A 118969-nucleotide genomic window follows, 5' to 3' on the forward strand; every position below is an offset into this window, starting at 1 on the left:
CCGAGCACATCCGAACGGGGCGGCCACAGCCCCCTTCTGCACCACCGCGCTCAGGCCCCCGGGGCTCCATCTACTTGGGCCCGGGTGGGGAGCCAAGGGCCTCGGATGACCAGCTCCCTGCCCCCGCGCAGCCTGCCGAGGGAGGGGGGGCGGAGCCAGGGGGTGCTGACGGACGGAGACGGCCTCAGGGACCCCGGGCCCGCTCCCTGGGCCATGCTGAGCAGACCGGCTGGAGGGAAGAGTGAAGGGCACACGCTTCTGCAACCACACATTTCCAGGCTCCCAAACAGTCATCAGGGCAGAAATGCTCCCTCTGGAATTGTGAGAGCGCAGCTGTACACTGTAGGCCGTCTGGTTCTTTCCATTAGTCTGTAACAGGGGTTTCCTTCCTTCCTCCCTCCCTCCCTCCCTCCCTCTCTTCCTTCCTTCCTTCCTTCCTTCCTTCCTTCCTTCCTTCCTTCCTTCCTTCCTTCCTTCCTTCCTTCCTTCCTTCCTTTCTTCCTTCCTTCCTTCCCTCCTTCCCTCCTTCCCTCCTTCCCTCCTTCCTCCCTCTTTTATGAGACAATTATAAAATAAACTTCCAAGCACCCATCAATAGCTTTAACAATGATCAACTCACGGCCAATCTTGTTTCATCTGTAACTACACCTACCCCACCCACTCCCTGCACTCCGACTGGAATGTTTTGAAGCAAATTCCAGATATCATTTTATCCGTAGATAACTAGATATTTTTTTTAAGTATTGGTCTCTTAGGAACACCAAGGACCCTCCTCTCCCACTACATAGAAAAAGTGCCCCCCTCAGACTTACCTATAAATTTTGCAAATCACTGCAGGGGTTCAGGGAACCTCTGAGGCACATCTGAAGACCTTAAATTGAAAACCTCTGGTATATAGGATGATTCCTAACTCCAAAGGAGAACTTTTCCTTTTGATAGCTTGGAACTATTAGCTGTTCCTTCTAAGGAGATTTGTGCACTTAATGTTATTTGCAGGAGTTATTTACTGAGTGCATGGGGACCGTGCTGGGTTAGAAAAGGGGCCCAAGGCAGGGCGGCCGCTGGCGAGGGGTGTATGGTCTGGTCCGATGGGGGAGCACGATGGGGAGGAGCCGAGGGCTGAGGGAGTGGGAGCCCCAGGGGCTCGCCGAGGGAGGGAGAGAGGACGCTTCTGCATAATCTCTCCTGGGGATTTGTTTATTGGCCAGTATTAGTTTAGTCTTTTAGTGGCTGTTAATGTGTTTATCTCAGGGCTGTAGTCATGTCTCTAAGATAAAGACCAGCTCAATTTACACTCCACCGGTGAGTGCTGGGTTTGAGGCTCAAGGAGTCTGTGGGAGAAGCCACACGGTGGTCAAAGACCTGCTTCCAGGCCTCCCCAAGCTCCTAGACTTGGAATGGAAGCCCCCTCTCCCCTGAGAACAGCAGAGTGCCCAGAAAAAAAGGGGGTAACCTCCAGGCTGGACAAATAGTCAAATTTTTTAATGAGGAAAAGAACTTCTTTGTTCTCTTTTTGTTTTTCTTTAGAGAGGGAGTGCGAGAGCAAAACCATCTTAGATGTGGGGAGGCTTTGGAGAAAGCCTAGAAGTTTTCTGATGTTATCGCACCCTTTTGCTGTTCTCCACCCCACCGCATCCCAGTCCAGTGTCTGCAAACCCATGGACCTGAAGTCAAGTCCAAGTGGCACCTAAAGGAAAAGAGTGGGCCCGGGGATGGCACATGGGTGTCTAGGCCGGTGAGGAACCAGAGGAGGAGCCCAGACAGGCACAAACTCCAACTTACGACCTATAGGGACGGCAGTCCAACCAATGAGGAAAGACAGGCTTCTCCATAAATATCCTGGGTAGACGCTTGGGGGAGAAAATAAAGTCAGATTCATCCTTCACACCTTAAAATGAAATGAATTGCGTGTGGATTAAAAGTTTAAATGTCAAAAACCAAAATCTAAAAGGCCTCTGGAAGGATTTTGAAATTTATGAGTGAAACCAGAAATCATAAAATCATGATAAGGTTGATGATAAAAATAAAAAGTTTGGCATGGCAAACAAACAAAATCACCCCAGGCAAAGTCAAAAGACAAAAAGGTACTTGCCACTCCTAACCCACACAAGGTCTGACGTTCTGAACAAAGAATGCACACAAATCAGATGCTATCCCAAACACAAATATACAATAGAAAACTGGGCTAAGCGTATGAACAAGGAAGTCCTAGAAAACAAAACAAAACCGAGTCTTAATAAGAGAAATGCAAATCAAAACCACACAGACACCATTTTTCACCTTTCGGGTTGGCAAAGAAAGGTTAGTGACCTTTCTTTAGTGGCTATTGTGAGAGTTCTCCTTTATAAACCATGGCAGAAGCACCTGGGGAAGGTGTGGTCACACGGGCACCCACAAGCTGCTGGACAGAATGGCATGTGCTCTGTTGAAGGGAACTTAGCAATACCTGTCAAACTCTTTAATGCACATCAATTTTGACCCAGCAATTCTGCTTCTAGGAAATAATCCTACAGATAAATGTGTGCGTGTGCAAAATGACATATATACAAATATTACTGCAGCATTACTTCAGCAAAAGACTAGAAGGAGCCCAAATGTCCATCAAAAGGGGACTGGTTAAACAAATTGCGGTAAGCCATACAATGGAGTACTAAACCACCATCGAAACAGTGAGAATGCTTTCAATGGGTTGATAAGGAATCATCTCCAAGATACAAAAAATCAAGTCCCGTGTGAAGACCAGTGTATGGAGTATGTTTCCATTTGTGCTAAGAGAGGGGAGGGATGATTGTTACCATTTGTAACGGGAGTGGGAGATGTTGTAGGCAGTTGTTTGGGCTTGCTTGGAGTCTCTCTGGGTGGGACCTGAGAACCGGTGAAAGTTGGTTCCCTCTGCGAGGGGAAGTAAGTGGCTGCGAGGAGACTACTTTCTGTACCTTTGAAATTTTGAATCATGGGAATGAATTGCCTATTAGAAATGGTATTTAAATTGTGGGGGTTTTTTTGTTTTTTTTGTTTTTGTTTTGTTTTTGTTTTTGTTTTTGTTTTAAGAAGGAGAGTGGTGGAAATGACACAATAAAGGGAGAGGAGAAAGACCAAGTATACTTCCGTTTCTCTGTGGCCAAAGCAAAGCTGACCCAACTTGGTTCGTGGTAAGACAGCTCTCCATTCTTTCTCCTTTATGGGCTCTTCCGGCAGCCATGCTCACGGAGACTTTAGGGAATGATTTCTCTGTAAACGCTCCCCACCAAACCAGGATTTCCATACATTTGGGTTTATAGGCTTTCCCTTCGAGTGGGACACTGTTGACCCTCTAGATAGAGGACATGAACCACAACAGCCTTGATTCTGGGCAGGGAACATGTACTCTATCTGAGAAAACTATGAGTATTACATACCTCTGCAATGCAGAACCCTGGGGGGAAAAAGGGGCTTATCCCCAGCCACAACGTTAGGGGGAGAGAAAAAGAGAGATGGAGAGGGAAAGGGGACAGCAGGAGAGGGAAGGAGAGAACAAAAAGAAGCAACTGAATGTCCATCAATGAGCGGCTGGTGCATCATGGCGCATCCATACAGAGGAGTGTGCCACGTCATACAGCCATTACGCAGAAAGAAGAGGTGATCCTCGGTGCTCAGCTGTTGACTCTTGTTCATTCTTCGTGTACCTAAGGCTCTGCTCTATGCTGGGAGCATGGGGTGATTAACAGAACTCTTGAAGAACGTCATCAGCCTGGGTTTGGAAAGAATGGAGGGGGCTTCCTCACTTGGAAAGTAGTATAGGCAAGAGAGGGGTGGGCTGGGGAGCTGGTCCACATCTTGGCATGTGTCCCTATGTCTCTTATTATCTCACTGCAATAACAATATTTTGACACTACCATCAATAACAATCCCGTATTTAGGGAATGATTTTTCAGTGTCTTAAATTTTCAAATATTACTTCCCTGGCTGGGCAGTAACCTTGCAAGTGTGTTATTATTCTACAAATTTAGCTCCCTGCCCACCGAAACTCTCCACTTATTTGGAGAGCTAGGACTTTGCTCTTGAAGCCAACAGAAAAGAAGGAAGTTCACGGATTTGGAAGACCCAAGGTCTCTTTTGGCCTCTGGTCAAAACTCAAGTTGCCTTGAGCAACTCTCCTCCCTTCCTGTCAGGGCCAGGCCTGGAGTGAGGCACTCACCTTGGTGTAAGCTTTAAGGGGCACCAAAAAGCTCAGCAATTAAGATAAAGACACTTTTAAGTCATCCATGATGAACAAAATATCAAACTTTTCAATAGATATGGAATGATTTCTCCTTTAGCCTTAGGCTCCAATATGGGCTCACAGCACTGCTCTCTAGGCCCTGTTTCCCCCATCTCTAAGTCAAGAGGATTGGACTATTTGGCCTCCAAGTAGCCTCCTGGGCCCTGATGCTTTAGGGCATGTTAATGAAGTGCCGGTGAAGAATTAGGGAACATTTAGCAAAGTGCTAATTGCACAGCCCAGACATTGCAGGTGGGTGACATGTCTTTGAGAGACAACAGGGTAGCAATAGAGCTGAGAATGCTGGAGGTGGTAACCTTAGGCCAGCTTTCTCTCTGCTAGGCATAATCTCACCTATGCAGCCATGAGGGGAGAAAATTCTCCCCTGCCTCCTTTCTGATCTTCCCCAGGAAATGGACTCATGTCCTGCCAGAGCACAGAGAGAGCCTCATTCAGATGTCGCTCGTGGTCTAGGGGCCTGCTTGGTAACGAAGCTTCCTAAGGATATCTGGATGTCTGCAAGATGTTTGCTAACCTGCAGGTAGACGTGGAGGTGGACGTGGACGTGGAGGGGCGAGCAAGAGGCTGTCCTGGGACCCTCCCAGTGCTGGCCCTCGTTCCTCCTTTGCCCCAACATGGGCAAAACATCATGGCTGGCTCTCTCATGGCCTGCCTGAGGGCACCCTTGTATTGACTGAGTCTCCTAAGGTCAGCATGGAATGCATGAAAAGAGTTATGGATACAAAGCTTAGGACATGTCAAGACAAATGAGTTAACAGTCATATAGTTGAGGATCTCATTTCCTAAGTGAATCATTTGTGTCCCCATATCACCCAAGTCAAGGATGATATTCCTCAGTGAGACTCTGAAAATCAATGCCCCGCGCAGGGGTTGCTGCTCCATCCCTTGAGACAGCCTTAGTGGGACCCAATGTCCTTAGAGCCTGACTTCAGATGTGCTTTTCCAGAACCTTTGCCTGCTGGGAGATGAAGACTCATCTCTGCAAATGTCACTCATCACTAGAAAGTGGCTGGGGCCTTCAGATCCTGTTCAGATCAACAGGATGAGAGTCTGGCTCTTCAGGAAAACCCACCTTTTCTCTCTGGCCCCAGTGACCCTTGGGCACTTGCTGAGCTGCAGGAAGGGGCAGCTGAAGACAAGTTGCATTGGAAAAACCAGCCGCCTCCACCCTTGACGGGAAGAATAGCTCCCTTCATGGGGCTGCACTGGGATGCCAGGGTATCCAGGCCCCAGAGTGAGGAAGTGAATCAGCCCTTCCCAGTCTTCAGTCATCGGGCTGGCTCAGCACCCCTTGGTGCTGTGGCATTTGGACATGTTTTGTCAAAAACTAATGAACATCTCACTTAGGCGCTGGAAACAAACATAAGCCCCAGCCAGTTCTTACACTTGCTGGGAACGAATACCTCCCTTTGGCTTTCCAGCCGGCAGGGCCCAACAAGTGAATTGAGAGGCTAAGGCTGAGTCGCTGGCCCTCACAGGGATCCAGCCATCAGAATGTGGCCCTGACTGGCTGCATAGCCCCAGGGCAGCTGGTCTCACCATTAGGTGTCCACTGGAATCACCCAGGGGCTTAAAAAACACTGGTGCCTGGGTGTCATCCCCCAGAAACACTGGTTTAATCTGTCTGGGGTGCAGTCACAACATTGGGAGTTTTCAAACTTCCCAATATGCAAGTGATTCTAAGATGCAGTCAAGTTGGGAAGCACCGCCCTAAACTAGTTTGCTTCTCAAACTTAATGTGTAAACAGATGACCTCAGGATTTTATTAAAAGGAAGGTTCTAGGGAGCCTGGGTGGCTCAGTCGGTTGAGCATCCAACTCTTGGTTTTGGTTCGGGTCGTGATCTCAGGGTTGTGAGATTGAACCCCGAGTTGGGCTCTGCGTTCAGCAGGAGTCTGCTTGAATATTCTCTCCCTCTGCCCCTCCCCCTGCTCTCTCTCAAATAAATAAATCTTAAAAAAAAAAAAAAGGAAGGTTCTGATTCAGTAGGGGTACGGTCTGAAATACTGTATTTCTGACTTGGGAGCATGTCAGAGCAGAACACACTCTGAGTAGCAAGGACATGATGCGTGGTCCAGTATGATAACTATGGCCATTTAATTAAAAATTTAAAAAATTAAAATTAAAAAAATTAAAATTAAAAAATTAAAATTAAATAAATTCAAAACTCCAGTTCCTCAATTGCATTAGCCACACTTCAAGTGATCAATCACCACATGTGGCTAGTGGCTACCATATTGAACAGCGCCGATATGGAATATTTCCATCATTGCAGAAATTTCAATCAGGTAGCTCTGTCTTAGAGCATCTCTTTGTCTCTGACACCCCATTCAAATGGCCACCTCTTGAAATGTTATTGAAGCTTTCTTGATGGAAGAGACTAGACCACATTTCTTTTGTTCTCCTCACAGAGTGCCCATGCACTGGACCTATAGTAAGTAGGTGCTCAGTTAATGCTTGCTCAGGTTAGAGCACTCGTGCTTTTGTCGACAGATTACCTACCACTATATAAACATGGACTGATTAACTGATGCCTACTAGAGAGAGAGAGAGAGAGAGAGAGAGAAAGAGAGAGAGAGAGAGCAGGAGTGGGAAGGAGAGGGAGAAGCAGGCTCCCTGCTGAGCAGGAAGCCTGGCACAGGGCTGGATCCCAGGACCCTGGGATCATGACCTGAGCTGAAGGCAGACGCTTAACCAACTGAGCCACCCAGGCACCCCATCGGTTAACATTCTTGTAGAGTTGTATCCAGGACAGCTCAATGGGCATGGCAGAGGTTAATGACCAGGTTGCACTAGGAACCTTTCCCTTCCCCCTGCCTGGCCCATGAATCAGGCAAGAAAACGCAGGGCTCCAGGTGATCTCTGTCAGAGCATCTGTCATCATTAGTCATTACAACTCAGAAGATGGGCTGAGATACACAGGTGCAGTGAATGGGACTCTTCATCTTCTGAGCCCAATTCAGAGGAGACAAATCTGGACATGGCCTCTCTCTCAAGGCCTTTTTTCTTGGGCCTTGGGGAAATGAGAATGCCTCTAGGTAACCCCTCTGCCTCTCCTTGGGCAATGGACACAGACCCAGGAGACAAGTGGGGCTGGGAGAGGGATGCTGAGTCCCAGAGGCAGAGGAGCTTCCCTCTGATTAAGCCACACTGGGTGGGAAAACTTTCAGCCAGTTGATGTCCTATTTAGCTTCATGGCGGTTGATTTTCAGATTCAACTGATGGGTCAATGATAGTAAAACTAATTCTGCTAAGATTAGGGTAAAGGAGAGAGTCAAACAAACTGAAGCTTGTGCCTCTCATCACAAAACTGCACTCAGCCACCCCGTTTTCCAGATGAAACATCTGAGGCCCACAGAGTAAAGCAATTGGATCAAGATCACACAGCAAGTTGGATGCACAGATTAGTGTAAAATTTAGAATTCCTGACTCCAAAGCCAATATTCTTTTCACTGCTGCATGCCCAAGAGATTTACAAGAATGTATAAGCCATTCAAAAGAAGAAATAGAAGATTGCATAAATCTGTGTCTCTAGTACATCATATAGGTGTTCTTGAAATGTTTGCTGGAAAAAATGGTAGTGAAATTGCCTTTTTCCTGCCTTCTCACTCCCACTCACCACATCCTACTGCTGGATTCACCTTGCACAGACTCCTTCTGGGATGACTAGCCCCCCTCCCCCACCTCACATATCTCAGTGTTAAAGCAACATCTTTAATGAATAACTCACCATGCATAAAGAGAGGAGACACAAAAAGCACCACAACCACAGGGAATGTTTCCAAGCTGGCGAAGTAGAGAAGAGTAGCGCCCTTTGTGAGCCTACGGATACACCACCACCCCCGCCCTGCTCCTTTGCAAGCCATGCAGCCCAAGGCACCAAAGTGGTAAAATGTCCGCTCTTAATAAACACATGAACTTATACCCACAAGCGTTTCTCAAAGTTTCCTTTCTTTATCCCTACCCTGGCCCGGATCATGTTACTTACCAGTTCTCAGGCTAGACAACTATCCCAGAGTTATCACCATTCAGTGTCATCTCTATTGAGAATTTGTGCTAGACAAAAGTAATCCCTGCCCTTTAGTTTAATGCCAAGAACAAACACACCAGACTGGACAGACACTCACGGGCATTAATATTAAGGGAATCTAACGTCTGCAAAGTGCTGTCTTTTAAAAAACATTCGGTAGGTGCTCACCAAGCGTCAAGACAGTAACTGAATTCACAAGGAGAATGCTGGGTATTTACAACCCTTACAGAAGAGTAGAGTGATGTGACATTTGCTCTTAGGTGCACCTGCCAAGTCGAGCTCTGGGTTCCTGGGCACTTTGCCTGCAATTGCAACCCTCTGCCACCAGGTGGACACTTGGTTTTATCTGTGGATAGTTTGAATAATCTGGCCCATGCAGGTTTTTTTTTTTTTTATTTAAGTCTATCTTCCCAGACAAAATAAAACCCTTTGTTAATGCAGTTAAGTATAAATGTCACAGAGAATCAGAATAAGTAATTTAGAAATAAAACTACACAATTCCAAGCAAGATTTGAAGACAGAAACACCTAGATATGATGAAACATCTTTTTCATTTATTTTGAATTGTTCTCCCAGTCTGGGAAATACCACATTGGTGCTGTCCCGACCTGAGAAGAAGCAGCTTCTCCCTCTCATGTCTTTGAGTTAGATCCTCTCAAACTGCTCATCAAACCGGATCAAAAAGCCTTGCAGGTGGTTTCCCCCAAATCTTTATCTTTCCAAGTTCAAGTAAACGTGTGTTTTTGTTTAACCTGATAACAGTTGAGAAGGTCAGTTGCTATTTTCGTCTTCCCTGTCTTCAGGACAATGTGACCAGCTCATGTTCTCCTTCTTAGGGAAAAACTGTGCCCAAGGATCAGGTCCATGTATCCCCCGTGCCAAGGATGCTCTTCAGGTAGTATCGAAAGTTTGTGCACCCAGAGCTTGCGTTCCCGATTTTAAAATAATTAAAATGTCTTCGACTGAAAGCCTCAAATTCCAGGATATTCATCGATCAGCCAAATTCCATCAGTTGTCATCCAAAGTCGTGGAAACGTAACAGGAAAGACAAACATGTTAATGGGACTCAATGAAAAGCAGAGAAGTGCGATTGTTTTTTTATGCTGTGGCAGGCAGATGGGACAAGGGTCAGTAACTAAGGTGGTGACCAAGAAAAGCAGTGCCGAGGATAAGAAAAACGACTCTGAGCCTCCTCTGTAATGTACCCTGCGGATGCTCCACATCCCTTACCTCATTTATCCTGACAATGAGCCCAGGAGCAAATTGCTGTTATCCTTGTTTTATAGAGGAGGTTCAGGGAAGCTGAGTAATTCGCCCAGGGGGAAAAGCTAGGAAGTGCACTTGCCATGTTGAACCTGAGCAAGTTGAAGGACAACCCTCGTTTCTTTTATGTTTCCCCAAGACAGCAGGAAGGATATGTGTGTTTCTAGGTACTTCAAGGAGGACGCTAGACTGGCATCTCGATGGGCAGGCACAGGTGACAGCACAGGTGGGTTTCCTTACTTTCATTTGCATGAGAAGGAAGTGCTTGTACCACCCGCCGAGGACTCCAGGGCTGGGCTCCCACGCGACAAGGGGCAAACACCATTGTGGGGGCCTCACCTGTCACAGAACTATACTGCTAGAGGAAGAAACTTACAATCGGGGGTGCAGGTGGGGGTGGAAGAAGGCAGATCTCTGGAGATCCTAACAAGATTCGTAACACCGTGGCACATATGTGGCCAAGCTGTCCTCCCTGTCCAAGGCTGTGTCAAGAAGCATTAAGGACCGCACGTGTTGTGATGAGCACTGGGTGTTTATGTAACTGATGAATCACTGAATACTACATCAAAAACGAATGATGTACTATACAGCAGCTAACTGAACGTAATAAAAAAAATGAAAAAATTAAAAAAATAGATGAAAAAAAAGAAGAAGAAGAGCTATTCTCAGTTAAAGGCCAGAACAGAGTACTTCCATACATGCTGCATCACACCTCATCACAACACATTAGAACTTATTTACTTCTTAGTTTGGCTTTTTACGTGAGCATCTCCTCCGAGGGGGGGTAATGTCCTTGAGGATCGGATCCATACTGGATAGATCTCTCTTTGTGTCCCCCACACCACTTAGCAGCGCCTAGTGCATTGTTGGTGCTTAACCCGGCAGAGCTGAAGGAATGCTGGCGAGACACGGGAGGGGGAGGGGACAGGAAGGAGGTGCCGTCCAGCAGGACTCCAGGGCTCTGAGCCCTGGCGTCTGCCAGGGAGGGGTGTGGACGGCCGTGGGTGGGTGTGAGCCAAGGAGCAGGCCTGCAGGCCGGAGTGGGGTGTGGGCGTGCAGAATAGAGTGGTGTTCTGGCTCCCCTGGACAGGTGCCTTGGGCAGGTCAGACAAGGTGCTCTCGTTGGGTTTGCAGGGTAGAGAAGGGCAGTACACACTGTCCCCCTCCCTGCAGAGGTTGTTTTTGGCAGGGGAGCCCACGAGAAGCTTACCACACGTTCCCTTGAGCTTTTCAGGGACTTCCTGGAGGGCAGGCCCATCCCACCCACAGGGGGAGAATAAACTTGGTTTCCAGGCACCTGGCTTTCTCTGAAGGTGGATGTGCCCTGACAGGCCCAGAAGCATCCCCGTATGGCTCCTTGCTTCCCATGATACTTCCCACCCCAGAAAAGTTCATGGGTGAGCAGCCCCGGAGAGGCAGGGCCGAGGGGCTTTTGAGAAAGAGGTAGGACATCAGCCTCCACTCGGCTCCCCGCTCTGTCCTGACACTGTACGCATGGAGCCTAGTCTCTGCCTCGTCTCTGCCTCGAGCTGATCCCATTTCCTACCGGCGAAATGGAACATAGGAAAAGTGGCCTCCCACCTACTTCAGGAGATGTCCTTTGAGAGTTCACACGCTCACACCCCCAGCAGCAGGCTTTTCCAGGTCATGCCTCCTCTATAACCTTCTGTCCATCCCTTTCCCTCAACTCGTTTCTCCTTTCCACCACCCCTTAACTCAGCGTCCCCCCTGCACCCCCCACCACGCCTGCAGAGGCGGTCAACGTGTGATCCCAGCCCTCTGTAACTGCAGACCACACCACCTGTTAGCTAGGGCCACAATTAGCTAGTCAGCCACCAATATCCAGCCAGCACTTCACCACCCTTAATGGGCATGAGTGATCTGGAGATCTGGGTAAAATGCCAATTCTGATTTAGTAGATCCTGCTTTTCTAAAAAGTTCCCAGGGTAGGTGGGCCCTGCTTGTCCATGGACCACACTTCCAGCACCATGCTACAGAGACTCGAAATGTCTAAGTTATGGGCCCTGCTCTCAAGGAGGTCTGAGAAGAGATTCACATAGGATTTCTCTGCTAGTTTGAGGAACGGACGAATGAACGATGAACGAATGACTAAGGGCACAACTCCACAGTACTGGCTGTATATAAGCGCAGAGTTCAAGGGAGGGAGAGAGACGGGAGGCAGAAGGCAGCCACTGCCATGTGTCTGGCAGGGTTTTGGCCTCTCAAAGGGTGACCCTGGAGCCCCTGCACTGGGCCATTGCTTGACGTGTGCCCAGAGCAAATGCTCTCTGGCTCTTGGAGACGGGCTGTGGCTGGACAACCTTCTGATGTGGAACGGACTGCTTCCCACACAGCCTCTGCTGGGAGTGCTTGGCCATCTCTGCATGGAGGCTTTTATGCTTTTCCCTTCACTCCAGCACCATCAAGAGCTGATGAGAGAGGGCGCCTGGGTGGCTCAGTCGTTAAGCGTCTGCCTACGGCTCAGGTCATGATCCCAGGGTCCTGGGATTGAGCCCCACATCGGGCTCCCTGCTCCATGGGAAGCCTGCTTCTCCCTCTCCCCCTGCTTGTGTCCCCTCTCTCACTGTCTCTCTCTCTCTGTTGAAAAATAAATAAAATCTTAAAAAAAAAAGAGCTGATGAGAGAGACGCATGTTCCTTAAAGCCCAAATGCCATGCACTTTAAGAAAATGCAAGATTTTGTATGAAAGGCTTCTGTTAAAAAATAAAAAAGTGGAATGGGAAGATCATTTCTATGTTTTTTTAAAAAGTAAGTCTTTAAAAAACCCAGACATCTTTCTCTCTTCCTCCCAAAAGCCTATCTAGTAGGAGAGAAGCCAAAGAGGGAAAATGGAGAAGTAAGAAAGGCAGGTCTGAGCCAGACTCAGTGACAACCAGTGGCATTCATGGCGGCCTCTGTGTTTGGCCTTGATCTCATTCGTGGGTCTACGTCTTATTCCCAGGAGCCCCCATGGCTGACTCCACACTGTTCTGGGCCCCTTGCCTGTCTTCTGGGTCATGGGCCTGTTGGCCATGTCATGGGAGTCATCCTGTGCTCTCGCCATCCCCATGCATTTCAAAACCCCACCCATCCCCGAGGCTCACTTCGCCCAGGAAGCCTTCCCCAGCTTGCTGTGGCCTCCAGAGAAAGCAAGAATGCTTTCTCTCTCTCTCTCTCTCTCTCTGTGGTTTCTTTTCTTTTCTTTTTTTTAGGAGGGTACCTTCCTTACAGCATTTTTCACAGTCTGTTTTTTTTCCCTTACAAACTCAAAGGCAGTCTCTTAATCCCCTCTGTCTCCCCATTTCATACGGCAGTTAGGTGTTCAGTGTGAGTGCTAAGCTGGATTTTCAGGGTGCTGAGACAGGGCCGCGGGGAGTGAATGGGATTCTTGATGCTGTTTGCGTTTGAGAATACATAGTGACACATTTATGTTCCTATGCGATGGAATGTACACCATAAATCTGGAAACCCTATCCTGGACAGTCCTGATTCTGTTACTCTGCCCCAAAAATGCCGAAGGAAAACATAGACACATCTTGAAAGGATGTCTGAACTGAGCCCAACCAACAGAAGCTGAATGCCACTGAGTGAGCCGGCCCGCTGTCCCTCCACCACGGCCGTCTGGGGGAAGTGTGGCTGGAGGCTGAGTGAAGTGTGTGCATTCACCACCTGCCATATTTGGGGTGGGTTTACCTCTCTGGAATGTGAATCCTTCCTCACTTTATCACTATTTTTAAATGGAATTTGTGCAGAGGGAGAGAAAGATCTTTTCTTTACAGTCTACCTACAAATATCTTGCCCAGTAAGTCTGTGTCTACAGAAGTCTAAATTTAATATCCCCCTAAAAAGGAAAACACAGTGGAACAGTTCTTTTCACAATACAAAATGACTGGTTGAATCCATCTGTCTCATGGAGTCGATCGGATCTGGGGTAGATGCACAGATTATGTCTGATTGCTCAATGTTCTCCCTACAGTGAGGCATGCACTATTCTCAAGGGTGTGAGTGGGTGATGAGGCCATGTGGGGGCTTCGTCCTCAGTCATCGATGCCCTTCTTCCACCAAGTCCAGTTCTGCACGTCTCGGTGCCTGCTCATCTATTTAACACTGCTGGGATAGAAGATTTTTAACGTGAAGTGAATAAACGCTTGTTTTCATTAAGTTTAATGGAGACCTTTCTAAAACGTAATGCACATTTCCCTGCTTCTTCAAAGAGACCATATTAAACTGCAGTGAACATTTTATTGGACATTTAAGTTTATCTTTACGAACCACAGGACTGCAGCAGATGCTATAAACCAGGATACTCCCTGGAACCACTGAGGACCACAGAGCATTTGACCCCAACCCTACTGGCCCTAGGCTACCATGTTTTTTATTCACTGTGTCAACTTCATATTGCCTTTCTGTCTCCTCTCTTCTTGTCCCTTCTTGCTGTTCTTACTGTGTTTTCATCCCACAACTGCTCTCCTATCTTACCTTTATGTTTCTGCATCTAGTTGGTGAGGTCAGATGACATTACCTGTTAATAGAATATCTAAACTATGAGTCAATAGACACCAAGCAAGAGGGACTCTAGGATGCATAAAATGCATATGCTTTAGTACATGACCTGAATCCTGGCTGCTCAGAATTCTGGGCGGTGCTTCTTCTCCTGCTCACTGGTGTATTTCCTCTTCTTTTCAGCTTCTTGGTTATGTTCTGGATAGTAAGATTGCTGGGTAAGTAATCTCCAAAAACGGGATCTTTTTTTTTCTTTTTTTTGGCCACATACAGGTTTAATTCTAGTCTGAGTCACAAATTAGAGGTTTTTAAATGGTAGCTGTTTGGATTCACGAATGGGTAAAATACTAATATTGGTGTTTAGTTGACTTTAGAATTTAAATAATTCCCGTAATTTATTTTGGCTTTGTCGATTTAAATTTTAATTTTTATTTTGCTTTGGTCAATTCTCATCTCTGAGAAGGATGAGAATTTTGTTTTCCCCCACAGGGAGTGGAGAACAAAATTGTATTCACAGATGAACCATGATTACTGGAAAGAATCCAGAACTCTTATATGTAGAAAGAGTTTACTGGCAAAGAGAAATCACGGAGTTAGGGGATGAAATCTAGAGCAGCTTAGCTCCGAAGGATGTAGCACTTAGCTGCCTACCAAACTAGATCACCTTGAAATAGGCTTTAATTTTTTTTTCATATTTTAGTGCTTTCACCAAAACTTTTTTTTTTGGTTGAGTTTTATGGCCACTTGTATTTGAGGCCAACCCGATGACTGCCTAGCTTTGTAGCTGCCTATGTACTGCTTGCATCATAAAAGAAATCATATTTTGCCTCGACATGCACTAGTCCACTGGGGTTTACCTAAGGCTTCCTGTGGGCTGACATGGTGCTAGGCACTGTTCTTGTCCTCAGTGGGGCTCCCGGGCTCATTGCTAAGATAAGACCAATGAATACAAAAGTAAAAAAAGAAAAAAAAGAAAAAGAAAAAGAAAACCACACACAAAAAGTAAGTAGCTTAGAATATTAAACTGGATACAGGCTACAAATGCCAGAGGGATTCAGAAAGGCAGGGAGACGCTGTGTTCTAGAGATAACAGAGAAGGCTTCTCAGGGGGGCTTGCACTGGGGAGTCTTGAGAAATGTGTGGGGTGGAAGACAGGACCCATGACCCCAAGGAGGGCCCGGGCCACCGCAGGCCTGAGCCTTGCTTTCTCCTGGCAGAGGCTGGGGCTGAGGAAAGGCTCAGAGCTTCATGCAGGGCTTTGAACAGGAGGTTGGGAAAAGAGTGAAGGCAGGCCCTCGGCCTGCAGAGCACTTGGAAGCAGTGGTTCCATCCTTCACCCACCTCCATCCAGGCTGCACAAAACATGGAGCCATCTCTTTAAACAATGAGACGTCCTTCTCTTTCTGGCCAGCACACGTGCACAGAAGTTCTGCACGCTTGGAATTCCAGGCTCTACTCTGAGAAGCTTCAAAGCACGAGGGATTGGAGAGAGGGAGGGGAAGCCCTGAACTCCCTGTGAGGCAGCCGCAAGCCTGGGGGGTAGAAGCAGCTTCTTCTCAGTGCCCTCAACTCCCGACAGGAAAGTGCAGCAGAAACCCCACTGACCAGAAGGGCAGATCTGGTCAAGTCAGACCCCAAAGTCCAAGTTTCATGGAAGTTTGTGCTTTTCCTAAAATTCTTTGAGGGGCCTGACAGTCCTCAGGGAGAGAAGACCATCACCTCAAGAGGAAGAGGTCTATTTGGGGTCCTTTCCTCTCTAGGATCAATGGAGACACCAGAAGCCTAGAGAAGAGCATGGCTGAGCCCGGGGAGAAGGCATGCCCCAGGGCACTCACCCGGGAAGGTGAGGTGAGGTGGGAAGCAGCAGAGGGCCAGGGGGCCAACTAGGAAATTCTGGCTTCTCCCCTGGCTCACAGAACTCCGTCCAGCTGGAGCAGCCTCCCAGCTCCCTGGACAGGGCTGCAGCAGTGACCAACCATCCCTGGCCAGAACTGCTCAATCCGGGGCGGCAGTGCCCACTCTCCCCGGGACTCCCGGACCCCGGCCAGGAAGAGCAGACACCACGTCTGAGCCTGGAACTAGACAGTCCCCCACCTGGGCAGCATGCACGGTTTAGTCTCGGCTCCCTCCGTCCTCTGCGGCTGCTTGAGCCCCCTTCCCGGGGCCTGCCCCCGCCCCCACACCTTCACACAGGTCTCCCTCTGTGCGGTAACACACCGGCCCCTTTCCTGGCGATTGGCTCCCGCCAATGTCTGCCAAGGCTCCAGAGGAGGCTCTTTCTTCTCAAAGCTGGATGGGGGATGGGTTGGGGGCTGTTGTTCTGAACCTTCAGGTGGGAGCCCGGGGCCAGGTACTCCGGGAAGTGGCCAGAAGATAGTTCGGGGCAACTCCCCAAACCTGGCCCTGCCTGACTGGCTCCAAGATTTAGGATTCCAGATACCATCGCGAGCTCCCCGTGTGCCCTCCTTCCTGCCCTTCGCCCAAGGTCCCAACGCGGAGCCCCCCTAACCCTCCCCCGCTGCTCCTTTCTACCACTTTGCCCGCTCCCTCCCAAGTCTTTTCCGTCCACGGTCTAGGGCTCGCGGCCTGCGCCTCTGCAAACACCCCCCGCCCCTCCGATCCGGGCAGAACTCCGAGGGGAGGGGCCGGAGGCCCCCCTTCCCGCCTGTGGTCGGAGGGGCAGCGCCGCAGCCCTGGGTTGGGGGGAGGACAGCAGCCGTCTCTGCGCCCCGCCCGATCAGGCCACTCAGCACACTAGGGGTGGGGGGGGCGGGAAGCAGGGCTAGCGGAGAGGGGGGTCCGGCCCAGGCAGGTGCGGGCTCTGGCTGGGCCCAGGCCGGCTCCGGGGGCGGGGTCTCAGGTTACAGCCCCGCGGGGGGCCGGGGGCGGCCCGCGGTTTGGGCAAGTTCGCCAGTCTCGAGGCCGGCCGGGCGCATATAACGGGCTCGGCGGACGGGAGAAGACGCAGAGCGCTGCTGGGCTGCCGGGTCTCCTGCCTCCTCCTCCTGCTCCAAAGGCCTCCTGCATGAGGGCGCGGTAGAGACCCGGACCCACGCCGTGCTCCTGCCGCCTCGCTGCGCTCCGCTCGGGCCGGCTCCGCCAGGCCCCGCGGTGAGCCATGATCCGCTTCGGGGCTCCCCAGACGCTGGTGCTGCTGACGCTGCTCGTCGCCGCTGTCCTTCGATGTCACGGCCAGGATGTCCGTAAGTCGCCCAACACCCCTGCCTGCCACCCTTCTGTGCCGTCCCTCCGCACCCTCCCCCCGCGCCCTCTCCCGCTCTGAAGCCGGTGGGTCCGGGTTAGAGTGGCTCCCGGGGTCACGGCGCGCCGAGATTTGGGTGCAAGATGCGCAGGCTCTTGCTCACCTAGCGGAGTTCTGCAAGTTAGGGGCTCTGTCCGAGAATCCTCCGGTGCGGGTCGCAGTTGGAGACATTTGCAGGTCTCTACGTTGCGCAGGAATTTGAAACGTGCAAGGGTCGGGTCGAGATGTTTGAGCACAGATTTAAGTGCACTCTCTTCCGCCAGCTTTGATAATTAGGCAGGCGCACACGCACACAACTCACCTCCTCGAAGCACTCGGAGTTCAGCAAAAACAGGTCTTGGCTCATCGATCTTAGAAGTTGGAACGGGCACTAGCGAAGGAGTGAGGAAGGGCCAAAGGGCTGACCTCGCAGTCTTGTCCAGGGGTTGGTGGCTGGAGGGTTCAAAGGGGAGTTAGACAAAGGAGATGCTCTGAAACTGGTGGGCTGAAATCCGAGGCCACAAAGACGCTTCGGAGAGACGCTCTGAGACTTCAGCGCCTCTCGCAGTTTCCTCCCCCTCCCGGCTGGCGCAGGAGCAAGGTGCAGCCCTCTTTCTCATCTCGGCTTTCGCCCGGCCTCTAACGGGTGCAGAAACTTCCCGTCGGAGAGGCCATCTGAAAGGCGATAACATTCCAACCAGACTGTGCTTTTCAGACGCCCCAGAAAATAGCGCCCCCTCCCCGCGGTCTTCCCCTCCAAACCCCGGAGGTACTACAATGAGTTACTCTTCTAAGTTTCTGGAGCTCGCTGAGCCAGGCTGCGGGCTGTGGGTCTGTGTCTGTGTGGCAGGGGAGGGGGGCACAGTTGGTCGACTTCTGTAACAATTTCAACCGAATATAGTTAGAGATAGCAGTTTTACAGTCTAGTCCAAAGGCTGTTCGGATCGCACCTTTCCATCGCCTCCTTTGGTAAAGTCCCACTGTCTGGGATTATATTCAGAACAAACGAAGCCTGGAAAGTGTATTAGGTAGAGAGGACTTTTTTTTTTTCCCCACGTGTTTGGGCACGTTTCCGATGGCTGGGATTCCAGCCCTGTCTTTGTATGTTACAGACTGTAAATCAATCGCAGAGGAAACTTTTTTTGGGGGGCGGGGAATGGGGGGAAAATCACAATCCCTCTGCCGACCAGGCTCTATTTGGTCTCTCCTGCGAAGGCTCTGGGCCCAGGAAGACTTTCCGTTCATTAGAGCGGCTTTGAGGCGGGGGCAGGAGATTCTGGCCAGTCGTCCGGCGCTGCGCTGAACTGGCCGCGCGCTCCCGGGCACTTGTTGGAATACGGTGTGTCTATAAGTGATCCCGGCTCGGACTGACTATATTTTTGTCTTCATTTCGCACGGACGCCCACCTCTGGTTAGTGCACAGTGAAATTAGCTAAGTGACTTTAAAATAATTCCCAAATTCTCCACCTGGTATTAGAGGCACTCACTTCAGTGGCATAGCTCTCTCACCGCTGCAGCTTTCGGGGGAGTGAGTGAATTCCACAGTTTCTTGGGCCCAGATCTTCCTTCTCCCCGGGGGGCGGGGGGGTGCATCGGGGCGGTTGACTTTGCTCCCTGGCGCATCCCAGCCCGGTCACCCCCTCCCCCGGGTCAGTGGACCCAGAGAAGTGACGTGGAGAAAGGCACGGTCTGCGTGGACGTCAGGGATGTCAGAACCCTAGAGCTCGGGCACGCCCCTCCTCCCATCTGTCCACGAGTTGGAGAAACTCATTGGAGGCGGCGTCTTTGACCCACATCTGCATTTCACAGCCCTCGCCTCCGAAAGTGCCCCTCGGCTGTGGGGAGAGACCTCAATCCTCCTTTGTGAGGCTTGTTTGCGTTGCGAGATTGGCAGCGATGGCTTCCAGATGGGGCTGAAATGCTGCCCGTATTTATTTAAACTGGTTCCTTGCGGAGACCTGTGAATCGGGCTCTGTGTGCGCTCGAGAAAAGCCCCATTCATGAGAGGCGAGGTCCGGTGGGTTCCCCCGGACTCCCCGACCCCCTCTCCACAATGCCCCCCTGTGCCCGCCCGCCGCCGCCTCCCGGGCTCCAGCCCTGCGCACAGCGGCGGCGGAGCAAAAACAGTTCCCCGAAAGAGGTAACTTTTTAATTGGCCTGCTACAAAGGAGCACTTTATACCGCGTGCGGTAACGAGGGGAACCGGATCAGGCGCGCCGGGATGCTATCTGCAGCCGTTTGGAACAGCAATTATGGAGGTGCTGGGCTCCTCCGTCCACACCTAGGGGATCCGGTTACGGGGCTGGCTCCTTGCTGGGGCAGTCATTTAATCCTACTTTTCACCCTCCCAGGGTCTGTGGGCGAGCCGCGTCCAGAGCTGCAGCCGGGAGAGTCACCCAGCGGCTCCCACAGCCCGCGCCGCCTGGCCCCGCCCCCGCGCATCCCTGGGCCGCCCTTCCCAGGGAAATCGATCCGCATTCGGGTGCACCCCCTTCTCCCGGCATTTTCTTTTTTCCACCCTGAGCCCTCTTGGGTGAGAGTGGGCTTTTCCTTAGTCCGGACGGGACACCAGGAACCTCTCCTCCTTCCTCCTCCCCTGCCCCACCGCCCGCTTTCCGCAGTTCCAGCTAGTTTAGCGGTGGGCGTGTCCCCTCGCTGGGACACGTGTACACTCTGGGATCCCCTTACCCTCGCCGGGATTATCTGGCCTAAAGGCTGAGCGGGTCTGGTGGCAAAGGGGGGGGGGGGAAGGTTTATCTTAGATTTTCAGAGCCTCCTTCAAGAGCCCCAGGCAGGCCCATTTCTTTCTCCGCCCACCTGGTTTGTGGCTCTTTCCTATTATTCATCCCCTGCAGCTGCCACTGCTTTGGGGATTTTGATGAGAAAAACAGCGCTGGGCGCTCCCTAGCACGTGGTGCGGGCTCTCCAGCCCTTGGCGCTCTCGGGAGCGCTCTTGTCAGCACAGGTTTCGTCTGCAGGGTGAATTCCAGACGGCAGGGCGCTAGTGGAGAGGGACTGGTCCATGCCGTTCTTGGTCTGCCTTCTTGGACGAGGACAGGCCTGGACTGGCTCATCTTAGCCCAGGCCAGGCGTTCAAAGCCCCCTGCGCCCTCCCCACCCCCCACATTGAGGTGTTGTCTTAGGGTGAAGTTAGGGTCTCTCCAGAGAGGGGAACGGCTGGAGGTCAGCACGGGGTGGGGGGGTCGAATTGGGGGCCTGGAGGGGGTGTCCCTTGGCCCTTCCTGCCTCCCAAGCATTCTGTTAGGCTGCTGGGGTCCCAAGTGTATTTATTGTCTGAGCCCGCCTATCCTCCCCGAACTGGTCCTGATTCTAATAGGATTTAAATAATGGGACATAATCCTGGTTCTAACAGCTCCTCCTTTCACCACCCCCACTCCATATATACACTTTTGGAGTCTGGCCGTTTATAGATTCTAAATTTTGTGGGTAGAATTTTCTACATGCCTTCTGCATTTTAGCTGTCAGTTGTATTTAGCAAATCCCATAATTCCTAAAGGAAGGCAGAAACAAGGCCTCTGTACCTGCGCTGGGGTGGGGGGGGTGTCTCTGTTTTCTCCTCTCCTCTGTCTTTGCGGTTCCTGAGTTCCCATTCAGGGTCTCACCCCCTGCTCCCACTCCAGCTTGCTCCTGCCCCTTCACCTCTGCCCCAGGCTAGATGCCAAAGAGAATATGCTACAGTAGCCCCTTCACTGCTGGGTCTGGATTTTCAGTGGTGAATAGAGAGCATAATGCAAGGTGCTCAATAAAGGTAACTTGAAGAATGGCTTAGAAAAATAATTTTCACGTCCTCTATGTTCGGGTCGCCGGAGCCCGCATTCTTCAGCATTTGAATGATGTCACGTTGACTGCAACCTCTCTCTTTTTCTCTTCTGGCTCCCCACCCCTCCCTCCCTTCGCTCCCCCTGCTTCCCTTGCTGGCCGTTGGTGCAGAGAAGGCCGGCAGCTGTGTGCAGGACGGGCAGAGGTATAATGATAAGGATGTGTGGAAGCCCGAGCCCTGCCGGATCTGTGTCTGTGACACTGGGACCGTGCTCTGTGACGACATAATCTGTGAAGACATGAAAGACTGCCTCAGCCCCGAGACCCCCTTCGGAGAGTGCTGCCCCATCTGCTCAACTGACCTCGCCACGGCCAGTGGTCGTAATTTATTTATTTCCTGTTCCACATAAATAAATTACTCGCAGGTGCAGCACATGCCCTCCCATGGATGCTGGTCCTCTCTGCGAAGCACAGGGACTGGTTATCCATGGGACCCCAGCAGCGGAGGCCAAAAGGAAAGGCCACTTCTTGCTTGCAGGTTGAACCTGAATGAGCCTGAGACACTTAGAGGGGTCCTTCCTCACCCCAAACCTCCCCCCAGATACACTTCCGACATCTGGAAGGACAGATGTGATTCCACAGAAATACCCTCTGTGGAATCATCTCTGCCAATCCCTGGGAGCCACGATGGAGAGCACAAGCTCCGTGGGCCCGACCCCAGATGAATTCCTCTATGACCCACAGCTCGTCTTCTCTGTAGAAGGCCGCTAAATATCTGGTCTTCAGTGGGGAGGAACCTCTGCCGGCTAGTGGGGAGGTGGAGGGCAGGCTCCCTCTTTGAAATATGGACCCTCCCTGGCAGTTTCCTTTTGTGTTTACCTCTTTTGGAGTTAACTGCCAATTAAGACACGAGTTAATAAGAGAAGGAGGAGCTGGGTGCTGGGAGGTGGGGCTGGGCGAGGACCCCAAGGACCTACATTCTGGTGCAGTGTATTTACTCCCAGCCAGAACCAGTGCTGCTGGGTGGCGTGGCGTGTCCGTGACCGCTCCCCAGCACTTGGACACAGGCCCCATCTCCCTGTCGCGTGTGTGGGGGGGTGGCACAGGCCTAGGCCCCTTGGGTGGCCCTCACTGTCCCCCTTCTACTCCAATGGAGAAGAAAGTGGAAAGCGAAGCAAGGAGTTGCCTTTCCTTAACACTTCGCCAACACTGGTGACCTGCTTTTATGGTCCAGATTTCCGGGTCGTTTCTGAGGCCCGCGTGCAGGAAGTGTTGATTGCCTCCCTACTTCGCTGCTACAGAGGGGGGCGGGCTCACTGATTTGGGATGGCCCTGGCTGCAATGCCCTAACTCCCATGCCCTGCTGTGTTCATGTGCTTGCTTCGAGGACACCCAGCTTGAACGTAAGACTCCTCTGACCACCTAACTCCTCTTCCGGGAGGGCTCGGGCTGCGGGAAGGGCTTCCTACTCTGTGGAGAGAGAAGAGACTTGGACCTTCCGCCAGCTTCTGGTGCTTTCTATCTTGGAGCTAATTAGATTGCTTCGTAGGCCCTGCTCCATCCATTCTTTTGCATGCTGACTGCTTCTTCCGTAACAAAGTCTGGGTCAGCTCCCTTCCTCAAGGGACCTCAGCAACCCCAGGACCCCAGTGACCCTAACATCCCAGCAGAGGGGACAGGAAGCTGTCCCCTTCCGGGGTTGTGTCCTTGTTTGTTCTATTAAAGAGTGTTTGCATGACAAGAGCTTGTACTTCTCCATCTCAAAATTTTTCATTCTCTTTTTCCATTTGCAGGGCAACCAGGACCAAAGGTAAGGGCTTTTTCTTCTTCCTGTTTTGGGGCTTTCTTCAGAAGCAGTGTTATGTGCGCCCAGCCTGTGGTTGGTAGGCAGCAGCAGAGGGCTGTTTTAGGGGATACCTCAATGCTTGGGCTGGGGGGCAGGGTTTTTGTGCTCGGGGCTTGGTGGGCTTGTGTGGCTCCATCCTCAGATTGTGTCCTGTTTCAGGGACAGAAAGGAGAACCCGGAGACATCAAGGATGTAAGTACACATTATTCGCATACCAGTTGCCTCTCCTGCTCTAACTGGGTCAGCTCCTTGGACTCCCTCTAATACGCCATCCTGTGCGTCTCTCTCTCTCTCTCTCTCTCTCTCTCTCTCCGCAGATTGTAGGACCTAAAGGACCTCCTGGGCCTCAGGTAAGAAAGGGAGAAATCCCTTCCTCCATCTCTTCCTCAAGTAACTGATCTGCAGGCCCCCGGCCTTGCCATCATCTCAATATTTTCTTCATCTTCAGGGACCAGCAGGTGAACAAGGACCCAGAGGTGATCGTGGTGACAAAGGTGAAAAAGTGAGTTGAGAAATGCTCCCCGACCCCCCGTGGGCCGCCCCCCGGTCCTCTGAGCATCTCCCCCCTCCCCCCATGTGCGTGACCACCCCCTCAGCGACAGCCCGTGGCTGGGTGGTTCTTGCATCAGCCCTGCTTCACTTGGGTGCCCCTTTCTCTTTCTGCCAAGGGTGCCCCTGGACCTCGTGGCAGAGATGGAGAGCCTGGGACCCCTGGCAATCCTGGCCCCCCTGGTCCGCCTGGCCCCCCTGGCCCCCCTGGCCTTGGTGGAGTAAGTATCCCTCTGTCCCTTCCCTTCAGGCTACCCTTCCAGAGCTGTGGCTTCTAAATTGCTACTCACACTTACCTGGCCGGCTCCCACAGCCTGTCCACGGGCTTCTCCCCGGGCCTGTAATTTAGTGGAGTCACGTATTAGGCCTGAGACCGTGGCGTTCAGGGATGACTTTTTTCCCTCACCGGGTTTCTGCAAAGAAAGTCTTCAGTCACCTGGCTTCCAGGCGTCTGTCCTGTGCGGTTGGTTCCTGGGCGTGGGCGTGGGGCCGAGGGAGAGGATGCCTGGGCTCCTGTAGTTACCTGGAAGAAGAGTGACCACTGTCCTCGGAAGACATTTAATCCTGGTCCTTGCGAGGTCCATTCCAAGCAACTATTCATTCTCATGAAAGAGCCCCACTTAGTGAAGGTGTGTGGCAAAAGTCATTTTTGGAATTAAGCCAGTCAACGGATTGTATTATTGTCCAGTTTTTGCACGTTTGCCGTTTTGCTGCTTGCTAGGTTACAAGTTCTTAAACTTAAGTGGCTTGCAGATGCCTACGCCTTCCCTTGCTGAAATATTTTAAGGCTGTTGATTTTAGTCTTTTGCCGGGCATTAAATCCCTGGGAATTAAATTAAAAAAACAAACTTTAAAGTGATATTTTAGTTCTATTTCTCAATGTAGGTTGAACAATGTATTTACTATTTTAGAATTTAAAAAATAATTCTGTGCAATGAAATGCGGGTAACTGATATTCCTCCAAATAGCATTTTATCTTCCAGGGAAATGATTATGCCACTGGCATCTCGTAACACATTTCCAGAACGATTTTTCAGGAATCATTGGCAATTCTGTTCAATGCTAGGTTAGTCTCCAACAATTAGAGTTTATCTAAAATAGAGGGCTTTTTCCCCCCCATCCCGATTTATAGCTTACCTAGTCGAGAAGGATCAACCTCGGGCCTCTCAAGCGCCTAATGTTGTTGGGTTTATTTGCAGAACTTTGCTGCCCAGATGGCTGGAGGATTTGACGAGAAGGCTGGTGGCGCCCAGATGGGAGTGATGCAAGGGCCGATGGTAAGGAAAGACACCAGTTTTTTTGCAGCCAAAATGGCAGGAGGTGGCCCTTAGCAGAGCCAGAGAATCTGACAACCTCACGTTACAGATAATTGCTTAGAGCAGCTCTTCTCCATCAGTTATGTAACCTCCCATGGGGTTAGCCCCAAGCATTTGGTTTTTAATGGTGATGGATGCCAGTTCTAATGACGCGCTGGAGTGACCAAGAAGAATGAGGATGGAGAGACACATCTAGGCTGAAGCTGGAAGGCCAGCCGCTATTGCTCTTGGAATGAGAACTGAAGAATGCAGATAGCAGCCACTGTCCTCCAGCACCCACAGGACTTGCAGCAGGAAATCTCAGGCCTGCAGCTCCGGCTTGGCACAAGCTAAATGAAACTCAGACTTTAGTAAACATGGCTGTGGTCCAGGAGAAAGCAAGGCCAGCCTCTCTATCCAAATGGTGCCTATAAATAAATAGATTGTTGCGTGGGGAGTGGGAAATGAGAAGGAGCAGCCACTGTAGGGCCCCTGCCCACAGAGTAACTGTCTGTCCTTTGTCTGGGCCCCTGGCTGGGAGGCGGGGGCGTGCTGGCGGCTACTGGTGAAGCGTTTCCAGTGAACCCCCTCCTCTTCTGTTTGCCGCAGGGCCCCATGGGACCTCGGGGACCTCCAGGCCCTGCTGGTGCTCCCGTAAGTACTGGGTCTTTCCTCTCTGTGGCAGTGGAGACGCGTTCAAGCGTTCACGTGTCAGTTTGTGGGCTTAACCTGGTGTCCTCATGTTACTTTTTAGGGACCTCAAGGATTTCAGGGCAACCCTGGTGAACCCGGGGAACCCGGTGTCTCCGTGAGTACCTGCATGGGCCCTGCCCTCCCCCTGGTGGGGAGGGTGTCTCCGGCAATGTACCACGCAGACCCCAAGGACTGCCCAGAGCTTTCCCAGTGGAGGGCCCTGAGACGCCACTTCTTAGCTCTGCCGGGATCTCTCCCAGAGAAGCCCAGGTGGCAAGGACCACCAGAGCTCTGTCACAACAGTCCCCTTTCTGGGTCACCCTTGGCCTGTGCTGCCTGCTGCCTTCCAGTATGATCAGCCCTGCACTCTTGCTTTCTCTCAGCACAAAGTGGGCTTCCCCACCCCCACCCCCATCTTTCTTCCTTGTGCAAGAACTTAGATTCCAAAGGCTACAATCCCGAAGTTTTGTCCGCTGATTAGGTACCGTCCCCCTCCAACCATCTCTTAAACTTTCTTACTTCGTTTGTAGGGTCCCATGGGTCCTCGTGGTCCTCCTGGACCCCCTGGAAAACCTGGTGATGATGTGAGTGTCCCTGAGTAGTCGAATGGGTTGCTGCGTCCTGTGAAAGGGTGTGGGGAGGTTGTGCGTACGGGGGCAGTGATGTGGAAGCGCCCTCAGCCTGACCCAGGCTGGATGTGTCCTTAGGGGCAGGGCTGGTCAATCAGAGCCACAGACTGTGTCTACCGTCTACATTCCCACTTGCAGCTCAGCTTACGAGTGCCTGGGAACTGCTTTGGACCCATTGGGAAGGGAAATGATTAAAACATCATTAGCTCCAGGAAGGGAAATTGAGAAACGGGAGAAAGAGAGGGAAAACACAGGGGAAAGATGTTGAGAAGGGAAAACAAAAGGAAGACAGCTCAACAGCCTAACATTATCTTAATTGTAAATGAGCTAGGAAAAGCGCAGCCTGAGTCAGGATGTTGGCAAAGGATGCAAACGAAGTGAAGAGATAAGAGTTGGCTCTCGAGCTATTCTTATGAATCACATTAGACAGTGAAAGTCTCCCCTGGTAAGGTAGCCTAGCCCAGTCTGCAGAGCCTCGGAGGGGAGAGAGGAGAGCCCCCTGGGGAAGCTGCAGGCTGGTTGGGATGGAGGAGCTTGCCCATCCAATGTGCAGCTGTCCGAAAGAATACATCATGACCCAGGAAAGGCATTCAAAGATTCCGGAATCCCAAGGAGGTGGGGGAGATGAATAAGCAGGTGGGCTAAAGGCATAGGGGGAGAGACGCGATCTGGAGCGTGCCCACTCTGCTAACTTGTCTTCTGGGGAAGCTGAAACACATCTCTCTCCCTTCAGGGCGAAGCTGGAAAGCCTGGAAAGTCTGGTGAAAGAGGTCCCCCTGGCCCTCAGGTAAAGCACCCCCCCTTTCCCAGCCTCAAACCTTGTTCCGAGTCTCCCTCCTTTGCAGCTGAGGCAGTGGCCTCACACCCAGCGCGTCTAGTTCAGCTCGCTCACTTCTAGAACGGAATTCCAACAGCCCCTACATACCTCCGCCCTCATGCTGATGTGTAGGATCCTCACCCAGGCCCATGGGGCGGGGGGATGCTGGGCAGCTGTTGTTTACACCCATTTTGCATAGGATGGGGCGAGGCGTAGTAAGGGGGGCTCTGGGATCTACTGCAAGAGCTGTCTAAGTGCTGGGCTCCTGACTGCCCTGCTGGCCTGAGGGAGCTGGCTCCGGAAGGTTGTCTAGCAGAGCAGGGCAGCCTTGACTCAGCCCTCTGCTCTGCGCCTTGAACATCTCCTCTCTGCACTGCAGGGTGCTCGAGGCTTCCCAGGAACCCCAGGCCTTCCTGGTGTCAAGGGTCACAGAGTAAGTATCATGGACAAGGGTGTTGGAAGGAAGTTATTGCCCAGGGGAGAGAAAAGCACTTGGGGGCATGGATCTTCCTAATAAGGTTTCCCAGAAATGTGATGGAACGTTTTCTCTTGTCCTCTAGGGCTACCCAGGTCTAGATGGTGCTAAGGGAGAAGCTGGTGCTCCAGGTGTGAAGGTAAGGACCGAGGAGCACATGGGAATGGGGGACAGAGGGAGATGATGAGGCTCCTTTCTTTCCAGTCAAGGAGATGCTATTGAACCAGTGAGTTAGCACGTCAGGTCAGCTTTGGTTGGGAACAACCAGTCCTACATCCTGCTGGAAGAACGGCAGGCTGGGAGAGCTCAGGGAGTTGTCCCTGGCAGAACTGAAGTTTGGGGGGTCTCGGTGCTAGCTGAGTTGACCAGAGCTTTTGGCTTCTTCCTTGGGAGTTTTCTGGGGGCTGCCAACGGGGACCTGCTCACTGACCCTGTGCATCTTTTTCCCAGGGAGAGAGTGGTTCACCGGGTGAGAATGGCTCTCCAGGCCCAATGGTGAGTATGAATATCACCCCCTGGGAGGGCCTCCAGACACTCTTCAGGCAGCTCCTAAAGCCTAGCAGATGGCTCTGCTATATAAACTGCTCCCTTCAGGCAAAGTAGTTATTCAGCTTTGCAGATCTGATCTGATTATGATTAGATCGAAAAGGTAAATTTATCGAATAGATGATTTGTTCAAGTTGCCCCAGCATTTCCTTGACATAGCCCTATGTTAAGATGTGTTTCAGTTTTAAGAAAATTCCGTTTCTTCTCAACATTTTGGGGGGTTCATCTGTGGCACAAAGTGGGACGTGCCGGCGACAAGGCTCCCAGGAGCAACAGGAGCATTGGTGGTTCTACCTGGGCAGAAACACCTTTGATGTGACGTGGGGAGACCTAGACGAGCTAGGAAGGCAGGCTCAGGGGCAGCCACACCTTTGCCTCCTGGGCATGCGCGTGCTCCCCGCTCTTGTGTCTGGGGAGGACTGGCAGAGTGTCACTGAGCCAGCTCATGCTTGTGTTGTTCTGGCGTGTTCCAGGGTCCCCGCGGCCTGCCTGGTGAGCGAGGACGAACTGGCCCTGCTGGTGCTGCAGTGAGTAACGACAAGGCCAAAGCCACCATTTGGCCCATACTTTGGAGTTTACAAGACACTTTCGTATAGGGCTATCCTTGACCTTCCAAACAACCCTGGGAGGGGTAGAGCGTATTGTCATCCTGCAGGGATGGATTCTGAGTGTGCCTGTCAGGAATTCCCAGGCCCGGTCTGCACAGTTGAAGGACTGGGGTGGACTGTGGAAGGGTTGGTTGGTGGGGGCGGGGCTGTCCCTTAGCAGCTGGGATTATTCAGGTCATCCCCTCACAGCCCCCACGCATTCCCAGTCAGTCCAGTTTGAAGTTATGGACAGACTTCAACTGGCTACGGTGCCGTGCTACTTTCTGGTTGTTGAGATGATGCTCTCGGAGAGTGTTAACGGTCTTGCGTCACCTCATGGGGCCTTTATACTTGACATTGCTGCTGTGACTGGCAGTACCACGTGACGTATGTGGCCTCCGTGGCTCAGGCACTTCCTAGGGTCAATACCTCATGTGCTTCATCTCATCTAATCTTCCCTCAAATCCTGTGCAGTAGATTCTACTATTCTCCCCATTTTATTTTTTTAAGGATTTTATTTATTTGAGAGAGCAAGCATGAGCAGGGGGAGGGGGAGGGGCAGAGAGAGAGGAAGGGACAGGCTTCCCGCTGAGCAGGGAGCCCAACCCCACCAGAGGCAGAACTCGATCCCAGGACCCTGAGATCATGACCTGAGCTGAAGGCGGATGCTTAACCGACTAAGCCACCCAGGCCGCCCCTATTCTCCCCATTTTAGAGAAGAAGAAACTGAGGCCCAGAAGGGTTAAATCGCTTAAGGCCATGCTCAGCAGCCTCAGAGTCTGGTGGCCTCTTGTTGATGGGGGCAGGGAAGGGCGTGGGGATCTGCAGGGGATTTGCAGCCAGAGGAGCGTGCAGGTGTTTAGCTCTGACCCCTCAGCGGTACAGAGCCCTTGCAGGCGCTCAGTCAGGCGAGTGATGTGATGAAAGCTGTGTTTAAGAAAGGTTATGCTTTCTGTTGAGCTCATACCCCAGCCACCCAAGCGCCGAGGCCGCTCCTCACAGGCCCTTGTGAGGCTGGCCTAAAGAAATCAGCTTCACTCACTCTGCTGCTTTCCAGATAATGTATCTGTTTGGCAGAAATTTCCCTCAAAAGCAGATCAGTGACATAACAGGCAGCCTTGACCCCCATTTGTCAGCCAGGGGCTGCTGAAGGGCTTTGTCCTGGAGTCACTTTGTGTGAGGGGATTAGAGAGGGCTGGGGCTGCCAAGAAACACTGCTATTTCGGCGGATTATTTGGACCTGGCTTGTGGCTTTTTGGCCAGGCTTGAAGCCACAGTGGTTGTACCCTGTGAGGGGCAAAGATGAGCTGCATCCCTCTTCTTCCTCCTTCCTGGCCACAGCAGGCCCTGCTTCCTGCTTCTCCTTGCTGGTTCCTGTCCCCACAGTAGTCCGGCTGGCAGGCCTTGTGTAGGATTTGGCATAGAAAGTTGACAACGTCACATAGTTCCAAGAGCAGGCCTGCTGTCAAGGCTGGGCCCGGGACTGGGCTGGGTTGGCCTCTGCCCACTGTGGTCACGTGCCCCCTTGGGCCAGACGGTGCCCTCTCCCAGCCGTGCTGCAGGCAGAGCCTCGGATGCCAGCCCAGCGCAGGCCTCCTGGAGCAATGCTCAGCTCCCCTTTGCTCATGCTGGGCCCCACGCCTCTCCTCTGGCCAACCTCTGGAGGGAGGGTGCTCCAGAGTTTCCCGAAGCAGCCAGCCTGGCCCAGAAGGGACTCTGGCCAATGCTGAGGCTTTATGTGCCCTCTCACGTTTTTTTCTGTCCAGTCTCCCTCTTGTTTTCCTGTTTAATGCCCATCTGGAGAGTCTCCGTCAGGAGAAATGGACCATATAGCCAGGAGGAAGATTTGAGTCTTTTTAAAAACCTGAGCTCCTCCAAAAGCATCCTTCTTCTTCAGCACCCCAGAAAAGGTAGAGGCAGGAAGGCGGGGCTCACCTTGGGAAAGGTCGCTTTCTGGCCGGCTTTGGTCCCCTGCCAAGGACCAGGGTCCAGGCCTAGCTCCGCGCGGCCTAATGGTTCCTGGAGTTTGGGTAAAATTTCCCTAGGTCCTGAAGGGCTTTGAGAGAGAAACTGGGGAATGCTCACCACAAACCTGGGGGGAAAACCCTCAAAACTAGTCCTAGGGGCTCCTGGGTGGCTTAGTTGGCTAAGCGTCTGACTCTTGGTTTTGGCTCCGGCCATGATCTTATGGGTCATGAGATCGAGCCTTATGTCAGGCTCCTCGCTGAGCAAGGAGTCTGCTTGAAGATTCTCTCCCTCTGACCCTCCCCCCACTCTCATGTGGTCTCTCTCTCAAATAAATAAATAAATCTTTACCAAAAAGACACACAAAAAATTAGTCCCAGAGAGAAAGAACTAGCAGCCTTGTCTTACAGTGTAAAGGACTCTCAGGGGCATGAGCTCAGATGTGGTCCTCAGGCTGTGCCCAGTGCCATGTCCCCCTCACAGGGCTTCTTCCTGGCCAGAGGCAGGCATCCTGTGCATCCTGTGGGCATCTGTGTTTCCTTAGGAACAGGGAAGGGGGTGGAGCCCAGAGGCATCCTGGACTTAACCAAGGAGAGGCCTTAACCAAGCCTTAACTAAGGAGATTAACCAAGCCCCCCCGAAAGTGTTTCCCACTGTGAGCAGGTGGGAGGAATTGAGTTAGGTTTGCTGCTTGGCTCTTTCATTTTTCTTTGGCTCAATTCACTGAGTCTTTAAGTGATAACTTGGCCTTGAAGTTGGGGATATTTGGGGTCTAAATGAAAGTTTCAGAAATGATGGAATAGCGAGGAAATCACCCAAGCTTTGCCCACTGCTGCCCGGCAGCACGCTTCCTTGCAGCCGGGAGGGGTTCCCGGCTGTTCCTTCCTGTGGGGCTGTCCTGCCCTGGTGCCCAGCCAGCCTCCCCCTCCTCCCTGGGGCCCCGGGGGGGCCCAGCGCTGCCCGAGTTTTCTGTGGGGTGGACTGCCGACAGGGGGGCCCTGGCCGTGGGGGGCTTCTCACCGTGCCTGCTTCCTTCTCCCCTCTCACAGGGAGCCCGGGGCAACGACGGCCAACCAGGCCCCGCAGGCCCTCCGGTAAGTGCCTTTCATCCGTGGTGGCTTCTCCTGAGCCCCGTTCAGCCGCACAGCGGAGCGGGCAGGGTGGGCCTTCCAAGGCGGAGGAGCAGGAACAGGAGCTTTCTCCCTGTTACCCTGTTAGTGTGTTGATAACAAGCTTTGACGTGATGGGTCATTTTTCTCAGCCACGCTTTGGGCATTTTTTTGAGGAGGGACAGATAGGGAGGTCAAAGAATCATCTGCTTCTCACCATATACAGAGTTAGATGGTTTGCCTTGGGAAGCTAGGCTCAGGGACACTAGCTGTGGGGACAGTTTTCATCCAGGGACTTTGAGCCACAAGGGAGGCAGAGTCAGATTGGTACAAAGGTGGAAAGGAGTGTGAGGTGTGGGGGTGGCTCACTCTGGGGGCTGGAGAAATACTACCCAGAAACGGCGTTCACTTTCCCCCTCCTTCCTTCCTCCAGGGTCCCGTGGGTCCTGCTGGTGGTCCTGGCTTCCCTGGTGCTCCCGGGGCCAAGGTACGTGCCCTGCCCCTTTCCCCCTGTTCTTGCTGACTGCCTCCCAGACAGGCCCCCCTTCCCTTCTGAGGGGTGTCTCCCACCCCCACCCACTGCTGCTCCCCACGGAGGCAAGGAAGGGCCAGGCGTTTCACAGCCCCCAGCTGGAAGGGAAAGTGAGCCATGCAGAGCTGGGGGTACAGTTCCAGCTTGAGATTGGGGGGGAGGCAGAAAATGACGGGGAGATCTGGGAGGGAGCAGAAGACCAGGACCCGAAGGGAAGAAGGCAAAGCCCCGCAGTCTCTAGACCTGAAGGAGAGCCGGAGGACCCCGGAGGACCGGGGCAGGGAGATGGCTCCGAGCTTCCCCTGGGCCCTGCTTCAGCTGGGGGGCTCCGCGCGGCCCAGCAGTGGTAACAGAGTGCTTCCGAGGATTAATAGGGGCCAGGGGGAGGCCAGCCGGTTCAGGGAAAGGCCCCCGTGGCCCAAGCGGAGATTCCGGTGCACACGTTCCCTGGGAATTCTCTCCCGAGATGAATAAGGAGCCTCCGTGTGGTCACGGCATCAGGTTGCCTTTCCCCTCCCGGGGGTTTCCGTGGCAACCAGACAGTGTCTGAGGCCCCCGGGAGCTGGGTGAAGGAGACCCATTGTGAAGAGGGACAGCAGAAGGTGAGGGGGCCTGACCTTTAGAAATAATAACTACAAAAGTGAAGCGAGAGTGCTCTGAGGAGAAACCTGAGCAGGCTCTGCCCGGTCTCCGGCTCGGCGGCCCTCCCCAGGGCCCTCTGCGGGCCACACAGCCCAGAGCCCAGCCGCTTGTGCCTTTCAGGAATAAAGGGAAAGTACAAGCAGAGGCCATTTTGGGGGGTTGTGGGGGCTGCCAGAAGCCGAGGCGAATCGGGCCGTGGCCCCAGCTCGCTTTTGCCCTGGCTGCCTGGCTCGCTTCAAGCCTGCCTGGGCCACAGCCTGATACGAGTGGAGGGGTGCCGTGAGCTGAGCTGTCCCAGGGCCTCCATTTCCTCAGGAAAAGCACTAGGTGGACGGGGCCGGGGGGCGGGTAGGTAAAGGCTGCCCACCTCGGTTGCCCGTCCATCAGCCCACGGTGCTGCCCGCTGCGGGCAGGACCCCCCAGTAGGGCCTTCCCGAGGGGCGCTGATGGGGCCCACGGAGGCATGCATCTGCTGCAGGGGGTTACGGTGTCGAGGGGACATGGAGAGCGCAGGAGGCGGGAGGACGAGGTCATCGGGTCGGTGCATGTGGGAACATGCGGGGAACACGCCTGCACACGGTGGGTGCATGTGTGTCTCCGCTTGCTGGCGCGTGCCTGTGGCTGGCCCGTGAGAGGTCTGTGCCCCCCGTCTTCTCCTCATTCCATCCCTCCGTCTCTGCCCAGGGTGAGGCTGGCCCCACTGGTGCTCGCGGTCCCGAAGGTGCTCAAGGTCCTCGCGGTGAACCTGGTACTCCTGGGTCCCCTGGGCCGGCCGGTGCCTCTGTAAGTGCAGCTTCCCTTTGGCCTGAAGCACCTGGGGTCTGTGGCCCTGGGTGCCCTTGACTCTGTCTACCTCTGAGAGAAGTGGGGCCCCAAGCAGAACCCCACCCACCAAACCTTCATTTTGGCCCAGCACTTGCATCCTGAGCTCTAGGGACACCTCTCCCTCCAGCCCCGTCCTCCCCTTGAAACATCCAGCAGGACCATGTCTGCAATGGACAGCCCTTGGATCTGCAGTCGGGGAGGGCTGGGAGGCGGCTGGGGCTTATTCTTTGCTGCTTAGTTTATAATGACACCATCTTCTTTTTCAGGGTAACCCCGGAACCGATGGAATTCCTGGAGCCAAAGGATCTGCTGTGAGTGTGGCCCTGGGACTTGGCTCGTGCAGGTGGGTCAGTCCCTCCTTGCTCCGTCTCCTGATGCCCCTCTCTTCTACTCATGCTGACAGGGTGCTCCTGGCATTGCCGGTGCCCCCGGCTTCCCTGGGCCCCGTGGTCCACCTGGCCCTCAAGGTGCAACTGGGCCTCTGGGCCCGAAAGGTCAGACGGTAAGGCCCAGCATGAACCCCAAGTCCCACCAATACCCCTGGAGTCAAACCCTGCCATCCCTCCTTCCTGTGCTCACTGGTGTCCTTGCCGGGGGCAGGGGGGGGAGGCGGGGGAAGGAAGGGGCTGCCTTTAAGGGTGTCTGGAGGTGGGCAGGGTCCATGGAGAGACCCTAGTGTGAGAACCTGCCTCTTTCTTTTCCCAAGGGCGAGCCTGGTATTGCTGGCTTCAAAGGTGAACAAGGCCCCAAAGGAGAACCTGTGAGTATCTGCCCGCCAGCTCTTGGGCCCAGAGCCATCCCCCAGCCCACTCCCTGCTCCTCTGTAGCCCGTCCGCTGATCTGGGGCCTCTCAGGTTGTGCCTGGAGGAGGGGACGTAACAGGTTGAGAAGCTGATGCAGCTTAAGCTCGCATCTTTGGCTTGACCAATTTGAACAGTTTCAACTTTCCACCCTCTCTCTTCCCACTGGGCCACTTCTGCTCTCCCTGGGCCGATCCTTTATGGCCCCTCTTCCTCAGTCCCCAGCCCTAACACAATAGCGAAGGCCTTTCTCTCCACCTACCAGGCCAGGGACAGACCCAGCGCCAGAGAAGACTCACCCCGTTTCTCTTTTGTGCTGCTTCTCAGGGCCCTGCTGGCCCCCAAGGAGCCCCTGGTCCTGCTGGTGAAGAAGGCAAAAGAGGTGCCCGTGGAGAGCCTGGTGGTGCTGGGCCCGTCGGTCCCCCTGGAGAGAGAGTAAGTGGGCTGGGAGTTCCCACTTTCTGTGGGGTGTGTCCTGGGCGTGGAAGTCGTCTTTGCGGCTCTGTGTTCTGGCCAAGTCCTGTGGCCTTTCTGAGTATCCGATTCCTCTCTTCTCCACTCACTGCTGTGGGGACAGGGAGCCCTCCTTGTTTGTGCCCCCCACCCCCAGGATGGCATGAAACAGTTTGAGCTACTCCCCAGGACAGGCCCGAGAAGTTAATCTCTCGGAATCTTGCCGGCGGTGGCTACCGCCCCACAGGAATGGTGGTTTGTGGGTTGGTGGGATTGATCTCCTGCAGCGCGGCGAGGCCCTCCGTATGGCCGGGTCAGCGGCCGTTCTAACTCACTACCCGTCCCCCTTCCCCTTCCTTGTAGGGTGCTCCTGGCAACCGTGGTTTCCCAGGTCAGGATGGTCTGGCAGGTCCAAAGGTGAGTGGGGGAAGAGGGGCTGGGGTGCCTGCATTGCTGGTCAAATGGCCTCCTGCCGACTCCCTGCCTCCCCTTGTGTAGGGAGCCCCTGGAGAACGAGGGCCCAGCGGCCTTGCTGGTCCCAAAGGAGCCAATGGTGACCCTGGCCGTCCTGGAGAGCCTGGCCTTCCTGGAGCCCGGGTAAATAGCCGAGCTGCTTTTGCTCCTGACTTCCAGCTCTGAGCCAAGGCCTCGTGCCCTTCCCCCCCTGCTCCCTCCAGCCCTGTGCGGCCAGGATTGGGAGGACCTGGGGCCTTCCCTGACACCCGTCCTCTCTCTGTCTCTCTCTCTCTCTCTCTCTCCTGAACAAAGGGTCTCACTGGTCGCCCTGGTGATGCTGGTCCTCAAGGCAAAGTTGGTCCTTCTGTAAGTCTCCCGTCTGGGGTTGTTGGGAGGAGTTGGGAGGGGATCTCCCTGGGGAGGCAAGTAGGACGAGAGACGGGGGTTTGGGTGGGGGCAGCGTGTGCATTTTGAGGATTGGGGAGGGGGCAGATGGTGGGCATCAGGCCAGGTGTGGAGCTCTGAAAATGCCATCCTCGTGTGCATTTGTGCATTGGGGCCTTCCCCTGGAGAAGGACAAAGCCTGGCGTGCACTGTTAGGGGCTACGCCCCTCGTTTAAGCTGCGCCTTGTCGCTGCCAGGGTCCGCGTGTGTGGTGTGGGCTGCTGGTTGAGACCTTGATCAACCCCGCATGCCGTGTGCCCGCCAGCGCAGTGGGCACTTGGTAGATGCTGGATGAGCGAATGTGGTCGGAGTGTCTACGTTCTGACTGTGGCGTCCTCTGTTTCAGGGAGCCCCCGGGGAAGATGGCCGCCCTGGTCCTCCAGGTCCTCAGGGTGCTCGTGGGCAGCCTGGCGTCATGGGTTTCCCTGGCCCCAAAGGTGCCAACGTAAGTCACAACCTGCCCTTCCGTTTCCTTGCACACGGTGCGACTTCCCTCCTCGTCCCTGGAGAAAGGACCGGCTCCTGAGTAGAGTTAACCCACGGGCAGTTAGGAGCGGGAGCCCTGGTGCCATGGGCAGCTTGGGCCTCCATGTCCTGCAGGAATGCATGTCATCTGGGGAAACCTGGGGTTCCTGAGAGCTTCAGGGCCTCAGCCATGACATCGTTCCATGGGGCAGTGCTGTCTCACTCCCGAGCACAAGACAGGGTGCAGATACTCGGCTTGAGCTCTTGCTGCCCATCAGGCCATGGCCCCAAGCCCCAGTCTCCCCAGCCTGCTCTAGCCGCCCCCCCCAAAACCCTCCCTTCATGGTCCTGCCCTCTTTCCTCCAGGGTGAACCTGGCAAGGCCGGGGAGAAGGGACTGCCTGGTGCTCCTGGTCTGAGAGTAAGTAGCCTGCCTCACTGTCTGCGTGTTGGTGCTGGCTGGACACGTGCAAGGGGAGCCCCATCCCTCGGCCTGCTCCTGGGGTCCTAGTCAGCAGTGGGGTTCCTGTGTCTGGGCCCCCGCTGCTCTGGGCCCTTTGGGAGTCCACACAGAGAGACTTCCAGCTGCTGTTGGTCAGCAGTCCAGGGAGAGGAGGAAGACTCCTATGCTGAGAAAGACTGGGAAAAGAAGGGGCCCAGGGAAAGAAGGGGGTAGAAATGGAATACGGGTGGGGGGGATCATGGAGGTCTGGAATGTCTGAGCCACCAAGTGTACCTGCTCAGCGCTGGGGTCTGCGGAACTGAAGGGTGTGTGTCACGCCATCACCCTTTTCTCCCCCCTCTAGGGTCTTCCTGGCAAAGATGGTGAGACAGGTGCTGCAGGACCCCCTGGACCTGCTGTAAGTACCTGCCTAGCCTCTCCAGGTGGCCCTGTGGGCATGGGGTGGTGGCACGGAGGCCAAGGCACCTCAGGCCCACCTAGCATGATGAGGATCTGGGCTCCTCTGGGACACCAGACCTGCCCCCAGCCAGGGCAGTGTGGACGCCCCCCCCTCACTGTTTCAGGGGTGCAGGTCATCGGTGGGAGAGTAGCAGGGGAAGCTTTTGTGGGCAGTGCAGGAAGGTGTCTGGGCAGCCCTCCTGCTGCCACCGCAGTCCCCTCTGGCCAAGGCTTTCCGATTCTCTGCAGCACTGGCTCAGGTCACCTTTGTTTCCCGCTGCAGGGACCTGCTGGTGAACGAGGCGAGCAGGGTGCTCCTGGGCCATCTGGGTTCCAGGTAGGTGGCTGGACTGGGCCCTCTTTTCAGTTCTTTCCATGCCCAGGGCTCTGTGGGAGCCCCATGGGTCTCCAGCCCTGCACTCGGGGAACAGGAGGGCGGTGTGTGTGTGAGTGCAGCCCCTGGTCCTACCTCGGCTGTGCGGACTCCTGGGGGGGACTGGGGGATGAGGCTTCCCTATGGTCCCCAGGGTGGGGCTCCCTGAAGGGCTGGGGCAGAGGACTCACTCCTTGGCTAATGCTTGTCACTTTGCCCTCTAGGGACTTCCTGGCCCTCCTGGTCCCCCAGGTGAAGGTGGAAAACCGGGTGACCAGGTGAGTATGGGGCTCTTTGAACCTGCAAACTGTTTAGAAGGGAAGATCTCTTCTGCTGCCCAGGAGGCAAGGGCAGGAGGGCCCCTGGGGCCCCAGGAGGCTGGGAATGTCTGGGGCCACATCCCAGCTCAGCCTCCAGGTCCAGTGAGAGGGCTGCTCCGCCCTGGCTGGGGGACAGAAAAGCTTCCCTCTCTCACATATCCTTCTTTGTTCCCCAGGGTGTCCCTGGTGAAGCTGGAGCCCCCGGCCTCGTGGGTCCCAGGGTGAGTGTTGGCCATTTCTGGTGGCCCCTCGGGCCTGCCCTCTCCCTGTGCCATTCTGCCAGTGCACTCCGTAGTGCTCTGCCCGCCACGCCCCTGCTTCTCCCGTGCCTCTGCCTGCTCTCTCTCACCTGATTGCTCCATGGTGTCTCTGCCTCAGGGCGAACGAGGTTTCCCAGGAGAACGTGGCTCTCCGGGGGCCCAGGGCCTCCAGGGTCCCCGCGGCCTCCCCGGCACACTCCTGGCACGGACGGTCCCAAAGTAAGTGAGGCTGTTGGGGTTGTGGGGCCCAGCCTGGGAGGCCCTGCTGGGGGAGGCGGCGGGGGTCGGGGGGCGGTGCAGGAGGGGCTCAGGAGGAATGAAGATAGGAGGAGGGCAGACGGAAAACGAGACGCCAAGGACGTCTGGCTGAGGAGGGGGCCTGGGCGCTGGGGTCCTGGGCAGGTGCTGCCCACCACAGACTCCCTCCCCTCCCCCCCAGGGCGCATCTGGCCCAGCTGGCCCCCCTGGGGCTCAGGGCCCTCCAGGTCTGCAGGGCATGCCGGGAGAGAGGGGAGCAGCGGGCATCGCGGGGCCCAAGGGAGACAGGGTGAGTACCGGCTTGGCTGCGCCTCCCCCACACTCAGCCCTCCCGCCTCCCTACGGCACCTGGCTAGGGAGGTCCCTTGTTAACCCTCTTGAGGACCTTGGAGACCCCTCTGGCCTTCTGTTCACCCTCTAGTGACACCCTCCCCCCTCCCCTCCATCTCAGTCCTCTCTCTCACCCTGAACCCACAGCAGATCCTGTTGGGCCGGGGGCCGAGCTCTGCCCGGGGCCTCAGTGAGGGTGGGACTGAGCGGGAGTACCCTCCTGAGGTGGCCCGTCTGCTCTATCCCCCAGGGTGATGTTGGCGAGAAAGGCCCTGAGGGAGCCCCTGGGAAGGACGGTGGACGAGTAAGTGGATGCTGGGTGCAGGCGCTCTGGCGGCCCCGTGGGTCTCCAGCCCTGCACTCGGGAGACAGGAGGGCGGTGTGTGAGTGCAGCCCCTGGTCCTACCTCGGCTGTGCGGACTGGGCAGCTCTGGGGACTCTCCCAACGAAACCGGGGCTGCAGGGTGAGAGGGTGTTCTGGGGGCTGGGGAGGGTGCGCCAGGGTCCACCGGGTGTGAGGTCCTAGACTCCCTGCTGGGCTCCAAGTCCTGGTCAACTCTTCTGTCTCCCTCACCTTTGTCTCTTCTCCCCAGGGCCTGACTGGTCCCATTGGCCCCCCTGGGCCCGCTGGTGCCAACGGTGAGAAGGTGAGCTCCTCTCTCTGGCTCGCCTCCCCCATCACGCTAAAGACTGCGGTCTCTCCTCCTCACTCAACACCTGGCACCCTCCTGCCCACGGGGGGCTGCAAGCAGTGAGGGGCGGGAGTCTTCTTAAGAGCAGCGTCTCTGGCTGTGTGCCCTGGGCAGCGGAGCCACTGTGGGGAGCGGGGTGGGCGGTAGACCTGCGCTCAGCAGAGGCCCCAGGAAGGCGGGCCTGAAGCAACAAGGAGAAAACAGGCCCTCCCTTGTGAGGCCTCCTGAATGCACTTGGCTCTTGAAGGGCTCCACCGGGACCCCCATCCCTTATCCATGGCTCTTGTCCCCCTTCCCGACCTTAGGGAGAAGTTGGGCCTCCTGGTCCTGCAGGAACTGCTGGTGCTCGCGGCGCCCCAGTGAGTATCTGCCCCGGAACCCGGCCCTCAGCCTGGCCCTTTGGGGTGTGGGGGTGCGAGGAGGGATGAGAAAGGAAGGGAGAAGCCCTGTCCTCCCCATGGTGTGGCCAAGGTGGAGGGCCTTCAGGTTGCTAGACCCTCTGGCCAAGAGAGGCTTTCTGACTTGGGTCCCTTGTCTTTAGGACAGGGCTTCCTGGAGGCTACTTTTGGGGGTCCTCCCTCTGGGGAGGCTGGGCAAGGGCGGGGCCAGAGGGCTCTGGCTTACCAGAGGGGAGAGAAGCAGATGGCCGCGGGGCCTTACCTCTCCTGGGCCTCTTCTCTCACAGGGTGAACGCGGAGAGACCGGACCCCCCGGGCCCGCTGGATTCGCAGGGCCTCCCGTGAGTGTCCACCCTCCTTCCCAGCCCTCCACTCAGGCCAGCTCGAAGCCTGGCGGCACCTTCCAGCCTTTGGGTGCGGGAGGGACAGAATTTAAAGAAGACGGGAGTGGTCTCTTCCTTCTCCCCTTGCACCTCCACACTGACCTCGCAGACCCATCTTAGAGCAGCCTTCAGGCCAGGGTGGACACACACTCCCTCACCCACCCACCCAGAGCCTCTGGCCCTTTTGGAAGAACCTGGAGTATTTGGCTTGACTCTCATTCCTCCACCTCCTCCTCCCTGGGACAGGGTGCTGATGGCCAGCCAGGTGCCAAGGGCGAGCAAGGAGAGGCTGGCCAGAAAGGTGATGCTGGTGCCCCAGGTCCTCAGGGCCCCTCTGGAGCTCCTGGGCCTCAGGTGAGTAGCAGGGAGCTCCCCCAGGAACTGTTCCCATGGGGCAGGGATGCCTGGGTGCCAGGTGAGGAGCGCAGACAGGTAGAGAATGGACAGCAGGCCTGTGGTGTGTAGGCCCCCCCCCCCCCCCCCCCGAGTTTCAGCCTCTCGGCCTGGCAGAGGCTTCCCCAGCCACAGAAAGGAGAGGCTATGGGGAGGAAGCTCTACTCAGGGACAAAGGTTCTGAAGTAGCTAAATTGACTTTCATTGTCTTGGGGGTGGGGGGTGGGGCCAGCAGACAGACACAGGTGGCAGGCTGAGGACAGAGAGCCTGGGACAGAGTACACAGGCTCCGGGGGAGGGACTGGGGAGACGTTGGCCCAGCTCTGCAGATGCCCGATGGGCCTTTCCTTCCTGAGGTTTCCTAGCACGTAAGTCTCTCGTGGCAGGGGTGGCAGGCCCCTCTGTGATGGCTTCTCCAGGCTGGGATTTTAGTGCCAGGAAGGTTACATCTTTGAAAACCTAGCTCTTGGGAGTCCATTTTGGGGGGGAGGGGCTCAAAAAGGCCCTATGCCCAGAAGCCCATAGCCCTCCTCTGGGTGACCGGGCCTCACTGTGTCCCTCCCTCCTTCCTTCCCAGGGTCCTACTGGTGTGACTGGTCCTAAAGGAGCCCGAGGTGCTCAAGGCCCCCCGGTGAGTGAGGTCCCCTTTCCCACCAGGTGGGGTGGAGGGTACTGTGGGGGCGGCAGCTTCTCGTGCCTTCACTCTGGCCTCAGCTCATGAAGAAGGCCTGGCCAGAGGCTCCCAAGCTGGTGTTCTGGGATCGACTCGCCTCCTTCTTTCCCAGCATTGCTTTTGCCCCTAGCCTAAGCCCAGCCCACAGCCACGTGGGGGAGGGGGCCCCTTGCTGCTGGCGTGCCGTGGTCCTGGGACGACTCTGGCGGGGGTTTGGGGGCGGGCAGCCCCCTGCCGGAGTTGGAGGCAGGAAGCTACAACTTCCTGACCGAGGGCCAGACCCCACGGCCCCTCCCCCCTCGCTAGCTCTCCTTGCCCCTTTCGGCACCGGCCTCGGAGACCACCGCCCCCCTTGGACTCACGGCTGCTCTTCCCCTCACACAGGGAGCCACCGGATTCCCTGGAGCTGCTGGCCGCGTCGGACCCCCAGGCTCCAATGTAAGTGACATCCCGGGCTGGTTCCTCCCACCCTCCTGGCAAGAGAGGCACAGACGGCTGGAGTCTGGCACCCCAACAGGCTGGCTCCCATCCCTTCGGACCCATCCCCCGCCCGCCCCCACCCCCCACCTCCCCCACCCCTCCACCCCCCGGACGAGTAGTAGTTAACTGATCCCAGGGACCTGTTCTCCTCGCAAACAGCTGGGAGCAGGGGCTGTGGCCCTCTTGTTGGCCAAGTGCAACCCTCCCTGCTGACTTGGGCTTGAACCCTCAGACTTCTGGCTCAGGGGGCCGGATAGGCCGGCACAATTGCCTTGCCCCGTTTCTTGAGCACGTCCTGTGTTCCCAGCCTGTACAAATTCTGCATCTCACCCCTCGGGAGTTTGCCGTGGAGGGAGGAGAGGTGGTGGAAAGTCACCCAGCTGACTGCCCCCGAGTGCAGAGAGTCAGACGGGCCAGGTTTGAGCGGTTCCTCGAGAAGAGTGGGATCGAGCCGAGAGGAAGCCGGCAGGAGGAAGCAGTAGATCAGAAAAGGCAAATGCAGGACTGGAGAAGGCAGGGCTGGCTGCTCACAGCTCCCCCAGGGGAGAGAGAGGATGGAAGAGGTGCACCGGGGCGGGGGTCAGGCTGTCCTTCCTGTGGACGGAGCCCCGGTCCCTGGGGCCACAGCAGCTTTGGCGGCCTGGATGGAGCAGGGTGAGAGGAATTCTCATTTCTTGCATTTGCTCTTCTAGGGAAACCCTGGACCCCCGGGGCCCCCTGGTCCTTCTGGAAAAGATGGTCCCAAAGGCGCTCGAGGAGACAGTGGCCCCCCCTGGCCGTGCCGGTGACCCCGGTCTCCAAGGTCCTGCCGGACCCCCTGGCGAGAAGGGGGAGCCTGGAGAGGATGGACCCTCTGTGAGTCCCTCACGGGCCTGGGCCAGGGGGGTCTTCGGAGCTCACAGAGCCCACGGTGGAAGGGGCTGCTCGGGAGGGGACGCTGTTGCGGCGGGGAGAGGGCTGGGGCCAGCGAGCGAGTGGAGGGGACGCTGTTGGGGCATGGCTGGCTGGGCCTTTTGAGCTCCGAGCTCACGCTCTCACCCCTGCCTCCCCTCTCTTAGGGCCCTGATGGTCCCCCAGGTCCCCAAGGTCTGGCTGGTCAGAGGGGCATCGTCGGTCTACCTGGGCAGCGTGGTGAGAGAGGATTTCCTGGCCTGCCTGGCCCATCGGTGAGTGAAGCATGCCCCTTCCTCTGTGGGGAGCCAGGCCCAGTCTGGCTCCGGCCGGGGCTCTGCATGCCATGCTCTTGGTGCGGTGGTCCAGCCTCCGCAGAAACACTGCCGCCCTCTGAGGCTTCCACCCACTCCACACCCTCCGAACTCTTCCCTCTGTCAGCCCTTTCTCTGGAAAGGCTCAGCCGGTCTGGGGCTGGGATTCTTAGGTGTGCACACTCATTGTCCCTGTTGCTGTCCTTCCAGGGTGAGCCTGGCAAGCAGGGAGCTCCTGGTGCATCTGGAGACCGAGGTCCTCCCGGTCCCGTGGGTCCTCCTGGCCTGACCGGTCCTGCTGGCGAACCTGGACGAGAGGTGAGCAGCGGGACCCGTGGTGGGTGGCCCTTACCAGGGCGAGGCAGGCCGGCCCAGTCCTGGTGCCCCGGGGGAGGGGAAGGCAGGGCGGGCTGATAGGCCCAAGCGGCCTGCCAGCTGGGATGGGGCGGTTGTGATGGGGGAAGGAGGGCACGGGGAGGAAGGCAGAAGGAAGCTTGGGGGAGCTTCCAGAGCTGGAGCTGGATGGAAGGGTGCAAGCCTGGGGCTCCTGAGGGCAAGGTGGACGAGCAAGGTGGGAGCCGGGCAGGGGCGGCTGTCATGGCATCCTGTCTCTCTTTTCCCAGGGAAGCCCTGGTGCTGACGGCCCCCCTGGCAGAGATGGCGCGGCTGGAGTCAAGGTGAATATCTGGGTGTCTCTGTGTGCAGTGGGACAGGGAGGACATTCTGTCGGGCCTAACAGCTCGGCCTGAGGTGGCAGGTTGGGGTCAGAGTTCTTGTCTCAGTTGGGAAGGACATTTTCTCTAGGTCTCTTCTGGAACATTCCTTTCTAAGCCTGAGACCTCTCTCCTGACAGGGTGATCGTGGTGAGACCGGTGCCGTGGGTGCCCCCGGAGCCCCCGGGGCCCCTGGCTCTCCCGGCCCCGCCGGCCCGACTGGAAAGCAGGGAGACCGAGGAGAAGCTGTGAGTAGCCTTAATTCAGTGAAAGCTGGGAGTGCAGGAGGGTGGCCAAGTGAGCTAGGAGCTCACCCGCCGTCGGCCTGGTCCCGGGGCCCTGGCGGTCTCTGGGCCGCGGGAGCAACGACCCCGGGGCCCAGCCCGGCACAGATGCAGGGGAGGGCCTTCCCCGTCCTGGCTCTGCTCTGACACTGCCCCGCACTCCCCCTCACAGGGTGCACAAGGCCCCATGGGTCCCGCAGGACCGGCAGGAGCCCGGGGAATCCCAGTGAGTATCTGCGTGTCCTCTGTGGGGTTCCCAACAGGGGCAGGTTTGGAGGGCAGTGGGGACCCTTTGGAGCCCGGGACTCTGTGGGTCAGGTGAGGCCAGCAGCGTGCTCTTGCCCTGGCCAACCTGACCCGGCCTGTGTCTGTCTCGGTCCCAGGGCCCTCAAGGCCCCCGGGGTGACAAAGGAGAAGCTGGGGAAGCCGGCGAGAGGGGACTGAAGGGACACCGTGGCTTCACCGGTCTGCAGGGTCTGCCTGGCCCTCCCGTAAGTGTTGCCATCTCTGCCGGGCTCCCCGGGGCCTCCCGTTGCTCAGAGCCCACTCGGGTATCCCGGGCTGCTAAGTCAACTTGGGATCCTCCTAGGAAATTTCCAGGACTTGCTCCTCCCTCTGACCCTGAGGAAGTGGGAAGGGAACGGGAGTGGGACATGTCATATGCATATTCAAGAGGGCCTCCCACTCTGGAAGATGGGGCCCGGTCCGTGCTGACCTCTGATCTTCGCCTCTTCCTTTTGCACAGGGTCCTTCTGGAGACCAAGGTGCTTCTGGTCCTGCTGGTCCTTCTGGCCCTAGAGTGAGTGAGCTGGAGTGAGCCCTTCCTCGGCGGGGGGGAAGCCTCGGGCTCAGGGGGCCTCACCCCGCAGTGGAGGTAGGACTGGCTCAGGACGACCGGGCCCAGAAAAACACCTGAGCCCACAGGCTGGGTGAAACTGACAACAGTCCCCGGCTGTCAGATGGGCCCCCTGGGAATGGGTTTGACAAGGAGGAGCTTAGGATGGTAGGAGAGCCGCGAGGCAGCGACTGGGCTGGGCTCTGGGACAGAGAAGCATGAAGCTGCGGGGCTTCATGTCAGGACGGCCCCCTAAGCGGCCACTCCTGACCGCCCCTTCAGTGATGGCTCTTCTCTCCTGGCCTGCAGGGTCCTCCTGGCCCCGTCGGTCCCTCCGGCAAGGATGGTGCTAATGGGATCCCTGGCCCCATCGGACCCCCTGGTCCCCGTGGACGTTCAGGCGAAACTGGCCCTGCGGTAAGTGTCCTGACTCCTTCCCCGCGGTCCGGCCTGTCCCCAGCACCCGGGAGGCTCGCGTGCTTTGGGGCCAAGGGCCTCTTTCAGGGCATCAGCCTGCCGCCAATGATGATGGCATCCTTCATCCTGGGTCTTCCCAGGAGGTTCAAAGGGCCCATGCTTGGTATTGGGACACAGAACAGAGGGTCTGATGCAGAAGTAGGGAAGGTGCTAGGGTTTTCTTGGTCCTGGCCTGCTGCACCCCTCCCCCAGCCATGGGACTGAAAGAAGACGCTCTAGTGTATTCTAGCAGGTGGGGATGTACCCAGGAGGGGCCTATCCCCACAATTCCTGGCTGATTGCTGTGTTTCCTGATGCAGGGCCCTCCTGGAAACCCTGGACCCCCTGGCCCTCCAGGTCCCCCTGGCCCCGGCATCGACATGTCTGCCTTTGCTGGCCTCGGCCAGAGAGAGAAGGGCCCCGACCCCCTGCAGTACATGCGGGCTGACCAGGCAGCTGGCGACCTGAGACAGCATGATGCCGAGGTGGACGCCACGCTCAAGTCCCTCAACAACCAGATTGAGAGCCTCCGCAGCCCTGAGGGCTCGCGCAAGAACCCTGCTCGCACCTGCCGGGACCTGAAACTCTGCCACCCTGAATGGAAGAGCGGTGAGCCTGCCGGGCACGACCCCTGGCCCCAGAGAGCAAGAAGTCAGCCCACTGGACAGGGCCCCTGCAGAACAAGGGAGGAGGCATCGCTTAGCACAGGGCAGAGCCGGGCCTGGAAGGTTCTGGCAGATGGCCACTCCTCCATCTCACAGCAGAGAAAGTCCAGCCCTGGCTCCTGTCCTGCCATGGCCACGTGGCAGACGCGACATCAGGGGAGAGCTCCGTCCACCAGACAGGCCCTGCTCCTGCCCTTTGGCTTGCACCCATGTTTAGCACTGGACTTTCCCACCTGGGTCTCCTTGCTCCTGGGTCCCTGCATCTCCCCTCCCTTTGGCCACACGTGGCCCTCACCACCTGTGCCTCTGCCCCTTGTGTCCCCCTCGGCCTTTCTGTCTCTCCCAGGCAGGCCTGGCCCTCTTGGTTGTGCCTGCCTGTCTGAGCCCCAATGGGGTGTCGCCTCCTCCCCCTGCAGGAGACTACTGGATTGACCCCAACCAGGGCTGCACCTTGGACGCCATGAAGGTTTTCTGCAACATGGAGACTGGTGAGACCTGCGTCTACCCCAACCCAGCGAACGTTCCCAAGAAGAACTGGTGGAGCAGCAAGAGCAAGGACAAGAAACATATCTGGTTTGGGGAAACCATCAATGGTGGCTTCCACGTGAGTACCTGGCTGCCCTAGGCCAGAGAGGCCGTCTTGAAGCCTTTCTCTTCTTTCTCCCTCTGAGTTGATGGCACCCCACCCATACTCTCACCCGTTTTCCTTGGGGCTGAAGAGGAAGGAAAGGGGAGGGACTGTAGTTTGAACCGTGATCCCGCTGGATGCTGCCCCTGGGCCTCACCCCGCTGTTCTCTGCCCGAACAGTTCAGCTACGGTGATGACAACCTAGCTCCTAACACGGCCAACGTCCAGATGACCTTCCTACGCCTGCTGTCCACCGAGGGCTCCCAGAATATCACCTACCACTGCAAGGACAGTATTGCTTACCTGGACGAAGCAGCCGGCAACCTCAAGAAGGCCCTGCTCATCCAGGGCTCCAATGACGTGGAGATCCGGGCTGAGGGCAACAGCCGGTTCACATACACCGTCCTGAAGGATGGCTGCACGGTGAGTCAGGCTGGCGGGAGCCTCTGGAGAGATGAGCTGCCTGAGGCCGAGGGCGGGCCCGCAGCTGGTGTCAGGCCTAAAGGGATGGATCCTCAGAGGTGTGAGCTGGAGGGGTTAGGTAGAGAAGACAGGCAGAGTGACAGGTGAGGGAGGGGTGCTGTTCCATCTTCTTCCCTCCCTTGGCTCAGGGGAAGGAAGCCCTACCCAGCACGTCCAGTTACCCTTTGAGGAGTGTATCCATGTTGAGTGTGGGGGCCGGCCCCCAGGCTGGAGCGAAGAGAGGCTCGGTGTGGGGGAGGGAGCCAGGAGGGGAGGGCAGCGTGGAGGGGGCCTTTGCTGGCGAGGCCAGGAGTTGAGGTGGAGAGGGCTCTGGCAAGCCAAGGAGAGGTCGGGGGATCCCCTGAGCACGTTTTGTAGTTTGTGCTCTATGAGGCTTGGCTTTGGGGTCCTGGGTGGCTGGCGCTGGACAGTGTCTCCTCTCTTTCTCCCCTAGAAACACACCGGTAAGTGGGGCAAGACTCTGATCGAGTACCGGTCGCAGAAGACCTCGCGCCTCCCCATCATTGACATTGCACCCATGGACATAGGAGGGCCTGAGCAGGAATTCGGTGTGGACATAGGGCCTGTCTGCTTCTTGTAAAAGCCCGAACCCACAAACAACACAATCCATTGCCAACCCAGAGGACCCAAGTGCTTTCCAGCCCCAGTCACTCTAGGGCTCTGCACTGAAGGGCTGATCTGACCTGATGTCCATTCATCCCACCCGCTCACAGTGTGGACTTTTTCTCCCCTCTCTTTTTAAGAGACCTGAACTGGGCAGACTGCAAAATAAAATCTCGGTGTTCTATTTATTTATTGTCTTCCTGTAAGACCTTTGGGTCGAGGCAGAGGCAGGAAACTAACTGGTGTGAGTCAAACGCCCCCTGAGTGACTGTCCCCAGCCCAGGCCAGAAGAGTCCCCTTCAGGTGCCGGGCGCAGGAACTGTGTGTGTCCTACACAATGGTGCTATTCTGTGTCAAACACCTCTGTATTTTTTAAAACGTCAATTGATATTAAAAACAAAAAAATTATTGGAAAGTACATATTGACCTGTGCTTTTTGTTCTTTATTTTCCCCTTGTCTTTGATTCTGTAGGCATGACCAAATGGCCACCCTAAGGCCTTCATCTATTGACTTTTTCCCCCAGGAGGGAGGACATTAGAGTCACGCTGCCTGGTTTAGTGACCTCACACAAACACATACTTGCCTCCTTTTGTAACCTTCGCACTTCCTGGAACCAAGGAAGGAACTGGGACCAGGGGCCAAGATTTGGGAAGGGGGGCAGAAAATATAGGCATGGCCTTGTTCTTGAGTAACACAAAACACAACTCTAGCGCATGGGGATTGGGACAGTGTGTAGGCCACCTCTTGCTGGACAGGGGAGCTCAGAGATGTTCCTGAGGGAGGGTGGGGAAGGTGGGGCGGGGAGCAAGTCCGCAGGGACCCGTGATAAGTGCGCACAATCGGCCAGTCTTGATGATCTGTGTCCTTCTCTAAGATTTTTAGGTCAAGGAGACGTGGAAGTGTTACATGCTTGTCCCTACCCCTTATTCCATTTTCCTGCCCCTTCCTCTGGCCCTCCCTTCTCTACTTCCTGGGCCTGCACTTAAAGCTTCCTCTCAACACCAGCCTTATGAATGGATAGCCTCCCATTTCTCCCTACCATCAGGGGTCCCTTGCTTTCCAATGACTCTTGTGTGGTACAACGAGGAAACGGTCACCTTCCCCACCAGAGGGCACAGTGGTGGTGATGTGTGAAGTGGGCGGGAGACACAAAACCAGTCAAAATCGACAACGGTACTAATTTATGAAACACATTTCAAAAGATACCTGGCACTACTGATAAACCAGAGGGCCATCGCTTTCTCTGCCCCTGTCTCCTGTCGCTGCCTCCCCCTTCGTCCAGATGAATACAGATGGCTTTCCTAGTAAAGAAACAACAAAAATAAAAATACCTAAGACATTTTGTTGGACTTGTTTGTATTAATATTCAACTTATAGTGTAAACTGTTCAATAAATTATCTTATCAGGGCTAATTCATGACAAACTAAAAGAGTAAGATGAAAACATAAGTAAAAATACCTAACTAGAAAAGCTGTCTCACAGCAATGTCCACAACAGCCAAACTGTGGAAAGAGCCGAGATGCCCTTCAACAGACGGATGGATAAAGAAGATGTGGTCCATATATACAATGGACTATTACTCAGCCATCAGAAAGGATGAATACCCAACTTTTATATCAACATGGATGGGACTGGAGGAGATTATGCTAAGTGAAATAAGTCAAGCAGAGAAAGTCAATTATCATGTGGTTTCACTTATTTGTGGAACATAAGGAATGGCATGGAGGACGTCAGGAGAAGGAAGGGAAAAATGAAGGGGGGGAATCGGAGGGGGAGACGAACCATGAGGGACTATGGACTCTGAGAAACAAACTGAGGATTCTAGAGGGGAGGGGGGTGGGGGGATGGGTTAGCCCGGTGATGGGTATTAAAGAGGGCACGTACTGCATGGAGCACTGGGTGTTATACGAAAACAATGGATCGTGGATCACCACATCAAAAACTAATGATGTACTGTATGGTGACTAACATAACATAATAAAATTAAAAAAAAAAAAAAAAAAGAAAAGCTATCTCATAAGTTAAAATAGCCCTGCCAAGAGAGCTAATGCGGGCAAGGGGAGGGCAGTGGGGTATACAGCTGCTTCTGAAAACTCCTTAGACAAAGGTGGAGCTACTCCGCCCTGTAGCTCCCTCCAGGAACGCACTCTGAAAGCCTGCAGCAGCTTCCTCGGTGGTCAAAGCGAAACGTACAACCTTGGCTGCCAGTGCTGTGCTACCTACCTCCGCTCCCTTGTCCTGACTTAGCCGAGAGGGGAAGGTGAGAATAACAAGCTTTGTTACTAATTCCTGTGATCCCTGATGCCCCAGGAAAGGCGAAAGTTCTCTCTGCTGAGAACAGCCTCCCCTGACCCCAGCAGGATTGAGTGGACAGACCTGGTTTACTAAAATGAGATCCCTCGGGGCGCCTGGGTGGCTCTGTCATTAAGCGTCTGCCTTCGGCTCAGGTCATGATCCCAGGGTCCTGGAATCGAGCACCGCATCGGGCTCCCTGCTTGGAGAGCCTGCTTCTCCATCTCCCACTCTCCCTGCTTGTGTTCCCTCTCGCTGTGTCTCTGTCAAATAAATAAAACCTTAAAAAAATAAAATAAAATGAGGTCCTTCATAGCCATACAAATGTACGGCATTAAAAGGCTTTAACTAGGAACTGGAGCTCAGATTTCCTCAAGTCACCTGGATCCTGGGTAAATCACAACTTCTGAAATTGGCTCCCCTTCTGACCATGTGAAGGAACACAGAGAGAATGTTAAGAGTGCTGTCAAGGTGAGAAGGATTTGACTTATAGTTACTTCTGGGGAAGACTGCAGAGTAAGAAGACCCTAAGCTCACCCTGTCCCACAGATACATCTAGAAACACCCACATCACTGTAAATAACCCAGAAAATGACGCAAATAGTAGTAGAACAGACTTTCCATAGCTAAATGCAAAGAGGCCACATCAGAAACGGTAGAAAGGGCCAAGATGTGGTCCAGAGCTAAGCAGATTTACAGGACTCTCCATGGGAGGAAGGGACACCAGGGGCCTAGAGACAGGAGAGAACAGACCCTCACATCAGAAATCCCAGGCATGGGGAACGCGCAAAGGGAAAACAAATTCCCATAACATTTGGCTTTGAAAACCACACAGGCAAAACTTTGTAGTTCTTACAATCAGCAGGAGCTTAATACCTGGAACTTTAAAATAAACAGGCTCAGCTCTGGGAGAGCTGGGAGGGTGAGAGGGAATGGAGTCCCCACCCTTAAAGAGACAGCACACAAACAGCCCTGCTGAGACACAGCACAGAAGCAGTAATTTGAAAGATGCCTCGGGTATATGGGAGGGAGATTCATTTGCTAATCTCAGAGCATGTGCTGGAGGAGCTGGGATCTTTGGGAGACTTCTCTAGGAACAAGGGAGCTAGCAGGCAGCATTTCCTTCCCCTGCCTCCCAGCCTAGACACAAGGACACCTGAGGGAACCAGTGTGACATCAACATTCCCCACCTAGCTTGCTGACAATGTCCCCACCCCAGTGTTCTCCTGTGGACATGCCCCCTCTAACCTGGCTGGCCTTGGCCAGAGTTTTGAGCAGCTGCATATCCTCTCCCACAGTAGAAGGGTGCAAAAGTTACTGGCCATGAGCCCTGCTCCCATGCTGTCCTGTGGACCTGCTCCCTCCAATACGCCTTTGGCCAGAGCCTATCCAAAGTGGTGCCACAAGCTTGACAGTGTGCAGACAGCCCCCAGAGGGGCCAGCACCACTCTAAAGGGACTGCTGCCCTGGGGAAAGGGGAAGATAACCATACACATAAGTCCAACTGTCACCCCAACAGTGTGCTGGGGGCAGACAGCTGATGTGATTGCTGACCTCACCCACCAACGGAAGCTTCTCAGGGGACAACACAAGGAAAACACCCTGCAGTTTGGTGCTACTACATCACTGGCAAACATCCAGACTGATTCAAGCCCAAGGTGGCCCCAGACAGGCCCACTAACAACACAGGGACCAAACACTACCCACAACAGGCAAAGAAAGCCACTGCTGACGACCAGACTGAAGGCCAACATGGCTCAGCCACAATAGCAGGGCTCATGCAAAACACATAGGAGACACCCCTGAAGCACCAGGTTCTGATGAACAGAGGACATTGCACTGAAGGGCACTATAGGACCTCTTCTTCATAAAGCCACTACTTTCAAGAACAGGAGATGTAGCTGATTTCCCTGACACAGAGAAACAGACACAGAGAGTTAGACAAAATGAGGAGACAAAGGGATATGTCCCACATGAAAGATCAGGACAAAATCACAGAAAGAGGGCTTAAACAAAATTGAGATAAGTAGTATGACTAAGAGAGAATTTTAAGTAATGCTCATAAAGATACTCACTGTACTGAGAAAAGACTGGAGGATCTCAGTAGGACCCTTAACAAAGAGATAGAAAACATAAAAAAAAAAAGAACCACTCAGAGATGAAGAACTCAATAACTGAAAAATACACTACATGGAATAAATAGTAGACTAGAGGAAGCAGAAAAATGGATCAGCAACCCGAAGGACAGAGTAATGGAAAGCAAGAGAGCTGAATAGGAGAGGGAGGGATGGAGGAAGGGAGAGGGAGAAAGAGAAAGAAAACAGACATAGGGACTCAGTGGTTCCATCAAGCATAATAACGTTTGCATTATAGGTATCTCAGAAGGAGAAGAGAGAGAAAAGGGTGCAGAAAATTTGAAGACATAGTAGCTAGAAACATTCCGAATCTGAGGGAAGGAAACAGAAATCTAGATCCAGAAGGCAAAGAGAGCTCCCAACAAAATCAACCCAAGAAGGAAGGCACATAGTAATTAAAATGGCCAAAAAATAGTAATAAAGAATTTTAAAAGCAGCAGGAGAAAAGAAAAGTTATATACAAGGGAAAGCCATAAGGCTATTAGGGGACTTTTCAGCAGGACTTTTCTAAGTCAGAAGGGAGCAGTGTGATATATTCAAAGTGTTGGAAGAAAAATCCCTGCAGCCAAGAATATTCTATCCAGCTAGGCTATCATTCAGAATAGAAGGAGAGAGAAAGAATTTCTCAAAAACAAAAACAAACAAACAAACAAACAAAAAACAAAAGTTAGGGGCACCTGGGTGGCTCAGTCAGTTGAGCGTCCGACTCCTGGTTTCAGCTCAGGTCATGATCTCAGGACTGTGAGATTGAGCACCGCGCTGGGCTCTGTGCTCAGTGGGGAGTCTGCTTGAGATTCTCTCTCTCCCTCTCACCCTACTCTCTCTCTCTAAAAAATAAATAAATCTTAAAAACAAAAAAACAAAAACAAAAACCCCAAAAGTTAAAGGAGCTCATGACCCCTAAGACAGCCATACAAGAAATATTAAACGGAACTCCTTGGGTGGAAAAGAAAGACAATAAGTAGGAATAAGAAAAGTAGGGAGCACAAAAGCAGTAAAAATAGGTATATCTGTAAAAATCAGTCAAGCAATTCACAAAAGGATATAAAGTATGACACCATAAGCCTAAAACGTGGGGTTGGGGGAGAGGAATAAAGAATGGGTTCAAACTTAAGCGACCATCAACTTAATATAGACTCCTATATGCAGAAGACGTTACAGACAAACCTAATGGTAACCACAAATAAAAAGCCACTGATAGATATGCAAAGAATAAAGAGAAAGGAATCCAAGTATATCATTAAAGAATGCAAGCAAACTGTGAAGGAGAGCAAGAGAAGAAAGGAGCAGAGAAGAACCACAAAAACAAATATAAAACAAGTAACAAAATGGCAAAAAGTATATGCCTATAAATAATTACTTTGATTGTAAATGAACTAAATGCTCCATAGAGTGATGGAATGGATAAAAAAGCAAGACCCATCTATTTGCTCCCTACAAGAGACTCAGTTCAGACATAAAGACACATGCAGATTGAAAGTGGAAGGATAGAAAAGCATTTATCAGCCAAATGGAAGTAAAAAGAAAGCCAGAAAATAGAGTAGCAATGCTTTTATCAGACAAAATAGACTTATGAACAGACTGTAACAAGAGACAAAGAAGGGCACTACATAATCATAAAGGGACAATTCAACAGGAAGATATAACAATTGTAAATATTTATGCACACAACATGGGAGCACCCAAATACATAAAGTAGCTATTAACAACAAAAAGGAAGTAATAAAGAGTAATACAATAGTAGTGGAGGACTTTAACAACTCACTTACATGAATGGACAGACCATTCAAACAGAATATCAAGGAAGGAGCTTTGGATGACATACTGGACCAGATGGGTCTAATAGACATACTCAGAACATACCATCCTGAAACAGCAGAATACATATTCTTTTTGAGTGCACATGGAGCATTCTCCAGAACAGATCACATATTAGGCCACAAAGCCAGCCTCAACGTATTCAAAATCAAAGTCATGCCATGCATCTTTTTGACCACAATGCTGTGAATCTAGAAATCAACCACAAGAAAAATATCTGGAAAGAACACAAGTACATGGAGGTTAAATAACATGCTACTAAACAGTGAAGCGTCAACCAAGAAGTCAAAAAGGAAATAAAAAAATACATGGAGACAATCAAAACACAAGGGTCCAAAATCTTTGGGATACAGCAAAAGCTGTTTTTTTTTTTTTTTTAAGATTTTATTTATTTATTTGACACAGAGAGAGAGAGAGAGCATAAGCAGGGGGAACAGCAGGCAGAGGGAGAGGGAGAAGCAGACTCCCTGCTGAGCAGGGAGCCTGATGTGGGGCTCCATCCCAGGACCCTGGGATCATGACCTGAGCCGAAGGCAGACACTTAACTGATTGAGCCACCCAGGCATCCCAGCAAAAGCTGTTCTAAGAGGGAAGTCTATAGCAATACAGGCCTATCTCAAGAAGCAAGAAGAATCTCAAATAAACAACCTAACTTTGCACCTAAAAGAACTAGAAAAACAAAAAGCCCAAAACCAGCAAAAGGGAGGAAATAATAAAGATTAGAGCAGAAATACATGATATAGAAACAAAAACAAAACAGAAAAACAGATCAGTGAATACAGAAGCTGGTTCTTTGAAAAGATCAACAAAATGGATAAACCTCTAGTTAGACTCATCAAAAAGAGAGGGAGGGAGGGAGGGAGGGAGGGAGAGAGAGGCAGGCAACCTAAATAAAATCACTAATAAAAGAGGAGAAATAATGACCAACACCACAGAAATACAAACAATTGTAACAGAATATTATGAAAACCTATATGCAAAAAGTTGGACAACATAAAGAAATGGATAAATTCCTAGACAAATATAACCTCCCAAAACTGAAGCAGGAAGAAATAGAAAATTTGAAGAGGCCAATTACTAGCAATGAACTGAATCAGTAATCAAAAAACTCCCAACAAACAAAAATCCAGGACCAGACAACTTCATGGGTGAATTCTACCAAACATTTAAAGAAGAGTTAATACCTATTCTCAAACTATTCCAGAAACTAGAAGAAGGAAATCTTCCAAATTCATTCTGTGAGGCTAGTATTACCCTGATACCAAACCCAAATATAGACACCAGAAAAAATGAGAAATATAGGCCATTATCTCTCATGAATATAGATGCAGAAGTCCTCAACAAAACATTAGCAACCAAATCCAACAATATATTAAAAAAATCATATACCATGATCAAATGGGATTTATTCCCAGGGTGCAAGTGTGGTTCAATATTCAAATCAATCAAGGAGATACATTACATCAATCAGAGAAAGGATGAAAACCATATTATCATTTCAATAGACGCAGAAAAAGCATATGACAAAGTAGAACACCCATTCATGGTAAAAATCCTCTGCAAAGTAGGGCTACAGGGAACATACCACAACATAATAAAGGCCATATATGAAAAACCCACAGATAACATCATACTCAGTGGGGAAAAACTGAGAACTTTCCTCCTAAGATCAGGAATAAGACAAAGATGTCCACTCTCACCACTTTTTATTCAACATAGTACTGGAAGTCCTAGCCACAGCAATCAGACGAGAAAAAGAAATGAGGCATCCATATTGGTAAGGAAGAAATTAAACTGTCACTATTTGCAGATGACATGATACTATATATAGAAAACCTTAAAGACTCCACCAAAATACTACTAGAACTGATAAATGAATTCAGGAAAATCACAGTATACAAAATCAATGTGTAGAAATCCATTGCATTTCTTTTTTTAAATATTTTATTTACTTATTTGAGAAAGAGAGTGAGAGAGAGAGAGTGCAAGCTAGGGGAGGGGCAGAGGGACAGGGAGGAGGAGACTCCCTGCTGAGCAGGGAGCCTGTTGTGGGACTTGATCCCAGGACCCTGGGATCATGACCTGAGCCGAAGGCAGACATTTAACCAACTGAGTCACCCAGGTGCCCCCCCCATTGCATTTCTATACACTAATAATGAAGCAGCAGAAAGTGAAATTAAGAAAACAATCTCATCTACAATTGCACCAAAAGATTAAAATATCTAGCAATAAATTTAAAACGGGTGAAAGAGCTATACTCTGAAAACTATAAAGCACTGACAAAGAAAATTGAAGATGACACAAAGAAATGGAAAGATATTCCATACATAGATTGGAAGCACAAATATCATTACAATATCTAACTACCGAAAGCAATCTACAGATTTAATGCAATCTCCATTAAAATACCAACAGAATTTTTCACAGAACTAGAACAAACACTCCTAAAATTTATATGGGACCATAAAAGATCCTAAATAACTAAAGCAATTCTGAAAAAGCAAAGCAAAGCTGGAGACCTCACAATTCCAGACTTCAACTCATATCATAAAACTTGTAGTAATCAAATCAGTATGGTACTGGCACAATAACAGACACAAAGATCAATGGAACAGAAGAGAAAACCCAGAAATAAGCCCACAAATATATGGCCAATTAATCTTTGACAAAGGGGGAAGGAATATCCAATGGGAAAAAGACAGTCTCTTTAACAAATGGTGTTGGGAAAACTGGACAGCTACAGGCAAAAGAATGAAACTGGACCCCTTTCTTACACCATATACAAAATAAACTCAAAATGGATTAAAGACCTAAATGTGAGACTTGAAACCATAATCATCCTGGAAGAGAGCATAGGCAGTAATTTCTCTGACACCGGCTGTAGCAACATTTCTCTAGAAAGGTCTCCTGAGGCAAGGCAAACAAAAGCAAAAATAAACTATTGGGACTACATCAAAATAAAGTTTCTGTGCTTTTTTTAAAGTGAAGGAAACAATCAACAAAACTAAAAGGCAACCTACAGAATGGGAGAAGATGTTTGCAAATGATGTATCTGATAAAGGGTTAGTATCCAAAATATATAAAGAACTGATACAACTCAACATCCAAAGAACAAATAATCCAATTAAAAAGTGGGCAAAAGACATGAACAGACCTTGCCCCAAAGAAGACATATGGAAGGCCAACAGACACTTGAAAAGATGCTCAACATCACTCATCATCAGGGAAATGCAAGTCAAAACTACAATGAGGTATCACCTCACACCTGCCAGAATGGCTAAAATCAAAAACACAAGAAACAAGTGTTGGCAAGGAGGTGGAGAAAAAGGAAACCCTCTTGCACTGTTGGTGGGAATGCAAACTGGCAGCCATGGTGAAAGACAGTATGGGGGTTCCTCAAAAATTAAAAATAGAATTACGATATGATCCAGTTACCACATGAATGGGTACTTACCCCCAAAATACAAAAACACTAATTCGAAGGGATACATGCACCCTCACATTTATTGCAGCATTATTTACAAAAGCCAAATTACGGAAGCAGCCCAAGTGTCTACTGACTGATGAATGGATAAAGAACATGCGGTCTATATACACAATGGAATATTATTCAGCCATAGAAAGAATGAAATCTTACCATTTGCAATAATTTGGATGTAACTAGGATAATGTGAAGTGAAATAAGTCAATCAGAGAAAGACAAATGCCGTATGATTTCACTCATATGTGGAATCGAAGAAATAAAACAAACAAGCAAAGGAAAAGAGAGAAAGCAAGAAACAGAGAACTACAGAGAACAAACTGATGGTTGCCAGAGGGGAGAGGGAAGCAGGGATGGGGGAAACAGGTGAAGCAGGTGAAGAGCACACTTAGGATAAGCACTCAGTAATGTATAGAAGCATTGACTCACTACTAACATACACCTACAACTAATATAGCACTGTATTTTTTTTTTAAGATTTTATTTATGTGACAGAGAGAGACAGTGAGAGAGGGAACCCAAGCAGGGGGAGTGGGAAAGGGAGAAGCAGGCTTCCCGCAGAGCAGGGAGCCCGATGCGGGGCTCGATCCCAGGACCCTGGGATCAGGATCCGAGCCGAAGGCAGACGCTTAACGACTGAGCCACCCAGGCGCCCCTATAACACTGTATGTTAACTATACTGAAATTAAAACCAAAGAATCTTACTTATAAAGGCAAAGAATAAGAATTACTTTGCCCAGAAGAAGTATCTGGGATGCTTTAGATTCATGTAGAGCTTTTACAAATAGGCTCCGTTTTTAATTTTCATTATTTATTTATTTTTTTAATGTAGGCTCTACACCCAATGTGAGGCTTGAACTCACGACTCCCGAGATCAAGAGTCGCATGCTCTACCAACTAAGCCAGCCAGGGTGCCACCGAATAGGCAAAACTTTCAAAATAATTTGGTTCACACCTGAGGCTAGAGTTCCTAGAACAGCTGATCCAGGGATCTCAGGGAACCTGCTCTGGGGAAACTGGGGTTGCAGAATAGACTGTGGAGGCAAACTGTGGCCTCTATGGGGCCTGGCAAATATCAAAAGCTTGTGATAGATAAACTTCTAGCTACGATTCTTGACAAAAATGCATCAGACAAAATGCCATCCTTGGCGTACAGCAGGTGCTCAATAAACATTTTTTCTGGCTTGAGTAAGTGAACAAATGGAGATTTCCACCAGGTGACAGAGAAGTTGTTTGAGAGCAAGAAAGATCAGAGTACAGGCCAAGCCAGAAACTACAGAGATCTCCGGTAAAGCCTCATCTCTAGGAAAGGTATTCTCTCCAAATCCCAGGGCACTAGGAAAACAACAGTGACAACAGTGATGTCCAAGCCAACCGCTTGCCCTTCTATTTTGGTGTTGCTGACAGCAAATTACATGCATTTATTCAGTAATTGGCAGATAGCATAATAAAACTATGCAGAACTTCCCAAAGTGTCTTTTGGGATGCCAGGGATATAAACAGGCATGAGAATGCACATAGCATTACGCAGTCAGATGAGTTTAAAAATTTTAAGTGCTCTCATTTGAACATCGTAGCTGAATTCTAAGGTACTATGTAGTAGAAATGCTACTGAGGCACACGGCCATAAAATGTGACTCAAAACTGAGTAACCTTTTCAAAATTATACGGAAAATATGCTAGAGGCTATTTGGGAAATGGGAAGACAAAAGAGAAGACATCTAACTGTGACCATCTTCATGCATTCAGGGCACGCTCTGTTTGGGACAATGTTCTCACAAATGGTGACGTGCTCCCGCACCATTGCACCCAACGTGTGCATCACTATTGCGTACAGACATACACACCACTGAAGGATTCGGTGGAATGCGGAACCGCGGCTTTCAACCCTCAGCTTTGGGTGACTCAGTCATGGTCAACATCAGCCAAACAGTCATGAAATTTAATGGTTGTCTGAAGGTTCAGATTGCAAAAATCATTAAGCAAATCGTGAGCAGCAAGTGACAGGAATGGGGACAAAAACTAATAGAGACTCCCTGCCACCATCTATTGCTCTGTTAGGGAGATCACCTCAGCCAAGTTCAGAAACCTAACTACTCAGCGGGATTCACTGCTGTCATGGGGCTGCAACCCACTCCTGGGGTGCCAAGAGGGTGGCCACACTTCAAGCTTTCAGCCTCAAACTAGGTCCTCTCAGCGCTACAGCCAATGGGTGGGGGAGGCTGTTCCTCGGTAGGAAAGCAGCGTCTCACTCATCAGGCATCTGCCCTACTGCTAGCTACCTCCCGGGGGGAGCCCAGCACTCTGTCCCGGAAGGGGAGGGGGCAGGGGCGCAGCCTGTCACCACCCCGGCCAGATGGAGAGAAGCAAGGCTGCTGTGGCGGGAGGCTGCTTTCTGTGAGGGGCGCTCCCGGGGACATTGCAGTCAGGGCTCCTCTCCTTCCCTCCCCTCCTGTGCTGACCCACTTAGCAGGCAACTAGTCTACAGTCCCCCAGAGGTGGCTCCTAAGACATCCAGGCAATCAGAGGAGATGCAGATGAATCAAAAGCAGGGTTTATTTTTCTACCAAATCCCTAATCCATGTTCCAGCCAATGGATGAGGGGTAAATCAAGCCTCACATAGACTCTTGGTAAAAACAATTGTAACTTTCTACAGGAAAAAGTTTTTTTTTTTTAAAGTTCCTAGGCATTTGAGAGCAGGTGAAAAAATTTCCCATATTAAAGGGTCTGTGCTTTCTTAGGTATTCCAACATTCCTGCCCTGCTGCCTCTTCTGTGCAGAGGAGTGGGGCCAGTCCGCGGCTGCCCTCACAGGCCAACCTCCACGTCTCTCATGGTCTGCGAACCTAGAACCACGGCAGGATTTCAGGGCGCAATGCCCCAAGAAGAGCTGAAAAGATCAGAATTCAATTCTCCAAACTTGGTCTAAGTGCCTGCTATTTGCTGGGCACAGGCTAGGCACTGGGCAGTGATTCTGCTGGTTCTGAGAAACATGGGTGGTGCCACAGAGAGGAGTTCTCCCCCCTCAAGTGGCAGGAGGATGTTTGCTGGGGACTAAGAGAACCAATTTCTCTTCTACTTCTACCACCAGGGATAAGTATGAAACTCGGGCCCTGGGAACAGATGCTGTGTCTCTTCTGGCAGGTGCTGCTATGGAGGAACCAAGAGCAGTTTCTAAACAGCTGTGGAATTTGCTCCACAATCCACATAGTGATGGGTCTCCAAGGAGCTCTGGGTCATGTGGCCAATGTACGAAATCTTCACTGAAGTTCTAGGGGGGAGAAAAAAAAACCAAGAAGAATAAATTCTGTTTTTGAGATCAAGTAAGAACAATTGCCTAAATAACTTCTTGCAAGCTCAGGCAACAGTATCCATGGGTCCCAGATGTGTATCTTCATGGTTACATAACCAGGAGGTCAGAGAATCTCTGTACCTTCACAGAAATGCTATGCCATGAGGTGACCTTCTCAAGAAGTGACTCTCAACCCAGGACAATTTTACCCCACAGGAAACTTCTGGCATTCTCTGGAAACATTCTAGGGTGTTACAACTGAGGGCGGGGAGAAGTGGTGACTGTTACTGGCACTTAGCAGATAGAGGCCCGGGATGCTGTTAAACATCCTGCAATACACAGGACAGTTCCTCACAACAAATGGTTGTGAATCCTTTGCTGAGGCTGAGAAACCCTACTCTAGACCCTCATGTTTCAAATGCCCGCAGCAGGTGCTTCTCATGGGTAGATTTAACAGTCATGGTTCTAGGCCGAACCCTGAAGATCCGTGACACAGGGTCACTTGTGTGGACAGAAAGTAAGCTGGCCAAATGCTCAGTACTTACACCTTGAGAAGCTTTTCTGTTCTTTACTAGTCTCGTTAGGATTCTAAAGGGATCACAAAACTAGACGCGACTTCATGGAGAGAACGGTCTAGCTGCTGACCGTGAATCTGGAGATTTGTGATTGGGACCCTGCATCTAGAGGACACCCGAGGGTCTACTGTATCTGTAAGGCATGGGGTGTCCTCTCTTTGGTTAGGTGCCTCTGCCTGGCGAGTTACACGGCACCTCCCGAGCACAGGTGGCGAGGTCACACAGTTTGATGGTCCAGGAGCAAACACAAAGGCCATGAGGACAGGAAGAAGAGCCACATACCGCATGAAGATCACTATGTTGTGCACCAGAATATTGGGCAATGTACAGAAGAAGCTTCCAAACAGCAAATATGGAGACAGTCAGTTTGGTTTAAAAAAAAAAAGAAAAAAAAAAGAGAATCATCAGAAGAGTGCTGAGTTACATGGTCAGTCCTGCGTGGGGCCCTGCTTGGGGCTCCTTCCCTCCCTTCCCCACCTAAGTGCTGCCAAGGCTCACTAGCTCTGAGTGTCCCCCCACAGGGTCCCCCCCACGGTGTCCATGCACCCCCCCACATCATGATCCTTTTTGTTTTTTCAAACCCACCATATAAATGCTGGAGCTTGGAAATGTTTCTAAGTGGCTTAATGTTCTTTTAGAAATTCCAGCAAGTCAGCATATCCAACAACATATGCTCCAAATAAACCTCAAGATATCCAAAGCTTAGGGAACCTACAGGCCAAAGGCTGGGACTTAAGGTGGGACCGGCCCCCATCAGCTGAGTACACTCCGAATCCCTTTCACCCAGCAGAGAGCACACATAGAGAACACGGTCCTTACTACACATAGGAAAACGGTCCTCCCATGTCGGCCTTCACAGTGAAATTCACCTGAAAGTAAGACACCAGAGTCAGTCTGTGGCCAGGCAGGCTTGACACAGAACAGTACTCTTATCGGCACTCCATAGACCTGGGAGCCTTCTTCCGTCACATACAAAGTACTTCCCCAAGACTGTCCCTGACACACACCATGTCCCTCTAACAATGCCTGCAACCTCCTCCCTTCTGGGAGGCCAATGGACCTCAGACTGTAATACCTCCTCTTCTTGATTTGTAGCGAATTGCTTGCTCTTACAAATTCTTTTGTTCCCCTAATACTTAAATGCTGATTTCCCCCCCTAATTTCTCATTATTACAGGGCATGTCAGATCTTCCTCACCAACCAGTTCCTACCAGTGGGAATGAGAGGGGAAGCAAAGTCATGAGGCTACAGCATCCCACAGCCCTTACTCCTCCTCCCTGAAGCCTGAGAAGCAAGGACCCTAAGAGAACAGCATACCAGTTGCTCGCTCCGAGGTGGAATGAGGGAGACGTTAGCAGTCACATATGTGCCAACCACTGTGTTCATGTACTGAACCTGGCTGGACAGGCTGGTCACTGCCACCGAGTAGAAGTTGGAGTTCCTGATTTTCAGGGTGGCCTGCATGAGGGCAAGTGAGGAAACAAGGATGAGTATCCTGGGTCCAAGACCTGCAGCTGCACGATCTGGGAACAAGGCCCTATGTCTTACCGTGATGGCAAGGATGACAAGGGAGTCTTGCTTATTAAATGTGACTTTCACCACTTTGATGCCGTCATCATCTACAAGGACTGAATGTGGAAACAGGAAGAAAACCACCAAGCCAGATGCCAGGAGACAGAGCAGGACAGACAGGAGGACGTACTGCTTGCTGCAAATGACACAGCACATGATTGGCCAGGCAGTCAGATATCAAGGTCCAGCTACTCAAGATTAAAAGCAAAACCGGGAATGAGGGGAAAGGGAAAGTACAAAAAGCCAGGAACCACAAACCAGGCAAGACTGAGTGGAGTGGGAGAAGTCTTTAAAGCCCCCTTGAATGCTGTCATCTGGGAAGAGAAGCTGAAGAGAGGAGCTCTGAAGACAGAAATATTCCCTCACCTCCCACGAACAATAACCCTGTTCTCCAACGCCTTCCAAGTCAACTCTTTCACTTGGCCCTTAGAATGTTTCTAGCAGTTTCTCCCCCGGATTAGGATAGGGAAGAGATATCTTGCTTGAGCACATAGTATTAAAGGAAATGGGGCATTCACAAGAACAGGTAAAAGTTTTTGAAAAGTTAGCTGGTGCTCATAAATATATGGGACTGGGGTAGAAGGACAGAAGTAGGCATTGATAGGAGAGAGGCACGAAACTCACGTTCTCTGAGGGCGCAATCTCTGATCACTGTGTGGGATCAAAGCCACCAACTCATTTACTTGTTCTAGGAAAGAACCGAACAATTATTTTGGTAAAAAAAACAAATCCCATGCGCTGGTGGCACTCTCCTTTACATCGCACTTCAACCTGCCGCAACACATGCTTGTCTGGAATCAGACATTTCTATAATACAGGTTTCACGTTTTGGGCCTAAAGAACAAGAAACAAGTACATCTATAGAGTGTGCCACAAATTACAAAACATCCTATCAGTCCTACCAGGACAGTGACATGGAGGCTGAGAAATCTAGGATCCTGTTCTAGTATTACCACATGGCCTGGCGCTGCCGAATGGCCTGAGGGAAGTAATCATTACCTCTCTAGGCCACTGTCTCCTCATGTGTCATATGAAGGCTTGGGAGTAGATGGTTTCTAGGGTTCTTACCAGCTGTAAACGTCTGTGACTCTCCATCTGAACTGTTAAGACTTTCTGAGGGCCAACTTAGTGACAGATGATCCTGTCCTTAATCACGGCTCCACTCCTGAGCATGTTTTTCTCTCCCCACTTGAAATATTTTCCAGACCTTAGGCTGTTAATGATTTACTACCTGCTTCCCTGAAAAGAAGCTTCCAAGATGGTTCCCCTGCAAAGCAGTGCCAGGTCTTATGAGTGAGAGCAATAAAAAGATGTGCCTGTCAACAAACCCCACAGCGCAGAGCAAACTGAATGTTCCAAAGCAAGGAAACAAAGAACAAAAGAGTGGAAGTGAAGAAAGGCTTTCAGATATAAGGAGACCAGCAGAAGTTGTGGAACCTACCCAAATTTATCAAGTCAGCTCAACTGGCTCCTGTTCAGGGCACTGTCTCTGACTACGGCACCACTGCCTAGAAGAAAAGCTCTGTCTGGGAGGCCGGAGAAGCCCTGTGGGCACCTTGGGAATTCTTCCCATGATTACCAAAGATTCTCACCTGTTGGAATGTAGCCTGTCCCCTGGCATGTGAGACAGGTGATGCTATCTCGACCAGTGAACTCCACATAGGGGAACTGAGCAATGGCTTCTTCCTGCTCCCTGTCGGACAGCAAATCCTCCCCGTCCTCTTTCTTTCGCCTGCAGTAAGAGCGGCGAGCAGAGGTGGAATGCTGGGACCCCATGGCCGGGATGTGCCACTTGTGTCATGTCCTAGGAGGTACAGAGGCAAGTGAATGCAGGTTAGTGGCCACACCAAACCAGGAGAGAAGAAACTGCATCTATGAGAAAAGTGAAAACACAAAAATGACCCAACTGCCGTCCCGTGATTTCAAACAGCTGCACAATTTCCACCAGGATCATCATTTTGTAGCAACGTTCCCCACCTCCCTCCCACCCGCTACATAAAGCCAGAGGAACAGCCCCCTCCGCCAACCTGCCCAGCTCCTCACGGCCTGCGGACTCGACGGACCCCAGCTCCCACCTGGCCCCAGCCTCGCCCCTTCCTGTCCTCTATCTGCAAACTCTGGGCTCTCCTCGTGAAAACCTTCCCGGACAAACAACAGTCACCAAATCAATAACAGGCCTTCGAGCTCCCCATCCCCCTCCTCTCCCGGCCCCGGGAGGCGGGCTCAGGTCACGCCCCCTGGCAGAGTGACACTCTGAGCCCACCAGAGTCGCCCAGGCGTGAGCGGAACGCCGACGTCCCCGGACCTGCAGGGCGCCAACTCCTGGCAGCTCCTCTCCCGGCCGCAGCCGCCGCCACCTGCCCGCTCGCTCCCTCAGGCTTACCTGCCTCTTCAGTCCTCGCAGCTGCCGGGACTCGCTGCGCACGCGCCGAAGGGCAAGCGCCGCGGGGAAGGGGGGGGTGGGGAGGAGGGGGACGCCGGCGTGCGCTCGCGCGTGCGCTCTTCTCAACCCAGCTGCGGCCCCGGCAGAGGGCGGTGGAAAGCGGCGCCCGGAGTGGTTTGGGGGAGGCGGACTTGGGCAGAGGGTGACACTCCTCAGTTCCTCAGAAACGCCGGGAGGGGCCCGAGTCAAGTTTCCGGAGCCGCGTTGTCGCTGCCTGGGGACGAGGAAGGAGCTGGCAGCGGCCAAAGCCATTCTTAACTACTGTTGGAGCACAGGGGCGGTGTGGACGCTGAGGGTACAAGGGTACAGAACACACGGAACCTGCCCCCCTGCTGTTTTTAGTCCTCCCCTTCGCGAGTCGTCCACACACACACAAAGGCATGCACAGAAGGGGTTGGAGAACACTTTTTTAAGGGTGGGTTTCTTTGTACGGACTACCCGCTTGAGCTTAGCCTGCAGCAGAGGGCAGACATTTAGCAGGTGACATTGCTTAAGATGATGCTGGGGAGAGGAGAGATCCTGAACTGGGTGGCAATGGGAGCGAAGCTGGCGACTTCCGAGGTCTACCACCTCCGTATCTCTCTCCTCATTCTGTGGGGAAGGCTGGGTGCTCCTTCTGTTGTCTAGCCACCTGCCCAACTCCTGGTCACAGTCGGTCCACTGAGCCTTTTAGAGTAAGAAGGGCTAAAACAGAAATATCGAATGACACTTGTTAAAGACCGTGAGGCAGACTTTACTAAAGGGGGCCATGGCAATGGGTGTAGGGACAGCTGCAACGGGGACTTGCTGTGGGATAGAGAGATTGGGCACAGCTCTGAATACAACATGGGCAAGTAGGAATTTAGAGCCAAGGAGCAGGGTGGGGGTCAGTGGATGGAAAACTACTAAGAGGAAACATCAGGGGTAAGGAGAATTCTGGCTAAACTGACCTAACAGGATTCTTGCTGAAGACAGGACAGGGTGATCAGACATCTCCTAGGGGATGGTGGAGAAAGATCAGGTATCCAGGGTTGGGAGTTTTCTTGCTAAAACTGGATTTTACAATAAGCACACTGATGGGACTATGAGAAGTTTTAGGAGCCTGACTAAAGTTTGGTCAAGCAAAGAACTTTATCAGAAGCAACAAGGAGCCATTGTTGCTCTTTTTCTACCTCCAGGCCATGCCTTCTCCTTCCTGGAATCTGGTCTTCACCTCTCTCTTTGCAAGCTCTATACCAATTTATATTCTTTATACAAATCTGATTGTGTTTGGGAAAACAATATTCTCAATTAAGGATACATCTCCCAGCCTTCCTTGCCATGTGACACAGTTTGAGCAATGAGATATAAGCAGAGGTTGTGTGGTGCTTCCTGGAAAGCTCCTTAAAAGGGACGGAAACTCAACTGGTCCTTTCACCTTCCTCTTCCTGTTTGTAACTTGGACTTGATGTTGGAGACAGGGCAGCCATCTTGTGACCATGAGGCAAGAAGTGCATGCTACGGGAGGCTGGGTAGAAGCATACAAGGAGCCTCAGTCCCCATAGCATTTGGAGCCACATTCAGGCCCTGGACTACCTATCTTATGACTTCATATTACATGAGAAAAATAACCACTCCCCATCAAAATTGTGTTTTTTGGCGTGTCTTTCACTGTAGGATGCCATCCTAAAAGATACAGACACAGACCTAATTAAGGGTAAAGCCTGGGTTTTAACACAAGCAGCATGACGACTTTAATCACACACTACATAGGCCACGCTTAGGTTTCTATCCTCTTCTAACATCTCTTTTTTTTATAAGATTTTATTTATTTATTTGACAGAGAGAGACACAGCGAGAGAGGGAACACAAGCAGGGGGAGTGGGAGAGGGAGAAGCGGGCTCTGAGAAGAGAGCCCAATGCGGGGCTCGATCCCAGGACCTTAGGATCATGACCTGAGCCGAAGGCGGATGCGTAACGACTGAGCCACCCAGGCGCCCCTAACATCTGCTCTTAGTAGGAGGGAGGCCTCTTTCCTGTGTGAGGCCTTTCTTCCAAGTTCAGCTTTCTTGTCTGAGGACCGACTTCTGACAGGGAATTCACATGGGGAATCTGGGGAATGAGCCCATCCCCTCGTCATGTGGGTGTTGCCTCACCTTGTGGCCTCTGTTGGAACGCTGCCAAGGACTGATGTCCACACTACAGATGGACATTACAGAGGGTCCAGGCTGTCCCAGGAGCAGGAAGGGTGAAGAGGCAGCCTGATTTATACCAGCTTAAGAGGAGGGGGAGACCAGAGCAAGATGGAGGGCTGTGGATGCTTCAAAAAGTATAGGGAACAGGCTAAGCACTTGGGCCTGTGGTGAGGATAGAAAGGACTTCGGGTTGGTAGGGGCTATAAAGGGGGCTGGGGACTTAGCCAGCAGAACCCCTGAGGCTTTCTGACAATCTGCTTCTGACAGTGTGTCTGGGACAGATAGACTACGCTCTCCAGTGTGGCTCTTCTATCTCCTCATCTCCCCAGATCCCAGCTCGACACCTGCACAGTAGGCTCTCGATAAATGCTTGCGGAATGGCTCAGCCTGAAGGCTGGCCAGCACTGCCTGGGGGAGTAGTCCCAGCAACCGCCCGTGCCATCCGGGAGGCAGTTTTAATTGGGCAGCACATTCCTGAGGAGCCACCCATCACTTCTCACCTTTGCCTGGCTTCCAGGTTTGTCTCACCGTCCTGGTTATGAGCAGTGAGGTCACTGCAGACATGAGCTCACTGGGGCTCTCCGGGTGGGCCAGGGCAGAGTGGGGCCACCTGGGGATCCCTGCACTCCCAGGGTCTCCGTGTGCTCTAGGTAGCCCTGGCCTCCCAGGCTGAGGGCAGTAGAGGCCCAGGGGCTGCTCTCCTGAAAGGCCCTGAGGGAGAGGGGGAGGTGGGGGACCGGCTCTGCTCAGCTCCGTACCCTCCCCTCACACCCACGGCCAGGACCGTGCAGGGGAGCGTGTAGGACTCCGGTAACCTCCCTCCGCGCTGGCATGGAGGCTGAGGGTGTAGAGCTGGGAGCGCTCTTCAAGGTCTTCATTCTGCTCCCTTTATTCACACTCGGGAGAATTTGCTTGAAGTTAAGTGACGCCCGGTACATGAAAGAGTCGGCACTTGCTTCGTTGAACCCCGGAAGCAGGCCAGCACCGTGTCACGCTCTCTCCCCCTGTCCTCGTACAGTGTGCCATGGGCCTCTGGTTTGGGGGATGTGACTGCTTTCCTGGGGCGCGGGCATCTTTGCCTGGGCTGGCGGAGCTGGTGCCCAGGGACCGGCAGGCCCAGGGCACAGTGCAGCCGTTCCCTACGGCGATGCCAGGGCCAAGGTCTTAAATCCTCACAGACCGTCCAGCAGGCTGGCCGGCCGGAGCTCCCTCCCTTGCCTGGCGCAGGCCATGTCTCTCCCTGCCCTCCCCACGGTCTCCCTTTTCCCCTCAATGGCACTTCAGGAACACCCGGTGTCATCTCTCCAGAGAGCTGAGCCATTGAATAAAGACAGCTGAGGGGATTTGCTTAAAGCAATCTTTTAGCAACTATTTCCACCCCAGAAATCAAAGAAACCCAAAGGACCGTTATCTCTTTGGAAGGCGGGACTGTCGTACAAGGAAGACCGAAACACAAGCTAACATCCTAAAACAAACACCAGAACCAGATTCTCTGGTAGGGGGACTTGCAGATTGAGGAGACAAATACCTGGCCCTCGGACACTGGTAACAACTGTCCCCAGGGTCCGTGTGAGGGCTGTGGGGGCCTTGGGCCTTAGGAAATGCCAAAAGCCCCTCCACCGCTGACAACCTCTGAGGAACACGCGCTGAGTCACGCCTGTGTGTGCTGTAAGCCCGTGACATACATGCATGGCCTCCACCGCTCCAGGACCTGCCACCCCTTGGCACCCCCGCCTGGAAGTTCTGGACCTCCTGAATGGGAACTGTGTTGGGAGCTGGCGGCCTCAGGCCAGATGTGGGAGGAAGTTGCCGAGGCCAGAGAACTGGGGAAGCTGAGGGTGGGCTTGCTGGATTTTAACTCCTCAGCAAGTGTTTGACGAAACCCGAGCAGGAGTCAGCCAGTCTTCCTGGTCAACCTCCCCCAGCACTGCCTTTATCCCCCGGCCTGTGCCAGCCTCAGGGGCAACCCTGGCAGCCAAACAGATCCACACCTGATTGTTGTCAGAAACTGCCGGTAAACTCTTATCTGCGTATGCTGCTGTGCTGGGCATTGAGCCTCTGCCCCCAGTAGCCTCTATCTGAGACCCACCAGACGAATGGAAGCGGGACGAGCAGTGAATGAGTGGACGCCCTGTGCAAAGCAGGCAGTGAAACCCATGGGCGAGGAGTGAGGGAGCCACAGGGCAGAGCCTGAGGACAGATGGCCGAGGTGAGCTCCAAAAGGATTTGAGAAAAAACAAAATGCATACTCAACCCCATCCCAAAAGTCAACCGTCTGAAATTGCTCTTGGTATCTTCTCCTCTCCATCTACAGTCAGGCCATGTCCATCTTTTGCTGAGGCAATGCAATGGCCTTCTTAGTAGGTTTCCTGGCTTAAAAAAAAAGTAATTTCCTGAGTATCTGTTATGTGTCAGGCACTGTGGTAGGCACTATCTTCACGGTTGGTTCTCTCAACAACTCTGCGGGCTGGGTATCAACACCCCCATTTGATGGATGGGGCATATGTGGCTCGGAGAAGTGAAATGACTTGCCCAATGTCACCCAGCTGGAATACGAACACCACACCATGTCTGGCCACCTGCCCTTCTGGCTCTTCCCCCACACTCCATTGAGGGAGTGGTCTAGTCTTGTGGTCCTTTAATGAAATGCCAATGGAGTCATGTCATTCTGTTTCTTTTTTTTTTTAAGATTTTATTTATTTATTTTTGCAAGAGAGTGAGTGAGAGAGAGCCAGCACAAGTGGCCGGGTGGTGGGAGGGGGTAGAGGAAGAAGCAGGCTCCCTGCCAAGCAGGAAGCTCGATGCGGGGCTCAATCCTAGGATACCGGGATCATGACCTGAGCCGAAGGCAGATGCCCAACCGGCTGAGCCACCCAGTTGTCCTGTTTCTTAAAACCTTCAGAGGCTCCTCACAGGCTTCAGAAAAAGACCCAAACCCCTTCCAGAGCTCACAAGGCCCTCTCCACTCTCCTGCTGCTCTCTTCCCACTAACCACACACTCTAACCACAGAAGACTATTTGCAGCTCCCTGAACATGCCGGCACTGTATGTGCTTGCTCATTCTGTCCTCTCTGTGTAGGACATTCTTTTCTCCCTGCCCCACCCCACTCCACACCCCATTTCCTGCCATCCAAGCCTAGCCCCGATGCCACTCTGCAATCTTCCCTGCAAACCGATCTCCTGCTGTCCCCGTACGCACCCTGCTCAGCGTCAGTGCTGCTGCTGTCCCATCCGTCCATTGGACTCGCCTCCAGCACCTGTGCTCTCCCTGCTTTATGATAACTGCCTGTGAACCAGGGTGGGTGTCCTGTTAGACTGTACACTCCCCAAGGGCAGGGTTGGTGTCCCTGAAGCCTAGAAGAAAGCCTGGCAGAGAGTAGGAGCTGCCTAAATATTTTGTTGAGTGAGATGAGTGAATGAGTGGGGGGCGGGGCACCTTAGGGCAGGGACAGTGTCATAGTCACAGGACACATTTTGTGTCCCCATCTCATGGCATGTGCTTGGTACCCAGTGGACGTGCAGTCGAGGTGAATGACTAGAGGCAGAAGGAGAGAGGACAGAGGGCGGGAGAGGGGAGGGAAGGGGGGACTTGGGTGACAGTACAGGCCCAGGCACAGCTCTGTTCCTTCCGCCAGGGGGCGCGGGAGGCCCAGCACCTGAGGCCTCCACCCTGGAAGCTCTCTTCCCCTTGAGGCTCAGCCTTAAAACCTGCAGAGGTTTGGCGTTGTTCCCCTCCACAGAAGGGTCCAGGAGGCGGCCAGCTTCTAAGGGAAGGAGCCCACCCAAAGCTGGGTTACTGCAGCAGCAGGCCTGGGATTGGCTGGCCTGATGGGACAGCAAGGCCCACCTTGGGACAGATAGGGGCTTGCAGCTGGTGGCTATGGCTGGGGCCGAACTGGTTCAGAGCTGGGAATGGGCTCAGAGCCCCTCACATCATGGGCATGGGGGCAGCTAGTTTGCACAAATTCCTGGACACTAGCAACTCGTTAGAACTCACAGCTCTGTCTCCCTGCTCTACCCCATGCCAGTGAAGGCCAACCCAATCTTTCAGGGGGTCTGGGGTCCTGGGAGACAGCGATGAACAGGACGTAGTCCCCACCCATCAGGTGCTCCCCCTGTGAAAGCCCTGCACCTGCCTCCTTCCAGTGGCTTCTGGAGCCATACTGCTGCAGGGGAATGTGTGACCTTGGGCACTGACCTTAACCCCTTCTGTACCTCAGGTTCCTCATGTGAAGCATTATTAAAATGATGGAATAAGTTATTCCATGACAGGGCGTCTGGGTGGCTCAGTTGGTTAAGCGACTGCCTTCGGCTCAGGTCATGATCCTGGAGTCCTGGGATCGAGTCCCACATCGGGCTTCCTGCTCGGCGGGGAGTCTGCTTCTCCCTCTGACCCTCTTCCCTCTCGTGCTCTCTCTCTCTCATTCTCTCTCTCTCAAATAAATAAATAAAATCTTTAAAAAAAAAAAAAGTTATTCCATGACAGACCTGATAGATCAGGTAGCAAGCATTCAATAAGTCACAGCTATCGTCATGATGGTGATTCTCTATCAACCGGCCCTCAGAAGCTTACGGTTGAAGGCATATGGGAGAGGAGCTAGACCGGTGTCCTGGCAGTATTGTTGCCATCTTTGGACTAGCTTTGAGCATCCCCCCAGCTCGTCATTCCAAGTCCTTTTTAGGTGTGGAGAAGAGGACCCAGGGACTCTGAGCTCATGGGGCTTTTGGATTTGAAAGGGAGCACGCCAGACAGAATCAGAGAGAGAACTGAGGCCCAGAGATGCCAAGTGACCTGGTAAAGGTCACAGAGACAAGGAGCGGCAGGGCAGGGAGAAGGGTCCAGTCCACTGACCCACTACCCTATCTCTTGGGGTCTTTGAGCCACGTGGCTGTGTGTCCGCTCTAGTGGGCCATCCGTCTCAACCAAGATAGCTTGGTGATTTTTGTCTAACATAAATGGCACCAAACATTTGTATTATAAAGAGTTTTTGAGTGTTCTTGTTTTGTCTCTCACCCCTCCTTATGGGCAGGTTTGTAGAGGACAGTACAAAGAGTAAGAGTGAGGGAACCGGGCAGGTAAGGGAGGTGTCAGAGGTGAGAAGCAGCCGAGGGTGCTGGCGAGATGGAGCGTGAATCCGGATCACTGTCCACAGTGGCGGCCTGGCATCCTTCTCTCAGCCCTGGGCTGCTGTGAGGTCAGCCTCTTGCGTGATGGGCGCCATACGTCGGGAGCTGGGTCTCTTGGGTCCCGTTTCTGCCTCTGCTCGAGCCTCCGCTTTCTCTGCTCGAGCCTCCGCTTTCTCTGCTCTTATGGTATATCCCTGCCACTGAGCTTAGGCCCTCAGTCCCGCTCTCCTTCCAGAAGCAGCACATGTGTTACTTCCTCCATGAAGCACTTCAGTCCTGACCCTCTGCCAGGGATGATCTCACGTTAATTGGTTTATACTTCTCTCCCCCGAGGGTTTTTGCCTCGCCCCTTGCGTGATCCTAGAGAGGCGGCATAGCCCAGGGGCTGAGACCTTGGATTCGGGACCCCCTGGGCACAGAGCCCGACTGTTATACCAGTCGTATGGTGGTGTGTGAGTTTCTTAACTTCCGTGTGCCTCAGTTCGCTCCTCCACAAGATGGGGATAACAATAGTACCTTCCTTACAGGCTTGATAGGGCTTTGAGTGAGTGGATGCATGTGAAGTCCTTAGACCAGCACCTTGTGCGCAGGAAATCCTCTCTCAGTGGAGGCCGTTGTCGTTGGTATGTTCGCGTCTCTGCCCTACCTCCTCCTTAAGCCCACAGCTCCTTGAGGGGAGGGTCCTCCTCTTTTACTTAAGCCAGTTTGTGCCTCCCCCCCACCCCCGGCGGGTCCTCGCAGACTGTTTGTGGAACGAGGATGAGGGGACCCAAGTGGCCTCTCGCCTGGTCTGCAGCCCCACCACCAGGGCTCCTGCAGAGCGGGGCTGGCTCCGTGGCTGGGGCCCTTCCTCTCACAGCCCCGCCCCAACTCCGGCAATTTTCCCTGGCAGCTCCCACGTTCTCCACTAACTTTAGGGTTGGTTTCCAGCTGTGGTTGGATTTTTCTGTTTGAAAAAATATTTTAAGCAGCTGGTGGGGAAGGGGTGGAGAGGTGGGAAAAGAATAATAAATAAACTAGTGAAAGGAAGATTGTCTAAGTGACTTGAAGCTGCCACTGCCAACAGCTCGGTCTCCGGGTCGTGCCAAGGACTGGGGAGCTCTCAGGTGATTGGGGGTGGGAGGCGACACGCTGGTGGCTTCCCAGGCTGAGGAGAGAGGCTCTCTGCTGCTCACAAGCACCTCTTGCACTGGCTTTCACTTTATGTTGCACATGAATTCTGAAGATGCAAGAGCTAAACAGATGGAAAGAGTTGGCTCTGCAGCAGGCAGGATTGAGGTTAGACACTGAAAAGAACTTAATATCAGACCCTATCCCTGAAATCCACCTTTATTTCGCCCAAGACCTGCTTTACTTCAGAGCTCGACTTCCTTCTCAGCCTTTATTACACAGTATCTCAGAGTCCCCACGCACCCCAGTTGCTTTTCATTCCCCCCAACCACACCCTGTGCTCCTGAACTTCAAAGAGAAGTGCCATCTTCCCACAGCTCCAGCTTCATCAGCGGCCTCTTCCCTCTCAGTTCTGCTCTGCCTCTGAGGCCCACAGGCTCTTTTCCAAAACTGTCACCTTAGTCACCTCCCCACTGGGGGTGGGGCCTCAGCCAGGGCGACCTCCTCAGCTGGCAGAGGCCCACGCCAAGGGCCAAAAGCAGGGGCCCCAGGCTGCCCCCCACACAGATGGGAGGTTCACGCTGCCCCTGTGCTGGCCGGGGTGGGGGATGGCTGAGACAGAGACCCACAGAAATTCAGGGATCGGAGAGAAAGTAAATCATAGAGTCGAACAGAAGTCGAGTCAGAAAGAGACAGGGAGCAAGTCAGATGTGGGGGTAGGGAATGGACAGCCACTCGGCAGTGCCCCTGGCCAGACCCACATGGAAATTCCTGTGGCCTCTGATGGCAGGGTGGGCTCGGCCCTAAGGGCTGTCTGGTGCCATCGGGTGCGGGTGGGGTGGGGGGACCCAGCATGGGGTCTCAGGCCTGGGCGGGCAGGGAGGTCCTGCCCCTCCACGCCAGGTTCTCCGGAGGGCTCCCTCCACTGGAGCCTGTAAGGGGGGTGATGCCCCTGTGCAGACTGGGCTGTGGAGCCTTGAGGAGCTATGGGGGGAAGAGTGCCTTGCAGTCTCGGGGAGCCAGTCGCAGGGGTAGGAGAGGCCGGGGGTTGGGGGGCTGCCTTTTCAGGCACGAGGTGGGGTGCCAGCCGAGCAGGACAAGGAAGTGGCCAGGCTGTTGAAGAATGAGGGGTGGTGGGTGGCGGTGTAAAGGAGGTTGTCTGGGTTTCAGAGCGCTTGGCTCCTTGCAGGGTGAGGATTACTCTGGCCAGGAAGTCTGAGTGGGAGGATGTGCCCGCAGTGCTCAGCAGTCTGCAGGGGTGAGGAACCATGGGGAAGAGCCGGCTCAGGACTGTGAGTGGACTGACAGCCGTGTTCAAGACCTCCCTCATAATGAGGTACACCCCTGAGGCACATCTGCCCTCCTAGGTCTCCCCCGGCAAGGAAGACAACGCAGGTCTAAATTTATAACTGAAATCGTTACTTCTTAGGTGATCCTTACTGCTGGCTAACTTGGACCACAGCAAAATTTAGAGTCCCAGAGGGGTATGAGAATGGGAATTTGTACTTCCTAATACAATTTTATGTTTATACTGAACATGAAACTTTGCAAAGCATTTTTTTCTTATTAAGAAAAGTGATACACTTCTACTGAACATATATGTAGAGTTTAATAAGTAATTTAAATCACAGACCCATGTTTCCACAGGCCAGGTCAAGAGATAGAATACTATCAGCACCCCAGAAGAACTGCGTGCCTCCCTCATCAGCCCCACCCCTCCGCCTCGGAGGGAACTGTCTCCTGACTTTTGTGATCATCATTTCCTTGTTTGTCTTCCAAAGCATTTAGCCTTTTAGATAGTATCATCTTTGAGTTTCACAGTAACCTTATTATTCCCACTTTACAGATGAGAAAACTGAGGCCCAGAAAGGTTAGATAACAAGTCCAAGGCCACCCAACCAGTAAGCGGACAACCAGGAGTATATTTGGATTGGCTGATGCCTGGAGAGGTTTCTTAGTCAAATCAGAATCCCTGTGACAACCCCGGTGTTGGAGAGCAGCACCCCAATGCCCAGAGCAGGGGGAGGCCCTCTTCGAAGCCAAGCCAGATGCTCCCCTCCTGGATCTGTAGGGCCCTGCTGTATGGGTCCCCGGCAAGAAAAGGTGGAGGCCCAGGGGAGAGTAGCTGGAAGTTAGGGAAACTACCCTCTAGCTAGAAGGAGCTAGAAGTCCATCTGGGATGGGATGGATGCCTAGAAAGGGCCCTGCCTGGCACATGCCAAGAGGGCCTGGGACCACGAGGATATGCCTGAGCCAGGTATGTGCCCAAGTTGTTGCCAGACTTACCAGGTGTGTCCTCCTTGGTGGGCCAGGTGTGGTTGTTGTGAGCACATGCGTGTGAGTATGTGTGCACCTGGCATGTCTGTACGCCCAGCTCTATCTGCACACTTGGACTGCTTGGAACCATTCCCCCCACCCTCAGCTTTTTGCTTTTCATTAAAAATTATTCATTGTAGTTATAGAAAATTCAAATACAAAAGTGTCTCCTTTTTTCTAATTCTAATCCAGATGATCCCAGACATAATTTATTTTAACCATTTGCCATGTGTTCTTCTGTACTTCTTTCTAAGCACAAATAGTTATTTAGATTTACATATCTAAAGGCAACTGTTGTTAATTAATTAATAGTTGTCAATTAATAATTATTTCCAACAAAATAGTATCAGAATCTACCTATTGTTTTTCAACTTTTTTTCACTGACTGTACTTTGGTTATCTTCCCTGTCAGTATGTATGGATTTATTTCACTTCTTTATAACAGCTGAAGAGCACTCCACTAAACAGATGTACCATCATGTGTCTAACGGGATTGGCCCCCCTGGGTCCCAGCTCCCCCAGTCTTCCTGGGGTGGGGAGTATCAACCTCACCCACCCCAAAGTCCACTGTCTCCATCTCCTTCCCTTTCTCCCTCCTGAGCCTTGACCTCTGCCTAGTGCTGCAGGCTCAGCAGCTGCTGGGCGAGCTCCTGGCCTCTGAGGCTGTCCGGTCTCAGAGAGCTGGCAGGAATTGGGGCTGGAAAGGCCCAGGGTTCAGAAGACACTGCTCCGGACAAACTGCAAGGTCAGCTTGCCTCCTGCCAAGGCCACCCCAGGAGAGGGCACCACACGGATGGTGAGGCCGGCACTGCCCCATGCCCGCATGGCAGCTTCCTGCTTCCCAGAGGGCATGGGCCATGGGAACTGTGCCAGATAGGCCAGGTGCCCCCGCCCCTGCCCAAGTGTCATGGAAAATCCAAAGCCTTGATCTTTGTTCTTGATGGCTCCTCCCCGATTTTTACAACTGGAAACTTGCGGCTGCTTTGTTCCCATCAGCTTGGGAAAGAGGTGTTGTGGGGTGGGGGGGAATGGTTGAGTCAGCAGCTGGTACAGATCTCGGGCCTCCCAAGGAACCCCCACGACCCCTTCCCTCTCACTCACACTCGCTGTGCACCCATAAACAGACCACACTTCTGTGCTGGGAGGCAGAGGGGGCGGGGGTGGGCACAGCCCTTGTGTCCCACCTGGACAAGCTGCCCCCCCCCCGCCCAGGATCGGCGTCCCCAGTGGTCCAGCCCATGATTCTCCTTGCTCCAAACACCTCTACCTCTTCTGATGTCCTCGGTGCAAGCGGTGCCCAGCCATTCTCATTCCTCAGGGCAGGTCCAGCGTGTCTGTTTACCATGGGATTCAATTAGAAGTTTATGGTAAGGAAACCACTTTGTGAGGTGGCTTCCCTCCCCCTGCGCTTGGCCCTGCTCCTGCTGCCCTCTCCCTCCCTTCTCCCCCATAGCCAGAGTTCATGGAAACTTCCCAGGTCAGTGATTCTCACCTTCTTTTCCTCCCCAGCAGAGAGGGGCCCAACCCCCTTCTCTGGAGCCTGGCACCTTCTCTTGCTCAAACCCCTGCTTTCCTCAGACAAGGCCTGCCGCGGAGGAGGGGCAGACCTGGGAGCTGAACCCAGAGCAGAACTTCCCCCTCGGGCCTCGCTCATCTCCTGCCATTGTGGGCCCATGAGATGTGATCTTCGAGGTGAGCCTGGGCAGCCTTCGCCCCAAGGTGAGAGAGGACAGAGGTGCTCAGGCTAAAAGGGAGAAGGCCCAGATCCTGTCAGCAGCTTCTGCACTCCCAAGGCAGCCCACCCCTCAGTCCACTCACACATGCTGTGAGGCTGCCTGAGGAAGCTGTAATCTAGCTGGGGGGCGGGGGTGTGTGTGGGCAGGTACGTGGCACAAGCTTCGGGACCTCAGAAGACGGAGGCCTGTCTCCTGGGGGCTGGATGTTGAGTTAGGCCTTGAGCAGCTGGGGTGACTGGAGAGGGAGTGGCCCGTGGGGTTGAACAGAGCCCTGTACTCAGGCTCCTCTGCCTGGCCGGGGCTCTGTGGGGCTCTGCCCTGTCCATCTGTCCGTCTGTCTGCGTGGTGAGCTTGCCTGGGGTCTGGAGCAGGGAGTGGCTGTGGGACAGAGGGAACCGAGCTGGCTGGCCTAGGCACTGAGTGCGTGACCTCGGCTTGACGATGCTCTGCCTACCACCAGGCTCCATCGCTCCTGGCGGGGCTGGGGGGGGCGCTTTGTGGGGCACAGAGTAAGACTGAGAGGAACAGTGCTTGCCCTGTGGGCCGAGGAGGGATGCTGTGGGCTGAGCGACCACAGGCTGGGCCTCTCCGCCCCCCGGTGGATTTGCCTCACTGCCCAAGTGGGACCGATGATTTTTGCCCCTTCAGAGTCTGCCAGTGCCTTTGCCCCCTGTCCAGGAGTTACTGAGTTACCAGGGTCAGTTTTCTATTTCCAGGGCAAGACGGGCCCTCCCCTCCCAGCTTCCTTTACCCCAGGCCTTGGGCACTGCCCCTGCATCCCACTCTGGGGAGGGGCCAAGTGCCTGGGTCTGGGTCTAGGGGCAAGGTCGCCCTCATCCCTGTTGGGGGGAAGCCGGGCACACCTGAGGGTGGGTTAACCCCTCTCTGCTTTGCGTCTTCCCTCTCTATCTTCCTGCCAGGACCTTCCGGTCAGCATGCAAACATGCTGGAGCTCTGGTCTTTAAAAAAAATTCCTCTCCAAGACCCATGCCCTTCCAGCCACAGCTGCACGGCCCTGCCGCTTTCACGGTCCCACTCTTCCCAAGAGCAGGCGACAGTGGCGGCTTCTACCTCCTCCCCTGCCATTCCCCCTTCACCCTCCCCCCCGAGCCTGGCTTCGGCCCCACCACACCCACTCGTAAGAAATTCGCCAAACCCAACTTCTTGGCCTCGCTCCCTCTCCGTCTGCAGCTTAAACTCAGCTGGCTCTGCCCTGATGTGCTCCCTCTCCGGGTTTCCCCACACGGTGCTCTCCTGGTTCTCTTCCTGCAGGTTCCTCCCCAAACTGGCTCGAACGTCCGTGACCCTGGACCCGGTCTTGAGCTCCCCTCTCCGTGGTTCCATTGCTGTAGGCACTGCCGTGTGGTGGCAGGTCCATGATGCTGACTGGCCCATTCCTCCTCTTTGAGCTCTGACTCCCAGAAACGGACTTGACATTTTTACTTGAGGTCTCCCAGAAGTTTCCAACATAACCTGTCGCAAGGAGAACTCTTGATTCTCACCCCGTTATGCCCCAGTCCTGCCCTCATCCCCTCCACCTCCTTAGTTGCTGAAGACTGCGGTCCTTGAGTCCTCCTTACCTTTCACATCCAATTTCCCATCAAGTCCAACAAATCCTTCCTCCAAAGTGGGATCCTCTGCTTGTAATACCACCATGTCTCTCAACTGCCACCACCCCATTTTCTTTTAAACGACCGTCCTCTCTTACCTGGACTCTGGTCTGCCTGCTTCCAGCCGAGGCTCCTCCATTTCAGTCTCAGTGAAGCAATAAGAATAATCATTCAGACCATAAACCCTTTCCCCACAAGCCTTTCAATGTGCATGCGTGTGTGAGTGTGGTGTGTGTGTGTGTGTGTGTGAGTGTGGTGTGAGTGTGTGTAAGTGTGGTGTGTGTGTGAGTGTGGTGTGTGTGTGTGAGTGTGTGTGAGTGTGGTGTGTGTGTGAGTGGTGTGTGTGTGAGTGTGGTGTGTGTGTGAGTGTGGTGTGTGTGTGGTGTGTGTGTGGTGTGGTGTGTGTGTGAGTGTGGTGTGTGTGTGGTGTGTGTGTGAGTGGTGTGTGTATGTGTGGTGTGTGTGTGAGTGTGGTGTGTGTGTGAGTGTGGTGTGTGTGAGTGTGGTTGTGTGTGGTGTGTGTGTGAGTGTGGGGTGTGTGTGTGAGTGTGGGGTGTGTGTGTGTGGTGTGTGTGTGTGAGTGTGGTGTGAGTGTGGTGTGTGTGTGTGAGTGTGCTGTGTGTGTGAGTGTGCTGTGTGTGTGTGTGTGAGTGTGTGTTTAGAACAAGACCAGAGCCTATACTGCCTCAAGCATTGTTTTGTTTTGTTTTTCTCATTTCCCAGCTTTGTCTTGTGTCCTCCCCACTGGCCCGGCACCTGGGGGGTCAAAGTTCTTTTCCTGCCTCGGGGCCTGGAATCCCCCCACCACACACACAGCCAGCCCCATTCTCATCCCTCAGATTAGCCTAGGTGTCTCCCAAGAGAGATTTTCCTGTCTTGTCACCCACTCCAGACCAGCCCTCCTCTTTCATTTCAATTTCAACCCTCTACTCAGTTTATTTTCCTAATCCCTGGTTTACTACTAAACTCATAATCATTTTATTGCTTTGTTTACTCTAGAGTCTAAGCTCCACGGGGGGCAGGGACTGTGATGTTGTCGCCATTGTGTCTCCAGTGCTTCCCAGAGGCCCAAGGGCTCAGTAGACAGACACTAACATTGGTGAATGAGGGACTGAGTACATACACGAGTGAGTACATACACGAGTGAGTGGTCTCGGCTGTTACAGACAGTGAGGTTCGGGTGGGCTTGGAAGAAAGGTATGAAGGACCGGAAGCCTGAGATTGGTAGAACAACCCTTCCTACGTAGCATTGCCATATTAGCAAATAAAAATATGGAACACCCGGTTCAATTTGAATTTCAGATAAACACCAAATCATTTGTCAGTGTAAGTATGTCTGAAATTAAAACGTAATTGGGCATCCTGCATTTTATCTGGCAAGCTGGTGAGTGAGGAGGGAGCCGGTGGAAGAGGGGTGAGAGCCTGGCGTATCATGGGGCGAGGGGCAGTGTGCAGAGCGGGGGGCCAGCTGGAGCGGAGACCCGATCAGTCAGGAGCAGAGCACGTCAACAGCACACCAGCGTGCAGCACCCTCGGGGGGAGGTAGAGAGGAAGCTCTGAGAGACTTGGGCTGAGGTCTTGGTCGGGGTTGGAGGAGCTGGGTCCTGGCGTGGCAGTGGGGACTCAGGTCCTTGACCTTTTAAGGTCATAGGCGGAACCTGTCAGACCTTTCTTTTTCCATGACCTTCTGGCTTGTCTTCCATGTTTTTCATTTCAACACACACTTACCGGATACCCTAGGGCTTGCTGGGCACGGGCCCAGGTACTGAGGGCATAAAGATGAGTAAGACTTGTCCCTGAGGACTGGACGACATGATCTGGCCCTGGGAGGAAAGCCATCACCAGTACCCACTGTCCCCAGACACAGGGCTGGGTACCTTTCCTGCTCTATCTCACTTAATCCTCCAGACGGCCCCACAAGGTAAAGCATTATTGCTGCCATTTTATAAACAAGGACATAAATGTTCAGGTAATTCTGTAACTTAGTGACGGTCACAGAACTAAGCAATGGGGCTGGATGCAGGCTGGGTTTTCTAATCCCCTGGAGGAGGACTCATCTGTCAGAACCAGATTAGAGGCTAGTGGGGCGGGAGGAGGCACTCAGAGGGAGGACTCACCCAGACCATGCTCTCCACAACAGGCGGTAGGGCACAAACTTCCCAACAGCCTCCTTACACCGAGGCCCAGGGGAGCTGGGCACATGGTACGGCAGGTCGTCAGCACACGGCCACTGGCATCCGGGCCTCACCAGCCTCTCCCAGTGACATTAAACATACGGTCTAGTGACCGCAGTCCTCCAGAGGTAACTAAGCGCTGGGGGCTAGAAGCAGGATGGGAGAAGGCGCTGGTGAAAGGCTAACCCCACCCTGACCTCTCTTCCATTCTGGGGGTCCGGTCCCTTCTAACTTGGGCCATAGCTGGGCTCCCATTCCTTTCCCTGAAACCCATGGGTCGTAGACTCTCGGCGCAGGTTGGGTTCCCAGAGGGCTATTCTTGCCTTCCTTCTCCCTCTGGGAAGGCCCGGCCCTTCCCCCACTTTGCCAAGGAGGCTCTGGGGGCATCAGAGATCCCTGGAAAGAAGAGATGGCTCAGCCCATCTTGCATACCCTCCCCAGGGCCTTCTATGCCTAAGGAGTAGAAACTTCTACCCAGTTTTGTCCCTCCCAGTGGTGTTTGAGGCTGGTTCCTGTAGCCCAGGTCTCTGAGAAGCAAGATGACCTCGGAACCTGCTATTCCACTCATTCTTTTTGTCTTTCCTCTTTCCCATGGTTCTACCCCTTACTTTCCTTTGTGTCTACGTTGCCCCAAGGAAATGTAGCTTGGATGTGGGGAATCCCCTCCTTGAATCCTTTATTGGATTGACACACGGGATTTCCCAGCATTGGCTCCAACACCTAATGAATGGATCTAGACACACTTGACGCATTTTCCTCATTGCATTTGGTCTAATTCCCAGGGCTGCTCCCTACCTGTGCGTGCACACACAGTCACACACGTGCACACAGGCACATGCACATCCTCTCACCCATGCTTGCATGTATATTCACACACACGCTAGCACCTGGATGCTGTCCATCTATTTATTCTGTAACAGAAGGCATTGATGTGTCAAGAGAGAGTCCACTGTCACTGACAGTCCGCAGGAGAATTCATCCCGGGTCCTCTGTTGAACAAATGTCATGACAAGCCATTTGGGTGGTGGAGGCAGTTGTGGAATGGGACAAAGAGATACCCAAATAGGGATTTGTGGGGGAGAGCTGTTTAGCTTAGATGGAACTCGGACGAACAAGGAACCACAACACAGTAGGAGGCTTGAGCCCAAGTGGAAGACAATTCCGCACGGTGGAAATGTGGAGTAAGGGAATAGTTGCAAGACTTTTAAGCACAAAGATTCTAGTAATCAATATTATGATCTATTCTACTGTGCTGCAAAGAACTGCCCCTCCGTCATGTCCACGTCTGTAGGGAAAGTCTACTGCATCCACTCGTCTTGATGAGTGATGTTTTGGAGAAATCATGGAAAATGGATTAAATTAGATGTTTGATTCAATGCAGGTAGGGAGTGGAAATGTGCACAGGAGACAAGACATAAGAGGGAGAGAACCTTCCACAGAAGTAGGAACTGAGAACCAGAACTAGGAACTGAGAGCCTACGGGTGGGTAGGGGAACATAAGGCCAACCCCAATGCTATCCCAGACATTCCTGGCAATATTGAGAGGGACCCTGGGTTTCCCACCACCTGTGGGATGAATGTTAGAGTCAATATTATTTCCTCTCAAAGAGCAAAATGACCCAAGTGGAATTACATGTAAATGTACGTATTAAAACCAGTGTGTGTTCACACTCACATGAGGATTTCTTTCCCTTAGGGCACTCTCAGTGATTTGGTAAGTATCAGGTTAACTTGATAAATAAATGGAGACAACCAAACCAGAACATTTAGGTTAAAAAATTGACCACTGGCCTGAATTATCTGGTTTGGCCATCTAGACTTAGCAAATTAACCAGAAAATTGCCAAAGTCCTACACTTATGTTGGACAGACACAGGTTTTAGGGTGGCCTGTGTCTTGCAGACACATAGATAGTTCTTCACACATTATTATTAAGTGTATCTCTTCGCACGTTATTATATCTAATGTATATTTGGAACCACCCCGGTGATTGCTCCAGTTTCCCTAGGACCAATCCTTCATACCAGGCTGGTTTTCTACAGCAGCCTAGCATGTGACTGAACTATGGGGACAAAAACACTGAAAAAGTAGCACATACCAAGCAAAGAAAATGCCATCATTGCTTTGGTTCTTGTTCTCGTCTTCATTTTCTAACGACGTGTGCTCAGGAAATGCAATGAAATTTACCATTAGCCTGAATGGCACATAATTGGCCAAGAAACCTGCCTTTGAAACAGAACCGGAAATGAAAAACACCAAGTATGAAAATTTAAAAAATAAATAAATAGGAAGAGGGGCAGTTGTAATGGAAGCCTTCTGAGCCCAAACAGAGGAGACTTGGGTTTGTTACCTCAGTTTTGCTGGGAACTTGCTTCTGAAAATTTGTCCGTGTCATCAGTTTTACCACGATGGAGTAGGTACGGGTGCTTGTGAGAAGCTCCTTCCAGCTCAGAACTACTGAGACTTCCCAAGGGTGTATAACTCAAGGAGATCCTCAGGTGTTTGTGAGGAACGGTCTGATAGGGTGGAAATAGTATTTCGCACATTTTCATGTGTATATTAAATGTGAATATCCTGCGAAGATACCGATTCTGTTTCACCACCTCTGGGTTTGAGACTCCTTATTTCTAGCACGCTCCCAGGGTAGGCTGATGCTGCTGGTCCGGGGACCACACTCTGAGAAGGAAAGGCATAACTGATGTGGGGCTGAGCGAGAAGTCCCAGCTCTGCCCTAGTTTCTTATTTTTTGCTGAGCCTCAGTTTCCTCTTTTGCAAAATAAAAACAGTCTTAAATACATACTTCCAGAGGATGTTGTGAGGCTAGAGCAGATAACACATTTGAAAGCCCTGTCTCTGTTGTCAAGTGCCTCACAAATGTGTGTTATTACTGTTTGGGGGTTGCCGGTTGCTGCTGACATGGCAGGTAGATGAGGGAGAGATAGCTGCGCAAGTCCCTGCAGCCGGTCGGCAGCACACTCACGTGAAGCCCTTCCCTGGAAGCTGTTAACTTGCAGAGCCAGATGTTGTGTGTGTGTCTCCCTCCGCCCTCTGATTGCTGGTTTGCTCGTGCTCCTGGCCCTTGACCCAGAGAGGCCACACGGCTTCCAGCAGCACTGGGGCATCCGGAAGGCCTCTGGCTCCCAGCCTGTGGGCTCTCCCTTTAGCTCACCACCAGCTCAGGACTGGCCCTGGGCAGAACTCTGCGCTAGGCAGTTTTAACGCCCTGTTTTTCCCTCAGGCAGCCTGTGTCCTCATGCCCTCCCTCCCGCCTGCCCTCAGCTCACTTCACCCAACCGGCCCCCATCAAACCTCAAGTCAGGAGAGCAACTGACACGTGAATTCAGAGTTCACAATGGCTGATAAGGCTTCGGGGTGACCTCTCTTTAGGGGACAAAGCCAAGTTGGGGGTTAGAGCCACAAAGGAGTGGTTCAGGCCTCAGTGCCTGGAAGGGGTAGTGTTTTGGGAAGGGGTTAGGAGGCCTCTTGCCTACCTCTGAAATCCTAGACTTCCGCGTCCTGCATCCTTGCCAATTTCCATTTCCAGCAGAAATATTCCATCCTTGCCCCATGCGTTCTCGATCTTGCTCCTGACCCGCTTTGGGTGTTTGTGCGAGCTGAGAGCAACTCTTTGATTTCATAGACTGATGTGAAAATCTGGCAGATCCAGGTTTCTGGGCCATACAGAGCTTGGGCACAACCATCATCATCAACCAGGGGTTGTCAAGCACCCTGCCCCTCAACAGCTTGGCAGACATGTGGGACACAGTCTCCCGGGCATCCTGAGCAATAAACACCCCTCCCTCCCCTGCCCCAGCCCCGGCCAGATGAAGCCTCTCCCTCATTCCATCTTGTCTCACCCAAGTAAGGCAGAAAACTATTACGATAAGGATAACTTTGATTTGATTATTATTATTTTTTTAAGTATTCCTAAACTGGGGTGCTTTATTTAACATCAGGAACAACCAGTGACGTGCGAGCCTCTGTTGAGAATTCTGTCCACAAACTGTTTGTTCCAACACTGGGGCCAGCAACTGTCTGCTCAAGAATGGGGTTTGATTTTAGACCACAGACCCACTGAATATCTATTATGTGCTAGACAACCAAACCCGTGAAGATGCAAAAATGAGTAAGACACGGAGAACACGTGCGGCCGGCTGAAAAGCGGGAGGGAGGTGTGCTCCCCCGCGGCCAGGAGAGTCCTGCAGGCTTTGTCCTAGCTACCCCGCTGCTGGTCGACCTGAAGGCTGTTTCTGCCACCGCCCTTCTTTTTTATCCCTGGACGAATCTTGCTATTTTATTGTTCTTTTCAAGTCTGTCCTGTTAAATAATCTCAGAAACCAGCTTTTGAGTTTGTCTCCTGATTCATTTGTTTTAGCTTTTATTTCTGTTTCTGCTCTCTTTGAATGTCCTCTTGAGTCTATCACTGAATATGTAGTCCATTAACATTCAATCTTACCTATATTTTAAGCTGCACATTTTTCAATAAAGACCATTTCACTGCATCCACATATTTTGATGTGTATCATTTTCATTATTATTTGGTTATAACTTTCATGACTATAATTATTTTTCTTTGACCTATAAATTATTTAGGAGAGCACTTGAAGTTTTCCAGATAAGATTTTGAGATTGGGTTTGTGTTTTACTTCATTGGTGGTCACAGACTATATAAAAAAGTTTTTTGGTCTTTTTTGAGACTTGCTTTATGGCCCATTTTTGTAAATATTTTGTCATGTGTTCTTGAAAAGGACATGTATTCTCCAGTTTGGGGATGCACAGATTTTATATAGATCGAGATTTAAATTCTATTTTTGTGATTTATGTTCATTTTCAATTTTTGACGTCTTTTTTAAGATTTTATTTATTTATTTATTTTGAGAGAGGGAGAGAGCGAGCATGAGTGCAAGCAGGGGGAGGAGCAGAGGGGCAGGGCCAAGCAGACCCCATGCAGAGTGTGGAGCCCGACCTGGGGCTCAATCTCACGACCCTGAGATCACGACCTGAGGCGAAACCAAGAGTCAGATGCTCAGCGGACTGAGCCACCCAGGGGCCCCATCAATTTTTGACTTCTTAAGCTTTGAGTTTCTAGAAAAGATGAATGGAAATCTCCCACTCTCGCTTTGGATATTTTAATTTCTACTTGTAATCCTGTCAATCTTTGCTTCATGTATTTCCAGACCATATTGCTAACTGCATGCAGATTTAGTTATTAGCGTGACTTCCTGGTATAGTTTCTTTAAGGAATGATCCTCTTTGGTCCCTGTAATGCTTCTATTTTTCTCTTGCTTTAAAATCCATTTGATGCTAATTATTAATTAACGATATTATTATTGCTGATATTAATATTGCTATCCCGACTTTCTTTTTGTATCATTTTACTTTCAACGTTTCTGTGTTATTACGAATTATGGACAAAATATAGATTGACTTTTAACAATCTGAGTCTCTGTCCTTTAGCAGATACACGGTGTCTGTTAGCGTTGTCCACATTTACTTTACTAGGGTCGGAGGTCTCCAGAGGAACCGGAAATAACATCACCATTCCCAGAAAGCCAACGTGAATTACTCTTTCACAAATTTCTTGGTCCTGGCCCTGGAAGTCACCTTATCTGCGCCTTTATCTTCCGTGTAAGATGCAGTCATCCTTACTGCCTGCTGCATCTGTTGACCCTGGATCTGTCCTGTGTACCTCTGTCCTCCACCGCTTGGCTCACACAATCGATAGGAAGCCTTTGTACTGGGGGTGTCCATTTCTTTTAGCACAAATGTGTGGTCTTGTTTCGGCACCGGCACCTTCAAGTCTGAAGCAAACCGTCTGTTCTCCCAGGCTTTGTCCACCTGGGTCTTCCTCTGTCCTCCTGTCCTTGAGTCACTGTGGTTTCTCCTATCTAATATTTCCCTCCACAACTCCCCCTTCTTGCACGCACAGGTGCCCGTGTACACATGCACACACACACATACACACACACAAGTTCCTATGCTGGCTCCAGTGTAAACTGGTTGGGGGGAGTTTTTGCTCTGATGTTTGGGGTAAGAGTGGGAAGAGGGGAAGGGCAGGTAGCAACACTGACCGGGTGTCCAAATGGTGTCAGTGCAGGAGATTCACGAAGCCATACTTACTTCGTTGTGAGTCCCGTGTTTCCTGCCCACAATGGGGTTGGGCTTTAGGTGTCCAGGCTCTCTCCCCATCCAACCTGAGGTTAGACCTCAAAAGGCTGAGTTGAGCGTGAGTGGAGAGGTGGCATCATTTCTGCAAGTCCCACCCCCGTGGCTTAGGGGTTGGAAACTGGAGGCTGTGTCTGTGGTCTGGGGAAAGCCCTGACAGGTAGGAGGCAGGGGCCCTGCCATGCCCGCAGCAGATCAGGAGTCTGCGGGCGGTGCTGTGTGGGCTAGTCGAAGGGGGCCCCAGGAGACCTTGTGAGCAAAAGAGCAACCTCGCCTTTCTGCAGTGCCATGCTACCTTCTGGCTCAGCAAGAGGGGACTCTCTTAGGGCCTGATCGCATGCCAGGTGAAGTACAGAGACCCAGGGAGATGGGATGACAGAGTCTGGGGGTGGGAGTGATAAAGGGGACATTGTGAGTATCATCAGGGCCATGGCCACCATCCAATCTACATCGAACTTGCAGGATCTGAAGACCAGCTCATCAGAGGCCCTACTGGGGGCGGGGGTAGGGGATGGCTGCCATCGCTTGAAAGCCTTCCTGCTGGCATGGGGGAAACAATCGAAGAGGCCAGGTTTTCTTGGTAACAAGAGGGTTCTCAGAAGCTATAATCTATGCTTAGGAACCAAACAAACCCATTAAAAATATACGTTCACATAAATCAGTGACCTTTGGGTACACTGAAACAATTTCTAAACAACGACTTACGGCCAATAAACCAATTTTTCAGTCCTCAAGGGTGGGATAAAAGGCAGTAACTGTGTGGGTGGACCCATCCGTACAAGACCTTGCACTAATTAAGCCAAGAGATCAAAGCTTCCACAAGTACTAATCCCAAGTGAGCTTTTTGGCTCTCATTTACAGGAGTGGGAGCATATTCTCACCTGGCAACTTCCTCCTCTACTTTTGTTCATCCCCAAGCACATGCAGCTATAACCAAGCTATTGAGCATCAGTTGGCCCAGAATGACCTGGATGGACAGAGCTAGATAAGGAGAGCGTTCTTGGCCGTGGGAGCAGGGCAGCAAGAACCCCGGCCTGGGCGCAGCAGCCCTCGGCATAGGGGGGTATGTGCCTCGGGCAGCTCAGCACAAACCCCAGTCTCCCGGTGGGCTCGGTGCAGACATCACCTCTGTGTCACCCACGTGCTTAGCTGAGACAGATTCAAGGTTTGTCTGTAGCATCTTGGAGACAGGGAAGTGCTCTCTGTCTCCCTTGACTTGCCTTGAGCCCTATCTCCTCTGGTGGGGTGGGGAGGGAAGTCTTTGGGAACAGAGGGCACACTGAGTTCCCAAAAAACACCCAGGTGTCAGTCCCACTCAGAGGAGGGAAACAGAACTCTGGAGGAAAGTGTCTCAGCCGCGGGTGGGTGGGCGGGTCCCTTCCTCCTAGCACCCGGCAGTTAGAGTAATTGCCGGATTACTGATTCCCGCCATGGCAGGTGAGGTGTATAATTGGGCGGGGGTGTGTGTGGTGGGGTGACCTGAACTTAGCAAAGTGAGGTTAGGAAATTGAAAGCTGGTTTGTTGGCAAGGAGAACACCCCAGCACCTGGTGCCTCCAGGAGACAGAATCTGCTCCTTGGGAACCTTAGGGGCTGGCGTTGGGGGTTAGGACAGCAAGGATGGAGGCACCTATGGTTCCCAGAGAGCTCCAACTTTGTTCCCAGAGGGTTTCTCTTGCTTAGAGTGAAGCTAATAAACTCTCAGCCACATCTGGCCCTTAGTTTATCTTTGGACAGCAAACCAGGGAAGATCTAATGATGGCTGCCATCCCTGGTCAGCCTCCCCCCACCCATCTCTCCAGCCTGCATTTAATGAATGCAGAGTCTGGCCGAGGGCTTCACGCCAAGCCCATGGGCTCCGGGAGTCCCTGGGGAGCCATAGAGGGCCGGATGGCTGGGGCTATGACGCCTCTGTGTGTGTCTCGCCTGCAGTCTCAGGCAGGCTGCAGATACCACAGGGCAGCGTGGTCTTGGGTTCAGCTTCCACCCTCCCCACTGGCCAGGCTGACCCGGGCCTCCCACCCCCGTCTTGGCCTGGTCCCCGTGTCTGGGGACCTGGGGAAGAGAGCCCGATTGTGTAAGTTTGGGGCCAGACCTCTGCTGTCGGGGCTTTTTTTGGGCTCGAGAGGGAATTGGGGCCATGGGGGTAAACAGGCTGTGTTCCTGGGAAGAACAGCCCTGGCCAGCTGCTTGAGGTTGAGGGAGAGGGCCCAGTGTCCAGACCCAGAGTTGGTGGGCCGGGCCACACAGAATCATCTGGAGGCAGGAGAGACTGTACTCAGCCGAAGGGTGAGTCCTCTCCTCTCCTGTGCCTAACGCCTTCCCTGGCCCTTCATCTGGGGTTTCAGTCTGCTTTAGCTTTGCTGGAAGTCGTCTACCTGGTGGTCCTTAAAGTCCCATGGGGCTAGAGAGGCTTGCCTCAGTGAGCCCAGCAGACTGGGCCAGCTGTGGGGTTAGGCCAGAGGTGAGAGATAATACTTAACCTTTCTGAGCCAAATGTGGCCAGGGAGAAGGGGTTGTCCAAACCAGACAAGGAAGACTGGTGGTACATGTAGTAGGATTTGGGTGGCTCCAAGACTCCCTCTGTCCTAATAACACTGACTGTGGCTCTTCACCAGAATTCATTCTAAAGTCTCTGATTGGTCAGAAACTTTCCTAGCATCATTCTAAGCCCAAGCAGAATATTTTGGGAAAAGAAAAGTCCTTATTTAAAGCTGAAAAAAAAAATGTGATTCTTGCTGTTCTAGTAAATTTATCAATTCCCTATAATTTTCTTGACCCAAAGAATAACAAGCCGGGCCCCAAAAGAAGGACTTAACCACATCCTTCCCCTATGTGATCTCTTTGCTGCCCCTCTCCCTCCAAAACACAGCCTTACAGCCCTGGCAGAAATGGTCAGTGCGGCCCGCAGCTCTAAGCCTGATTTCCCACCACTCCGAGTCTGTAGACCCTAAATAGTTCAGGTTGGGATCTCTGGAAAGCCCCTGATGTCCTTGGGCTACAAGCTCCCACAGCGACATATGATACCCCTGTGTTTGTTCCCCCAAAACCTTCTCCTGTTGTGGGAGGTGATTGCACTCACAGAGGGCCCTGAACTAGAAGGGCCACGATGTGAGCTTTGCTGTCATGGGATCTTCCCCCTTTCAGATTGTCCCTCCTCTGGGCCCCACCAGCACATAGAGAGGATCCCGGGGTTCAAAGTGGTTATGACTGAGACCATACACGGCCCAGGTCATGGCAAAGTCAATGTCACAGCAAGGCCAATGAGCTTCTTGTTCTCCTTATACACTAAGTATTCTCTGTTCCTCACTCCTACCTGGCCCCCGGATCCATTCTCCATCTTTCTTTGTTCTGTTCTATGCCCCAGGAGGCTGACCCCCTGGACCTCATTTCCCTGGGCTCTCTCACCTACTGGCTTCTGACTGGGTCCAGCTGGAGAGGCCCTTTCAAAGGATCAGAGGGAGAAGAAAAAGGCTGGGTATTTCTCCCTGCTCCTTTCTACTTCAAAGTACTTCTCCGGGAATTGTTCTGTGCCTTTGTGGCTTTCAGTTCCCAACAGGGGGCTGGCTCTTCATGGTTCCGGCTCCCATTGGGCTCTGCTTACTATTTCTTCCCTTATCCCTTGGGCCATGGAAGTCATGGTGGCCATGATTTCCTGCCATTTCCACACTCCATTTTTGTCCCCTTCACCTTGCCCACACATCTGCCAACTGACTGTTCTTCAACGTCTCTTCATTTGACCCTGTGGGGGTGAATTACATTTCCCGTTAAGGCCCTGACTAATGTATCTCACCTTCCGGATTTTCTGAACAGATAGCACTTCTCTGACTAATAGGAGGCTTGAGTCAGTGCTCAGAGCCTTGCTGCCCATACTTCTTCTGTTACGGTCTAAGTGAGACCCCCTAGCTTCTAGTCCACGCTGTTCCTTCTGTTTAGGGAAGCTCATTTCACTCCCTCTCACCATCAGCCAGTCCCCTTCATACGGGCCTGCTGGTGGTCATTGGTGGAGTTGGGCGGGAGGTCATTGTCAAATCTGTGGCCACATAGTTATGTCTTCTTCCTACCACATCATCAGGCAGGACTCCCGGGCATCCTCTCACCTGAAGAAGAAGAGCACTAAGAGTGAAGAGCAGGTGGATATTCAACAGAAAAGAAAGAAGCATAAAAAACTGTATGGACATCCCAAACATTAGTCAAATAAGAGGAGTATTTCCATGCTGGGCAGGAGATGACATAGCTGCTGGGGGTGGGGGAGGGGATGAAGAAGGTGGTGCTTGAGAATAAAGCCCAAACTCCTTTTTTTTTTTCTTTTCTTTCTTTCTTTTCTTTTTTTAAATTAACATATAATGTATTATTTGTTTCAGGGGTACGGGTCTGTTATTCATCAGTCTTACACAATTCACAGCGCTCAGCACAGCACACACCCTCCTCAGTGTCCATCACCCAGCCACACCATCCCTCCGACCCCCCTCCACTCCAGCAACCCTCAGTTTGTTTCCTGAGATTAAGAGTCTCTCATGGTTTGTCTCCCTCTCTGGTTTCGTCTTGTTTCATTTTTCCCTCCTTGCCCTATGACCCTCTGTCTTGTTTCTCAAATTCCTCATGTCAGTGAGATCATATGATATTTGTCTTTCTCTGATTGACTTATTTCGCTTAGCATAATACCCTCTAGTTCCATCCACGTTGTTCCAAATGGCAAGATCTTTCTTTCTTTCTTTCTTCTTTCTTTCTTTCTTTCTTTCCTTCTTTCCTTCCTTCTTTCTTTCTTTCTTCCTTCCTTCTTCTTTTCTTTCTTTCTTTCTTTCTTTCCTTCTTTCTTTCTTTCTTTCTTCTTTCTTTCTTCTCTTTCTTTCTTCTTTCTTCTTTCTTTCCTTCTTTCCTTCTTTCCTTCCTTCTTTCTTCCTTCCTTCTTCTTTTCTTTCTTTCTTTCTTCTTTCTTTCTTCTTTCTTTCTTTCCTTCTTTCTTCTTTCTTTCTTTCTTTCTTTTTCTTTCTTCTTTCTTTCTTTCTTTCTTCCTTCCTCTTTCTTTCTTTCTTTCCTTCTTTCTTCTTTCTTTCTTTCTTCCTTTCTTCTTCTTTTCTCTCTTTCTTTCTTTCTTTCTTTTTCTTTCTCTTCCTTTCTTTCTCTTTCTTTCTTTCTCTTTCTTTCTTTCTCTTTCTTTCTTTCTTTCTCTTTCTTTCTTTCTTTCTTTCTTTCTTTCTTTCTTTCTTTCTTTCTTTCTTTCTTTCTTTCTTCCTTCCTTCCTTCCTTCCTTCCTTCCTTCCTTCCTTCCTTCCTTCCTTCCTTCCTTTCTTTCTTTCTTTTTCTTCCTTTCTTTCCTTTTTTAATAAAACCCAAACTCCTTGACAGGCATGAAATCCCAAGGCCTTCCCGATGCGGCTCAAGCTCAACCTGGTGGATTCCCATGCCCCTCTGTGCACTGCTCCGCCTGAGGTTCTGAGCTACTGGCTCCATCCTGCTCCTGCTCTTCTTTCTGAGCAGAAGACTCTTCTCTTTCCGATTTCTATCGCTGGGTAAGAAGTATCATGTATGCAACCACTTAAAACAGTGTCCACTTACGATCTCCCTGTTCTTCAGGTCACAAGTCCAAGTGGCTCCACTGGGTTCTCTATTGAGAGCCCCATAAGGCCAAAATCACCCTGTTGGCCAGGGTGGGCTCTTATCTGAGGTTCTAGGCAAGAATCTGCTTCCAGACTCCTTCAGGCTTGTGGCAGCATTCATGTCCTTGCTGGCTGTCAGCTGGGGGTCTCGCAGCTCCACACTCTTTCTCACGTGGTCCGCGCCCCGCCCCCTGCCATCTTCAAAGCAGCGACGGCATGTCAAGTCCTGCTCACGCTTTAGATCGTTCGGACTTATTCTTCTGCTGCCAGCTGGATAAAATCCTCTGCTTTGAAAGGACTTACATGATAGGATGAGGCACACATGGCTATTTTCCCTTTTGCCGTATAATCATGGGAGTAGCAACACCAGGGAGTAACGTCATGGGGACCATCTTAAAATGTTGCTCACCATACCTTCTCTCCTGAGTTCAAACGTTATCACGTTGTAAAGCCTTCCTGGTCTCTTCATTCAGAGCTAAGTGTCTCCTCGCACTTGACTGGCACTCCATGGTCTTTTTTTTAGAGATTTTATTTATTTATTTGGCAGAGAGAGACACAGCGAGAGAGGGAACACAAGCAGGGGGAGTGGGAGAGGGAGAAGCAGGCTTCCCGCAGAGCAGGGAGCCCAATGCGGGGCTCGATCCCAGGACCCTGGGATCCTGACCTGAGCTGAAGGCAGACACTTAACGACTGAGCCACCCAGGCGCCCCTCCATTGGTCTTGATGAGCAATTTGAGAATAGGAATCTGTCTTATTCATCTTTGTATATTGCACCAATGCCTACCACTTAGTAGGTACTCAATAAACATTTGTAGAAAGAAAAAGAAAGAAAGAAAGAAAGAGAGGGAGGGAGGGTTGGACTAGGTAGAGGCTATAAGGACCTAATGACAAGTACCTGAAAGGTCACCTAGTCTGAAGGATACACTTCCATAAAGATATCAAGGATACAAGGACCACTTCATTTTTTTTTTAACTTTCTTCTGCTTTTTCTTCCCCCTTCTCTTCCTCCTGTTCTTCCTCTTCCTTCTTCCTCTTCAAACTTGATTTGCAGTTTTCACATTCAACACTTGTTTACTACCCCAGGGGGCAAGAACAAATGTTTCAATACCTTTGCTTCCTAGCAGGATGCGTGGTCTCTTCATCAAAAGAACCAATTCAAGAAGCTGATCCTGAGCTGTGTATGCCCAGTGGTCCTTCCCACACTTACAGGGCAGGGACCCGAGAGGACAGGCCACAAAGGACACAGTCTGGGAGCTGTGGGAATTTTTCCAGTTCAGACAGATAAGAACCAGGCAAGGTCTCTGAATTTAGCACCCTGGTTCTGAGGGAAATGAGAAAAATCCTTTTCTTCAGAGGATCATACTTTTCAACAATAGGGTGTAAGATTTCCTGCTTGTATTCTACCAGTTGAGGAGAAGGGGGGCAATGATCCCATTAATACGTCCTTCTCTTTTTTTAGTAATAGGGTATGGCTTGCCACATACCTCAGATAACGCCAGTGGTGCCAAAAACCTGGTTGGCTTAGCTTGGCCCCAACTCCCACAGCAGTTCCAATATAGTCCTTTCTGGTTCTTTCCACGTTTTCCAGTTGCCTCTTCTTCTTACCCCAGACCTATATACCAAAAGGTAGAGAGGCCACCCAATTAAGAAAATTCATCCTTCTTATGCACTGACATTAAAAAAAAAAAATAAATGCAATACATGTATATGGTAAAAACCCAAGCGGAACAAAAAAGCCAGAAAATAAAAATTTCCCTCCACAGATCCTTCACCCACCCCAAGTTCCTCTTTCCAAAGGCTGTCACTGTTGACCGTTTTTTATACCTCCTTCCAGAAACAGAGCATGATACCTGCATTTTAAGTTCCATCATAATACTTCTGCAGCTAGTACATGGTTTAATTGGGGCCCGATTTCCGTAACAATCATGTTCTCTCCTCTGAACTATTAAGCCAATTGAGAAGTGCTTAACAAAAACACTTTTCAAGCAAATTAAAACACTGAACCTGTTTACAGTTTATCCAAGATGAAATAAGGTGTTATTTTCAGAAAGACATTTTCAAGGACATTTCAATATTGTCTCTCCAGAAGATGGAAAGTGGATAAAACTATCTCCCTGGCATTTTCCCAGTCAGCCCTGATTTCAGCCCTTGGTGCGTGCAGCAAGAAGGCAATTGCTGAGACATTCAGGTAAGGGACAGCCATGATGTTGGAGAGGCAGGAATCCTCGCTAGTTACAAAATAACATCCTTGCTGGTTACATTCTAATTCATCCGTCAGGAGGTAATTTGGAGCATTTGCTAAAGTTGTGTATGTTAGGTGTGTGTGACTCTGTTTTTATTGAGGGTGGCAACCTTCCTGTTTATAAATAAAGCCTCAGCAGAAGCAAGTGAGTCCAACATGAGGTATGACGAGGTATGAGCAAGACCTTAATTCAAAGACATCCTAAGAGAGATCTGATGATCTGATGTTGGGGTCAACTTGGGACAAAGTTCTCTATCTACTACTTCTGGGATCTCTTCCACCCCCACTGTCATTATCTAAACACCCTCACTCTGTTTCCAGCCTCAGGAAGCACGTGGACTCTCCAATCCTCTAAACCAATGAACAGACAGAATCTAAAATTCATTTAGGTATAAAGTCATTTATAAATGAGGCAGTGTCTCCAAAAGCACAAACAATTAAAATGTTTTCTGCTAGATGCTCCAGGGAACACTTAGGTTTGGAAAATCCTGCATACTACATCTTCTGTGTGGAGTTCCAACATGGATCCCCACATGAAAGGCCCTGAGAAGTCCTGCATTGAAGAAATCTATTTGATATTGGTTCATTCATTCATTCAAACATGTGCTGAGTTTCTACAGATGTTATTTTAGGCACCAGAGCTCTGGCAATTAATAGAATACATATGGTTTTCTGTTTTAATTGGGGGGGGCAGATAACACACAGGTAAAGCTGTTAAAGATTGTAGTGAAGAGTGATTAAATGGTGGCGGGGGAAGGATCTAAAGGGCATGGTCAGGAAAGACACTTTCTGGGGATATGACATTTGAACTGAGACCTGAATGACCAGAAGAAGGCAGCTATGTGAAGATCTGGAAAAAGCATCCCTGGCATCCCTGGCATCCTGGCAAAAACCATCCCTGGGGTTGGCAAATGCCAAGATGTGCTCAGGCTGGAGTGAGCCTTTGCATGTTGGGGTTCTGAAAGATGGGAGGCAGGCGCACCTGGACCGGGGAGAGCCAGGAGTGATACAAGGTGAGGTCTGAGGAAGGGAGGGGCCAGATCAGTCAGGACCTTGTCATCTACAGCAAGGTCCATTTACTCAGCACTTCCCACCATATTTGATTAGAATATTTTTCCAGTGTAAAAATAGCTATTAACTTCCCATGGAACTAGCATGCTGAGGATCATAGTTTAAAAGCCCAGCCTAAAGCATTATCCCTCTGAGAATATTTTCATCATCTTGGAGGCATTTGTGTTCTAAGAGGGATTTAGTCTAACAGAATACAGCCCAAAAAGAGCCGCAGACTTCCACTAGCACATGGGAGAAGACATTCTTTTCTTTCCTCTTTTGATGTTTATTTTAATGATCAAACATGTCCTGGTGGTTGCCAGAGGTTATTTTAAAAGTTTATAAAAGGTTATTCATGTAACATTTGTAATGCTACTTATGTCGTGTATTTATGTTATTCTAATTTTTGTAAGTTTTAAATATTTTAATGCCAAAGCTTCTTGAAAGTTGGCTTTTTTATTACATCCCAAAAAGTTTTGAAATCAGTGTCATTGGATGATAGAAAGAAAGGAGGGACAAGCCAATTATGATTTTTCTGTGTCAATGAGAGAAGAGCTAGGGGGATAGAGAATTTTCAGCTAATACCAGAGAAGTAAAGATTAAGGCCACTGAAGAGAGAGTAAGCAAGTGGGCAAGAGCCCAGTAAAAGGAATTGAAGTCAGAGATCAGGAAGAGTCTTAAGACTAGCAGAAGAATGTGGCACTGTGGAAAATTACTGAAAAATAGTATAGAATATTCTGGCCACTCAAGGGCCTGTTAGGACCTGGACAGACTCCCCATCTATCTGGGGAGATTTTAGGTTAACTTCTTGGAATGTCATTTTGATGCCAAGGTGGTGGAAATGACTGTAGGAGGGTAAGAAATTTGGGGAAAGGACTATTTCAGAGTCCAGAAAAGTAAACAAGAAATAGTTTTACCATGAAGAAGAATGTAGCTTTCAAAACAAAACAATATTAAGATAAAAAACAAAGGAATAATATCTGACATTTATTGAGTGCTTGCTATATTTCAGACAACCTGCTAAGTGCATTGTGTGCATTTTTAATTTAATGCTCATGACACATTTTGAAGTGGGAAAAATTATCCTTATTAATAAATGAAGAAGCTGGGCAGTTGGGTGGTTAAATAAATAGCTCAAGGTGGCAGTTGTTAAATGGCAGGTCTGAGAGTCAAACTTAGGTAAGTTTGAGTCCAGAACCATAATATTTAATCGTGACTCTATGCTGTCAAAACACAGAGACAAAACACTGATCGTTAACTTTTGAATTTGAAGGTAGAGTGGGAATAAGGAATCTTAGGTCAGATTACAGGACTCTAAACTAAAGTTTCTTTCTTCTTTTTTTTAAAGATTTATTTATTTCGGGGGAGAGGGGTGGAGGGAGAGAATCTTCAAGTAGACTCCCTGCTGAGCACAGAACCTGATGCCGGGCTCCATCTCACAACCCTGAGATCATGACCTGAGCAGAAACCAAGAGTCAGCCGCTTAACCAACTGAGCCACCCAGGCGTCCCCTAAACTTTTTTCTTGTTTTGAGAGGGAGAGAACACAAACAGCAGAACAACAAGAAGCTTGGAAGGCTATGAGTAGGCAAGAGTCCGACAAAAGAAGGCAACCAGAAGTTCACATAAGACATGGAACCTTCAGCCTTGGATAACAGGACAGATCTGGAAAGCAGAGTCTTAGGCCTAGGGACTTGGGGAGAAGTCCATTAATAAACCCAGTCCCAATGGGAATGGAGTAGAACAGATTTGATTGTGCAGCCTCAGGAGGAAGCATGTTCCTAGGAAGGACAGGGAAGGTTACATTGGAATGGCAAGATAGAAAATGAAAAGACTTTTAAACACACATTTAAAATGAGAAATTGGGTGGATTGGATAATGGAGTCAGCCCTGGTGAGAGGATGTGGAAAAGAGATTCTACCTACTGAACCCTCCCAGCTCACTCCCACCATCAGCAATACGTCTACATAGCTTGCTCATCAGCATATCTTTCATTAAGCTAGTTAGTTGTTATTGACTAATGGGTACACATATAATACACACACAAAAAAACGTATTATTACATGCACAGTACTACTGTTATGAGTACTACTCTTACAATGAATACCCATACATCTAGATTAAGAAAGAGAACAGTATCAATACATCAGAAGCCCCCTGAGCACTCCTCCCCTGATGGTTCACCATCATTCTAAACTTTGTTTTTAATCATTTCTTTGTCTTTATAGTTTTGCCAACTGTGTATTTAACCCTAACAATTAGATGATCTAATATTGCATGTTTGGGACATTAAATAAATGAAACCATTCTGTATATATTCTTCTGTCACTTGCCTCTTCTGTTTAATAGCATATTTTTGAAATTCACCCACGTGGATATGTGCTGTTGTAGGCTCATTTTTCATTGCCGTATGGTCTTCCATTTTTGGACATACCACAGTTTATCTATTCATTATACCATTGATGGATATCTGTTTTCCTTCATGGTCTTTTGTTTGTTTTTTGCTCTTTTAAATAATTTTAAATGAACATTTTTTGTACCTATCTCTTGGTGCACATTAATAAGAGTGTCTCTGGAAACTACCAATCTAGGAGTGCATTTGCTGGCTTTTAAGGCTTGAACATGTCAAATCTCAGTAGGTACTAGTAAGCTCTTCTTTATGGTAGTTCCAATTTGCCCTGCCTTCTGCAGTGAATGAGAATTCTGATTGCCCCACATTTTTGCTAAAACTTGAGTTGACTGACTTAAATTTGGGAGATGTAAAGTGGTATTTTATTGTGGTTTTAATTTGCATTTCCCTGATTGCTAATGCAGTTGGACTTTTTCTCCCCACATAGTTATGGGCCATTTGTGTTTATGGTGAAATGCCTATTCAAGTCTTCTGATCACCTTTGTATGTAATTGTTTGTATTTTTCTTATTGATTCAAGGTTGTTCTTTATATATCTTTGACACTGATCTTTTATTGGTTATCTGTATGGCAAATATCTTGTTACACTCTTTGGCTTGTCCTTTTATTCTTCTGATGGTGTCTTTTTATAAATAAAATTTCTCCATTCTAATACAGTCAAAATTGTTAGTCTTTTTTTTTTTTAGTTTTTTCTCTTACTCTTTTTTTTTTTTTACTCTTTCTTCTTAAGAAATCTCCCCTTTTAAACATTCAACAAACTTTTTATTTTTGAATAGTTTTAGATTTATAGAAAAGTTGTAAGAGTATTAGAGACAGTTCTTTTGTACTCTGTGCCCAGTTTCTCCTACAAACATCTTACATTACTACAGCCCATTTGTCACAACTAATAAACCAGTATTGGTACACTGTTATTATCTAAGATTGAAATGAAGGGGTCCGTGAATGCTTGCTAGAACTTACTTTGTGCATCACCTCTGGTGCCCCACCTCACATGCTTTTGACTCTCCTTTTATTCCAGCGGTTGCAGTGACAACCAGCATCATACAGGTGCAACCTGATGGCATCTGGCCTCAACTGCCCCACCTATCTGTCGCTTTCTGTCCTAAAGCTTTTCCACCACCGCTGTAAGGGGAGCTTGGAGCCTAGCACTTGAAGGGTTTGCAAACCTGGAAGTTCAAGAAAGTTAACACCCACAGGGCCAACCTTGACAAACAGAGGATGGAAACTGGGGGTTATATGCTTTCCTCTTCCATCCCTTGGGCAAACAATGCTAAGATACATTCCACCTAGCAGTGTTGAGCCTTACTTGTCCATAGTGGTGACACCATTATGTTGGTTGTTTCTCCTTCCATGTTTCACTTTCCTGGTTCCCCACTCCCAAAATAAAACACTTCACTTTCCAAAATAACCATCTACATTCAAGCCCCTGACTTGGGCTCTACTTTCTGGGGGAAACTGGACCACCAAGTGTTTTGTTACCAAAACACCAGACAAAACATTGATTAAGCTGTTTTGTCTGGTGTTTTCTTGGTGGGAATATATTAAACTGCCAATCCAATTCTTTTTCCCCTATGCTTATAGAACTATCCGGGTTTCTATTTCTTCTTTAGTTAGTTTTAGCAAATTGTATTTTTCTAGGCATTTATCCGCTTCCACAACTTTCCAAATTTATTGGCATAAAGAGACCCCTTTAATCCCTCCTATTGTTCCTTTGCATCATCTTTATTTTGTCTTGATTCACCTTGCCATAGATTTGTCTATATTAGTAGTTGCTTTAAAGACCCAGCTTTTGATTTTATTGATCTTTCTGTTTTATATCTTTTTCAACTTAATTTTTACTTTTTTTTCTTTTCTTATACTGCTTTTTGAGTCATTTTGCTTCTCCACCCTCCCAAGTTCTTAAATTAGATCCTTAATACATTAATTCTGGGCTTTAAATTTTTTTCCAATGTAAGCATTTGCAATGATAACACATGGACTCTGCAGCCAGACTGGCTGAGTCTGATTCCTGGCTCTGCTGCTCACTTGCTCTGTGGCTTCAGGTTGCTTCTCTGTTGCTCGGTTTGCTCATTGACACCTGCCTCAAGTGTTGTTATGAGAATTAAATGAGTAATATATGCAGAGCATATAAAACAATGCCTGTCATAGTAAATGCTAAGTAAAGGTTAGTATTGTAGATGACCTCTAAGTACTATTTTACCCACTTCTGTAAGTTTGGATACATAACACTGTTAATAATTATTGAGTTCTATGTATTTTCTCTTTTATATTATTATCTATTCTTAGGATATGCTTTAAAATTTCCAGTTATAAAAGTTTTTTCCTGAACTTTTTGTTATTAACCACTGTGTTCATCTATATTTCCAGTGCTTTCCTCTTCCTGGATCTTTGGGAGGATTACACTTCGCTGACCCCTAACGTTAGGCACAGCCAAGAGACTGACGTTGGTCAATGAAATGTGAGTAGAAGCATTTAGGAAAGCAGCGTGCAATTTTCCATGCTCTCTCCCTTTCTCCATGCTCAGTTCCTCAGGGATTGGAGAAACACATATTGAGATGCAGATGTCATCAGATAAGAGCAGTCTGGAACACTGAGCCCCACAACATGGGCAGCTGCCCTGGAGGGCTGTCTGCACCTTGAGCAAAAGTCAATGTTATTGTGTCAAGCTCCTCAAGTTTTGATGTTTGTTGTTACTACAGCATGATCTATACTATTCTACCTGATATTATTTCTATTTTAATTGAATTTTGGTCAAAGAATATGATCTTTCTGAAAGCAAACTCTTAAGTTGAGACTAGCTTTATGGCCTAATGTGGCAGATTTCCATAAACATTTCATGTAGAGCTTGAAAAGAGTATTTATTCTCTAATTGTTGTGTGCTATGTTCTTTTAGTGAACATTAGATCAAGCCTATTAACTGTCTTCTTTATCCTCACCAATTTTTTACGTCCTTAGTCTATCACTTCTGAATGATATGTTAAAATCTCCCATTATGGTAGTGGATTTATCATTTAATTATCATCCTGTTATTTTGTTCCATATTTTTGAGGCTACGTTATTAATGCATACACATTTAGAATTATTTTAGCTTCTTAATTATTGTCCATGTCTTCATCTTACTGGGCTACATTCTAGGTAATTTTTCAGTCCAATTTCCATGTTACTAATTCTTTCCTCAGCCATGTCAAGTCTGCTATTTAATCAGTCCACTGAGTTTTAAGATTCAACACTTACTACTTTTTATTTCTAGGAATTCTTTTTGGTTATTTTCCAAGTCTGATTAGTTATTTATAGTCTCTTATTCCCTGATCACTTTTGTGAGCTTCTTCTTCATTTCTTTAAACCTACCAAACTTAGCTATTCTTATATTCTGTGATTAAAAATTTTTACATCTGGGGGTGCCTGGGTGGCTCAGTTGGTTAGGCATCCATCTTTGGCTCAGATCATGATCTCAGGGTCCTGGGATCAGTGGGGAGTCTGCTTCTTCCTCTCCCTCTGCCCTTCCTCCCCCCCCCCATTTCTTTCTCTCTTTCAAATAAATAAAGAAATAATCTTTAAAAATTTAAACATCTTAAGACTTTGTGAACCTATTTCTGCTGATTCCCACTCAGTGTGCTTTTTCCATGTGTATTTTGTGACTTTGACCATGAGCTGTAAATTTCCTCAAAATTTCACCTGTGACAAGTCTTGAGTGTTGTGATGAGGATGAGTTCCCACAGAGAGGATCTACATTTGATTCAGCCAGTTACCTGAGTAGTACCAACCTAAGATCAATTTAAAATTTCTGCCTGAGGGTTTTTGTTTTGTTTTGTTTTTGTTCTTGTTTGGATCACACAGCATATGAATTTGGGTTACATACTCAGGTTTGTGGTTGTGAATTCTGAGGGGATATTTATTATTTTTCCTACCATCTGGAATGACTCAGACCAATTTCCTTACTGTCTCTTTCTGTGTGAAGGTTATTTCTCATTCTCCTTACACCAAGTTTTGGGGTGTACCCTTTGAGGGCCCAACTTTATGCAGGATAATACCCTGGCTGTATCTCTTGTCCCCACACCCTGTGAGGCCACCAGAGTAACAGCTCAAGGTTCCTAGGGTTCTAAAGACACTCTCTAGGTAAAGACCCCCTTTGGTCATTGCTCACCAATCTCTGCTCCTACTTTCACTTTATTTTGAGTTCTTTAGATTGCTTTCTTTTGTGCCAGCTTGGTGATACATTTAAGATTAAATGTTGTTTAATTAAAATTGTTGTTAAAATTGTTATTTCCACTGAGAGGGTCACTCAGGGTATCTAATCCATTGTACTCTTAGAAGTTAAACATCTTTTTCAAGGCTGGGGTTGAATTGAAGTTAATGCAACCTTGACACATACGATTCTTTGTCAATTGTTCTGGTTCCAACACCGCTTGTCCTCGGATGCCCTCTATTTGAAGGGAGTGTGCTGTTTGGGAGAAAGAAACATGGCAATAAATCCTTAATTATTGCAGATCAAATGTCAACGGATAGTCTAAGCAGTAAGATAACAAGTGATTAGAGGGGAAACTATTATTAATCACAAAGCAAGGATTGTGTCCACTCGAATTCAGGGCTTTGACAAGGAAGTAAACCAGCTGCAGGCACCAAATCAGCCTCTCTATCAGGCAGATTGCAATGTCACAACTGACAGGGTATACTGTATCAGTCCAAAGTTTAAGTCTCAGGGAATGGGGGAGGAAATGGGGGAGGGGAAGGTGATGTAGAGGCATGTGTTTCTCCAGAGTTCCAGTTCCCATCATGGCGGAAGGGGTTGAATTACTGCAATCATCTCTGGGAAGCAAGAGGGAAGATTTTGACATTTGCCTTTGGGATTCACTTCTGATTCCTGTCAAGATCAAGCATAAGGTTCTCAGGGGGAGGAAAGAGGACAGGAAACTGGGATACTGAGATTCCTTTGAGGGTATAGAACACAGACTCAGTTGCAGTAATTCATTGTTTTGGGTCCAGCATCCTGTTCAGAACCTGTATCTCCACATGGTGAGGAGACAATAGTGGGCACTTTCAAGACCAGGCCCCTGAACTACTTGCTTTAATGTTTTCTCCCAACCTATCCTCACCCGTGTTTTGGGTTTCACTAGAGGGAAAGGCACAGAGAATGAGGGGAAGTGTTGGCAACTGGAATATTATTCTCCTATCTGGGCAAGTCCAAGTCATAGGCTCACTGACCGTCAGCCCTTAAACTCCCCACTGCTTGACAGATGAGGAGCTTGGTGATGAATAAGGGACAAAGATATGTGAGGTAAACTGGGAGCGGAGGGAGGTCAGGAAAGAAAGTTCTGGGAAGGAGTACTTGGCTTGTCTGGGAGCGAAGACAAGGCGGGGAGGAGGATGGTTATGGGTAAAATGTGCCACTGAGGTGAGGCCTGTGAAGAAGGGATTGAAACCCCTCCATCCTCCCTTGGGGACCTCTGCACTAGAGAACAGAGAAGTATGATTTAGACCATGAGGGTTCAGGCCTCCTCACCACGTTCTTTCTGGCTTGGCAACTACCACTCAGAGGTCACTCAAGTTGGATGCACAGGTTCGAGGAACCCTAACTGAACGACAACTCTCCTTGAGGATGTGGGTTGAAGAAAGGTCTGTGGTGGCGGCCAAGCTAAGAACGTAAAGGCTCCTCTTCTACTTCTCATTACCCACAAGTGGATACCACAACCTTTCCTGCTAATAGCCAGTGCTGGGAGAGCATGTCCTGTTTGCCGCTCTCGTTCAGTCTGTTGGGGGCCTGTGGCGTCAGACTATTGGCAGCTGTGGTTCCAGACACAGTCCACAGTAGATTCTACCTGGATCTTGCCTCAGGTTTTGCTTCAATAAGCCAAGTGGATCAAAGAATTTAGCTTCTTAGGCTTCAAGAGATTCTCTCTCTCAAATATAATGTGCCTCCATTTCTTCACAGAGCAGGGGAGAGATGAGGCACAGGGTGATGCAAAGAGGGAGACCTGGACTTCAAGGCAATCGATTTGGCCTCTGGTCCCTGCTTTGTAACTCACCAACTGTAAACTTGGATGGGTCACCTACACTTGCTGAACCCTCATGGTCTAAATCATACTTCTCTGTTCTCTAGTGCAGAGGTCTCCAAAGGAGGATGGACTACATGATCTACTAGGTACAGGAGGACAGTCTTTTTTTTTTTTTTTTAAGATTTAATTTATTTATCTGACAGAGAGAGATACAGCAAGAGAGGGAACACAAGCAGGGGGAGTGGGAGAGGGAGAAGCAGGCTCTCCACCAAGCAGGGAGCCCGATGCTGGGCTCAATCCCAGGACCCTGGGATCATGACCTGAGGTGAAGGCAGACATTTAACGACTGAGCCACCCAGGCGCCCCTACAGGAGGACAGTCTTAAAGGCTTTCTTTTTTATTTATTTTTCACCTTTTAAAAATTAAGCTTTAATACATTTAATATATAGATTGACCCCAGCACCCTCACTTGGTCCATTTACAAGAGGGTCACATGTCAGGTATGTTGGATGAAGCATCTGAATGCAAAGAAGCAGTGTCAGGGAGGTAAAAAGCTTCAAAAGTATCAAGAACATCATTTGAAATACAAAATATTATTTGAAATCCTTACATTTGCTAATGTTGATAAGGAATCTCACTGCTAACTGTGTGGTGTGACTTGACCTATGAGCTAATGATAGAAATTTAAAAACCATATTCATGTATAGGGATGGCAACTTTTCTTGCCAGTAGGTTTTTATAATCAAAAATGTTTAGAGACCACTCTTTGGTTGGAGGACATGTGGATGATATAAAGCAACACGACACCACTATCAAGACTTTTTGGAAGTGGAGGTGGACACCAGAAACAACGGTTTCAACAATGGTGGCATTTTTAATGACAAAGGACAATGAGGCACATACAGCAAAGGGGTATCCGTGCTCTGCAGTGTTTGTCCTAGGCCAGAGGCCAAAGACGAAGGAGAACTGTCAACAGCCACATCTTTCTGGAGTTGGGGCCCCAGGGGAGAGTTGTTTAATGCATTCCTGGGCTGCTTATGGAATGTCCTTCCTGTTCTTCTGGAGAAAGAAGCAGGCGTGCCCAGGATGAGGCTTGTGGGGCTTCTGCTCACTGGTATGAAGGAAAGGAGCTCCTTGACTAATTGCCTTAGGAGACACCCCTCTGTGGAAGGGGGCTTCTTTTGAGAACAGTTGGCTTTCCCCTACTGACCTTTGTAGCAGTGATGTGACAGGGCCCATGTTCTCACCTGCTCCCAAGACGCCTACTCCAATGCTATGGGGCCCTCCATTTACCTCCCCTATGAGGCTCTCCCACAAGATACTCTTCACTAGAGGAGCAAAATAAGAGTTCTCTGAAGACTAAGGGCCAGGGGTCTCTTCATCTCCTACTAGGGTAATTGTAGTTGTTGCAAAACTTACAGCCACAGGCAATCGTAGGTGGGAAAGGACCCTGAGCTTTGCTGGCCTCTGTGGTTGAGGTTGGGGCTTGAAGAGTCATCATTGTCTGCTGGGGTTTGGATGGGAGCCCAGCAAATACCTGGGAGCCTTGGAGAGCTCTGGAGCTGCCTCTGTTCAGAGGTGCAGGTGGGAGTCTATACCTTCCTTCCTCCGGCCCCTAGGCTCTGCTTTACCATGCCAGCAGACACTGTGTGTGGGCCAGCAGGCTGGCAGCCTAGGGCTCAAGGATGTGGGAGCAGGTGGGAAAGACAAGTGCCAAAAGCCCCGGGGATGGAGACATGAGCTGGGCTACTGGGAATGGAGCCCTGGAGCCAGATGAATTTGGACTGAATAACCATCGGTGCCCTACTCTCCCTGGGCAGGCCGACTCTGTGGCCACTCACTTACGGCATTGCACACAACTCCTCCAGAGCTGTCCTGTTCTGGAGAAGTCAGGATTTCTGAGAGGCCATAAAACTTCCTAAGGCAAAAAGAACCCCTCGAAGCCAAAAGACTGGAGCATGGTAAGACAGCTGAGCTAAAGGCCACAAAAAGTGAGTGGAGACATGCTCTCTCAGTGACCTAACCCTGACCATGTGGCCTTGGAGACAGAAGCTTCCAAAGCCTTGGAGCCACCACAGAGTCACTCCAGCATCCTGAGGGTGCTCTGTATAAGCCAAGCTGGTCTCTCAAAGGGAATCTCATGGTGCAGGTTCTAAATGAGGGGACCCCATGGTGAGAGGGACTTTTCAAACTTCAGGCTAACAACTCGTTGTTGGTTGTGCAATCAGTTTGATGGATCCCAAAAAGAAAGACAGAAGGCAGGCAGGCAGGCAGGAAGGAAGGAAAAAGGAAAGGAGGAAGGAAGGTTAGGGAAAATAATGGAAAATACTGCAGGGCACCTCTTGTTTCATAAAATATATATGCATGGGTATACTAGGTCATGATAAATACTTATCTCTTACTTTGGGTTGCAGTTAAATTTTGAAAAACACTGTCCTGGGAAGACCCCTTTGTTCAGGTTGCTTTCACTGCTTACAGCTTCTTCCATTTATTCATTCCGTTTTCACCATCTGGAACATAAACAGGGTGAACATTCCTGGCATGGATTAGAAAAGACAAATGAGTTAACCTTTCTGGACTTCATGTTTTTTAATCTCTAAAACAAGGGAACTGAGAAGGTGTCTGGTCGCTTCTGTCTCTATGAATCCATGGATCTCTGTGTCTCTCAGAATGTTCTTTGGGAGTTTGCTGAAAGTCTTCCCTTCATTTCCACCAAGCCCATAGCTCTAAAATATTTAGGGAGAAAAAGGGGCCCTAGAAAATGGAAAAGCAAATAGATGGGGTGTGCTCCAGGGAGTTCAAAGGGCATATTTTTACCTGGAGTGTTGCCTCTGGACAGCATAATCCTCTGTCAATGGGGACAGGGTCTCTGGGAACCTCACAGGGACAACACGATCCACTCCAGCTCTGGCCCCATGGCAAGAAGTTCGGAGAGTGCCAGCCGGCCTCAAGGAGAGTGAACAGGCTGCAGAAAGGGAGAGCTCATCAGCTAGGGGGTGTCTGCAGGCCCGCCTAGGCCAGCCAAGCCACCTGAAGCCTGGTAGAGAGGTTAAGAGGCCAGTCTCCACCTTTCCCCACATTTCGTGAAATCAAGTGCGCAGGGGTGACCTCAGCCTGGCGCTTCTGGAATCTTCCCTCAAAGGTGGATCACACCTGGAAGGGCCCTTTTGTTTCTCTATAGACCTTTGGGTCTATAGCACTACAGCATGGCGACTTGCCCACAGCAAGTGCCTATGAGATATTCTCTGATGTAACTTTTCAGAGATGAATACTGACAAAAACACAATGTGAACACCCTCTAAGGACCATCCTCCCCTTTCTGGGCACAAGTGAGAATACCGGAAATGTGAACTTCGGGGAAAAGAAAGAGAAAACTAGTGTTTTCTATAGAGGTTCTAGAACATGTGTCAAATAGCAGTCAAGCGAGAGGAGTTAAAAGCTGTTCTGTAGCACAGGAATGCTGACTGTCACCAAAGTCTTCAAGAGAACAGGGTCTGGAGAGCAACCATGCTTCCTAGTCACTGGCTAGGGCGATGTCGGATCAGGGGCCAATTATTGATTACAGCAAAACTGGGAGAAGTGAATCTCATGTATTCTTGCTTTTCTACTTTCACAAAATGACACTCCTAAGAAGCAAGCTGAGGTGAAAGATCCATCTTTGTTCAATATACATGCAAGCTGGCTCATTATCAGGTGGTCAAGCATGCCATACAGACAATACATGCCACTAAGACCAGAGAATTGACAGTCACTTTGGCCTAGGGATGTCATGAGAGGTCTGATATGAGAGACGGAACCTGACAGAGGATAGGGCTGGAGAGACAGATGAGAGAGAGCAGTTTGAGTATTGGGGAAAGATAAAAAGAACTTGGTTAGGGACAAGTGATAGGGCTGATGGCAGCACATGCTGGGGACTCTGATGACATCTACAATCTACAGATCTGGGTTATCTAGATGGCGGTCCAACAGGTGAAAAGCCCATGGAAGTAACTGGGGTTTTATGAGCGGCACCATGTAACAATGGAAAGTGCAGAGATAAGACCTGGGTTCAAGTGGCTGTCATTCCCCAACTGCAAGAATTTTGACACCTCTGCCTGTCATGGTACAATGGGGAGAGTATTTTCTACTCTGCCCTACTCAAAATGTAGTGATGAACACCAGCTGAAGAGCTGTGAAAAGAGTCTAATAGTCAGTAGCTATGGAATACTCAGTAGTCGTCTTCTACCACTTTTTGATAAGGTTTATTTTCAAGACGCCAGGTTCACTCATCTGGCCAACTAAGCACCACAAAAATGACTTCTTCCAGAGGCTCATGGTACTTCCTGAGAACGTCCCAAGGTGTTGGTTATTAGAGATTTCTTCTTATAGTTTTCTTCCCACGAGAAAAACTGCTGGCTCTCCCATGATGCTTTGGGCAAGGGGATTCTTTCTTTTATTTTCATGACAAGCAGGGAATCCACCCATCAGTCTGGCAGGACCTCCAAAGGGGCACTTCCTTTCATCTGTTTCTCAGAATAGATGGTCCATCCCCAAATTCAACCAATGTGCCTCTTCTATTTTTTTTTTAAACCTTTCCAGCAGGAAAGTTTCCATGATTTTCTCTTCATGAACTGTTTCAGTGCTTAACAGATTTTGCTGTTTGAAGGTTCTTTGCTCTGCTTAGCCTTGGTCCATTTCTCTTGATCCACTTACTGAGGGGTTGAGAGGGGCGGGTTATCTCATACAGTCTAGCATAACTGTTTCATAAATGGTTCAGAGGCTATGGTACCAGCAGACTGGCTGGGCTCTAGTACTGTCCTTCATTGACTCGCTGTGTCATGTTGCGCAAGCCGCTTAACCTCTCTGCCTCAATTTTCCACCTGTTCAGTTTGTTCCTCTGAGCCATGGTTTCCTCCCCTGTCCAAAGGAGCTCACCAACTGCTGGATGGCTTAGTGGCATCTCCATTATAGAATACTATGTTGTAATGACTGTTTGTACATTCCCCCACTGGACAGTGAGCTCTAAGAAGGAGGGGACCACATCTTTTTCATCTCTCCTTTAGCATCTAGAGCAGTGCCTAGCACATAGCCAGGGAAGCAGGGTAATTTCTAGGCAAAATTTCCTATGGCGTTATTTTCCCCATCTACCTACAATTCCAGATCTCATGACATACTCTTTAACTCCTCTCTTCTCTTCACAGCAGTGCCATAAGAGGCGGATGGCGGGGGCCAGGGCCCAGGGAAGCTGAGACTAAACTCGCTTGGATGAGGTTCGCGATGTGATCAGCCGTGATCAGCCGTGGTCGCGGGCGAGGGGACTTCGAAGGGGACAACGACGCAGCTCCAGGCTCCACTTGGGCCCCGTTTTCCGTTTGCTCTTCTAGCCTAGCGTGCAGGGTCGGGCTGAGCTCCCTGGCGCTCTGCAGAGGTAACGGGACCGCCAGCGGTGCCCGGGATTTCCCACGAGCGCAGAGAGAAGCGATGGTGCCCGCGGCAGGCGGCCCCAGCCCGGCAGACGACGAAGTCCCAGTCGGGTCAGCCCAGGTGAAGGTGACGCACCTGGAAGAGGCGTCCGCAGCAGGCTGGGTAGAACCACGGCGGCGGGAGGTGGGCGAATGCATCACAGATTAACGCGGGCACAGCGTGGAGGTGCACACACATAACCATCGAAAACTCTCACGCACAGAGGCTAGAAGCACGTCTTGCCCTGTGCACTGCAGTCGCGGAGGACTACCCGGGGCGGAGCCTCCCAGTGGTTGATTCCAAGTCAAGATGGTTGCAGTGCCGCCGGCGCTCTCGCCCGGCGAGGCGGGTCCTCTGGGCCGGGCCAAGGGAAGGGGCAGGCCCGGGGGCGGGGCCTTGGGGGCGGGGCCAGGTGCTGGGCTGTCTCTGCTTGTCAAAAGGCAGCCGCCGAGCCGGAGGCGCCGGGAGCGCGGAGCAGCGTGCCCACCCGCCGGACCAGGTGCGGAACCGGGAGCGGCGGGGAAGGGGGTCCCGCGATCGGGATTGGGCCCGGGGGAGGGGCGTCGGGGGTACCGGCCCTGAGTGCCCGGGTGCAAGCACGGGAGTCTAAATCGCCGGGGCAAACTTGGCTACCTGGGCTGTCGTGCCATGAGGCTGAGGCACTGACGGGACACTGAGGTCTGAGGAAGAGCTAAAGTTCGTGCCAGGCTGGCGAGAGGAGCAACGACCTCCTCGCTGCTCTTGGCAGTTTAACACACAAATTCTCTGCTAGCCCAGCGCTCCGCACTTGGGCAACAAGAAGCATTTGTTTTCTTCCTCTTTTGGGGAGCTTGGCATGGAGTGGAGGAATAAGAAAGGGAGATTGGCTGTCGATGGTGCTAAGGTCTCCTGGAGGTGGGGTGTGTGTAGCCTTAACATCTTCTCGGACCTATGTACGGTCACCTGCGATGGTGGAGTTGGATCTTTTAAGTAGAGTGGTTTTTTTCTTTTCTTTTCTTTTCCTTTTTTAAACCACCAATGATTTTAGATCTACTCGACCCTAATGCACTGGATTTATTTTTTCAGGAGAGCCTATCCATGGAATTAGGGGCAAGCAGCTAATCGAGGAGGGGGCTCAGGGAGTGGTTTCTGTTTGGGGAGTGAGGGGTCCCACATCTGTGAGTGGTGGGGGAGAATTCAGGAGAAGTATCTAGGAGGGAACAACATGGTGTCTGGAGGGAGCAGTGGACACTGCCCCCCCTTCCCCATGGACCACTGAGGCTGAGACCCAGGCTGCCTGGGCTGGGAGAGCACTGGGTCTCCCAGCAGAGGCCCTTCCCGCATCTCCTCCTCCTCCTCCTCTTCCTCCTCCTCCCTGCGGTGAGTGAGTCAGCCTCCTGTCTGGGCTCAGTTGCAGCCAGAGGGGCCAGAGCCCAGGCAAGCAACTGGGCAGGCATTTTCTGAGCATTGCAGAAGCTCCCCTAGGCAGAGTCAGCTCCACTCCAGCTCCCTGCTGGAAGGCTGTCTTCCTCAAGGCCAGTGGTGGCCACTCCTGTGAAGGGGACACCCAACACAGCCATGATTATGGGATCGCTGTGGTATGACTGTGAAGAGACTGGATTTGCAGTAAATCCACATCTCTTATCCTTCTCCAAGGATCAGGAGGTACATCCCAACCCTGTAGACTTCCAGGCTCTCATTCCATGTCTGCCTAGTGATCTTGTTAGCAGCCCATCTCTGCTAACAAGGTGGGTGTGCCCAAGAAGTCAGGAAGATTTTAGGACTAGGGAAGCCATGGTGTTGTCAAAGAAAGTTTCAAGCCAAGCTCAGAAGTGGAGGTGGTTTGTTGAGGTGGAAATGGATAGTCTGGACATTGGAACCCTCAACTCTGTGAACTTCGAGTGTTGTGTATTGGGGGGCCTTCCTCGTCCCTTCCCTGTCCAAGTACTGGAGGGGATTGAGGATCCTTCCGGAATGGTATGCAGCCGGACCAGGAGGTAGTAAGACTGTAAATTTCTCTCTGGCTTTTGTTTTGGGTGGTTCAGATCCTTGAGGAGAAACAGGAGCCCCCGAGTCCATTGCCCCCCTGTCAGCGGCCTCTCTGGATCCATATGACATGAGCCCACAACCAGGGTGTGTTGTGGGGCTGACTCAGATTGCAAAATGCTGGGACTTCACAGTCTGTACTCTTGTTGGGTCCCATGGCTTCAGTTTGGCTAGTCCCTCTTTAGCCACAACTTGGACCCTGTCCAGGGTAAAGAATAAGAAAGGAGGGAAGAGGAAAAGGTAAGAAAAGAGGAGAGTGAGATTAGGAAGGAAGGAAGGAGAGTTAGGAAGCTTTCCTGACCCCTCACATCACCTTGGTCAAGGCCCTCACACTCTATTTGTAGAAACATTGTGGAAGGTCTGGTACAGTTTGGGGTGCCCTGGTTATTTGTGTATGTGGTTTCTCGGTCTTCTTCCCCATCCCACCTCAGAACTCATCTCCTTTTGGGATTAGGTCCCGGAGCAAGCACCAAGAGGACCTCCTGGACCCCCACCCTCCGCTCTCAGAATAAGTAGCCAGTGTCTGAAGCCGGTGTCTTCCACGTTTGGCCTGGGGCTCAGGGGCCAGACCAAGCAGTTATCCAAGCAGGAGAGGGAGCTGCAGCTGTTCAGTTCTGCACCTCACATCCTTAGGAGGCAGTGGCCACCTTGGCCGAGATCTGCTTCTGGAACCTCTGCTAGAAACCTGCTATTGTCTTTGTCCGGTTCTGGTGGCTGGAGGGCCAGAGTCAGAAATACTGGAAGTCTGAGCTCGGATCATGTCCTAGTTTGTTGCTGGACAGGATGAGTTCTAGCCCCCCGGCTTTCAGTTTGTCATGGCTACGAGCCTGTTGTGGATGCAGGTAGAGGGAAGCAAGGAAATGATAAGATTTGGTTAAGAGCCTCTTAGGCACCCAGCTTGGTGCTAGGACCTCTGAGGGATGACAGGAAGCGGAACCCACCAAATCAGGCCTCTTCCCTGAGACGGTGTGAGCCGCAGGAGGGGCACTGCCCTTGCTGTCTCTCCACTACCGTCGGTTCCAAGACGATCCAGCTGGGCGGAAACTAGCCTGGCTGGCGTTCTGGACCACAGGGCCTTGCTCCCAGCCATGCTTTTCTCTAATTCCCTCTTCACCCTGTCCTGTGTCAGTGCCCTCTGGGTGGGCTAGGGACAGTGCCATACAATTTACTGTCCAAACTGGGAGACTTTGAGTGTGACAGGGGTGTTATTAATAAGTCAGGACAACGGACACACGTCACAGCTGTCAAGGCCTCACTGGGACATTTAGTCATTCTCCAAACCCAGTGGAGGTCACACTGCTGAGGGGAAGCTGGGTGGGAGCGGGTTTAACGAGGAAGAGAAGGTGGGGGAAGTCCTTCATGATGAGGGGAAGATGGGGGTAGCTTAATTCTGAGGGCAGCCCCAACACCCCCACCTTATTCCTCGGTATTATCAGCCAATTCCAGGCTTTTCCCTGAGGGCAGCACTGCCCCCAGCCACCTTCTCCCACTACCCGCCACCCAGCCTCGCACTTGCTCGTGTGACTTCCCTTCACCCTTGGCTTATGACTCGCTTCACCTTTGGTTTTCCCGCCCCACCCCTACCTCAGATGGGGACAGGAAGGCCTGCCAACTCCCCTTCAGCTGCCCCTGGGGGAATTGGGATTTATAATGGAGCCAAGACTTGGCCTCATGCTTCCTCTTCCCTCTTCCCCCATATCTGCAGCCTCTTCATTTTGTCTGTCCAGCTTCCCAGATCTCTGGGGGCCACACCATACCACAGGGAAGTCCAGCTGTCAAGTGGATAAACAACAAGAAGCGGAGGTAGTCAAACCTTGCTCGTGTGGATAAAGGGTGCAGGTCACTTGTTGTCAGGTTCTGGGGAACTGGTGAGCAGAGTGGAGGTCAGAGCCAGAGAAAAACTGCTTAACAGGAGATGGAGTCAGTCCTCCTGGACACTGGAGTTTGTCTCCTCTGGTCTGACTATTGGGGAAATGGTCCAGGGCGGGGACAGACTATTCTTGCTCAACCCAAGCTCTAGGCATTGGTGACAGTGACTGCATCCTGCTGCGGTGACATGTAGAAAAGAAACTGCCCTCCCTTCTGCGTTCTTGGTCCTCGTGGTCCAGATGCTCAGGGTAGGCTCCCTGGAGAGCCCTCGGGGGGCCAGCATGAGAGTGACTGGGGAGCCTGGCATGGGGGTAGGGCCTCATCGGTAAGGTGTAGGGACTGTCTACTCTGGCAGGAAGGAAGCTGTTCTCCTCAACAGCAAATGAAGAGGGCAGGTGAAGACCTCTTGGGAAGTCCCACCCTTTGAAGTGACTTGTGGGGCCAGCGAAGGGAAGAGGCCCCCTGGGCTGGAAGGGGAGGAGGGGGGCGGCTGGTCAGTAAATGGCAAAAGCGAGAAGCAGAAGCAGCAGGTGCTAGGGGCGTCTGAGCGTGTGTCATGCTTTTGCAAACCTGCCCTGCAGGTCCCGTGCCAAAGGAATAGGCCAAGCAGTGTTTCCAGAACCAGATGCCACACAAAGTCCCCATTCTGCGCAGGGGAGAGTCCTGGTCCTGAGCAGGGCGTGGGCAGCGGCACCAGCGGGCAAGTGGGAGCTTGGGCAGGACCCAGAAGCCAGTTCCTGGGAAGCTGCTGCCTCTCACTGGCCTTCTGACCACAGGTTGAAGCTTTGAGGTGTTGTGCAAGGTGTGACATTCCAGGCACTGTGGGGCACCTACGAGGCGCAAGGCTTTGCTGGTGACACATCCAGTGTGTGCCACCTGCTGGCATTGGATTTGTAGCTCCAAGAACAGCTACTCGCTGAACCCTGAGTTCAGTAGTACCGGGGGCTGTGCTAAATACATTGCGTGCGTGGCCTCCCAGACCCGCCACAACCTTGTGAGATAGGAAGCACTGTTTTGCTTCTTTTACAAATGGGAAACTGAGGCTTGGTGAGGTTGAGCAATGTGCCGAAGCTCCACAGCTGAGGAGTGGGACAGTCAGGACTCACTCTTGGGTCTGTTTTAACCTCCACGGAACCCTACCACTTCAGCATTCGTGGGAAGCCACAGGGCATTTAGCACCATGCCTTGTACATAATAGGCCAGCAATAAATGTTTGTGAGTGGCAGGGTTAGATTTACTAACTGGTTTGAACAGGTTGACCTGGGTGCAAGCTCAGTTTGCCCAAAGGTTACTCTGGGGACAGTGGCCTCTCAAAGGAGGCTCCCTCTGCCAGCACCCTCAGGCCTCAGGGCCTCTCCAGCAGTCTTGGGCACCTAACTTGGGTAAAAACAGCAGACAAGAACCTGAGAAAGAGAGACAGAGCTCCATGCAGAGAGATTGCCTGGGATCAAATAAGATTTGAGTGGTCTAGAAGGCAAATAACAAACACTCTCTCAATTTCACACAAGCCACTCTATTGATAACCTACTATGTGCTAGGGGCACCAAGGAAAGGTCATTGTTCCATTGGCCAACCGGGAGCTAATCTCATCCGTCTACCCTTCCCCCGCCTGGCCACCCCTTCAGAAATACTTCTGAAGCTAGCCCACCTGGAAGGAGAAATGGACTCTAGCTGCATCTAACAGCCTCTCTCTGCCAGGCACTGTGCAATTTCTTATCTCCTTTAACCTTGACAGCTTCTGCTTGAAGGAAACTGCTGTTACTCCCTCCAGCATGTGTATGGGGAACAGAGGCTGGAAGTGATGCAGCAGCCTGCCACGCTGCAGAATTAGCCCGTGACCCCTGCTCTGCCCTGCTTGTCGGTGCCGGGCCTGGCCGGGGCCAACCACTCTCGGTGCCAGAGCCCAGACACGGAGGGAGAAGGAAGAGAAAGTGCTCAGCCCACCCTTCAGCGGGGGCCTCTGGGGTTCCTCGGCATAGGACTGAAATGTTAGGTAGCTTGTTAGAAGCTGTGCTAGCAGCCTCACCGAATAGGAGGAACACGGGGTTTGAGTTGGACACCCTCGGGTTCAAATCCTGGCTTTGTCACTTTCTAGCTTGTGACCTTGGGCAGGTGTCTTAATCTCTCTGAATCTCAGTTTCCTTTATGTCAGCTGGGATAAGAATAACTCCCTTATAGAGCGTGTGTGAGGACTAGAGGTGATGTAAGTGAAGTGTCTGGCACGAAGTAAGGCCTCCAAAAGCATGGGCAGACAGATGGTCATTCGGTAGATATGCATTGAGGGCCTACTGTGTGGCAGGCACTATTCAAGACGCTGGGAATTTAACAGTGAAAAGTAAAGACTCTGGCAATTGTTCTCAGATTTACTAGACCAGAGACTCATCATTGCGAGAGGTCCCTTTAGAATCCAAGAATGTCTGTCTTGGTAGCTGGCTGCAGTCAGATTTGGTAAATTTCTCTTCCTGCCATTTGTTAGCTGATGAGCTTGGGAAAGTTATTTAGCTTCTCTGGGACTCAGATTCTTCCATTCTTTTTGTTTCTTTAACTGTGAAATATATCATACACACAATATGCTTATGTATAGATTAAAGAATAATATAATATATATGTATTATATATATCCTGTACATATCGCCTAAATTCGGAATGGAACATCGGTGACACCTTAAAAGCTCCCGTTCCTCTTCCCATTTGCATCCCCTTCCTCCCTCCCCACCCTGCTAATAATTTCCTTCCTTTTCTTTTTAAGTTATCATCTACGTGAGCCTTGCCAAACAATGTATTTGTTTACCTTCGCATGTCTTTGGAGCTTACCAACATGCATGCTCTCTGCGATGTAGGTCTTCTACTCCGTGTCACGTTTCTGAGATTCGTCCGTGTTGACGCACCCAGAGGTAGTTCACTAGTTTTCACTCAGCGTGGTGTGCACGGTAAGGATGTGCTGCAACGTGTCCATCATCCCTCATGGTGATGGACGTTTGGGTTGTTTCCAGTTTGGAGTTAGCATGGTGACACTGCCCGGAGTATGTCGTGCTTGTCTCCTGGTGTGCGTAGGTGTTTTTCTGGGGCTGGGACCTGGGGGTAGAGCTGCTGGGGCACAGGGAATTCGGTTGGGCATTGCTCTACAGTGCCCAACCCTCTTCCACAGTGCTGGTACCAGAAAGCACTCCCTTTAGCAGGGGATAAAATTTCCCGTTGTTCCCCATCCTTTTCAACACCTGATATAGACTTCATTTCTAAAATGAAAAAGTTGCACTTTCTAAAGGCCCCCTTCGGCTCTTGTAATTGAATCATCCTTGACTGGCTTTTGTGTACACCTGTCTGATGTGTCGTATGCAGGCGGCCCCAGCCTGACTCTGCGGGCGCTGTGCAGGGTCTCCGCGTGCGGTTGAAGCCTTCCTCGCTGGGCTCCCAGCAACAGTGAGGGAGGGATCCCACGGCTCCACACCCATCCCAACACTTGGCGTTCTGTTTGGTTCAACCAAGAGCCTGGTGACAGTGCTGAGCACATACTAGGTGACCAAGTGATACCTACTGAATTGCATTTTGCCAAAGGTGTTGGGATGGTAGATTTTTCCTGGGCAGTGATTTTGAGAAAAGGACATGGAAATCTCAGAACTCTGTGCTTACTAGCTAATCAAAGTTCAGGGCACTAGGGGCAGAGATGGGATTTACATCTGTCCAGGGCTTTTTGAACTTTTGAAGGCTCCAGGTGAGGTAAACTGAAGACTAATTGTTCAAAGTCTGGCCTTGATCTTTGACCCTCTGACTTGTCCAATCTGAGGAGCGGGGTGGGGGGGTACTTGAGGGTTGGGGTGGAGAGAACAGAGGAGGTGCCCTGGGGAAAGGAGCAGAATGCCCGCAGAGAACCCTTTTCCCTTCCAAGGTTGAACACTCTGCCTGGAGGTGCTAGGTTGAAGAGGTGTTAGATAGACCCTGTGTCCTGGCAGCCACATCAACAGCCAGCTGCCCACTCACGCAGCCACCCACAAAAGAATGTGGCTGGCTGGGCAGTTGCATGGGCCACCCCAGGCCGCAATCCTGTAATTACCCCTCTAGTCTGTGCCTGTCAGCTCCAGAGGCAGGCGAGTGCCTCTGCCCTGGGCCTCAGCTTGGTCACTAGGCCCATGCTGGGCTCCGTGGTAGAGCCCCACCTAGTCTTCAAGCACCTCCCACCCCACTCTGCCCCATTGTCTCTCTTTACACCAACCTTTGACCTCTGTGAGGCTAACATACCAGATAAAAGCTGACAATCGTAATAAACCAAGGCTTATTATAACTGACACATTCCAGGCACCGTGTTAAATGTTTTCATGCATTTTCTCACGTATGCCCTTCAATAATCCTATGGGGTAGGTAATATTGTTATCCCCATTTTACAGAAGAGGAAACTGACGTTCAAAGAAGTTGAGTGGTGGGGAGCCTGGGTGGCACAGTCGGTTAAGTGTCCAGTTCTTGGTTTCAGCTCTGGTCATGATCTCAGTGTTGTGAGATTGAGCCCCAGGTCCGGCACCATGCTCAGCGTAGAGTCTGCTTAAGTTTCTCTTTCCCTCTCCCTCTGCCCCTTTCCCCTGCTCTCTTCTCTCTCTAAAATAAATAAATACATCTTAAAAAAAAAAAAAAGAAAGAAAGAAAGGAGACGTTAAGAGTTTAAATTTCTTTCCTAAGTCAGAACTAGAACTTAAATCCAGATCTCCTGAAGTCCAGAATGTCTGCCCCTGCTTCACCTGCCCACGAATTGCCCTGTGTGGTGTCCCGGTTGTTCAACTCCGTCTTCCCTCTCCCCTTCCTGTCTGAGGAGGGC

The 118969-nt window shown here is 51.2% G+C and overlaps 2 protein-coding genes across 7 annotated transcripts; one reads left to right on the plus strand and one right to left on the minus strand.

The window, feature by feature from the left end:
* The first annotated feature begins 16912 nt into the window (after positions 1-16912).
* Positions 16913-47955, plus strand: COL2A1 (collagen type II alpha 1 chain). Its single transcript, XM_027593381.2, is given in 56 exon segments — positions 16913-17259; positions 21249-21455; positions 22871-22887; positions 23083-23115; positions 23241-23273; positions 23372-23425; positions 23592-23693; positions 24672-24749; positions 25377-25421; positions 25522-25575; positions 25991-26044; positions 26823-26876; positions 27286-27339; positions 27467-27520; positions 27832-27876; positions 28401-28454; positions 31529-31573; positions 32022-32075; positions 33447-33545; positions 33854-33898; positions 33991-34089; positions 34294-34347; positions 34715-34822; positions 35204-35257; positions 35339-35437; positions 35609-35662; positions 36087-36185; positions 36572-36625; positions 37011-37064; positions 37389-37442; positions 37703-37756; positions 37975-38019; positions 38177-38251; positions 38254-38277; positions 38498-38605; positions 38897-38950; positions 39240-39293; positions 39644-39697; positions 40024-40077; positions 40366-40473; positions 41090-41143; positions 41570-41623; positions 42358-42432; positions 42434-42520; positions 42724-42831; positions 43081-43188; positions 43494-43547; positions 43724-43831; positions 44040-44093; positions 44251-44358; positions 44613-44666; positions 45012-45119; positions 45479-45767; positions 46240-46427; positions 46632-46874; positions 47368-47955. Coding segments are annotated over 56 exon segments (4464 nt in total). The 5' UTR covers positions 16913-17174; the 3' UTR covers positions 47515-47955.
* Positions 47956-59803: 11848 nt separating this feature from the next.
* On the minus strand, positions 59804-65171 carry TMEM106C (transmembrane protein 106C). Of its 6 annotated transcripts, none has more exons than XM_027595577.1 (8): positions 65088-65171; positions 64297-64508; positions 63329-63392; positions 62681-62840; positions 62450-62590; positions 61952-62001; positions 61415-61468; positions 59804-60536 (listed from the first exon to the last, which is right to left on the minus strand). In XM_027595577.1, the coding sequence occupies exons 2-8, from the start codon at positions 64478-64480 to the stop codon at positions 60440-60442; spliced, it is 750 nt and encodes a 249-aa protein (XP_027451378.1). In that variant the 5' UTR covers positions 64481-64508; positions 65088-65171; the 3' UTR covers positions 59804-60439. The 6 variants fall into 6 exon arrangements, with proteins under 6 accessions (XP_027451378.1, XP_027451380.1, XP_027451376.1 ...); XM_027595579.1 differs by having other exon boundaries at positions 64297-64576; positions 65088-65134; XM_027595575.1 differs by having other exon boundaries at positions 65010-65126.
* Between the last annotated feature and the right edge of the window lie 53798 nt (positions 65172-118969).

The sequence above is a fragment of the Zalophus californianus genome, chromosome 9 (assembly GCF_009762305.2).
Source record: "Zalophus californianus isolate mZalCal1 chromosome 9, mZalCal1.pri.v2, whole genome shotgun sequence".
Taxonomy (NCBI): domain Eukaryota; kingdom Metazoa; phylum Chordata; class Mammalia; order Carnivora; family Otariidae; genus Zalophus; species Zalophus californianus.

Coding starts and splice junctions, on each gene's coding strand:
- TMEM106C (XM_027595577.1), bottom strand. CDS start 64,480: ATGGGGTCCCAGCATTCCACCTCTGCTCGCCGCTCTTACTGCAGGCGA. Junction 62,002..62,449: donor CACCTCGGAGCGAGCAACTG/GTATGCTGTTCT, acceptor TCTTACTTTCAG/GTGAATTTCACTGTGAAGGC. Junction 60,537..61,414: donor AACATAGTGATCTTCATGCG/GTATGTGGCTCT, acceptor TCTCCCCCCTAG/AACTTCAGTGAAGATTTCGT.